Below are 132,064 nucleotides of genomic sequence, written 5' to 3'. Positions count from 1 at the left end.
CACTTTATTTCTCCATTCATCTGTTGATGGACACTTGGGTTGCTTCCACCTCTTGGCTATTGTGAATAATTCTGTTGTGAACATGGTTACACAGATAACTTTTTGAGACCCGGCTTTTAGTTATTTAACCAATTTTTTGAGGAACCGTCGTACTGGTTCCCATAGTGGCCCCACTATTTTATATTCTTACTAGCAATGTACAGGGGTTCCAATTTCCATCCTCATCAACACTTGTTACTTTATGGCTTTTGTTTTTGTTTTGATAGTAGCTATCTTAAGGGATGTGAGGTGGTATCTCATTGTGGTTTTTGTTTGCATTTCCCTAATGATTAGTGATGTTGAACATATTTTTATGAGCTTATTGATGGTTTTTTGAGAAATAGCTATTCAAGTCCTTTGCCCCTTTATTAATCAGGTTTGTTGTTGTTGTTGAAAGGGCCTGTTTTTTAAAGCCTTGGTCACCAAACAGCATGAAAAAGAAAAAAGAAAAAAAAAAAAGACCCACTACAAAATGACCCACCCCACAAACAAAATGAGCCACAAATAAACAAGAAGACCCACCCCACAAACAAAATGAGCCTCTGCTGCTGTGGCTCACACCTCCGATCCCTGTTCCCAGCTCCTTTGGGCAGTTGCTTTGAGGAAGGCTGACACTTGACTTTGATAATAATGCCTCTTGCTCTCTCTATTATCAATGGTGATAGTGATAGGGTTAGTCGCTCAGTCGTGTCTGACTCTGTGTGACCCCATGGACTGTAGCCCACCAGGCTCCTCTGTCCATGGGATTCTCCAGGCAAGAATACTGGAGTGGGTTGCCTTTCCCTTCTCCAGGGGATCTTCCCAACCTAGGGATTGAACCTGGGTCTCCTGTATGACAGGTGGATTCTTTACTATCTGAGTCAGTTTTCCTTTCCATCCTCACTCTTTAAGGGTAGGCACTGTTGTGTTGAGGTGTTTCAGGAAAGGCCATTTACCCTTGACACCTGGTTGTAAATAAGCGGGCCCTGTGGTCTCTGAGGGTTTGACATTTGCATACACAGCTGGGAGGGCTGCCTGCTGTGGTCTTGACATTGAACTCCCCCACTGAGGTGTGGTGTCCACAGGCTGCTGTGCCTGAAGCTCAGAGCTTGAGTGGAGCCCAAGCTGAGGCTGAAACCTTTAGGACTGGCCCCAAATGGACCTCTCCTTAGGGATTTGGATTATGGTAGCTTTAGTACATTTAAAGGTCTTCCCCTGGTAGCTCAGCGGTGAAGGTTCCACCTGCCAAGAAAGAGACGGGGGTTCGATCCCTGGGTCAGGAAGATCCTCTGGTGAAGGAAATGGCAACCTGTTCCAGTATTCTAGCCTGGAGAATTCCATGCATGGACAAAGGAGCCTGGGAGGCAACAGTCCATGGGGTCCCAAAGTGTTGGACATGACTGAGCGACTGAACAACAAGTACGTTAAAAGAAATTGATGGCTCTTATCACATTAACTCATAGAAGATGCATCTGAAAATTAAGTGAGCTGGCTCTACAACAGCCCAACAGGTCCAACAGGTTTCTGCAGGGCCACTCCTGCTTTAGACCAGACTTGCTGAAGGTCCAAAGTCCCCACTGCACCTTGGGAGGAGCTGGAGCAGTGCCAGCCGTGTTCCGTCTTGTTCCCTGGGGGAAGAAATATTTGGAGCCTGTGTTTGCGTTCTGCTTCTCTCCATCTGGCCCACAGGGGCATCCAGAGGCTATGCTTGAGCCAAGGCCCTGGGATCTATCCTGACCCTGACACAAGCCATGCTCCCTGGGTCTCATTTTTCTTCCTTTTTAGATTAAAAAAAAAAAAATCTGTTTGCACATCTTTGGAGAGTGAGTCGTCCGGCTGCACATAATTCACTTGCTGCTTCTGCAGGAGGGGGAGCGAATGCTGGGCAGTGGGACCTGGCTGACACGCCTCCCTGCATGGTGAAGGGTGGGTCTGGCCAGGAGGAGAAGGGCTCTCCCACCGACCTCTTCTCATGGCTGTGATATGCTGTGCGTGTGTCTGGTTCTAGATGCCGACAAGAGGATCAAGGTGGCGAAGCCAGTGGTGGAGATGGACGGCGATGAGATGACCCGTATTATCTGGCAGTTCATCAAGGAGAAGGTAGTTCCCTCCCAAAGTGGGCGGCCTTGCACGTGGCTGGCCGGGCTCAGTGATCAGTCCCAGCTCCCGTCTCCTGAGCCCTGCTTCAGGTCCCCGGGATTCACCCATCACCCTCGTGGGCAGGAGCAACCCTATTTGTCTCCTTCTGCCCACCCTTCTGTCATGTCCAGACTACTCATGGGCCTTGTTATTTTATTTATTTTTAAAATATTTATTTTTTTGGCTGCATTGGGTCTTAGTTGTGGCTCTTGGGCTCAGTTCCACAGCATGTGGGATCTTATTTCCCAGACCGGGGATTGAACCCACATCCTCTGAATTGGAAGGCAGGTTCTCAACCACTGGATCACCAGGGGAGTCCCTGCTCTTATTATTTTTTAAAATACTTCTTTTTTTGGCTGTGTCAGGTCTTCACTGTACATGGGGGAATTTTTCGTTTCGGCCTATGGACTTTAGCCATGATGCAGTCTCAATAGTCGTGGTGCGTGGACTTAGGTCAGGCACGGGACTGTCCTCACCAAGGTTAAAGCATTTTAAAGAATGTGATTAAACATAATCACATATCATGTCTTTTTTTTGGCTAAATTAAGCTTTTGTTTTACTCTTCAGATTAATTAACACATATATACAGATACAGGAAATATAAGAAACACACTGGAGGAATTCAATCTGTGTTGCAGATTGACTATTTATCTCCTTTCAGAGAGCTGGCACAGGTTGACTTATCCTTTAGGAGTTTCTTTTTTGTTTTTAATTTATTTTTTATTGAAGTACAGTTGAGAATGTTGTCTTGATCCACTGCGTTCCGACGCACTCTCTTGAGGGAGTGAAAGCTGAGCAGGGATCATGAACCTTTCCTTAGCGGTCCGGGGATGTCATCGTGAGTGGTGGGGTGGCGTCGGTTGGGGACAGTGATGTGTTTGAGCCACCACTGCAGGTGGTTCCCAGGGTGGCTGCTTGACTGCTCCAGAGTCTCTGTGGGCTGGGTCTGCCCGGGGGAATACACGGTCCATGTGAAGACCCCCGCCTTGTGTGTCTGTCTCCAGGAACAAGGTTGAGAATTGCCGCTTCTGAATGGGGAAGGAGAGGGAACCCGCTGTTCGGAGAACTCTAGATGTGTTTGGAGTGGGGTTTGGCTGAGTTGATGGGCCACCGCGGGGGATCGGTGGTGTTTTACGTGGTCCACGCTGGGAAAGAGCCCTCCAAGGGGCTTCAGCCTGATCTGCCAGCCTCTCTTCAGAGCCCCAGCTTCCGGCCAGCTTTGGCCAGCCCTCCAGAGGTCTTTCCTCTTCCCCTCCCAGACGGGGTGAACCCAGGTGCCCCTGAATCCCAGTCAATCTGGGCTGATGCCTGGCCCCGGCTGTCTGTTTCTAGCTCATCCTGCCCCACGTGGACGTCCAGCTCAAGTATTTCGACCTGGGGCTCCCGAACCGTGACCAGACCAATGACCAGGTCACCGTCGACTCCGCGTTGGCCACCCAGAAGTACAGTGTGGCTGTGAAGTGCGCTACCATCACCCCCGACGAGGCCCGTGTGGAAGGTGCGAGGGGGCGGGGTGGGGCGGCTGGGACGCGCGGGTGGGGACAAGGAGTTAGAGGGTCGCGTCTTAGGCTGAGCCTGGCGGGTGGGGCTGGAAGCGCAGCGTCTGGACTGAGGCTGTGTGTTGCCAGGTTCATCAGGCTGAGCTCCGCCCAGTGTGAAGCGGCAGTGATACGGCTGACAGAGTGCTCACCACGTGCCAGCTACTGTTCTGGGCACTTCACACACAACGTGCATTTAAGTCTCACAACAAGCCAAAAGACCCGGGGTTTTATCAACAGTTTCGTTTTATGGGCTCTTGCCTGAGGTGGCACAGCTGGATCTTGAAGCTAAGAAATCTGATTCAGGAGTGTCCATGGCCACTCTCGACTCTGCTGCTTCCCCAGGGTGGTTTTTAGGAGCCCCCTTCTAGCTACATTCCCGCTTAGGGTTCAAATCCTGGTCGGAAGGTTTGGGCTGCAGTGGGGCCACTTCATCTTTGTCCTCATAGAGTTCAAGCTGAAGAAGATGTGGAAGAGCCCCAATGGAACCATCCGGAACATCCTCGGGGGAACTGTCTTCCGGGAGCCCATCATCTGTAAGAACATCCCGCGTCTCGTCCCTGGCTGGACCAAGCCCATCACCATTGGCAGGCATGCCCACGGCGACCAGGTTGGCCCTGGTGGGAGTGGGGCTCCGAGGGCCTGGGACACCTTACCCCCAGCTGGAGCCCTGGGCCTGAGCCATCTTCTCATCTCTGCAGTACAAAGCCACAGACTTTGTGGTTGACCGGGCTGGCACATTCAAGGTGGTCTTCACCCCAAAGGATGGCAGCGGCCCTAAGGAATGGGAGGTGTACAACTTTCCCGCTGGTGGCGTGGGCATGGGCATGTACAACACGGATGAGGTGAGCAGCGGCTCCTGCGCTCCCTCCCCCACCTATGTCTCTGTCTCCGGCCACATTGGGTTGGTGGTTCTGACTCTTCCTGTGTCGGTGGCCTGAAGGTCTGAGGCCTGAGAGCAAATGCATCTTTAAGTGTATTCAGGGCGCCCTATGGTACGCCTAGCATCCTGTGCTCATTCTCGGGTGCGTCTTGGGGCATATTGGTTGTCAGCTCTTGGTTTACAGCAAACTGGGTAAGTGCTTCTTTCCCTCCCTACCCCCATTTCTTGGCTTTCCTTTCCTCTGTGGTTGGCCTCATTCTTAGGCCATGAAGAAATGGCCAACACTGGCTCCGGGCTTATCCCTGCCAGCCTGGCTATCCTAGCAGAAAAGAGCCTTTTTGGCTCCTGGTTCCAGCTGAAGTAGATGGCTTGGGTCACATGGCCATCTCCCAGCCAATCATGAAGGCCCAGGGGAGGAAGGGCTCTGACTGGATAAACCCGGGACACAGGAGAGACAAGCAGGTGGGCTGAGGGCATGGCCCCACCCTAGCCATATGGTTTTGGAAATGGGGAAGGTGATAGCTTTTCCAAGTAAAGCTGGGCGTCTGCTTTCTCCCAGAAATTGGGAATAGGGTGGTGGGCCAGCAGCAACAGCAGATGCTCACTCCAGGAAAATAAAAAGTGAAAGTGTTCATCGCTCAGTCGTGTCTAACTCTCCATGTCTGTAGCCCGCCAGGCTCCTCTGTCCACGGAATCCTCACTCCAGAGGGCTAGGTGAACCCTGACTGCCTGGGTCGAGTGCGGGGAGGGAACTGCTGTTCCCAGGGCTGGGCCTGCCCGGGGGACCACTCCAGGGACCTCTCTCTCCCTGCAGTCCATCTCAGGTTTTGCGCACAGCTGCTTCCAGTATGCCATCCAGAAGAAGTGGCCGCTCTACATGAGCACCAAGAACACCATCCTGAAAGCCTACGACGGGCGCTTCAAGGACATCTTCCAGGCCATCTTTGAGAAGTAATGGCTTCTCCCTTTACTGTTTCCCAAGGAGTCCATGACCCTCCTTCCTGGTCCGCTCAGTCTTACCCACCCGGGGAGGCTGTCCTAGTGTGTCTGTCTTGGCCCTGAGGCTCAGGGAGGGATTCCCCAACCTGTCAGCCTCCTGCCCGCTCTTCACCACAAGCCCCTTTGCTCCCAGGCACTACAAGACTGAATTCGACAAACATAAGATCTGGTACGAGCACCGGCTCATTGATGACATGGTGGCTCAGGTCCTCAAGTCCTCGGGCGGCTTTGTGTGGGCCTGCAAGAACTACGACGGAGACGTGCAGTCGGACATCCTGGCCCAGGGTACGCTCTCCGCGGGGATGGGGGTGGACCGTCGGTTTTCCCTTGCTGGGAGAGAGGGTGGGCCGGGAGTCGGGGCGCTGGTTTGCACACCCTTTTGGGAGGAAACTGCTCCAGTGGAGCAGCTGGACTGGAGCTTGCCTGCTCATCGCAGGGTCTGCTGTAGACACATGGCCCAGGGGCTCTCTGGTGTCTGAGTGAGGAAGGGTCATTTGTTATGTTTGGACTGGGGTATTGCTAAGGCTGCTGTTCCAGAGGAAGTAGTACACAGCAATTTAGGTCCTAAAGGCCAGGCTTGTTAGCCCTGAGGTTGTTCCCATCTGTGAAAGGGCCTATCCATGCAGGAGATGTTCCTGTCCATGCAGGAGACTCAAGAGACACGGGTTCAATCCCTGGGTTGGGAAGATCCCCTGGAGGAGGGCATGGCAGCCCACTCCAGTATTCTTGCCTGGAGAATCCCATGGAGAGAGGAAGCTGGTGGGCTACAGTCCATGGGGTCACGAGGAGTCAGACATGGCTGAAGTGACTTAGCACAGCACAGCGCATGGAAGGACCAGGTGACTCTGCTTGGCTCCAGATTTGGTCGAGGTTTGGCTGTAGTAGAAAAATGGGAGTAAGTATTTGGTTGACTGAAAAGTTTGTTCAGGTTTTTCTGTAACATCTTTGGCCAAGTTTTTAGCCAACCCAGTACAACCAGATGCTCTTTAAATTGCAAAGAATTTGTTCTGCACAGTAAACCTTGTGGATATAGGACAATATTGGGGGATGATGGCAAACCCCCCAGCCCTACAGCATCCTAAAAGACAAGCTGAGTTGCAGCAGAAAGCCATTAGGGAGGAACAGAAAGAAATATTCAGTTGTAATGGGAACGAGGGGCTTCCCAGGTGATCCAGTGGTAAAGCATCTGCCTGCCAATGCAGGAGACGAGGGTTCGATCCCTGGTCCAAGAAGATCCTCTGGAGAAGGAAATGGCAACTCACTTCAGTATTCTTGCCTGAGGATCCCATGGACAGAGGAACCTAGGCTCCAGTTCATGGGGTCGCAGACAGTTGGATACAATTGAGCAGGCACAGATACAGTCATCTTATTGGGACTCAGAGCAAGAAAGATAATGGGAAGAGGCAACATGTATGCATAGGGAGTGGAAGAGAAACCAGGCTCTGTGAGAGAGGGGGGCGAGGTCTAGCTCCCATGAGGAAAAAGTGAAACCCATGTCAGGCTGCAGTGAAAAGGCAGAGGGTCTCTGTGCTTCATAAAAACCTTCGACTTTATTTTGAAAAGTTCAGTGTGACCCTCTCACTAGAACAGTTCCTATCTAGGATGGAAGGATGACAAGCCCTAGCACACAAGAGAAAGGCATGAAGTGTGTAAGGACTAGTGAGTATGAAGGTCCCACGTGAAAATGGAGATGGGATCCCCCTTTCTCTGCCCCAACAGCAAAAATTCTTAGGCAAATAATTTCCCTCTAGAAGTTGCCCACTTTTTCTTTCTTGGGCTTATTATGGTGCTGTGGGGTGCTTTTGAAGCCCAGGAGACCTTGACCATAGTAAACATTGACATCTGGATTTGAAAAAATTTGGAAGTAGATCACAAAGCTCTTTTTAAATTTTTAAATATTTATTGTTTATTTGACTGTGCCAGGTCTTTGTTGTGGCATACAGGATCCTTGATCTTTGTTGCCGCCCTTTGGGATCTTTAGTTTCGTCATGTGGGATCTAGGTCCCTGACCGGGGATCGAACCTATGCCCCCTGCTTTGGGAGTGATGAGTTTTATCCACTGGACCACCAGGGATGTCCCAAATCGTAAAACTTTCAAGTGGCCTAAAAGAGCAGAGAGCTTCCTGGGTAGCTCAAACAGTAAAGAATCTGCCTGCAATTTGGAAGACCTGGGTTTGATCCCTGGGTTGGCAAGATCCCCTGGAGGAGGGCATGGCAACCCATTCCAGTATTCTTGCCTGGAGAATTCCATGGACAGAGGAGCCTGGCGGGCTACAGTCTGTGGGGTTGTGAAGAGTCGGACACGACTGAGCAACTAATACACACATACTCAAAAGAGCAGATAAAGGGATGACTGTAAAATAGCTGGCCACAGGCTTTATTCTTCCTGCTTGAATGAGCCTCTTGGTCACCTGCCAGGGTAGGTGGGTAGAACTTTGTGGGGGGGGGTCTTGTGCCCTGGGGGGCCATAGATTCTGGGGTACCTGGAGGTAGGGGATGTGGGTGTATGCTAGCAGGTGGATGAGAACCACCTCTGAGTGCCACCTGCCCTGTGCTGGGCCCTGGAGACCCAACACAAGTGCCTGAGGAGAGGTGCTGGCACTGAGGGGGGTCTTCCTGCTCTCCAGGCTTTGGCTCCCTTGGTCTGATGACGTCCGTGCTGGTCTGCCCGGATGGGAAGACCATTGAGGCTGAGGCTGCTCATGGCACGGTTACCCGCCACTATCGGGAGCACCAGAAGGTGAGTGCCAGGGCGGTGGCTGCGTGCCCTTCTATGCCCAGAGCCCAAGCCCACTGGCCCTGAGGGCTGGGCGCGTGGGCCTGGTCCTGTCAGTCTAGAGGGGGCATCTGTGTCCAAGGGGCCTTTACATTGGTTGCTTGGCTCTTCATCCCCCTGTGACCTCTTCCTCCAGGGCCGGCCGACCAGCACCAACCCCATCGCCAGCATCTTTGCCTGGACACGTGGCCTAGAACACCGGGGCAAGTTGGACGGGAACCAGGACCTCATCAGGTGAGTTGGTTCTGGGCAGGTTCTGGGCTTCAGCTCCATACAGCTGGGGTCTCACTCTGCCCCGTGCCCTGCAGGTTCGCCCAGACCCTGGAGAAGGTGTGTGTCGAGACAGTGGAGAGTGGAGCCATGACCAAGGACCTGGCAGGCTGCATCCACGGCCTCAGCAAGTGAGTGGTCTGGGGTCAAGGCAGGGCTGGGCTTCTGGGGCCTCAGGGTCAGGTGGATCGTAGCCCAGGGTCCCTTGTAGAGGCTTCTTCCTAAGTCAGCTTGGCTGCCAGGGGACAGGACAGGTCCATGGCCCTGAGTGATGGCTGGGGCTAGCCTCCCCACACCAGGCCCAGTGAATGGGTCCCTGTCCCTAGGCCAGCTGCTCAGAACCTTCCATCCCCTGCCACAACCACCTCCCGGCTTCTCTCAGAAGAGCTTTACTGAGCTGCCTGTTGTAATCTGGAAAAGCAAAGCCAGGCCTCGCTGGGTTCCTGCTGAGTTTGCTGTGGCCCCCTCCCCCCCTTTTTTTTGCCCACACCATGCTGTATGTAGGATCTTAGCTCCCTGACCAGGGATCGAACCTGCACCCCCTGCAGTGGAAGTGCAGATTCTTAACCACTGCACCACCAGGGAAGTCCCGTTGTAGCCTCTTGACAGTGGGCTCCAGGTAGCCTCTGGCTTGCAGCCCTCCGCACAACGGCACGAGAGGCCTACTGTCTGGACGCTGCCCTGGACGGGGCGGCGGTGGCGGGGGGGTGTCTGTCAGGACCACCCTCACATGCACGTGCTCTCTCAACAGCGTGAAGCTGAACGAACACTTCCTGAACACCTCGGACTTCCTGGACACCATCAAGAGCAACCTGGACAGAGCTCTGGGCCAGCAGTAGCGGGCCAGGGTTGCTGCCAGCTGTCGAGCTGGCCGGGCCGGAGGCGAGCGGGCAGCCAGGGGTCCCCCTGCCCCCCCGACCGACACGCCCCGCGGTGGAGGGTGAGCCTCTTAGCCCCTGTTAGGAGGCCTTTCTAGGGGACGTTTTTTTTTTTATAAGCAAGAAGTTTTTAAAAGTATCTGTGTGTTTCCCCTCATGGTGACGTGAGGCAGGAACAGTGTGTTTTACCTCAGCCGGTGGTATCTTTTGCATACTGTAATTTATATTGCCCTCGGGACACATGGTGCCATATTTAGCTACTAAAAAATTCTTCACAAAACAGGTCTGCTGTGTTTGTCCCTGAGGGGAAGGAGGCAGCCAGGGCTGAAGAAGCAGACGCCTTCAAAGGGCTGGTGGATTCCAGCAGGGGTGGACTGGGACGCCCAGGCTGCCTCAGGCCTCTGCGGTCCAGGGGCCAGGTGCCGGGGGTGGGGGTGACCCGGCAGCAGGTCTTCGAGGGGCGTTCACTGGGATTTCCCAGCACGTTCTGGTTTCTATATCCTCTTCTCCTTTTTGAGAGTAACCACTTCCCACTTGATTCTGGTTATACTTTTTTGTGTTTTGTTGTTGTTGTTATTGTTGGTTTTAACCAACAATGTTTTGTTATTGTTGGTTTTAACTTTCTAAACGTCTCCAGACCTCTTGATTTGCCTGTTTCTCAGTCCTCAAAACAGGTCCCACAGAGCAACCGCCTCAGTTCTCTTGCCCACGGCTGCTTAGAGCTTGAGCCTGGGAGTGTGCGTGGGGCTCCCATGTGGTTGGTCCAGGCCACTGAATCCCAGACTCGGGCTCCTCTTCGCTAGTCTTTGGCAAAACTAGAACACTAAGATTATAGAGTTGTTTATACATGCTAGTGGCAAAGAACCTGCCTGCCAATGCAGGAGATGTAAGAGATGAGGTTCGATCCCTGGGTCAGGAAGATCCCCTGAAGGAGGGCATGGCCACCCACTTCAGTATTCTCGCCTGGAAAATCCCATGGACAGAGGAGCCTTGCGAGTTACAGTTCATAGGGTCACAGAGTTGGACTGAAGCGACTTGGCAAGCAAGCAAGCAATACAGCTAAACAGATCCAATTTAAAGGGCTGTGCTTTATGCAGGGATTATATTCTACTTTTGGTGTTAAATGTCCTGGGGAAGAGTTGTGATATTTTTTTTTTTGCCATCCTATGCGGCTTATGAGTCTTGGTTCTGTGACCAGGATTGTACCCAGAACCTTTACTGTTAAAGTGCAGTCTTGTGCTCAGTTGTGTCCATGGACTTTGTGTCCATGTCTTTGTGACCCCATGGACTGTAGCCCGCCAGGTTCCTCTGTCCATGGGATTTCCCAGGAAAGAATATTGGGAGTGGGTTGCCATTTCCTCCTCCTGACCCAGGGATCAAACCCGTGTCTCCTGCATTGGCAGGCAGATTCTTTACTACCACACCACCTGGGAAGCCCATACCTGGTCTCAGGTCTTGACTTGAAAAAAATAAACACTTGGCAACCCGAAGTCCATTTCCCCAATTCGGGCGGGCTCTTGTAGGCTCCTGAAACCAGATACCTGGAAGCTTTGAGATGGGCTCCTAGGCGCCCATCTCCCTGGAGGTGTTTTAAGCCCATTCTTTCCCAGTCATCACTGGAATCCCAGGGCTGGAGGAGGAAAGGCTGGCATGCTGGCTGTGCCTGGACCCCCTCCTGGGGGAAGCTCAAGGTTTCCAGCCCTTCTTCCCCATCAGCGAACAGCCAAGGGCTGGCAGCTCCCCAGAAGACACAGCCTCTGAAGCCCAGTCTGGCAACAGGAGCTGGCTTCTGTCCTGGAGGCCTGTTGGTGGGAAAGCGGCTTTTCTCTACAAGTGGTAGGAATTCTGGGTCTTGGCCGGCACCCCTTTCTCATGGGCTCAGAGCCCTGCAGGTGGCCATTCTAGTGGGAAGGACGGTCAGGTGCTCCTCTGGGCCCCCTGGAGAATGAAGTACTCGTAGGGGGTTCCTTCCCGGGAAGGGGTGAGAACAGGTCCACCCAGAACCATGGAAAGAAGCACTCACAGTCACCTCACTAAAGAATATTCATTTATTTATAATTATTGCTAAGTAAACTTCTCTTTGAAACAGGAACATAAAAACACAGTAGGGCTTTGCACGAGTGGAATTTCTAAAACAGTTGGTTCGTATACATGTCAAAATAAGTTAGAATGGAGTTCGTCCAGGAGTTTCCAAGTCACGTGAGAGGCCTGGAGGGCCTCTTCTGAACAGGTGGGGGCGGGGCGGGGCGGGGTGAGGACAGGAGCCTTGCTGAGACCGCCGCCCTCGCCCCCAGCTCAGGTTGTGAGTTGTGCTGCTGCTTCCTTCTCTCAGCCTTGCCCAGGTCCAAGGCACGGGGCGGGGGCGGGGGTGGGGGGTTGTTCAAGTATGGAACCTCTCAGAGGGCTGGTGCTGATGGCGGGGCTGGGGGAAGCCAGGAGAGCGCCAGCCTGGGGGCTGGACCTTGTCCTGTGGGCTTCCAAGACCAAGGCCACCGGGTGGCCGGAAAGAGGAGGAGGAGGAGATACGGGTTTTTGTTTTTGGTACCTGGGGTGGGGGGAGAAGACGTGGTGGAAAGAGGTAGTTTGCAGGGGACAACGCTTCTGCTCAGCAGGAGAAAATGTCATCTACAGTGACGGGGTCACTGCCACCTGAGGGTCGTCATGGCGGGCACCTGGGAGGCTGGGGGACTCGGGGTCTAGAGAGCCACACTTGGGGTGAGGACCCCCAGTCCTCCCATTTGCTGCTCAGCATGAACTCTAGTGAAGAAGGAAGGGGCACCTGGCTGCCTGATCCTGAGGCTTCTGTGTCCTCCCCTCCCCCCATCCTGATCTCAGCCACCCTGAGGCCTGGCTTGTGTGTATGTGTGTGTGTGTGTTAGTCACTCAGTTGTGTCCAACTCTTTGCCACCCCATGGACTGTAGCCCGACGGGCTCCTCTGTGCATGGGGATTCTCCAGGCAAGGATACTGGAGTGGGTTGCCACTGGTCCTTCAGGAAGGACACAGCTCTGGGGGCACCTTCTCCCAGCTGCTCCCTGGGGCCCAAGGCCTCACCTCCTGTGCCTCTGCGGATGGCCCTGCCTGCCCCCACTCCCACCCCATCTCACAGTCCTCACGGTGCGAGTGGGTGGGAGTCTGGGTGCCCTGGCATTCCTCAATGTGCTCTTTCACCGCCCCGGGGGCCCTGCAGTCTTTTTCAGCTCTGAGGCAGGAGCTGGGGACAGAGGGGCTGAGAACAGGCAGGCATGGGAGCTCTGGCCACTGCTCTGAGCGGCATGGAGCGAGTCACCGGCGGGAGGGGCCGGGCAGGGGTGGAGGGCCTGCCAGGCTCTGCCCCCTCCTGCCTTTCGCCCTCACCTCCTGAGGCTTCCTGCCCACAGCTGCACACGCCCTCCAGGGCCAGACCAGCAAGTACCCCCTCCATCCCCACCCCGAGTCCCTGGGCTGCTCTTGGCTGGTTGGGGAGCCACAAAGCACGCACAGCACACAAGAAAGCTTCCGCTGGGAAAAAGAAAATGATGTCCGTCAGAAAAGAGAATAGGTGACGCAGATTTGGAAAGAAAAAAAATAAATTACCTTCAAAATACACCCCCCTTTGCTCAAAAAAAAAAAAAAAAATGTTTTGTTTTTTTTTTCTCTATGGTCTTCCTTTTTAAAATATGTTGCTCTTCCTAGGACTCTGGTGACTCTTGGCTGTCCCCATCCTCAAAATGCATCCTTATTAGACCTTAAATAAGAAAAACTCCAGTCCCCCCTCCCCCCAACAAGCCATCCTTGGCCTCCTTGAGGACAGCCCCTCTTGGTCCCCAGTGACCCCCTCTCTGTTCCCCTCACTTGGGGGGCTGCCACCTTTGTTAGCAAGTGCCTCATGCACTGCATGTCCTGGCTTTGTCAGGGGACCCTGGCCTGCTGCCCTGGGTAACAGTTTGTTGGAATCCACTTTTGGGACACTCACTTCCAACCAAACAGGGCTGTGAGATGGGGGCTTTCTGGGGGCTGGCTGGAGAGGATGGTAGCCAGGGTTGGGGCTGCACCCTGCTTTCCTAGGGGCCGCATGCATGCCTGGCTGGCAGAGAGAGTGGAGGGCACCAGGAGGTAGAAGGCAGAGGGCCCTGCCTGGCTGTCTGTGGACTGGGTGGGGAAGGGGGCTCGGCCTGGGCTTTTCCCAGTCCATGGGCTGATGGGAGCAGGTGACTGTGGGGAGCAGGGCTGACCAACCAGCACAAGAGCTCCACCATCCCTAGAGACAGGAGATGGTCCAGAGGAGAAACACGACATGGCTCAAGAGATCTCTTCTCCAGTGACAGGGCCCCTGAGGAGCCATGAGGGCGGCTCCCCAACACTGGTTGCCCCCGCTCTGCTGGGCCCGGAAAGACAGAACCTCTGCCCTAGTGGCCTGTCCCCAAACAGCCCCATCCGCATTTCTCCCGCAGCAGCAGGCCCAGGAGATGGGGACCTGGGCTTCCCGGGTCATCCTTCCTTCCCCACCATGCCTGGGGCCTGTAGTACAGTCTCCATTTGGTCTCCAAGTCCCTAGTGGTGCAAACGACCAAGTGGGAGGGCAGGGCTCAGGACAGCGGGGCAGCAGCTCGTTCCTCAGCTGCAGGGAGGCAGCCGGCACGCCTCACGCCCTCCTCGCCCCGTTCCGGGCGGCCCGGCCTATGCTATAGCACGTTGTAGTAGGCCATCTCTTTCATGGCCTGTTCGGAGAGGACGCTGGCCTCGGCGCTGCCATCCACACCCGCGTAGGCGTAGGCGTTCTCCTCGAAGTCCTCCATTTCCTGCTGGCTGTCAAGCTCAGAGGGGTCCGTGCCCGTCAGCTCCATCATGGGGTCTGCAAGAGAGGGCACAGTCAAGCTTGGCTGCTGCCTGTGAGAATGGCCAGTCACTCCCACACAGGAAGCAGAACTAAAGGAGTGGTTCCTAGTCACGGCTTCCAGAAGATTCAGTGGTTTCTTCTACCGCCCTGCTCTGGGGGGACCTGACTGACTCCTGTGGCTTCTCAAATGTGTGCCGAGTGAGTTCAGGCCTGGATTTGAACTCTGGGGGGGTCTCTTGCACCTCCTGAGTCACGAAAGTGAAAGTTGCCATTTTCTCTGACTCTGCCACCCCATGGACTGTAGCCCGCCAGACTTCTCTGTCCATGGAATTCTCCAGGCAAGAATACTGGAGTGGGTAGCCGTTCCCTTCTCCAGGGGATCTTCCCAACTGAGGGATCAAACCCACGTCTTCCGCTTTGCAGGTGGATTCTTTGCCATCTGAGCCACCAGGGAAGACCCCTAAGTCACTAAGCCCTTATTTATTCTTTGCAACATGACTCATTAATCCCCTTTCCCATATGAAAGATTCCTGTGCTGTATCATGTTGGCCACACCACTTATTTGGCACCTACTGTATGCCAGGCACTTCACATGTATCATCTCCTGAATGCTCACAGCGACCCCATTTAGGAGAACAAAAGCAAGTTCAGAGAGGTTAATCAACTTGCTCAGGGGCACCCAGCAAGTGCTGTTGTTTTGATCTGCTTGTGACTATCTCAAAGGGCTGTTTCTCCTGGTGCCAACTGTATCCTCTGGCTCTGTTCTCCAAGGCCAAACACTCAAGGTAGGTAAACAAAGATGATGAGATAAAAACTCTTTTAAGAGGCCTCCAGTCATTTTATCAAATTGAAATCTTTTATAAAGTTCTTACTGTTGGAACAAAGCCAGATAGAAAACTCCAAGAGGTGAAGGCCTGGGTGGGGCTGCCTTCTGATGAGTTCTGGAGGGAGGGAGGCCCAGAGGACACTGGGAGGCTTGCTAGCAGGGACTGTGGCTGAGTCCCAGTGTGCATTCTGCCCCGTCTACCTAGGAGATGCGATGTGTTTGGGAAGAAATAGAACCCAGCCCAGGGGTAGCCTTGATGAGTCTAAGGCATGGTTTTTCAACCCTGGCATTATTAACACCTTGGGCCATGAGTCTTTGTTTTGGGGGACTGGCCTGTGCATTGTAGGATGTTTCACAGCATCTGTGGCCTCTGCCAGCTAGATAGCAATAACATCACCCAAGCTGTGATACCCAACTGTCTCTTGTGTATTAGTTGCTCAGTCATGTCTGACTCTGCGACCCCAGGGACTGCAGCCTGTCAGGCTCCTCTGTCCATAGGATTCTCCAGGCAAGAATACTGGAGTAAGTTGCCATTTCCTCCTCCAGGCAATCTTCCTGACCCAGGGATCGAACCGGAGTCTCCTGCATTGCAGGTAGATTCTTACCGTCTGAGCCACCAGGGAAGCCCCAAATGTCTCTTAGACATGGTCAAATACATGTCCCCCATTGAGAACCACTGATTGAATGGCAATCCCACTCCTTGCCAATGAGTGGCTCAGGATGAGGAATGGGACCCAATTCTGACCAATGAATCATGAGGAAAGGCCTATTAGTGAGTTCTGAAAATGTTCTCATTGGTTTCATAGAGCAAAGGACAGCAGGCTCTTGCTCTTCCAATGGAGGTGAACAGGGAAGCATGTTGCCCTAAAGGCTACTGGCAGCTATTTTGTGACCATGAGGAAAATCACAGCCAATGCTGTGGAGAGAGGGAGTCTCACCCTATCATTGGTGAGGGGCTGGATCAGTCAACTTTGCAGATAACCTGGACTGCAAATCATTTCTTCATTTATTTCCTTATTGTTTAAGCTGGTCTGATTGGGGTGTCTGTTGTGTCCATGGCATATGACACACTGGGTCTTCTGACTATAAAACAAGGTCAACTGCACCACGTCTTACAGACCCTAGGCGGTTTCTTCCTCAAATCCTAGTGGCACACTTTAATCGGCTATCATATAGCTGATGAAAAATAAGCTACATAAAGGCTGAAGAATTGATGCTTTCAAATTGTCGTGCTGGAGAAGACTCCTGAGAGTCCCCTGGACTGCAAGGAGATGAAACCAGTCAATCCTAAAGGAAATCAACCCTGAATATTCATTGGAAGGACTGGTGCTAAAGCTGAAGCTCTGATACTTTGGCCACTTGATGTGAAGAGCCATGATGCTGGGAAAGATTGAGGGCAGGAGAAGATGGGGACAGAGAATGAGATGGAAAGATAGCATCATCGACTCAGGGGACATGAATTTGAGCAAACTCCAGGAGATAGTGGAGGACAGGGAAGCCTGGTATGTGGCAGTCCATGGGGTCGCAAAGAGTTGGACGCAACTTGGCAACTCAACAACAACAAAATAAAGCCAGGAAAAATTTCTACCTTTGAGTCTCTTGTTACCCTCCCAACTTCTTTTATTAACTCTACTTGGCAGTTCTAATTGGCCCCAGGGAACAGTTTGAACCATTTATTTATTTTTTTTGCAAAAACATTAATCTACCTCTTAAATTACAGTCCTATAGTTTATTGGATAGCTCTATCTAGAATGTATGCTGCCTTCCTCCTGCACAAGATCAAGCCTGAGCTTCTCAGACCAAGGTTATATATGAGTGACTTGGGCCCCAGCCATTCCCCTGCCAATCCCTGCTTTACTGTCTGTTATCTGGTACAACCAGGAAGAAAGCCATTATAGGCATCCTTGGTTGCTGACCTCAGATAGAAAGAGCTTATGCCTTAGCCACACCCTGGAAGAGAGGTTTGTAGGGACAGCTGCTTTCAAAGGACCAGTCCTGCTCTGTCCCTCCTGGTGGGTTTGCTTCCTAGCAAATGCACTAGAGTACTGGCTCTCAGACTGTACTGTGCATAGAATTACCTAAGGTGCTTAAAAAAAAAAATCCGGATCCTGGGCCACATGCCAGATCAATTACATTCGAATCTCTGTGGTTGAGACAGGCATCAGCACTTTAAAACTTCTCTAAGTGATTTCAATGTGTAGCCAAATTTAAGAACGGTTCTCTAGAGCTTAGATCAGAGGTTCCCAATGTGAGTTTCTTGACCGGTAGCTTCCCTTTGACTTAGGAACTTGGAAATGCAAATGGTCTGACCCCACTCCAGACCTACAGAATGAGAAGCTCTGGGGGGTGGGATTCAGCACTTTAACAAGCCTCCAGTGATTCTCATGCTCCCTGGCTCAAATTTGAAAACCATCACTTCATTCAATGCCTCTCAAGTTTTCCAGTGCAAACAAATCACCGAGGGATCTTTCTGAAATGCAGATCCTGATTCAGCAGGTCTGGGATGGAGGTGAGTCTGCAGTTCTAGCAAGATCCCAGGTGATGCCAACACTGCTGGCCCCAGAACCACATGCTAAGGAAGAAGGTGCAACAGAGCATCTATATGCAGCCAACAGCATTCCATCCTCACTCGGGAAGAATGGAAAACTGAGGACACTTGTTTCTGCCAGAAAACCCCAGGCCACTCACTGTTCCAAAGCTAAAGCAGGGTTATTTCCATCATGCCCCAGCATCTGATTGGCTCCTCGTGAGTAACCTCACATGGCAAGTCAACCCACCCAGTGATTGTCAACACACATTCCTAGCTGTGCATCTTGGAAGAAACTCCAGAAAAGTCAAATAGCTCCAGACTATACAAGGAACCTTCTGCAAGTGTGGCTGTCTACTCCTTCCTGTAGAATCTCTAAAGTGTCTCCTCCCCATGAGGCCAGAAAGAATAAGGTGCTTCCACTACTGACCAGCGTTGAGGGGAGAGCTCATCACTAACACGTGGGGATGTTATAACCAACAGCCAATGAAACCTCTGCCAACTGCAGAGGTGAGCAAAAGTCTCCTGAGTATGTGGGCTGCATTCCTTCCGCCAGGCACTAGGAAGAGTGTGACTGACTGTATTACCCTTTTTGCCTTGGCCACTGGGAAGCTCAGGGCTCCCTTTTGCATGCCCACAGAACCTCCCACTTGTACTTGGGCTTGTGACCTCACCTGGCTCTCCCTTATCTTTCAGTTGGCATTTTCCCTTTTGTTACTTTCCTTCCCATCCATTTTTAAACTCATTATCAATTGGGGGATTTTTGCAGAAACTAATGCCTTTGACTAGTTATTTTTACTTTGGCCAGTCAAATATTAATTCTGTTATTTCACTAACACTTTGCAGATTATTACATTCAATAGTTATACCTGACACACCTATAAAGTCTTCTCCAGCACCATGAGTTTCATTTTCATTTTGAATATCCCAATCAAACACTAAGGTTTTTTTTTTGTCTTTTTGTTGGTCTAATACATTCTGAATCAGAACTATATTCTGAAGAACTATCATCTTCTGAGACACTATTATTTATGTTGCTTAGACAATCAGAGGAAGTAACTGCATAAAATTCACCAAAAAATTCTTTTACTCAAAATTTTATAATGCATCATTTTTGAAATTTTATGGTAATAAACTTGCGTTTATAATATACACAAGGTTGGAACAAAAATTTAACAGAACAAAATGTGAATTATGACAATCGTAAATTGTATAATGAACCCTTGATCAATTTTAAGCTCTAATAACTTTGCACGGTGACGTTAATTGTATCACTCTCTAAAAACATATTGATATGTCTCCAGACAAAAACGTCTGGGTAATAAAAGACATATTAACACATCTCTGGTCAAATAATGTGTTAAAAATGCCCTGTCTCAGTGATGATCTTGCATGAGTTCCCTAACTTCTCTATCCTTCAGTGCCTGCATCTGTACAATGGTGATAATAACAGAGCCAACCTCGCAGTGAGGGTCATATGAGTTAATAAAGGCTTGGCACACAGCACTCAACAAATATTCTTTTTATTATTGTTTATGTGAGCCCACGTAAGTCCTTTGGAGAATACATAAATGTCCCATCGTTATCACGCTGATGGCCCTCCGGGGAGCCCCCTCTCCAGACCTGAGCCCACCCCAGTGAGGTCTCAGGCCTGGCCAGCCTCCCCGCTCCCCTCACTGGACAGGAGGCTCCTGAGTGCGCCATGACAGGACCGCTCCTGCTCCGTCCTCGGCGTGTGGCCCACCCACCTTGGCTGTCCAGGCCGATGTCCATGACGCCGTGCTTGACCTTCATGTGCCGGCTCAGGTTGCCCTTGAGGTTGAACTTGCTGGAGCAGTAGGGGCACTTGAAGGGTTTGCTACCCGCGTGAAGGTGCATGTGGCCCAGCAGGTTGTACATGCGGTTGAAGGACTTCCCGCACACCTGGAACACACCCCGCCCCAGCCCGGCCTCGTCAGCCTGGGGGCCTGTCCTCCCCCGCCCCTAGCCGCTCCCACCTCCATGGCTGGGCCTGAATCGCATCCCCTTTGTCCCTTCCTATGTGACCGCAGAGGCCGAGGACTGGGCCCCTCCTTGCAGGTCACCGTTCCTGCGGGTCTGCCCCACACTCCCCGAGCCGAGGCTGAGACCCAGGCTGGGAGCTCTGGCAGCACTAAGTCTCTGGCCTGGGCTCCTGAGGCTGCACCGTGACCTTCACCCCCACCCCCAACTCTCCAAAATCAACTTCGGGGAATTCCCTGGCGGTCCAGTGGTTAAGATTCTGCACTTTCACTGCCAAGGGCCTGCGTTCCATCTCTGGCTGGGGAACTAAGATCCCACAAGCCTCAGTGCAGCCAAAGAAAAGCAGCCAATTCAGTAGCTTGTAGGACTTCAACCGTCACCACCTACCCCCCACCCTCCCAGAGCCCAGCAGTTTCAGCCAACGGGGGTGGGGTGGGGGGAGCAGCCCCCCCCCTTGCCCAGCCTGGGTCCCGCCTCCTGTGATCACACGCTGGGGCCACTTGTGAGCAAGTCCTGCCCCGGGGCCCGAGGGTCCGGTACCTTGCATTTGAACGGCTTCACGGGCGAGTGGACGATCATGTGGGTCTTGAGGGTCTGCTTCTGCACGAAGGTCTTGAAACAGATGTGACACTGGTAGGGCCGGACGCTGGTGTGGATCAGCATGTGCCGCTTCATGTTAGCCTGCAGGGTGAACTCCCGGCCGCACACCTCGCACTTGAACTCCTTCACGCCCTGTGGGGAGGTGGGGGGGCGGGCGGGAGCCGTGGTCAGGACCGCACGATGGACACAGGTTCTGGGAGTGTGTTCGTGCGGCCCCGAGCATCAGGGCTTCTGGGAAATGACTTCCTGTTGTTTGCTGTTTCTTAGTCTCTCAGTCGCGTCTGACTCTGCGACCCCATGGTCCCAGTGTCTATCTCTCGGCAGACAGACCGTGTCTCCTGTGTGGGCCGGCTTGACACAGTGAAGATGACGTGTGTGACCACCAGGGGGCCCTGCCCTTGGGGAGCTGACTACGTGCATGGTGTGTGCACTGCATACACTGAGGCTGATCATGGGAATGTTTTCAGTTTTATCAGCCTTTGATTTTTGCTTTCCCCTTTTCTTCATAGTATTATTTATTTATTTATTTATTTTAACACTTTGTGGACTTGTGGGGATTTTAAAGTCTACAAAGATAGGAGAAAGATGGCAAGTACACAGCACGTGTACTTGTCGCTCTCTATTCTCATCACCCAAGCCCGCTGCAGGCATAAATAATCAATCATCTGGTTTTATGGCCAAGGCCAGATTCAGCTGCAGAATCCTTCTTAACATTACAGTCTAGGTAGCTACACCAATTGAATGGAGGAGCACCTGCCATGAAATCTGCAATCATCTCTGCTGCAGCAGAAAAAGTTCCCAAGGGGACTTCCCTGGTAGTCCGGTGGCTAAGACTCAACGCTCCCAATGCAGGGGACCCTGGTTCGATCCCTGGCCATGGAACTAGATCTTATATGCCATAACTAAGACCCAGTGCAGCCAAATAAATTTTTAAAAATATATTAAAAAAAAAAAAAGTTCCCAGGGCTGGGACAGGCTGGATTCTCGGCTTGGCAGGATATTCTCCCCTACTCACTGCAATGTCCACTGTGAGAGACAAGGACACGAGTTCAACCTGGAGCCTCTCTAAGGCCACAGCTATGGAGAGTGGTAGCTCTATGCACATACGTGCTGTACTGGTCAGTCATGTCCGACTCTTTGCAACCCCATGTACTGTAGCCTGCCAGGCTCCTCTGTCCATAGGACTTTCCAGGCAAGAATACTGGAGTGGGTTGCCATGCCCTCCTCCAGGGGATCTTCCTGACCCAGGGATCAAATCGGAGTTTCTTATGTCTCCTGCATTGTAGGTGGGTTCTTTACCACTAGCGCCACCTGGGAAGCCCCAGCTCCATGCACATTCAGCTTCAGTGTGAAGCTGGTTGGCTTTGGGTGCAAACCACAGCGCAGGCCAAGTGCCAGAGTGGGATGGTGGGACCTGAGAGGCCTCATTCAGCCTGTCTGGATGTAAAGGCCCCTCAAAGGAGGTGATGCTGGCTGAAAGTCAGGGTGGCTAGCAGCCTCCAGGGAGGGAGGAAGGCAGGGGAGAACTGGTCAAGGTGATGTCTAGAGACAGCGGACAAGACAGTGTTGCTCTGCCATCTGTCTCCACAGGCCACTTTGCCTCATTTCAGAGTATCTGGAACCAATTGTACTTCTCCATAACAAATATTTTCCCTTACATTCATTCCCTTTTTAAAGCTTTTTTTTAAAAAATATTTATTTGGCTATATCGGGTCCATGTTGTAGCACATGGGCTCCAGAGCACACAGGCTCAGAAGTTGTGGCCTGTGGGCTTAGTTGCCCTTTGCCATGTGGGATCTTAGTTCCCCGACCAGGGATCAAACCTGAGTCCCCTGCATTGGAAAGTGGATTCTTAACCACTGGACCACCAGGGAAGTCCCTCACTCCCTTCTACAATGAAATATATTTAGGATTTGCTTAAAAGAGAGTCAATGGCACCCCACTCCAGTACTCTTGACTGGAAAATCCCATGGACGGAGGAGCCTGGTAGGCTGTAGTTCATGGGGTCGCTAAGAGTCGGACACGACTGAGTGACTTCACTTTCACTTTTCACTTTCATGCACTGGAGAAGGAAATAGCAACCCACTCCAGTGTTCTTGCCTGGAGAATCCCAGGGACGGGGGAGCCTGGTGGGCTGCCGTCTATGGGATCACACAGAGTTGGACACGACTGAAGTGACATAGCAGTAGCAGTAGCAGTAAAAGAGAGTCACACGCTTTTGATAGACTCTCGTAATTATGAGAGGCAAGGGGAGCCCTTTGTGTTCTTGAGCATCTCATCTACTTCCCTACGGCATCCTGGCCTCTCTCTGGCCTGGGTCCTCCCAGCTGTGAGATGGAAAATCAGCGATTCTCCAACTATGCTCCTTGGGTCCTGCAGGGATTCTTCAAACACTTCAGTTCAAATGTTTTAAAATGAATAAAGTTTTACTATTTAAAAAACTAATTTCAGAGCGCCTGAAACACTGGGGCTGAAGCCCCTGCAGAGCTCCAGGCTTGCGGCCGGCCCAGTAAGTCCCCCCAAAGCGTTTGCTGTTGACCTAAGAGGGCCCAGCAGGGTGGCAGATGTGTCCCCTCTGCTCACCTGCATCTGAATTGCAGGTGTCAGGATTAGGGAGGAGAAACCACATTCAGAAACATGTCTTTGGTTGTTAAATTGAAAAAACGGTTCATATCGTTAAAAAAAAAAAAAAAAATCCCCCAAACCACACACACAAAAACCAAAATCCAAATAAACAAAAACTACTTTCAATTACATCTTTTTCCTAACACTCATCAAAATAAAGCAGAGACATCACTTTGCTGACAAAGGTCCATCTAATCAAAGCTATGATTTTTCCAGTGGTCATGTACAGTCCCTTGGACAGCAAGGAGATCAAACCAGTCAATCCTAAAAGAAATCAACCCCGAATATTCATTGGAAGGACTGATGCTGAAGCTGAAGCTCCAATGCTTTGGCCACCTGATGCAAAAAGCCAACTCACTGGAAAAGACCCCGATGATGGGAAACACTGATGGCAAGAAAACGGGGTGACAGAGGATAAGAGGACTGGATGGCATCATTGATTCCATGGGCATGAATCTGAGCAAACTCCAGGAGATGGTGAAGGACAGGGAAGCCTGATGTGCTGCAGTCCATGGGGTGCAAGGAGTTGGACACAACTGAGCAACTGAACAACAACATCAAAATAAATATAATGATAAAAATAAGAAACATTTGGGAATTCCCTGGTGGTCTGCTGGTTAAGAATCTGCCTGCAATACAGGAGATGCAGGAGACAGGAGTTTAATCCTTGGGTAGGAAGATCCCCTGGAGGAAGAAACTGCAACCCACTCCAGTATTCTTACCTGGAAAATCCCATGGACAGGGGAGCCTGGAGAGCTATATATAGTCCATGGGGGTTGCAGAGTCGAACACGACTCAAGTGACTGAGCACACAAATATTAAAAAAAGAAAGAAAGAAACATTCACCACCTAAGTGGTCTCATCCAACACTATGGGAAGCCCTGGATGAAAGCTCGGCAGGAGGAGAGAGCAGAGACTCAGGAGGCCGGCTGAGGGGAGGTGTGTGGCTGGCGGGGAGGTTCCAGGGACCAGGTCTGGCCAGGGTGCGGCGTGGCGCACGGCGCCCTTACCTTATGGGTGAGCGAATGCTGCTTGAGGTGGTGGATCTGGCTGAATTCCATGCCGCACTCGGTGCACACGAAGGGCCGCACGTTCTGGTGCTTGAGCATGTGATTCTGCAGCTGGCTGCGGTAGTGGAAGGACTTGTCGCACTCCAGGCACTGGTAGAGGGTGGGGCCTTGGTGGGAGGCCAGGTGGCGCTTGAGCTGCGTCAGCGTAGAGAAGTCCAGGCCGCACTCGACGCACACGTGGCAGCGGCCGCTCTCGTGCTTCACCTCGTGGGCCTTGAGCTCGCTGGGGTAGGCGAAGCCGCGGCCACAGAAGTGGCAGCTGTAGGGCTTGACCTCCGAGTGCAGCAGCATGTGGCGCTTGAGGTGGCTGGTCTGCGTGAAGGCCTTCTGGCACACCTGGCACTTGTGTGGCCGGGTGCCCTGGTGTGTCAGCAGGTGCGTCTGCAGGTGGCTGGGCTGCTTGAAGAGCTTGCTGCAGTGCGGGCAGGAATGCGGCTTGATGCCGTTGTGGCCCAGGATGTGCGTCACCAGGTTGTACTTGGACGTGTAGGACTTCTCGCACATGCGACACTGCCAGCGCTTCTGCCGGTCGCCGGCCTCCACCAGGTACGAGTCGTCAATCTGCACGTTGATGTCCAGCCGGTCCAGCTGGGCCTTCTTGTGGCGCTCCACCGTCGAGCCGGCTGCGTCCGCTTCGAACTCGCCCACCTCCTGCCACACGAAGCCCTGCTCCGGCTTCACGGGCTCCGGGGACTCCATGGTGGGGGGCTCGGGGTCGCTCAGCGGGGGCAGGTGCGGCGGCTCGAAGCTGCACTCCACGGGCAGGGCCTCTGGCCTGGGTAGCGCCATGCTGGGCTCGGCGAAGGCGTCCCGGGCCGGGTCGGGGAAGTGGGGGTCGAAGGGGGCTACGTCCAGCTCCGGCCGCGGGGCGCGGGGCAGGTGTCGCAGCGTCCGGGGCTTGCGGCTGAAGACGCTGAGGTCGATCATCTTGACCGCGCTGCTCTGCACCAGGGCCTCGCAGCCGCCGCCGGCCGCCTCGGCTGGGGCCTCTGCTGGGCCGGCATCCTTGTCGTCGCCGCCGGGCACTGACACCTCGTAGACCTCCTCCTCCTCCTCCACCTTCTCAAACTTGACCTTGGGCACCAGGCGCACAGGCGGCCGCGTCTTCCGCCGGGTGTGCTTCTCGAAGGCCGCCTCCACCTCCAGCACCTCCTCCTCAGCCGGCTCCTCCAGGGCCCGCCCGTGGCAGGCCAGCTGGTAGACGTCGGGGCCCGGGGGCCGGGCCTCCCCTATGGCTGCCCCGGACAGCTCCGGCCCCAGGTCCGGGTAGAAGGCTTCGGCGCTTATGGTGGCTCCAAAGAGCTCATTTTCCGAGACCAGGCCCAGCACGGCGGCCTGAGCCAAAGACAGCACCACCACGGCATCAGTCTGTGTCCCTGAGTCCATGAAGCCCTCCATCCCGTGGCGGCTGGCTAGGAGGGCATCGCTGCGGGAAGAGAAGGGAACATGAGCACCGCCAGCTCAAGGCTGCCAGACCGACGACAGACAGACACACGCTCAGCGAGGGCTCGCCCAAGTCTGGGTGTGTCTGTCCCCGACGTCTTTCTATTCCTGTCTTGGGAACAGGGTAATTACGGGGAGCCCTGACACCCTCTGTGTATCTGATCTTTGTTTGCCACAACCTCCATCTGCCTGTGGGGGTCCTGGGTAAGCCCTGCCCCCTTGCTGGCCTCAGTCTTCCCATCTGTGAAATAGGGAGGCTGGGTTTCCCCAGTGGTACAGGAGTTCCCAAAAGAGTCGGATCCAAAATGGCAAACAGTAAAGATTCTGCTCTTTTAAAAACTGATGTTAAAAAAACCCATCTTTACTCAAATGAAATACATACCTTGTTCGCACACAATGGCTTTGTGTCTAAGGTATAATTAATGCTACACTGACCTTGAGACTGTACAGCTGCCACCATTTGCTTGGCATGTGAATGTGGTGTTTTGGGTTTTTAAATATATTGGGCAAGAACAAGGCAACACACAAAAATAAATTAGGTGCCAAGGCCAAGCTCAGACAGCAGTTACCACCTGTCAGCCCTGATGCTAAATGACTGTGCCTTGCACAACAGGTCATTGCTCTTGATTAGCTAAATGTTGCACATTTAATGACCTAAATTTACACCGATTAAAATATAGCTTGTGTCTGATATGTACCCTGGAATTTCACGAAAGATCTGATTTGAAAGAAGGAGTCTGTGATGGCTAACAAGCTGGAGAAAACTGGCTGAAGTGAATGCTAAAACTAGCTCCCAGCTTCACAGCCACGGTCTCTGATCCAACAGGTGTTTCTACAAAAGCCACCGAGCCCACCTGTCCAGGTCCAAAGCCGGGCATCAGCTTCCTGCCTTCCTAGAGGATCCGCCACACCGGTGCCCTCTGCGTAGCCTGGCCTTTGCACAGAGTTCTCCCACCAGGGTGCCCTTTCCCCAACCCCACTGAGCTCCTGGCTCCTCCCACCAGCTCCCCAGGCTTCCCTGAAATTCCTCCAGTTCCCGGTGCTTCTCAGCTCTCCAGCTCTCCCTGACAGCCGGGATGTGGGAGGGCCTCCTCCCTGGCCTGGGGTCCTCATCAGATTGCACCCTGCCCCCTGCTCAGTGTCTAGCACAGCACAACAGAGCTGCTCCATAAGGAAGGGGAAAGACAGGACTGTGGTGGCTCCTGCCTGAGGCTTCCTCCGGGGCCAGGGTCAGGTGCATGGCGGCGGCCCTTCCTCAGGAAGCAGGCTCCCGGCCGGTGTCTCCCTCCCCCTAGCAGGCCAGAGGAGCTTCCCCTTCCTGAAGCCAGCTAAAAATAAAATACCCCAGAGAGGAATTTTAGCCTCCTTGAAATGGACACTAAAGAGTAAACTATTAAGCTTAAAGCAGGGCTCTCGTGGAAGGGGTCGGATGGAAGGAAAACCTCTGGAACAGGCTGGGGGTTGTGGGGAGGGGGTGGCTAGCCCTGATGGAGAGAGCTCACCCTCCCACCCTGTGTTGGAAAGAACACTCAGCTGGGAGTCAGGCAGCCTGGCCTCAAGTCCCAGCTCTGTCACATACAAGTGACTAAGCAAAGTCACTTCTGCATCTCAGTTTCCCCATCCAAGAATGGGGGAGGGGGACTTCCCTGGGGGGGCCCAGTGGTTAAGACTCCGCATTCCCAATGCAGGGGGCAACCCAGTGCAGGGTTCTATCCCTAGTCAGGGAACTCTAAGACCCCCCCCCCATGCTGCATGGCATGGCCTAAATAAATAAATAAATAAAATTAACTGGACCGCCAGGAAAGTCCTCAAAGCAGCAGACTTTTTGGATGAAAACCACAGACCTGAGAGATTTCTCCATTCTGGGGTCCCAAATTCATCAAAGGTTTGGGTGATTCTATGTCAGCCTCTAGAGACTAAGAACTCATTTGATCAGTGCAACAAATAATTTGCTAAATCCCTGGTCTGGGTTGGGCCCTGTGCTTGGAGATGAAAGGCAATGAGGTCCCCCGTGGTGTCCAGAGGAGACTGCTGTGCCCACTGCAACCCCCCTGCCTCCCCGTGCGGGGAGCCTCACTGCCTCAGAGGACAGCGGCCCATCTGACCCAGCGTCCAGCAGCGCCCAGCGGCAGCCCTCGTGTCAGCTGTGGGCTTGAGAAAACAAGCAGCTCAGCACTTTTTCCAGACTTCCCCAAAGGCAGGGCCAGCAGAGGGGAGGGACTGACCCTCAGCGGCGGAGCCTGTGCTGGGACTTGGCCTGGATTCCGAATTCAGATCTGAACTTTGCCCGTTTCTGGTTCAGGCTCATCCTGTCACGCCCTGAGCCTCAGTCTCCTCATCTCTGCTGAGAGGGAGGTGATGCCCGAGTCCTGGGGTGCTGAGGACATGAGATGAGTATGTCGGCAGAGATGTCAGTCCCTCCCCTGTGCTTTTCTCCCCTCCAATCCCACCTACTTTATTTTTAATTGGAGGATAATTGTCTTACAATGTTGTGTTGGTTTCTGCCATACAACAACACAGATCAGCCTTAAGTATACGGATGTCTCCTCCCTCCCACCTCCCCACCCCACCCCACCCCACCCCTCTAGGTTGCCACAGAGCCCCAGGGTTGAGCTCCCTGCATCATATAGCAAATTCCCACTATTTACCTGTTTTACCCATGGGGATGTGTATGTTTCCAGGCTACTCTCTCTAATCATCCCACCCTCTCCTTTCTACAAGTCTGTTCTCTATGTATGTGCCTCTATTGCTGCCCTACAAATAGGTGGATCAGTGCTATTTTTCTAGATTCCATATCTCCTGTGCTTTTCTCCAGGCCCCAGTCCCTGGCAGCACCCCTCTTCTAGCACCTGAAGGGAATGGGAGCAAAGAAACCCATAACACATCACTCTATTGGCAGATGAGGGCTTCTCAGGTGGTGCAAGTGGTAAATAACCTGCCTGCCAATGCAGGAGACGCGGGTTTGATCCCTGGGTCAGGAAGATCCCTTGGAAGGGGAAATGACAACTCACTCCATATTCCTGCCTGGAAAATCCATGGATAGAGAAGACTGGGGGGCTACAGTCCATGGGCTCGCAGAGTCGGACATGATTGAGCACACACACAGACATTGGCAGATGAGCGCCTGCCCATGGAAGCACATGTCTGGGGCAGCCCCCCACAGGGAGGGTGGTCGTGTAACATTCCAGCCCTGTTAGGAGGACCTTCTAAGAGCAAAAGGGCCACTCCCAAGGCTCACACCAGGAACCCAGGTGCAAGCTGAACCTGCCCCTGGCCACCATGCATCCCCCTCCCACAGGGACAGGCTGGTGGTTTATTTTGGGGCTGAGGACTACAGCCCGTGCCTGGGTGTAGACGGGGACCTGCTCACAGCCCTTGCTCTCGAGGGGTTTGTGCCCAAGTGTGGGGACACACAGCTGCCAACAACTAACCACAAACGCGGTGATTGAGTGCTCAGCAGGTCCTAGGCAAGCCCTTTAATCCTAAAAACAACCCCGCGGGGGTGGGCAGTAGTGGGCACCACACTCCACGGCCCAGGAATCCGAGGTGTAAGTAGCAAGCTCTAGAGTGCCCTGGCAGGGGACTTCCCTGGCAGGCCAGTACTGAAGACTCTGTGCTTCCAATGAAAGGGGAATGGGTTTGATCCCTGGTTGGGGAACTAGAAGACAAAACAGTGCCCCGGCAGCGAGGGTGGCACTGGGTCAGCACCTGGGCCCATCCAGGCTCGGTACTTGCAGCTCCGCCCTGCCGTCTGTGCAACCTGGGAGGCCACATCTTGGCTCCGAGCCCTCCCTCCTCAGGCTCCCGTGAGCCAGCAGGAACACACGGGCAGACCCAGGACCTGCTCCTGTCTGGCTGGTCCAAGGCTCCAGCCGGACTGGGCAAGGCGGGTCCCCTTCCAGGGCAGCTAGAGCCCCTCTCTCCTTGGGTATGCACTCAGAAAGCACTTCTTCCTGGGAGCCTTGATTAACCCACCTGCCGGTCAGGCCCCTGCTTAACCGATGCATATCACACTGTAAATACACGCTGAAGGGGCTGAGTGTTCACTGGGGCAGCCAGGCAGGCTGTGTGTGTATCGGGGGGAGGAGCTGTGTTTGTTGAGACAGAGGCCCGGAGAAAGAAGACAGAGGGAATCTAATTCTCCTGCATTTCACATGCGTGTTTGTCCGCCTATTGCACATGGGGCCGGGGGTTGGGAAGCTGAGGGCTTTGCAATGCGGGTGCCATCATTCCTCCTCCTCCTGGGCCATCTTTTTGTACCCCCTACCCCCGCCCCAGCTCCTTCTCACAGGCCACAGCCCTCCTGTTTTAACATCCTGGCACGGGCTGCCCAGGGCAGGAGGCGCACCCAACCTGTGCACCAGGGCGGGGTCCCCACACCTCAGGGCCCCTCTTGTCATTGGCCTGGGCCCTCTTGAGGCACGTGGCTTCTCAGGGCAAGGCCTCTCTCCCACCCCTTGTGCTGTGGGCTCAGAACAAAAGCTCTCTACAGTGTAGTGTCCCAGAGAAAGGGGAACTCAGACCGCCCTGGGCTCCGCACTGCCAGGGCTGTGAGATGAAGGGCCACCAGGGTAGGGGATGCGGCTCAGCCTCCTACCAGGACACCCTGGTCCCTGGGGTGGAGAGAAAGGGAATGGCAAAGGCAGGGAGACAGAGGGAATAGAATCACTGCTTAATTGTAGTGTGAAGACCTGCAAGGGGAGTTGGGGGGAGGGGGGCCACAGCAGAGAGAGACAGAGAGAGGGGGAGAGAGAGAGAGGGAAGGAGGGAGGGAGAGGCTGCGGAGGCCAAGAAACAAAAGCGGGGGAGGGGGAGGAGGAGCCTGCAGAGGGGGAGGGGACTGTGCCAATGACAGGAGAAGCCCAGGGCTGTCCTATTTCCCAGGGCTTAGCATCACCCTCTCCCAGGCCAGCCCATGGGGAAAGACACAGTCTCATTCCCAGAGGCCCAGCAGGAGGCCTCCCCAGCCCAGGCGGGGCCCCAGGGCCCCCGGAGCTCTCACTGCTGCTTCATCTATTGCTGTGCTAAGATCCCTGTAAAACACTGACACAAGCTTGTCAAATGAATTAATGAGTGACTTGCTCGGTGACCCTGGACAAAGTCACCTGGTCCCCCAGGGTCTCAGTTTCCTCATCTGTAAAATGGGCACAAGTGGCTTCTTGGGAACTTGAGGGCGGGTTAATCCTTGGCTTACCTGCCTGTCTTCTGGGGCCTCCTCCCCAAGACGGGAGCCCACTTCCTCTCAGCTACACTGCTTTAAAAGCTCCTCTCATGGAGACCCCCACCTTCATGCACCAGGGGAGGGTCATGGAGCTCAGGGCCACCATTGTCCCTGGGAACCAGACAGTGGGGCAGTTGAGGCCTGGTCTTGCTTGGGGCTGGCAATACAGGAGTCATTTGGAAGGAAGAACCAACAAGACTTTGTGACCATCTGGCTATTTTTGCCTCACTCTTGCCACCAGGACATCGCAAAAACCAACGGAAGACACAGGAATGCTCCGGGGCTTTTGCCCAGTCTTGGGACGTCACTCAGTACCCTGTGATACATTACCCTCAGGGTGATTTTTGAGGGTCTGCTCCCTGACACAGGCCCCACAGAGCCCCGGGCTCCTGCTGGGGAGACAGGTTCACCCCTTCGGTACTGCAGCTGAATCACTGACTCAACACACCGGCCAGGCGCGGGGTGCCATTCTTGGCTGTGAAGATGTAGTTGTTGCTGTTGTTGTTCACTTCCTAAGTGGTGTCTGACTCTTTGCAACCCCATGGACTGCAGCCCGCCAGGCTCCCCTGTCCATGGAATTCTCCAGGCAAGAATACTGGAGTGGGTCACCATTCCCTTCTCCAGGGGATCTTCCTGACCCACGGATCTAACCTGGGTCTCCTACATTGGCAGGAGGGTTCTTCACCACTGCGCCACCTGGGAAGTCCGAGGATATGGTAAGAAGCATAAGTTCCCACACCAGGGGGAGCTGCTCTGAGCAAGCTCAGTCTAAAACCTGAGGCTCCAGGAACTTTGGGAGGTGAAGCACTGGGCTCAGGTGGGTACAGGGCCCCACAGAATAGCCGCTGGGTCCCGAGAGGCTGAACTCTGAGTGGTGGGGACAGGACCAGTGTCTGTGCCCAGGGAGGGGGGTAGGGAGTGACAGGTATGAAAATGACTGTTTTTTGTTTTGTTTTTTTTAAAAAAAGCACCTCACGGGACTTCAACTTAGAGCAAAACCACCCTCTTTGTTTCCTCTGTTGTCCCCCTCTTAAGGGTAAACTCTGCTCACATCCCATGAAAGGAAAAGGAAGCGAAAGTAAAGGCTGGAGGTTTGTGCAAACCTCAGGGCTCCTTGCCACAGTCTCACTTCTGTCCAGCCCACAAGGTCTCATTGGACTCTGGAGCTGACCAGGCGGCTGGGGTGGGGGTGGGGTGGCCCAGAGGGAAGTGTCCGAGGCTCTTCCTTACAGGAGTCGCTCTCTGCCTCAGCTTCCCCTTTTTCCTTGGACAGATTTGCTAAGCTCTGGCTCCAGAGGTCAGAGTGGCTGGGCCACCAATACAGGGCCACCAACCCAACACAGGAGGGCCCGATGAGGGGAAAGGACTGGTCCAAGGTTACACAGTGAGATGCTGGTGAAGCCCAGAAGTCCATCGTCAGCCAAAATCTACCTGACCCTCTTTTAAAGCTTCCTGTACGTCTGCATCTTACACATACACACAAATATACACAGTGCTGTTTCCTACCTCAGGGCCTTTGCACAGGCTGACTACCCTGGCAGGACTTGCTCCTTCCCTCCCACTGGGTGAACACCCCTTCCTTCTTTAGGAATAAGGCTTCCTAGGTGGCTCACTGGTTTAAAAAAAAAAAGAAAGAAAAGAAAATCCACTTGCCAATGCAAGAGGCATAAGAGACTCAAATTCAATCCCTGGGTCAGGAAGATCCCCTGGAGAAGAAAATGGCAACCCGCTCCAGTACTCTCGCCTGGAGAATTCCCTGGAAAGAGGAGCCTGGTGGGCTACAGTCTATGGGGTCACAAAGAGTCGGACACAACTGAGCAACTGAGCCCACACAGCACACACACACAGGTATGGCCTCCCAGGAGATATTCCTTTGCCTGGGGGCAGGGCGAAGGCCTCTTCCACAGCCTGGGAACATCAGGTTAATTTTACCAGTGTCTAGGCTGGGTGCCCAGTTGTTTGGTCAAACAACAATCTGGATCTTCTGATGTTGTGATGTCATGGTTGATGTGATTAACATCTACAATCAGCTGACTTTAAGAAAGGCAGATTACCCTCCTTAACATGGGCAGCTCTCATCTAATCAGTTGAAGTTTTCAGAAAAAAAACCTCCAAGTTTCCCCAGAGAAGAAGGGGATTGCATATCACAGAAATCCTGCTTGGGCCTCCAGCCTGCCAGCCTGCCCTGCAGATTTTGGACTTGCCAGCCTCCACAACCGCATGAGCCAATTCCTTAAAATAAATCTCTCTCTGTGTGTATATATCCTGCTGGTTCTGTTTCTCTAGAGAACGCTGATACAGTTGTAGCAATTCACAATTGTATCTGTTGATGGGCCCTCTCCCCCACCAAAGGTCCACCCCGTAGGACGGTGGACGGTGACTGCAGGGGACTGTCCAGAGAGAAAGACACCAGCCTCCTCTGTCCATGGGATTCTCCAGGTAAGAATACTGGAGTGGGTTGCCATTTCCTTCTCCAGGGGATCTTCCCAACCCAGGGATCAAAACTGTATCTCCTACATCTCCTGCACTGGAAGGCAGGTTCTTTACCATTAGTGTGACCTGAGAAGCCCCAGAAATGTTAGTCCACTCAGTCGTGTCCGACTCTTTGGACCCCATGGACTGTAGCCCGCCAGGCTCCTCTGTCCATGGGATTCTCCAGGTACAATCTTGGGCCCACTCTCAATTCAAACTCTTCCAAGGACAGAGGTCCTGGCTTCACAGGGTCCAACTGGCACTGCCTGATGAGAGCACCGGTGCCTGTGCCAGTTAAATCAGAATCTCTGCCTCTGGGGCCTGGATATCATGTTTCTCCAAATCTTCCCAATACATTCTGATTCTCAAAATGAATTAGTAAGAGCTGATGAGCACCCACATGACCTGGGCCTGAGGGTGAATGAAGAGTGCCCTCCCATGGATGCTGTGACGCCTGCACCTGATGGGCCCTTCTTCCCCACTCTGAGGGGTCCAATGCCCAGGCCAGGATCCCCATGCAGCACACCCACGCCTACCCCCCACCGCAGGCGGTTCATACAGGAGCTGAGACCACTGGTCTGCTTCTTCTCATGTCCCAGATGGACTTAGGCCATGGAGGTTCCCCTCTTGGAAGCACAGCTATGCATCAAGCCTTACACTCTCAAGCAAACTCTTCATACACAAAGGTGCATGTGAGGTGGAATAAGGCCAAAACTCAGGGGCAGTGACACTGAGCCAGCTGGAGCCAGCCCTCCAAGGAGGAGGGAGGGGGTGAGCATGTCCGGAGAAGCAAGGCCGTGCACTCCTGGGCAGTCCTGGTTCCTGAAAGCTGCCAGCCCCTGCCACCAGCCTGGGGACCCTCAGTCACCCTTTTGTCCTGAGGAAAACTGAGTGGGTTCTTGATTCTTGTAGAGAGTGCTTGTGACTCTTTGCGGCCCCATGGATGTAGCCCGCCAGGCTCCTCTGTCCATGGGAGCTTCCAGGGAAGAACACAGGAGTATTCTGGGTTGCTGTGCCCTCCTCTAGGGACTTTTCCTGACCCAGGGCTCCAAGCCCTGTCTTCTGTGTCTCCTGCACTGGCAGGCAGATTCTTCACCACTGAGCCACCTGGAACCCCTTGTGGAAATGAGCCCAAAATAACAGGGCATCTAATTAACTGCCAGGAACAAACACTGAGCTGCCTATAGAGCTGCAAACAAAGCACACAGCATCCTCCTCGGGTACGGGGGTGACGTGTGCCTCTGATCTCAAGTCCCTGCGTCCCCAGAAGGCCGTGGGCTAGGGTTCCTCCGGCCTAATGCCTTGCTTGCCACAAAGAGAGAAAGCTGGGTTCTCCCGCAGCGGGAAAAGTAGCCTCGCTGAAGACCCCTCATCTTCGAGGCTGGTCTTGGAATCTTCATCAGTAGGGTTGGAAGGGCCTTTGGGGACGCTCCTGTCCAATGCTGTCATTTGACAGATGTGGAAACTGAGGCCCCAAGTCTCCCGCCCCACAACGGGCACCAAACTGAGGGCTCTCAATTCCCAGTGCGTTTCCATCCACCCACCCATTCATCCACAGCAAACATGGCAGCCGCCCCACACACTCAGGCTGTCCCACCAGCCTGTCGGCTGCATCAAGTCCAGACACATCAGTAAAGACCTATAAGAACTTGCTTGATTGGCCCTTGCTTACGTGGCAACTTCATAGCACTGTTTGTTCCCTTAGTCATCACCCTCCAGCCACGTGGCCCTTCCTTATGTTCTTTAACAGATTCACATGCTGTTCCCGGTGCCTTGAATGCTCTCTTGTCCCTCAGCCTCCAGCCTTCAACTCTGGCATCACTTCCTCGGGAACCTTCCCTGCCCACCCTTCCAGCCAGGTCTGGCCCCCCAAGTTCTAAGTAGTTACAACTTTACTGCTTTTCCTTCCTGGACTTTACCACAATTTTTAACGACAGGTCTAACTGTGTAATTATTTGCTCAATGTCTGCTACCCCAGTTAGATCACAGACCATGGGAGGGCAGAGAGCACGTCTGTGCGCCCACGGTGCCGTCCTCACAGAGCACACATCTAGAATGATCGCTGTGCCTTTCGAGAACATCCATTCCAAGTGGGAAGAAAAAAAAAAAAAGGGCCCCTTGCCGATCCCCAGGTGGACACCCCCAGGTCTGTGCTTCTTTCCCTGAGCTCCAGGACTAGACCCGGTTCCCAGGAGAAGGAATGGCAAGCTTCATGTTTCTGCAAGGCTCTGTGTCTTTTCTCCAATTCCAGAAGCAAAAAGCAAGTCTATTCTTGAAACAAGGACACTCATCTGGACCCAAAGATCACCAGCGTAATGTAACAGGGAAAAACAAACAAAACTTGGGCTCACAAGTTCACGGACAAAGATAAGAATCACAACTGAAGGAACATCGGGAGCCTTTTTTGGCTTGACCTTTGTCAGGTCCTGTGATGAGCGCGTGCAGTTCCCAGGCTTCCAGGCAGCCCTCGTGGGGAGGAGAACCATTTCCATTTTACAGTTGTGGAAACTGAGGCTTAAAGAGAGGCAGTCCCTGATGGGTAGGGCAGGGCAGACCCCAGCTGGGCCAGCCCCAGGGGCCCAGGCCCAGCTTTCTCCACCCTGCCACCTTTGGGTGGGGATGAGCTTTCTGGGTCAGCTCTTATTTCCTTTCCAACCTCAGTTTCTCCACACTGGGGCCCGATTCAGACCTGGGAGCCCCTCCTGGCTTCCCTTCCTCCTCCCCAGCCTTGTCTCAGGCCCCTCCCACACTGAGCCCTCAGCCTTCTCCATCCGTCTTCCTCTCCCTCCTTCCGTTTCCGTGGCAACCCCATCCTCTGCTCTGCCACTCGGTCCTGCGTTCCCATCTCTTTCTTTCCTCTTTCATCTCTCCCCTCATTGCGGTATATAGCCCAAATCCCCCTCTGTCCTTTGCTTCTGGTCTCTAGTCCCTTTTACTCTCCTTTTTATCCCTTTCAATATTCTCTTGTCATCTCAGGGCGACATTTATTTATCTCTTGCTAAAAAGAAAGAAAGAGGGAAAAGGGGAGGGAGTGAGAAAGGGAGGGAGGAGGGAAGAAAGAAGAAAGGAGAAAAAAGAAACCCTATTTCATCAGCTCCAGCCATCTTTCTTTCCAAGGGCTAGACTCAGACAGATCCCAGAATGGACCCCCTGCTTTGCCACCATGCAGACCCTCTACTGACCTCACTAACCCCTGAAGAAAGAAACGGCAACCCACTCCAGTATTCTTGCCTGGAAAATCCCATGGACAGAAGAGCCTAGCGGGCTACAGTCCATGGGGTTGCAAAGAGTCGGACATGACCGAGCACACATGCAACCACAGGGAGGAAGTAAACACAGGTGGGGGGTGTCCAGGGGAGGAGGGCTCACTGGGAGAGGGGGCACCCTAGGGGGCTTGGCCCGGCTTCTCTGGGGTCAGGCTAGGGGAGGCACCAGAGGCCCCTTCAGGAGAGAACAAGGCTGGACCCAGACTCAGGGTTAAGCTGGGCCCAGCATCCCTTTGCATCCCTGTCCCAGCAGGAAATCACTGCAGTTCAGGAAAAGTCCACACATACGCTGCCCCACGTCCTACACCTCCTCCAGGCCCCACTGTGCCTCGTGTGCACATATGCATGAGACACAGGGCCTGTCCCAGTCTGGGGCCCACAGCGATACTGCGGTACCCAGCTCCCCTCACTCCAAACACAACAGTGAGATTCACAACCACTCTTCATAATTCGTTCTTCCTCGTGATCCTAAATGGCCTCTGAGCAAAGGCAGCACCAACTGGTGGGGACTCTCTGACTCTGCAGTTTTTCTGACCATGCCAAGTGGCATGCAGGGATCGAACCTATGCCGTCTACAGTGGAAGCACAGAATCTTAACCACTGGACCGCCAGGGAAGTCCTGTCTCCACAGCTGAAGACAGAAGTAAGGGTTGTCAGTTTTTTCCAACTTTTTAGCTGCCGTTAGTTGAGCTTATACTACCTTCCAGGCGCGCAATCATAGCCACCCCAGGGAGATAGGCATCTTTATTTTCATTTTACAGATGAGCCAACTGAGGCTTGGGAAAGCCTGTCATTTGTCCAAGTCACCAAGCCAGTAAGGAGGTGAAGGTGCGATCTGAGCAGGTTACAATCATGCCCCTTTTTCTTTTCTTCTTCCTGTGTTCCCGGGAGAGGAAGGTCATGTGACTCCCAGCCCAGACACCCCAGCCCCTGCCTTCAACACAAGAGAAACAGATTTACCACCGAAAACAAAGCAAGCCGATCACAGCCGGGCCCCAGTGTCTCAAAGTGACAGAGAAAACACGGGAGCTGGTGGAAAATGCTATCAAGTCCCCTGGCAAACCAGAGCCACATGGAGAAGAAAGGGGCCCTGGACCCCTTCAGGAGTCCACGGGCAGCTTGAGCTACTGCTGAAGCTGAGCTGTGTTGTGGGCCAGGGAGGAAGTATTGGTGGCCACGAAGTCCTGGGGCTCAAAGGCCCTTCCGGAGTAGCTCCCACCTGCCCTGTGCGAGCAGCTGGCAAGGCCCGGCCTCAGGACGCAGCAAGGCCCAGTGATCCAGGCCTGCCAAGCCCAAGGAGGTGTCAATGACATGACCTCTCTGTTTCTCCTCTAGAAGGCAGGCTGAGCACATCAGGAAAACCAGGAGCAGGGCCCAAGGAGGAAGAGATGGGCAGCAGCAGAGAGGGAGGGGAGGCATAGAAGGACAGCCCCTCAAGGTTTCCCCAGTCAGTGGCTCAGCCTAAATAAATCTGCCTGCAATCCAGGAGACCAGAGTTCGATCACTGGGTCAGGAAGATCCCCCTGACAAAGGGAATAGCTGCCCACTCCAGTATTCTTGCCTGGAGAATCCCATGGACACAGGAGCCTGGTGCGGTACAGTTCATAGCATCGCAGGGAGTGGACACGACTTAAGTGACTGATACACAGAGGGGAGAGGAACCCAGCTCTCGGTCTGGCAGGCCCAGCCCACACCCCCATCTCTGCCACAGATGAGCTAGGTGACCTTGGGCAAGTTCCTCAACCTCCCTGGGACTTGGTTTCCTTGTTGTAAGACAAGGAACTGTGACATGAAAAGGATCCACCGCATACTGAGCCCTTCCTTCAGGCCAGGCTTTTTTGCCTGATGAGATCATGGGCAGAAAGCACGACTCCCTTTTTTCTTTTCCCTTTGGCCACACCACGCTGCATGTGGGGCCTTAGCTCCCTGGCCCTGAATTGGAAGTGTAGAGTCTTAACGAATGGAAGGCCAGGGAAGTCCCAAGTGTGACGTCTTGAAACAAACCTACGTTACAGAGGAGGCAACCAAGGCATAAAGGAATAACTCACCCAACTCACCTCATCTAGGATACACACGAGAGAAGTAAGTGAAGTTTGGGTTTCATTCTTGAGTCTAACTTAAGTGCTTAAAAAAATTTTTTTTTAAATTTTGGCTGTGCTAGGTCTTAGTTGTGGCCTGTGGGATCAGCTGCTGTGTATGGGCTCTAGTTCCCTGACCAGGGATAGAACCCAGGCCCCCACACTGGGAGGGCAGAAGTCTTAGCCACTGGACCACCAGGGGAGTCCCTTAAGTGCTTTTTAAGGCAAAGGAAAGAAAGGAAATACAGGTATCCGTGGGGGATGGGCTCCAGGCCCCTGGTGGAGACCAACACGTGCAGATGTTCGAGCTCCTTACATAAAGTGGGCAGTACGGTCAGCCCGCCTGTGCCGTGTCTGATAGCAAGCCCGGTGGTGCACAGTAAGGACTCGATTACCGGGAGCTGTTGCTGCTGTTATCAGTCCAGTCATCATCCACGCCCTGGGCCAGGCTGGTGATGGTGGCTGGTGGGCAACACAGACCCCACTCTCGGGGACCTCACATTTTGGTTTCAGAGACAAGACAAAGAACCACGGAACAGGAGAGGAAAAAAGCACAAAAAGCATGGGGTGCCACAAAAAGACAGAGTAACTTTGCTTTTTTTTTTTAAAAGGGTGTCAGGAAGATTCTTGCAAGTCAACGGGCACTTTGGGAGTCAACGGCGACTCCACCGGCTGTGGGGTTCGGCTTCACCCCGTTATATATTGGTGTGGTGGAGCCTCAGGCCCCTCATCTGTGACACAGGATCCCAGTTTCCACTTCCCAGAGCTGAGCCCATCGGTCCAATGAGCATGATCTATGGGATGCAGTACACAAGAGAGGGGCTGGGACAGTCTAGGAAGAAGAGAACCTTGCTCAGAAGCCCCCACCCACCTCCCCATCTGCTGCAGCGAGAGATGAAGGGAAGGGAAAATGGCAGAAGAGCAGCAGGCAGAGAACGTGCCGAGGGCTGAGGACGGCCGAGGAGGGTGGCCTGGCCGTGGAGCCCTCTCCTCACTCACGGCAGCTGGCGTGACTCATCCCGGGCCTCCAGCCCAGCAGCGTCCCTGGCAGCGTCTGCCAATGCTGTAATCAACATTTATTTTGCAGTCACCCACACACCCAAGTCGAGTCCGGATTTATGCCAGGAGAGGAGTAAAGAATGCCTCTCTCATTCACGTAATGCCTTCATGTATCTCCGGAGGGGAAGGACAGCTGCGGAAACATTCAGCCCGAGAGTGTACACATGCAGACATGAGACGCACACGGCCATCCACACAAGCCATCGTCAGCGGCAGTACCGTGCCAGCTCGCTCCTTAGTCACCTAACCACCCGCACTGTCACATGGTGAGTCGTGGGTCAGAACCCACGTGAGGGGTGGACACCTGCAGTCCAGCCAGGAGGATGAAGGTGGGGCCGGGGGCAGCCCCTGAGACATGCAGACGTGAGATGAGAGGTTCAGGGCAGACTGCACACAGAAAGCAGGGAAAGAGGCTGGAGCCCCAGGACGGGGGTGATGCAGCCAGCCCCCGAGGGGTCTGTACTCTCCCAGGACTAATGGGGGCTGGGGAACCTCTCACCTGCAGGCTTAGAGGAGAGGTGGGAGGAGGACCAGAGGGCAGAGGCCAGGAACCTCTGGGGTGGCCTGGACGGAGGGCAGTGGGGCGGGAGGGCCTTGAGGGCAGGCGGGTCCACAGACATCAGAGGAGAAGGTGGCCAGGGTGGCCGGCTCAGCCCAGAGTGCAAACCAGTTTCCTCTGATCTGGATCATAAAGGATGACACTGAGGCCCTTCAGAGCAACAGTCCCCAGGCTCTTTGGCACCAGGAACTGGTTTCGTGGAAGACAGTTTTTCCACGGACAGGAGCAGCGTGGGGTAGGGCGGGGGCGTGGTTGGTTTCTGGACAATTCAAGTGCACTACATTTACTGTGTACTTTATTATCATCACATCAGCTCCACCTCAGACCATCACGCATTAGATCCTGCAGGGTGAGGACCCCTGCTTTAGAAAACCTCACCTGCAGAGTGCTAAGCTGTGGACCACCTGTCCCCAGGCGCTAAAATTCAAATGCATGTGGTATGTGACGCAAAGGCCAAATGAGTTTAGTGGAGGCGACTATTATAAACCAACCAAACGTCTGGCCTTCACCAGAGGTGTTTGCGGTGGACTTGAGGGTTTCCTCAGCACACCACCTGCTGTGGGGACAGCCTGTGGGGTTGAGGTTCCTCAGAGAGGGCCATGGTGAGGCCCCACGACCGAGGGCGGCAGGAGGGCCTGGAGTGAGCCAGGCCACTTCCTGGTTGTGAGCCCTTGGGGCAACTTGCTTCATTTCTCAGACCCTCAGTTTCCTTAAGTGCAAACGGGAGGCACGGCTACCTTTCCCACAAGACAGCTGAAATCATGTGAGTGAAAATACCTGGCACAGGTGCTATCAGCTGATGAAAGGAAATTCTTTGCTTTACCCTTGCAATATATATAAACACACTGTGATTCACCCACAGCCCCCAAATATTTGATATTTTCTTGTGAGTTCAGTCATTCAGTCGTGTCTGACTCTGCGACCTCTGTGCACTCTAGCCCGCCAGGCTCCTCTGTCCATGGGATTCTCCAGGCAAGAACACTGGAGTGGGTTGCCATTCTCTTCTCCAGGGGATCTTCCCAGGGATTGAACCCGCATCTCGCACATTGCAGGCAGATTCTCTACCGCTGAGCCACCGGGGAAGCCCGATACTTTCTCAATATCACTAAATATATCTGCAGTAAGACCTACAAAGGAGTGGTAAGTGCATGAACATTTGGAAAAAGCAGCTACTATTTTGAGGGACAAAAAGTAACCAAATCAGGTACATGGGGAGAGATGCTGGAACTGAACCCAGCATCTTCAAGGAAGTTTCCAGCTGCAGCTTTGAGCCACACAAGAGCCCCTGGGTTGCCGGACAGGGGTGCGGTGAGGGTCTCTTGGGATGTACATGAAGCCCTGGGGAGGTGGGAAGTCCTTTCCCGGTGCACCTGGAGAAGCCCGTGTCAGATGCCAGATGTTTTCTCTTTTCTAAAATTTCACAACTCATCGGGGTGGCTCAAAAGACCAAAATTTGGGGGAATTCCCTGGCTGTCCAGTGGCTAGTGCTCTGTGCTTCCACTGCAGGGAGCATGGGTTTGATCCCTGATCAGGAAACTAAGATCCCTCAAGCCACACAGCACAGCTAAAAAAGTAAACAGATAATTTTAAAGAGAACACGCTTCTAAAAGAATGACAACACCCGAGTCTCCTCTCACCAGAATGTGTGTGTAGTGTCTCTTTCTGGGACCACTGGGCACCTTCTTAGTCTCAATGCTACCAGCTGGGATGACCCACCCTCAGCAAACAGCCCCCACAGGTCACAGGGTGAAGAGGAGAGTCTAAGACCCCCCAGGCTGGCCTTGATTCCTTGAAACTAAAGTGTCCAGGAAGCTTCTTGGGTGAAGACCGCGTATATGTACACGCACACGTGTGTGGGCCAGAGCCACGGGCCACACTCCTTCCTGCCTTGTGGCCAGGACTGTTCAGAGTCCTGGATCAGGAACACGTGGGGCCTCCTCCGAACGCCCCCAGATCTGAGTGCCAAGGTGCACGATGAAACAAGTTCTTTTGGGACCCAGAAACACAGGCTGGGCAGGGAACAAGCACACCTGCTCGTCCAGGCAGAGCCCTTGACGGTTTACAAAGCCATTTCCGGGCATGATGCCACTGGGCCCTCCCCGCCCGGTCTGAGCAGCCGTCTGTATGGGCAGCACCTGTGTAGGCAGTGTTCTTATTCTTGTTCAACTGGTGGCATAATCCTGATGTTAGCAGACTGGCTGGCGGTCCTGAGAACGCCAGTGCCAGCCTGCGCCAAATCTAAGAGCGTTATCTGATTTAATACCGACCACAGCCTGCATAGCACAGCACGTAGTCTGTGTGGGGCTTACCAGGTGGTGCCAGTGGTCAAGAATCCGCCCGCCAATGCAGGAGACACAGGAGATGCGGGTTCGATCCTTGGGTAGGGAAGATCCCCTGGAGAAGGAAATGGCAACCCACTCCAGTATTCTTGCCTGGAGAATCCCATGGACAGAGGAGCCTGGCGGGCTACAGTCCATGGGGTCGCAAAGAGCTGGATATGACTGAGTGACTAACTCTCCTCACTCTTCACTACAAAGCCAATTGTGTTAGTTGGGTACCCAGACTAACTTTGTTGGACTCACGAACAAACTGGACTTAAGGAACACGCTCTCAGAACGGAACTTGTTTGCATGTAGATTTACTGTAATTTAAAGACAGGTTGAGAAGTGCTGGTTTAGAGCTGAGACTCTGAAATCTGAAGGCCTGAGTTCAAATGCCACCTCTGCTTCCTCCCATCCCCTTGACTCTTTCTCCTAAGGTGGGGCTGGGTGCCCACAGGACCTGCCCTCAGAAATGAAAACATGGAAAGTGTGAACCCAGCGGCCTGTTTCTTACTATTATTAGCATCCGGGAATTGGCCTGGGGCCACAAAGCGACTTCCTAGAAGAGCCAGCTCCTTGGGCCAGGTCTTGAAGGGCAGACTGACCATTGGGCCCTCTGCCACCCTGGAACAGGGGGTGGCTGGGGGCCCCAGGAAACCTGTCTGTCTCTTAAGCCTGACCACCTTCTTGCCTCTGCCAGGAGCGAGCTGCCTTCCCGGGCTCCCCTTTCATCTCCAGGCCAGGTGCTGTGGGAGCCTTAATGGGGTGTAAGGAGATGTTCTTGCTCAAACTGGAAAAACCCGATGGGCAGCCAGACTCGCCCTGGCAGGTGTGGGTTTGGCAGTGGGTAGTCTTAAGAGGCGGGCAGGGCCAGGTGGGCGGTGGTACCCTTTGTGGCCTGGCCCCAGGATCTCGGCTCTGGGAGACGCTGCAAGAGATGCTGTCTGCTCGCTGGGTACCTCCACCCCTTCACTGAGCACAAACCTACTGTCCCCAGAGGCAGGGTCTGCCACCCCCACCCACAGCTCCCCTGTCTCAGTCACCCAGACTTAGAGGCAGGACACAGCCCAGCCCTTCGGAGCCCCAGGCTGTCCTCCTCCTGAGGGTATGTCGCCTACTGAACTTGCACACAATAGGTGCTTCACCTGTGTTTCCTGGATAAACCATCCTTCGGGGGCATTCAGATCCACTTCTCTGATGTTCCTCCTCCAGTGAGCCTGCTCGCTGTCCCGCCCTGCTCAGGCCACCGCTGTGCCTGATGGGACTGGCTTGTCCTTCCACCTTCCTCCACGGACGCGGCTGGGTCCCTGCCCTGACCGGCAGCGGCAGCTCCAGCCAGTGGTGCTGCCCTTGAGTCTCTGTCTCCTCCTCCCTAGAGATGCCGGGCTCTGGCCTTGGCCTCTGCTTTCTCATCCTGAAGGGGGTTCCCTGAGAGAAACCCTCTTCCACGTGCTTCAAAACTCCATCAGGCCATGCAGCGCTCCAGAGCTGTCAGGCCTTCCATCAGTCACACCTGTCTAAGCCCCAAGGCTTGCTCAGCTGCCTGGAGCAGTCCGCTGAGCCAGACCCCTCCTTTCTGCCGTTCCAGGTTTCCAGCCTCCTGTGCAGGACTCCAGGGCCAGCTGAGGCAGGCCTGCCGACCCCGAGGCCAGGACCACCCGGGGCCAAGCCAGAAAACCCCGTGATGCTGCCTGCGATCACTTGGCCTTCCCTCTCGCGCTCAGCCCTGGCCCAGGTTCCCACGGCCTCCCTGAGCCCTCTCCCAGCCAGCGGGGCCAGGCTCCCACAGAGAAGGGAGGTCTAGGGGCTCTGCGCCCAGCTCAGGTCCTTCCCTCCGCACACATTAAGGCCCACTCTGGGGCCAGGCAGAAAGGGAGACCATCCCCAGGGCTGTGTCTGCATCCCGGTGACCAATTCAGGGTTTCTCAGCGAGAACCGCCTGACCTGTGATGAATAGCTCCCTCTTGTCTGACAGAGAGCTTTCCCTCTCAGAACACCCTTCCCTCGCAAAGCGAGACCCCAGAGGGAGCCGGTGTCCTGTGTGGTGGTTCTTTTTCACACATCTAGAGCACACGGGGCGGGGGATGGTGGTGGTGCTGGTGTGTGATTAAAACCTCCACACTCTCCCTTCCTCAAATAAACCGACTTCTCTGCTCATCCCGGTTCTTGAAAACAGAAGCACTATTCAAAAATAAAAAGGAAAAAAGAATTAAAAAAAGGGGGGGGGGCAAAAAAGAAAAGGAACTGAATAGAAGAAGAAGAAGAAAAGGGATGAAAAAAAGAGAAGGAGAAGCGGGCGGTCCCCGAGGGAGCGGGTGAGTGCTGAGAATGAAAGGCAGGAAAGTGGAGGGAAGGAAAGCAGAGATACAAAGGGGGAGAGAAAGACAGAAGCTTTGAAAGAAAGAATGTTCCAACGTGAATGCCTCGTGCAGGGGAGAAGGGGGCGCTTGAAAAGGAACAGCCCCAATGCGGTGACCCCTCATTCACAGAAGGTGCCAATCACCGGGACAATGCAGACCCTTTCTTCTTTCTCTTTCTCTCCTTTCCGGGAGAGAGGGAGGGGCTGGGAACCGCAAGTTAATTCCTAACAGTAACAAAAAAATAAATGCAGTTTTCCTGGAGAAGCATCAAAGGGTTGCTTTAAATGCTTCCCCCCAAAACTCACTACACCCACAAGAGAAGTGCTTCTTCTCAGGGAAGCAGGAGGCACAGGCCGGCAGCCATCAGCTTTATTTCAGGGTCAGCCTCCCCTGCCCCAGCCCCGGGTGAGCCCAGGCCAGGAGAGCCCTGGGCCAGAACGATGTGAGTGAGGCCCGGCCTCTGCAGTTCTTGGCCCTCTGGGTTCTCCTGTTTGGGTCTGAGAGTTGAGAGCCCAGGTAGGAGGACCAAGGAGGAGGGTCTGAGCAAGGCGGCTGTTCTGGCTAGAGGCCAGCCTGGGGCCCAAGTCTGCTCAGGAGGGGCTGGGTACCAGTGGGGGAGGGACACTTTGAAAGGGCCCTGGGATGGTGTGTCCTCTCCTGGGGCTGCCTCAAGGAAGTGGCTGCCTGCTCAGCAGGGTGAGAGGGTGGCGGCTTCTCCCTTTTCACTGGCTGCCAGCTGTTGGATCAGTGTCCTTCCAAGGGTGGGGCCCTGTGGACATCACAAATCAGCAACTTCCCTGGGCTGGCCGAGACCCAGGACTAAGAGCCAAGTAGGCGCCCCGGACAATCCCAAGTCCCCCTTTCGAAACAGGCCTGGATGTGGGCTCTGTCCTTGCCTCCTTTCTGTAGACAGACAGCAGCTATGACGGGGTGTCTACTGTGTGTGGGACTCGTGCTGAGCTCTGGGGAGAATGCGGTGCACGGGACAGTCCCTGCCCACACGCGGCCCTCAGTCTAGTGACCAAACATCTCCCTGAAGGTCCCCCTGAGAGGGTGGGGTGGGTGAGCATCCCTGGCCCCCCTCTTTGTCTTCCCTTCTCTGGCTCTTCCTGTCTCTCAATACTCAGTGAGTCACGGCGAAACCTGAAATGGGGTCACCTTTATGCAGAGGCTTATTTTTCCTTCTGATCATCCAGACGCTGGATAATGAGAAATGCCTGGGAGCAGAGAGGCTGAGTGGAGGAAGACTGATTGGTTTATTGATTGATTGATTGAGCGAGCCTCAACCTCACTCATCTATGGAGCCATCAGTCTGTGCGGAGCTGGGTGGCAGGGGCTGGGATTACAAAGTGACGAAGACCAATACAAGGCCCCGAGATGCTTGAGGCCCATCTTGGGGGGGGGGGGGGCGGGGGGAGGGGCTGGGATGCAGCACAGACCCGGGAATGAAAACCCTGCCTTTGCTAGCTTCACCTGGGAAAAACTGTTGTTCAGTCTGAACAGGCCCAGAAGGGCCTCCGAACCTGAGGAAGGAAGCTGAGAGAAGGGGCACGTGGAAAATGCCAGGGAGTGCAGGGCGAAAAACATCGCTGAACTACCCGGACTGTATCATCACACTGGCAAACCCAGCACATGCGAAGTCCAGTGAGTATTTACTGAGCGCCTATGTGCCCCCCAGCCCCTGGGCATTCGTAGGGAGACCACAGTGAACCGGACTCACTCTGTCCTTGGGAACTCCCAGGGTGGGAGGAGTGACAGGCAAGAAAACAGGCTATTGAGTTCAGCGCACTAAGATCTGGGTGAGGGCGAGAGCAAGGGATCACGGTGGGGGTGGGGGGTGCCCAGAGGAGGGGCAGCCTTGGCAAGGTGGGGGGGTGTCGGAAAGCCTTTTCAGAGGTGGTGGCACAGTCACTATAATAGATTAAAATGAACTAAATTTTCATTTGCTTTCAAGAAACTTTAAAGAAGTTTACGGGTGAGATAGCCCAGTGTCCCGGAGAAGGCAATGGCACCCCACTCCAGTACTCTTGCCTGGAAAATCCCATGGACGGAGGGCCCTGGTAGGCTGCAGTCCATGGGGTCGCTAAGAGTCGGACACGACTAAGCGACTTGACTTGCACTTTTCACTTTCAAGCATTGGAGAAGGAAATGGCAACCCACTCCAGTATTCTTGCCTGGAGAATCCCAGGGACGGGGGAGCCTGGTGGGCTGCCGTCTATGGGGTCACACAGAGTTGGACACGACTGAAGTGACTTAGCAGCAGCAGCAGCAGCAGCCCAGTGTCCAGAAAACAAAAAAGGAACCTATTAATGACTAATAGATAAAGTACGTGATAGAGGGACTTTCCTGGTGTCCAGTAGTGAAGACTCTGGGCTGCCAATGCCAGGGACGGGGGTTTGATCCCTGGTCAGGGAACTAAGATCCTACATGGTGTACAGTGGGGCCAAAAAAAAAATAATCTAACAGAGGTTTTCTTGACCTTTTGGTGTACTGAGAAGAATCAGAGCTAGACAGAGAAAAACCAAGCAGGTGAAGACAATAATGAATTCTTTTTAAAGAAGTAATAGGTCAGTGCTAAGCTCAGCAGAGAATGGTATTTATATTGTGAATTTAACCCCAAATTGTGATAGAATGATATTAACAGGAAAGGCAGTGACATGGAGGCAATAGGTAACATCCAAAATTGGTAAATTGAGAAGTAGTGGGATAAATGTACTTTTTTCAGAGTATGGAGGTGAATATCAGAAAGGAGAAGCGAAAGGAATTGAGAATAGTGAACCGGTCTGGAGGGATGGAGTGAGGGGAGCGAGGTGGGCCGGGGTGGCGGCTGCTTCATCTGTGTTAAGCCCTTCAGTATTGTTTGACATTAAAAAAAAAGATGCATATGCATTACTCTGATAAAGACAAATTAAATGCAAGCAAACAAGCAAAACAAGGGTTGGCCAAGGAGTCACTGTGAAGTTAAACTGGGATCCCTCTAAGGTCCTTGGAGGACTGGGCCAAGCAACAGAAAGGGTACCGTCCTTACACGCTTATGAGGATAGAAATTTATTTGAGAAAGAACAGAATTCAGTGGGCTCCTGCCCAAGATAACACAATTAGCGGGAACAAGACGGAGGGAAAAACCTTAGGGAAAGAACATGCACAATACTGGCACGTGGCTTTAACAAGACGACCCCAGAGCTAGGGACCCTTCCCCAGGAGACCAGGAGACCCAGAGACCAGGATGCTGTTACTAGCGCTCTCATGCACAGGCCCAGATCCCCAGGAACGCTGGGGTACATTCATACAGCCGGGTTGGGCCAAGGCAGCATAATCTACCTGCAGGGAGCAGGGTGGTCAGAGCGCACCAGCCTGAGCCCGGGGATCCTTCACCCCGCTCCAGCCCCTGCTGACCCTCAGTATCATGGGCACCCCACCCAGGGCACCCTCAAGCACCAGCACTCACACATGTGCTCACTGTTCTCACCAGTCACTCCTGCCATCTTATGGTCTTTTCTGGGCCTTTTAAACTGGAAACATGTGGAACTTGCCTGATGGTCCATGGCCCAAGACACCACGCTCCCAATGCAGAGAGCCTAGGTTCGATGTCTGGTTAGGGAACTGGATCCCACATGCCCCAAATAAGACATGGTGCAGCCAAACAAACAAATAACTTGAAACATGGAACAGCAACACCCCACTTGCCCAGAGGTCTCCTCTTTGGTAAGCACAAATTCCCCCAAGAATAGAGAGTGTAAGGTATTGTTCCCAAAGCACAGGAAATCTATTAATACGAGTAAGCCTGAAGTGGGCACCTCCAAGAGGGGCCTTCGGTGCCAGAGTCACCCCTCGAGGGGACAGAACCCCTCGCTCACAGCCTCTGGACCCAGTCCTAAAAAGCCTCTTTCTCTGGCTTCCCAGACCACAGCAGCTGCAAGCTGCAAATTAGGAGGAGCGAGGCAGTGTGAGGGGTGCTCCGGTGAGGCTGTGTGGGCTGACGGCAAGGGTGCAGGATAAAAATTTTACCAAATGAGACTCCCCTGGTGGTCCAGTGGCTAAGACACCATGCCCCCAATGCAGGGGGCCCAGATTCCATCCCTGGGCAAGGAACTAGATCCACATGCCATAGCTAAGAGTGCCCATGCCTCGACTAAAGATTCTGTGTGCCGCAACTAAGACCCGGCACAACCATATAATAAATAAAAATATATATTAAAAAATGATGACCAAATGGCAGCCTGGGACCGTTCAGGGTAGGGCAAGCAACTACAATACCTGAGAGCACCATTCAGTCACTAGATTCAGATCCATGACTCGGAGTCATCAAGACAGGTGAGAGCGTATCCGAGTATATACAACAGTCTCTGTCTAGCACTCAGGGTCCAGGCTTGAGGCTCAGGGGCACAACCGTGTAACTTGCCCAGTCCTAGGGCAGACACGACAAAGGCATCAACTCTGCCCAGTCTCCCAGCTGCCACTGCGGCCGTAAGTCAGCAGGGCTGGGCTCTGGGCCACTTCTGCCCATGCCATGCTCCTGGGTACAGACTCAGCCTCTCAGAACCCCACCCGCTAAATGAGAACACCTTGCCCAATCAGGCTAGGCTTGCTGTGAATCAAGTGAACCATTCTTTCTTTAAAGAAAGTCAAAAGTCAGCTGAGGCATTTTACAAATGTAATGTTACTAGAGCCACCTCTTTTTGTGGGTGGCTGGACAGGACATCTCATGACTCACACAGGCATAGGCAACAAAGGAGTTACCCCAACTCTACCTTCTGCCTTGGGCTTCCCTGGTGACTCAGACAGTAAAGAATCCATCTGCAATGCAGAAGACCTGAGTTTGATCCCTGCGTGGGGAACATCCCCTGGCGAAGGGAATGGCTACCCACTCCAGTATTCTTGCCCGGAGAATCCCATGGACAGAGGAGCCTGGTGGGCTACAGTCCATGGGACCACAAAGAGTTGGACACGACTGAGCGACTAACACTTTCACTACCTTCTGCCTTAGGACTTTTTAGACACAGCGAAGCAAGTATCAGGCAAGTTTCAAAACCATGCAAACTTGTACTTGAATGTTCTCAATCAGATAAAGCCAGAATCCACTCTACAAGGCCTGCCTGGACCGTTCAAAGCCAGCGTCACACATTCACACACACAACAGAGGGAGATTATTTCAGATAAAAAGAAGCTAAGAATATATAACAACCAAATGCCACACACGAACCTTTTCGGATCAAGACAAGAACCTAAAAAACAGTTTTGGAGGACAACTGGGAAAATTTGCATAGGACTGTTTATTAGATATTATTGACTAATTGTAGTTTTTTAGGTATGATAGTACTGTAGTTATGTAGAAGAAACCCTTGTCCCTACCAAAAACACGTGATGAAGTATCTTTTCAAGGGTGAACCAGCATGTTGCCTAAAACTCACTTTCAAATGATTCAGCAGAGCCATTTGAAAGAGAGTGAGATAAAAGATAAAACAAATGTGGCAGAATGGTAGTGATCGTGACTCCAGAAGAAGGTTCTTAGCTTTCCTGTTAGGTTTGACATTTTCAAAATAAAAAGTGGTGAGGATACAGACGACGCAGGCGAGTTGTCACCTGTTCTTTGCATTTGTTGGGCTGATGTTGGTTTGTTACCCAACCTGCCCAGTGAAGAAAGTGATGTGCTTGTGATGAAGAGAGAGGCCACTGGGACTTTCTGGTTGGTCCAGTGGCTAAGACTCTGACCTCCCAATGCAGGGGGCCCAGGTTCGATCCCTGGTCAGGGAACTAGATCCCACACACCATAACTAAGAGCCTACAGAGCCAAATTAATAATTTTTTTTTTTTAGAGATGGGCCACTGCAGTGCATCCCAATCTGTTCACGGAGGAAATAACGCTGGGACTGTACACGGGGGTACTCAGCCCCGCCCTACCTAGCTGCCTGTGAGCCGAGGCAGAGCTTAGTGGCTCCAGCACTCAGCCCAGTGTGTCGGCAGGCAAGCCAGGCCTGCGGTCCAGGCCTGCGGTCAAGGAGGGTGGAAACTTTCAGGTCCTACCTGTTTCTCTGTCTCCTCATTGAATCCTCCCCTGGCAGAAGAGGGGGACCTTTCCCCCTCAAACCTATCTCCCTTACAGGTCTGGAAACACAACATCCAGATTTGAATTCCTTATGCCTGGACCCATCACTCCCCAAGTCCCCAGTTCTTTGGGGGCTGAAGCTCTGCCCTCCTCCTCTTTAAGCACAGATCCCTCACTTGCAGGTCAGAGAAGGGACTTCCCTGGCCGCCCCGTGGTTAGGATTTTGCTTTCCAATGCAGGGGGTGTGGGTTTGATCCCTGGTCGGGGAGCAGGGATCCCACACTCCCCCCAGGCTAAAAAATCCAAAACATAAAACAGAAGCAATATTCTAACAAATTCAATCAAGACTTAAAAAAAAAAAGGTCCACATTAAAAAAAAAAATCTAAAGGTCAGAGAAAAGGATGTAAATTGTGGGGATTATGAGTGCCAGTGCCAGTCAGGACCACAGCACACCTGTTAGGGATCATTCCAAGTGTCACGTTTTAGTCAGCTCTCACCTAGCCAGGTGGGGGGGCAGACGTCTGAAACCCCAGGCTCTGCTACCCAGAGGCGGTCCTCGCTGGTGATGGGGTCTGGTTTCCCCTTCTGAAGAAGGTCCCTTCTAGGGCTCCAAGTCTGCTTGTGCTAGTTGCTCCTCGTGTCCGATTCTTTTGCGAACCCAAGGACTGTAGCCCATCAAGCCCCACTACCCATGGGATTCTCCAGGAAAGAATACTGGAGTGGGTTGCCATCCCCTTCTTCAGGGGATCTTCCCGATCCAGGGATGGGACCTGTGTCTCCTGCCATGCGGGCGGATTCTCTACCGTCTGAGCCACTGCAGTCTGCTTAGAGCTTCCCAGTTCATCCTGGTCCAGGACTCAGAGCTGAGTGAGCAAGACAGGCCTTTCCGTCCACGGAGAAAAGTCCTAGAGCATTCCTGTCCTGGCACGTCTGCCTACTGGCTCCGGCCACCTTCCCAAAGTGTTCATCAAGTGCAGCGTTGGTGGTATAGTGGTGAACGTAGCTGCCTCCCAAAGTGTTCTAAGAGATTCTTGGACCTGTGGCCTAGGGGGAGCAAATGCAAATCCCAGGATAGTCCACCCCCAGAGACTCTGGTGATTTTTAAAAGCCCCTCCAATGGTCCAAATGTGAGCCGGGTGGAGTCCATCTCTCAGGCACCAGGTCCTTGGAGCTGAGGCAGACTTTTACTTCTAGTTCAGCCCCGCAGCCTCTCCTCCCCAGCCTCCCCCGAAACCCACCTTCAGAAGCCTGCCTGGGAACCAACCCTCTCCTTCCCTGCGCCTTCCCAGACCTCTTGCATTCTTCAAGATACTTGTACCTCAAGTATCTCTTCAGAACCCCGGGGCTGCCTGCCTCTCAGGAGGGCAAGGCCGGGGAAGGCCACATGCAGGGCCGGGTGCCTTTCAGAGGCAGTGGGAAACTTGAGGAGGCTTTTAGGAGAGGACACATGAGCCAATGGCTGCTTTGAAGATCTTCTGGTTACCGTGTAGAGAGGATGAGAGAGGCCGGGACAGGGTCCCACCAGGCTTATCCATTTAACCCCTTGCACTCCGGCCCCCTGCACCTCGCCCCCATCCCAACCCCTGCACTGGGGGCTCCAGGTCCTCGTGGAAGCTGCAGCCTTGGGAGCCACCGTCAGGTCCATCCCCAGGGCTCAGCGGTGTCACAGGGGAGAAAGGGATGGGTTTTCTTTCCACCGTGGCCGGCAGCACTGACAGCTGAACGTGCAGCGGAGGCGGTGAGTGCCGAATGCTAACAATGAGAATTCATTCCAGGCTCCCGGTGGGCAGAGACCATCTGGACCCCACCAGAGGCCACTGGCGGGACATCCCCCGTCCCTCGGTAGGGGGCAGGTGCTTGCCTGGACCACTCCGGAGAGAGGCTTCGGAAATCCGAAGGGGCACCCTTCCTTTGCCCTTCAAAGGGACGTGGAAATCAAACAGCACCAAATGAATGGGTGGAAAATGTTACACAGCAAACACGGGAAGGGTTTTGCCCCCAGATAAAAGGGATGGAAAGAGGAAGAGAGAAATGGAGGTGGAGGGAGGAGGGTAGGGCAGCAAGAATGGAGGGGAGGGGAGGGGAGGAAAGAAGGAGCGGGGGAGGGCCTCAGAGCTTTCTCAGGTTACAGAGAAACAGAGGGAGGGACAGAAAGGAGAAGCTGAGGTGGGAATCGCTCCAGCCCTTGAGGAGCTGCCCCATGGGGCAGAGTGGAGACAGTGCCTCTCAAAACCCACAGCTGGAATAAAAAAAAAAAACCCACAAAAAAACCCACAGCTGGGTTTGGGCAGAAAGCCCCTCGTGTAACGAAGAGAAGCCCACTGCTGCCACACTTGAGGCCTCAGTCACAGGTTTACAAAGCTGCTGGGACTTCCCTGCAGCCCTGGGTGGTCCCGTGGCTGAGATTCTGCACTCCCACTGCAGGGGGCATGGGTTCCATCCCCGGTCAGGGAACTAGAGCCCAAACACCATAACTAAAGATCCCACACGCTGAGACCCATCGCAGCCAAATACATACATAAAATATTTAGAGGGGAAAAAAAAAAACAGTTTACAAGACTGGGCAACATGGACCTCAGGACGCTGTCCCTTGGGGCCCTGGGAATCGTGCTTGGCCACAGCCATCTAGGAATTCACACTAATTTGCAAACAAAGGGGCCCTCACTTCCAGGTTGTACCAGGGCCCGCACACATTGTGTGGTCGGTGCTGGATGTTCTTTCCAGAGGACGTTTTGCTAGAAAGGCAGAATCAGGAAGGCAGGGGCCGGCTCTGACTGCTGCTCCCTGTTTGCTAACCAAACACATGGCCGGCGTGTTGACTTAGCCACAGAGTGGGAGTAAGCACAGGGCTCCCTGCCTCCCCCTCCAAAGAGCCAGCCTCAGATGACACGTGTGTGGAACTGTGCCCCTGCATGTGCTGTACATGTCATTGTTCCAGAGGCGGTCATGGCCTGCCATACTCCAGGCACCAAGTGGTCCTGACCTTTCCAGCCCTGCATGCGGAAAGCATGGCCAGCCTGACGAAACCCGCCCAGTCCCGAGAGACCTGCCTTCCGCTGGTGGCCGATGAGGCTTCAGAACCTACATTCTCAACCATCCACATCCTTCACTGTGTGGAGTGGAGACGCCATCCAGGATGTTTTAGGACCAAGACTACACCTCGAGATGTGGCTCCCACAGTACTCGTGAGACCACCGTGAGGTCACCAGGTCTCCAAGGGATAGGCTGAAGCAGACCCAGCCTAACCCAGGCTCCCTCCCCTACGAGTGCCCCCTGGCCAAGATGCAGGCTGGGGACCCTCAAATCCCAGTACAATACGGGCCTCTCCCCCTGCCAGCACCTCCCTTCTGAAGACAACAGGCAGAGGCCCTGCAGACTACCCTTCCACCGGTAGGGAAATCTTGGGGTACACTGCTCTTGCCTGGGGTCCTTTCCAAGATCCCTGCCAACAGGACTCCTCCTCTGAAAGGGCAGAGGACCCTAAAAGCATAATTTCCCAGGGCTTGCAGTCATATCATTGTACTTCTCAAGCCCAACTTAATGGGTAACATGGAAGACACCTGAGTCCCCACAGATGCCAGGTGCGCCGAGGATCACACCTGAGACAGCTGGGTCCTGGCACCCCGCCCACAGCGAGAACAAAGCCAGGCTCAGCAGGCAGCATCGTGTCTGGGCCAAGGGCAGGCAGGCGGCTCAGAAGGGGCCATCCAGAGTAAGCGGAGGAAGCAGGAGGCCAGGCCTGCGAGGGAGCACCCGCCAGGAACTGAATTAATCAGCAGGAAACTGATGGCTGTTTCCTGACAACTCCACTCCACCACCACCACGAGCACAGAACACACACACACGCACAGGAATTCGGAAACAGGGAGGGCAGCTGGCAACTTCCTCGAGACCCACAACGCAACCACTTTTTCAAATACCTAGACAAAACAACACAGAGTACCCACCCTCTCCCCAGTGTAGACGGTGTGAGGAGCCCCTCCTGCATGTTATTTCTATCTTGCATGAAAACCTTTCCAAGAGGGGTTGTCATTCCCCGTTTTCTAAACTCCGAGTTGCGAAGCAAAGTGAGAGGACCTAGGTCACAGCTAACGGCGCTCGAGTTTTCAAGGCTAGGCCTGGCAGGACGACAAAGGCCAGTTCTTAAACCATCTCACTCCACCCTGGACCAACAGATCTCTCCCAAAGACTCCAAGACCAGGGCTTAAAGGAATCCTAGGGGGACTTCCCTGGTGGTCCAGAGGCTAAGACTCCAAGCTCCCAACGCAGGGGGCCTAGGTTGGATCCCTGGTCAGGGAACCAGATCAGACATGCTGCAACTAAAGATTCCGCGTGCCGCAATGAAGACTGAAGATCCTGTGAGCCGCAACTAAGACCCAGTGCAGTCAAACAAATATTAAATAAAAAATAAAGGAATCCTACGGCATGAGAGGAAGGGCTCAAAAGTGGGGAACCAGCTAGTGTGGCAGTGGACGCCCTTCCGCATGAACTGACCCACTGACATTTGGAGGGTGGGGGCGAGCGGTCTTCCACTTCTCCCGACTCTCTTGCTTTCCACTTCTTCAGCTTAACAGTACACTTTTAAACATACCACTATGGATGGAGGAGCCTGGCAGGCTATAGTCCATGGGGTTGCAAAGAGTCGGACACAACCGAGTGACTGAGCATATACATGCATGTGTTTCTCAAACTTCCTGCAGTTGAAGAGCTGTTTTATTTGAATCCCTGGAAGAATTAACACTAACAAGCAGCTCCTGGTCCCACCACCTGTCACATGAAGTCAGCGATGCCCATCTCGGTCCACTCTGATCAAGATGCAGCTGTCAATCATCCACTTGGATGTCGTCATGGCAACGTGAAACTATGTAAGTTTCTCAGCCTCATTTTCAATATTTCTTAGCTGGGTAACGCCGTGCAGACCAGCAATGGTCCATGGCCAGTCCTTTTACGTGGCGCTGGCCTCAGAATGCATGAGAATCTTTATAAATTCAAGAATTTTAAATACAGAGGGATATCTTTCTTCTTAGGTGAAAATTCTACTCACAGGTAATAGAGCCTCAAATCTGCCCTTAATATTTCAAACGTGTTCGTAGTCACCACTGTTTGGGGGCGGTTGATTTTCCAGTCATCTCTCCTGCCTCTCCTCTCTCTTAAAAACAGAAAATAATACATTAAAGTTTCTTAAGCATTCTTGGAATTTACACTCAGCAACACATGACCCACTGAGCTCCATGAAGGTGAGGTGTGAAGAGAATGTTCTGTCAATGAGAAATTCATAAGTGGTCAGAACAGAGCACAAAATTTGCAGTTCTTAGGCAGGGTTACAGCGCCATTGGATTCCTGCAGATGAAAAGAGGCTTGGGTTTAGATCAGCCCAAGCATCTCTGTAGGTTAAATCTCAGAAGAGAAAGGCCGCTGCAGTAGCTCAAAGTTGGCCCACGTTGGCTGTAACAAGACTGGGAACTGGGAACCACCCGAAGGTATCGTAAGATACAGACTTCTGAGTCCCACCCAGATCCTGCAGACTCGGGGCTGGACACAGGGAACTGCGTTTTATTTTTTAATAATTATTTATTTGGCTGTGCTGGGTCTTAACTGCAACATATGAAATCTCTTAGTTGCAGCATGTGGAATCTAGTTCCCTGACCGGGGATCAAACCCAGGCCCCCTGCTTTGGGAGTGTGGAGTCTTTGCCACAGGACCACCAGGGAAGTCCCCAGGGAACTGCATTTTAACCAGTTTCCTTCAGCAGGGAATCACAAATGGTGTGGCCACTGAACCTGCCCTTCTGCAAAAGAACCAGGAGTGACCAGTGGCTCAGAAGATTTGGTCTTGGTAAAGTAAAACGGGTCCAAATAAAACCAACTGGGTTTATTGCACTGGAGCGAGTGCTAGCGCTACAAAGCCCTGGCACAGAGAGACCCGTGGAATAAATCCAATTTGCCTGTTTACTGAAGGTGGTCTCATATTCTCCACTTAGCTGGGCCCAACACGTAGCAGTCTCAACTAGTGTCAGCTGTCGTCCACAGACCAGGAAACCAAAGCCCACAAGGCTTGTCATTTGCCGAAAGCCAAGTTCTTAGAAAAACCAAGACTTGCCCCGGGGCTCATGCCTCTTTTCCTCTGTGCCTCAAGTTTCCTCATCCATACAATGGGGATAATACTCACCAATTCTCATGGTGGTTGTGAAAATTAAATAAGGGAATGTCTTTGTAAGTGCACTTGGCCTGGTCTCTAGTAAACACTTAATAATAGGTGTTCAGATAATCATGATCAATTTTGAAAGTCTGAGATGACATAAAATCTGTTTCCATAGCTGGAATTTGCTTATACCAGATGGTTCTTGTTAGCACTAAATACCGTGGAGATGCTGATTGGCCAGAATTGTCCTTGCACCTTGGTGGAGACTTTCCATTTGGGCCAGGAGGGCCAAGCACCCTGAAAATACCCCACCCTGGACACACACCTGGCCTGCACTTTTCTTGGGGAGACCAGCTGGCTGGCGGAAGTTCCCTGCAAACATGTTCCTAGGCTGAGCCCCTCTGAGAGGTTTCACAGTGGGCACCCATCCAGAACATTTATTATGTCCATAATATGCCAGGCATGGGGCTGGGCACTGGAAAATAAAGGAACTGCAATAAATGAAGCAGAGTCTTCCCCTGCCATAAGCTTACAAAACTTTCAAGTCGGAATAAATTGGTTTTGATTAAAATTTTCCATTATAAAATTCATAAAACTGCCCCCTGCAAAGAGTTATGGAAGTGAAGAAAAAATTAATACTCCTCATCCTAACTCAAGCACGTCTTGTGTTATTTCTTTCTGGTCCTCTTCAAGCATATGGTTTTCGCACGGTTCTAATCATGGAGTGTATAAGTCTGGTGTCCTGCTTATTTTCCCTGGATTGGACACTAGCAAGTTTCCATGTTGCGTGTTCAGAACCAATGATCCGTACTCATAAACACAGAACATTTGCAAGAGTGCACAGATCACCGCTTGCCTGCCTATTCTCACAGTGAAGGACATTCAGGGTGTTTCCAACTTGTCCACCCTGCCCACTAAACGTCTTCATGCATTCATGCAGAAAGACAGAGGGAAGCGGCAACTGGTGTGTAATGAGATGGTGGTAGACAGGCCTGGGTCGGATACTGCCACAGCATGAACTCGGGCAAGTTACTGAACTAACCTTTTTGAACTTCAATTTCCCCCCAGATGGGCATGACACTTCCATCACACAGTTGTGAAGAGGATTTAACAGGAGACCATCAGTAGAACAACTCGCAAGAAGCCTGATGCTCAATAATTATGTGCCTTCTCTTTTCTTAAACATCACAAGGTCCTGACTGACTCCTTGGTGCCTTCTCAAGGACTGGGGCAATCAGCAGACACCCTCAGAGCACAGAGTGCCAACTTCCCCCACCCTCCACACAGATCGCCTAATCCTGGGAGATGAAGCATTTGCAAGCTAAGGTATCCAGGAGGGAAGTGATAAGTGCTCTGCAACTTACTTAAAAAATGGTTCACGGGTTAAAAACAAACATATACATGTACAGATGAAGCAAATATGCCAAATGTTCACATCTGTTACATCCAGTCTTGGGTGTGTGAGTATTTCCTGTACTATTCTTTCAACTTTTCTATGTATTTGAGATTTTTCATAATAAAACCTTGGGGGAAAACCTCTTACTAATTCAAAAGGTTTAAAAAATGGTACCATGCTTTAAAAACTTGCATTATATCCATTTATTTGTTCAACAAATATTAATTCAATAGTTAACAAATATTAATTCAATACAGTGTCTGTCATGCGGTGAGTTGATCCAACCTCATAGAACATACCATCTGGCATTTCTTTGGGTTGGGTTTTTATTTGCTAATTATATATAGTTTGTTCACTTTGTCTTTTAGTTTAAATCTTGATTTTTAAAACCGGTATGTATAGGTTCTTGGTGGAATTAAAATATTAACCCCTTAAGTGTCTTAGGAGACGATCTTTTCCCCCTAGCTCTCAAGTGTTTTGTAGAGTTGACACAGCAGCTACAATTTGTAAAATGTAGTCAAATCTGTTGAATTTTTTTGATGACCGTTTTTATTTCTAAACTTTGGAAATCAAACTCCAGACCAAGATTTGGTATAAAGTGTACACACTGCTATGTTTACTCTTTATATTTGTTTCAGTATTATCGTGGTGATTAGCATTTTAAAAGCCATTATATTAATCAGTGATGCTGATGGCAGGCCCTTGTTACTAGTTTTAACAGGAATGTCTCTACTGTTTCTCAGTTAATTATAACTTTGGCTACTGGTTTGAAATAGATATCCTTAACCAAGCTAAGAATACACCTTTCTACTCCTTTTTTTGGTGTACTGATTAGTTAGAAACGGTTGTTCAATTTTAATCAATTATCCTGCTGCATATATTGGAATCAATCTGGTTTTATTTCCTTAAACCATTAGCATGAGGCAGTTACTATATTAAGCTTCTCTAGTATTGACAATTTCCCCCCACTTGCCCCATTGGGTTTTGGTGGATGACTACTGAATTCTACTTCCTCTTAGCATTTTCATTCTTTACCATGATCTCTTTGCCATGTTTAATATCAGGCTGATTTTGCTTTGTAGAACGAATTGGAGAGCTCTCCATCTTTTCTTCTAAGCCGTGGAATAGCTTAATGTTAACAGTATATCAAATTTGAAACAATTACCTAGCAAAAACACTTGGGACTGGTGTCTTCGTTAGACAGAGAGGGCAGCACTTTGATAATGATTGCAAATTTGTTCTCAATTAACACATTCATTTTCAGAAAAGCATTCATTTAATTGAGATTTTCAAATTTAAGCCTAGTGTGCACAGATTTTCATTTTTTTAAACCTTTCTACTTACTCCAATGTCCCCTTTCTCCTTTCTATTGTTCTTTTCTTTTCTTTTCTCTTTTATTTTTCAAATAGATTTGCCGAAGGTTAAGCCACTTTACTGTTGGTTCAAACACAGAATCAGTTCTTGAATATACTTGCTAATTTCATTGCATTTCTATTTTCTAATTCACTTATTTCTGCCTTTATTTTTACTTTTTTCCCCCCTCCCATTTTCCTTAGGGGCTATTTTTTATTCTTTTTTCCTCCCCTAAGATCTCAGGCTGAATACCTAGTCTCTTTTTTCTCTTTCCCTTTTTAATAATAAAAACATTTAAGGCCATGAGAACAGTGCCAGCTGTCTCCCATAGGTAAGCTTATGTGGCACTCCGGTTTCCAATGCTTTTTAAATATTTGTTACCATGCTCTTTATTTCTTCCTTGACCCAACAGCAATCTAGGAAAGCATTTAAAATTTTTTTTAAGCAGTTCGGTTTTAGTCTGTATAAATTTACACTATTTTGTTGAGGTTTAACTGCATGGTGATCAAAGGACTCTCCGACTGGCACAACTTCTGTTTTGGGTAGACTGTGAGCTCTTACATTCGGTTACTGGTGGCTGGTTACAGAAATATTTGCAGAGCATATGCTCGCTAGGAAAGCCCAAGTGCTTTTGAAAAGTTTCTGCTTGCCATAATGTTATGTCAAATGAAAGAGGGTATAAAGTTCAGTGTGCTTGTAACCAGTTTAAAAGAATATATATTTACCCATGTGGATGGAAAACGACTGAAAAAATATATAAAGGTACTAATCAGTGCTTTGGCCACCTGATGCGAAGAGCTGACTCATTTGAAAAGACCTTGATGCTGGGAAAGATTGAGGGCAGGAGGAGAAGGGGACGACAGAGGATGAGATGGTTGGATGGCATCACCGACTCAATGGACATGGGTTTGGGTAGACTCCAGGAGTTCGTGATGGACAGGGAGGCCTGGTGTGCTGTGGTTCATGGGGTCGCAAAGAGTCGGACATGACTGAGCAACTGAACCGAACTGAAATGGTGCTGGAAATTTTTCTTTTTCTGTTTTTTTTTTTTTTTTTTTTTAATGTGGACCGTTTTTAAAGTCTTTACTGAATTTTTTAAAACATTGTTTCTGTTTCATGTTTTGGCTTTTTTGGCCATGAGGCATGTGGGATCTCATGCACCCGCAGTGGGTTCCCTGTGGGAACCTGCACCCCCTGCACTGGAAGTCTTAACCACTGGACCACCAGGGAAGTCCCTATGTTGGTAATTTCTAATGGGTGAGAGTATGGGCAATTTTCACTTTCTTTACAATTCTCTGCATAAGATTTACTCTTTTAAAAAGATTTCTTTCAGTGTTTGGTAACGAAAATGCTTGTTTCAAGCTTTATCTTTGCAAGCTCCCTTTGGCCAGACAGTTAAGAAGTCACCAGGAAGAACTTGAGGAATAATTGGATTTGGACCCCAAACAGTGCCTACACCTGAAGACAGTGGCCCTGCGAGGAGCTCACAGTCACTCAGGCCGTGGAGGCCCCCCTTGCTGGAGAAGATTCACTCCCCAGGGGCCCCCCCTCATCTCTCCAAGCTCTTCATGCTTAATGATGAGCTCCCCCCCTCCCAATTACTGTCACCGAGGAGTTTTCCCTCAAAGGGAAAAACAATGAAATCCAACTTCTGCAACTGATGCGTGCAGACTTTTATTTCCCTTCTACCTCTACACGATCTCTAAAGCCCACTCCAAAAAGTACATTTTCAACTCCAAATCAACTGCAGAGCCCCTGTAAATCCAGGGAAGCTCTGGGCCCTGGAAATGGACAAGGTGGCTGTGCCTCCAGCTCGTGCCACTCTCGGCTCAAAACCAGCAACTCTGGAGAGAGAACAGCCGAGTTCCCATGAGCTGCCCGCTCATGGAGTGGGATCGAAAACTCCAGCGAGGTCGAGAAGCCTGCTGCGTGACAGGGGCAGAAAACAGGGATGGAAGGTAAGGGAGAGGTGGCAGGGATGAGAGAGGGTGAGAGAGAAGAGGTGTGAGTGACAGCGAGCGTTAGGGAAGTGGAGTGGTGGTTCCAGGCGCTTCCTGGGAGCCCCATGGTTTCAGAAGCATTTCACAGGCATGAAATGTGCCAATGGCGAAGCCCTGGCACTCCTAACAGGGAGTCATGGGACTTACCTGGCGGCCCAGTGGTCAAGAATCCACACTTTCACTGTGGGTGGCACAGGTTCAATCCCTGGTTCAGGAACTAAGATCCCACATGCTACTCAATGCGGCCAAAATATGCCCCCCTCAAAAAAAAAACCAATAAAAACCCAAAACAAAGAGTCATTTTACACCGGGGTCTTTTCTGCTGTTTCTCTGTCCTCCATCCTTGCTCAGCCCTGTCCTCTGCTAGAAGACAAGATGTCTCAGCTGGCTTCCACTGAGCACCCCCAGGGAGTCTGGGGACACTCTTAGAAAGTCAGGGAAGAGAATCCTGACCCACAGAGAACGTAATAAGACAGCTAAGCAAAGAGGGCAAGGGCCAGAGGAAGTGCAGCAACACACAAGGAGATGCTGGCGTGTGCCGAGCACCCCAGAGGAGTGGCTTGTCTCCTGGGAATGTCTCTTGTCTCTTTCTCCATAAACCTTCGCCCCTACCCCACAGTGGCTTCCTATATCCAGGCAGGTCTGCCCACCACCCTGACCGTTCTGGGCAGAGTGACCTTCAAGTATGTCTCTGTTTCAAACTGATGTCACTTATGGGTAACAGCTTCGTGCCCTCTGCTCTGTGCAGTATCTCCACAGTGGACTGAGTCACCCAAACCAGAATGCAGCCACTACCCTTTGGAAGAATGGTCCTCAGGGAAGTGTTTCAGCTCTAACTTTTATCTAGAAATCAAGAGGCTCTCCATCGGCTCATCTGACCCATCTCTGCATCTCCTGTTTTTCTTTTTCTTTGGCTGCACCGGGTCCTCATTGCGGCACATCGGTGTTCTCCTGTTGCAGAGAACGGGCTCTAGAGCACGCAGGCTTAGTAGTCCCACAGCATGTGGGATCTCAGCGCCCTGACCAGGGACTGAACTCCTGTCCTTTGCATTGTAAGGCAGATTCTCAACCACTGGACCACCAGGGAAGTCCCCCACTTTACTTTTCTACTGTCTTGGAAATTAGGTGGCAGAGTGGTTCAATGAATGGAGTGTGAATTCGGGACTCACTCATACCTGGTTCAAATCCCACAACCATCCCTTACAGGTGCAAGGCCCGGGGAAAGTGGCTGCCTTCATGAACCTCAGTTTTTCTGCCTCTAAAATGGGTCAAGAATGCTGTTTCTTACAGAGTCACTGAATTAAAAGTGCCTGGCCCAGAGCAGGTACTCAACAAACATTGGTCCTCCTCATCCTTCCCTTGCTGGAATTGGGGAAAAGTGTTAGTCACTTAGTCAACTGTGTCCAACTCTGTGCGACCCCATGGACCCCAGAGGCCCACCAGGCTCCTCTGTCCATGGTATTCTCCAGGTAATACTGGAGTGGGTTGCCATGCCCTACTCCAGGGGATCTTTCTGACCTAGGGATCAAACCTGCTCCTGTAATGAAGGCATATTTTTTACCACTGAGCCACAGGGAATCCCATTCAGTAACTATGAAAGTCGCTCAGTCGTGTCTGACTCTTTGCGACCTCGTGGACTATACAGTCCATGGAAGTCTCCAGGCCAGAATACTGGAGCGGGTAGCCTGTCCCTTCTCCAGGGGATCTTCCCAACCCAGGGATTGAATCCAGGTCTCCCATGTTGCGGGCGGATTCTTTACCAGCTGAGCCACAAGGTAAGTCCAAAAATACAGATCTTCCCAACCCAGGAATCGAACTGGGATCTCCTGCATTGCAGGCAGATTCTTTACCAACTGAGCTATCAGGGAAGCCCCTCAGTAACTATAAACATGTAATAATAATACATCTCAGTGGGGACTTCCCTGGTGGTCCAGTGGTTAAGATTCTGTGCTTCCAATGCAAGGAGTGCAGGTTCTATCCCTGGTTGGGGAACTAAGATTCCACATGCTGTGCAGCATGGCCAAAAAAAAAAAAAAAAAGCAACTATACTCCAGTAAAAAATGTTAAAAAAAAAAAAAAAAAAAGAATATAACTCAGTGGAAAAACTTTACTTGGGATTATTTCCTGGTCAGTTTTAAGAAACACAGTCAAGCACAGAAAACATAATTTTATAAATGATCTGTAAACGGCTCATACAGAGCAGATATTTCAGGTGAAATGAAAAGGAATTCAAGCAAAAAAACTGTATTTATTCCTCTGAAGGGTTTTTCAACCCTCAAATCAACTTTTCCAAAGGGGATTTCCCCACATGGTATAACAATGTAAACCCCAAGTCCCCTGGCTTATACCAGAGTGATCTGTCAATGGCTTCTCTGCTCAGAACCCACTGGTGGCTCCCCCAGGTCTCTGAATGAAGTTCAAGTCTTCGGACACATTCCCAATCGGCTCTCCAGCTCCATCTTCTGCCATCCCATCTCGACACCCTATCTCCCATCCGCAACAAACCACCACTGACTCTTTGAATGACCCTGTTCTTTCTGACTTGGTATATTCTAGTCCCCCAGTGGAATGCCTCTGCTGCCCTTGCCTGCTAAGACTCAGCTAAACACCACCTCCACCAGGAAGTCTTCCCTGAACTGCTCCCCAGCTTCACCATGTCTGCAGAGCGAACTTCTCATGCTCTTGTCTGCATATCCCATATCCCTTCAGTTTGAGGGTCTGCTGGGGACAAAGACCACGTTGTTTCCCCTTTATATCAGAGTTTACTAGGTGTTTGGTATTTACTGACTGAACAAAGGAATAAAGAAAATGATGGAGGTTTGTAAGAGAAAAGAGGACTCATGATGGAGCAGGGCTCTCCCTGACTTCACATGCCTGCAGTCCACAGGTAACAATGATCACCATGTATCACACAGCACAGACAAGGTCCCTATAGTCAAAGCTATGGTTTTTCCAGTAGTCATGTACAGATGTGAGACCATAAAGAAGGCTGAGCACCGAAAAGAATCGATGCTTTCAAACTGTGGTGCTGGAGAATACTCTTGAGAATCCCTTGGACTACAAGATCAAACCAGTCAATCCTAAAGGAAACCAACCCTGAATATTCATTGGAAGGACTGATGTTGAAGTGCCAATACTTTGGCCACATGATGCAAAGATCTGACTCATTGGAAAAGACACTGATGCCAGGAAATATTGAAGTTAGGAGGAGGAGGCAGCAGCAGAGGATGAGATGGTTGGATAGCATCACCGACTCTCCAGACATGAGTGAGCAAACTCTGGGAGATAGTGCAGGACAGGGGAGCCTGGCATGTGGTAGTCCATGGGGTCGAATGGGACACAACTTAGTGATTGAACAACAACAATACAGCATAAAGCACACCTATAAAAAGTAGGTACATGAACCCACTTAGCAGGCCATGAAATCAAGGCTTGCTGGGGGAGGCTGTGGCTCGGCAGGGCTGGGAGATGGCAAGCCAGGACGAAAGGCCGTGGCTCCTTGGATCCTGAGTCCCATGGCCTGAAGTAGGTCCTCCACTTGCCTGTGATCCTACTTCTGTGGCAGACAACCCTTTAGATTCATCCCTGCCTGTGGGGAGAAGAACAATTCTGTGTTTCAGTGATTAAGCCCCTCCAGGGCTTCCCAAGGCCAAGAAGGTGCCAGGTTAGAAGTTATAACACAGGGACTTCCCTGGTGGCCCAGTGGTTAAGAATCTGCCTTCCAGTGCAAGGGACACGGGTTCAATTCCTGGTTGGGGACTGGTCAGGAAACTAAGATCTCACATGCCCGGGGTGACCAAGCTCATGTGCTGCAACTACCGAGACCAAACCCTGTGGAGCCCATGAGCTGCAATGAAAGATCCCACATGCTGCAACTGAGACCTGATCCAGCCAAATAAGTATTTTTTAATTAAATTAATAATTAATTTTTTATAAAAAAGTAGCAGCAGCACACATGGGAGCAAACCATCAACTGTGTCTTGGGCGACCCAGAGCCAAGACCCTCACCCTTGGACCCAACTCTCCCATCCTGCTAAGGGTGGGTGCCACACACCATCTCTCACTGGACACCAAAGCTGCCCACTTCTCATGCCTTTGGTGGGTCCACCATCACCAAAAGTGGACCCTGGTTTTCTCCAAATCAATGAGCTAAGAAGCAAGGTGAGGAGTTTCACTGGAATCTAAGGTTGCAGAATGAGGCCTGCAACACTGTGTCTCAAATGGGGGAGGGGGGTAGAGACTGTGGGAAGGATGGGCCATTGAGGGATGAGAGGCAGGGCCAGGCAGATAAGAGATCGAATCCACCAGACAGATAACGGGACTACAATGACAAAGGAGCTGGAGGCCGTGCTGGCCCGTTGAGAGAAAGAAAGAGCATATTAAATTTTAAACAAAGCCCACCCCGGGGGAACCTCCAGCCTTGTCTCCCAACCTGTGCCTCCCATCTCCAGCTCACAAGTCACCAAGTTCACAGAAACCGAAACATCCCTCATCTCTAAGGGGTTGGGTTTTGTTTTGTCGCTGTGTCTCTGGGGGGTGGGGGAACTTGGGCCTCCCTGAGGCCCAGGGGTCTTCCCACCAGGCCTGAGAAAGGAGGGCAGGCTAGAAGCAGCTTCAGCTGGGACAGCCCTGCTTGGAAGGGGGAGCAATGACAGGGCTGGGAACCAGAGCAGAGCGGGTACAAGAAAAGAGCTGGCAGTGCCAGGTCCAGATGGTGGGCAGCAGCAGAGATGTCACCAGGAGCCAAGAGGAGGGAAGAAACTAAGAAGTAGGGAAGGTCCTGAGAGGCCTTGCCAACTGCCATAAAGACTGTGCTGGCGTGGAGGAGGAAGACAACAGAAAAGGAGGAAGAGCGAGCCCCGAGCTGGAGCAGGAAGGCCCAATTTAGCCCAAGCACGTGTTACTTCCTCTGTAATTCCATCAAACCTCCCCCACCCCACCCCAAGGTGATGACTGGGGAATGGGTCTGCAAGGGCTGAAGGTCTGGAGAGAGGCACTGCCCTGGAGCAGGACCCGTGGGGCAGGGCCTGAAGCCTGCACACAGCATCCTCCATGCCAGCGCCACAAACACCAACCCAGCCGGGCAGGACCGGCTTCGGGTCTCCGGAGTCAGGACAGGATGTTTGTTTCACAAGCATCTTCTCCGAAGAAAGACCAGCCTAAGTCTGGAATCCTCAAAGCCAGCGCTGCCCCAGGCACCCTGAGGATGGGCTTTTGGAGGATTCCCTGGGGAGCCACAGGCCTGCACTCAGAGGAGACAAGAAAGGCTCTAGTCTCGGTGCTCTAGGCCCACTGTGAACAAAGGGGCAAGGATCTGCGGGTTCTCTTTCAAAGTCAGCTGTGCCCGGGGTCAATCAGGCCTTTCCCAGGCCAGTCCCTCTTAATATGCATGAAACAGTTGAAAAGCAGTATCTTAAAAAACGCACAACCAAGTTTTATTAATAAAAGAATAAGACTTAGTATTCACCTAAAAGGAACCAAAAATACTACATAACTTTTCTGGAGGCCAATTTAACCATCTAAATCCAGGGCCATTAGAATGTGTCCTGGGCACAGTAATTCCCTGCTAGAAATGTATGCCAAAGATTTAATTAAAAAAATACCCAAGGTTGTTCACCACAGCATTCTTTACAAGAGAAAAAGAGAAAAAGGTTTAAATTTAGGAGACTGCTTAAATATATGGAAGAGTATATCATACACTGAAATATTAATAATTACAGGCATTTTAATTTTCTTCTTTTTGCTTGTTTCTATTTCCTAAATTTCTTGCAACAACCGTAAATCTCTTTGTTACAAGAAAAAAAAAATCAATAAAAGCTATTTTCTAAAAAACAAAAGGCAGAGATCCAAGAGACTGTGCATTCCTTGGACATTCGAACCTGAACTGGATTAGAACAAAACAAAACTGGACAGACACTTAAAACCACCTAAGAATATTTTTAAGGACCAAGAGGTGTTTTCTACTGAAGAGGAATTAAAATCCTCCAGAAGGGCTCCCCTGGTGGCTCAGTGGATAAGAATCCACCTGCAAATGTAGGGGACACAGGTTCAATCCCTGGTCCAGGAAGACCCCACATGCCGCAGAGCAACTAAGCCTGTGTGCCACAACTACTGAGCCCAAGTTCCAAAACTACTGAAGTCTGTGCTCCACAACAAGAGAAACCCCTACAATGAGAAGCCCACGTACCTCAACTAGAGAGTAGCCCCCAGTCTCTGCAACTAGAGAAAACCTGGGCAGCAATGAAGACCCAGGACAGCCATAAATAAATCTTTAAAAAAATAAAACCAAATCCTCCAAAAAGCCCAAGTGAGAGAAGGGAAGGCAAATCAAAAGCAGGGAGTTAAGTCAGGACCCAACTTTTCTGTCCCTAGAGTGACGGCCATGGGGAGAACAGGGGGTGGGGATGAGAGCAGGCAGAGTGGCTGATGTGTGAGAAAAACAACACAAGTGCTTCTTTCGTCCTTGATCAAGGAAAGAACAATGACCACCTCCTTCGACAGTGAATTCAAAGCGGGGAATTACAAAATGGCCATTCTGAGACTTCCCTGGTGGTTCAGTGGTTAAGAAACTGCCTTGCAATGCAGGGGACGTGAGTTTGATCCCTGGTACCCACTCCAGTGTTCTTGCCTGGAGAGTCCCAGGGACGGGGGAGCCTGGTGGGCTGCCATATACGGGGTCACACAGAGTCGGACACGACTGAAGTGACTTAGCAGCAGCAGTAGCAGGGAACTAAGATCTCACATGCCTGGAGTAACTAAGCCTGTACCACAACTACTGAGCATGCGCTACAACGAAAGCTGCCACGTGCCGCAGCTAAGACCCAACACAGTCAAATAAATATAAAATAAACAAACAAAAACAAATGGCCAGTTACTGGGCTGAGTGACATTTGTTCATCTACTTGGCCATAGGGAACACATTTTTACAACCAAGATACAGAAGCCCCCAAAGAGGCTCTTGGAAGAGAAATTCTGACAAGCTCTGCAGCTGAAGCAAAAGGACTTAGCTGGGAACTTCCCTGATGGTCCAGTGGTTAAGACTCCGCACTCCCAATACTGGGGGTACAGGTTCTATCCTTGTTCAGGGAACTAAGATCTCACATGCCACACAGTGAGGCCAAATAAATAAACAGACAATAAAAATACTTAAAAAAAAAAAAAAACTGAGCTGATGTTACACAGAAATTTTCCAGATGATGAGCTAGGACACAAGAGGACAACACAATCGGGAACTGTCGGGAAGGCATGAGAGGACCACGTGCACCAGTTGCAGAAGCTGGCCTTTGTGTAAGATGAGCCAGAGCCCAAGAAAGGAAAAAGCTCACTGCCATGGACTTAATTATTCAAGCATCAGGAAAACTTGAGGAGCAGTGGGAGCTGTCTGAATTTCTCCATTCCTCTTTCTGATTGAAAGCTTTAAAATCTATCTCAAAGATCAAAATCTGTCCACTGGGGAAAAGTTTATGGGGTGCCTCCTAGCCATGCATGCATTCAGCAAACAGCCCAGAGCAAACTTTAATGTGGGTACCACTCTGTAATGCTCAAGGCACTTCCACTTCCACTGGCCTAAGAAACAAAAACAGACAGCGTGAACCACTAGAACACATCCTTGGTAAAGATGCCGAGTAGCACAGTGACTGGGCGCTGGACATGCCAGCTCCAGCCCACGGGTTCCAAAGACCGCCACGAACATGCCTCAGCCCCAGTGGGCCCTGCCTCTTCCTTCACAAATGATGATTCCAACTTGGATAATCAATACAGCGCTGCCCATGAGGGCAGCTGGTGCTGGATGATTCTGTGTCTCTTAAAGACATCAAATTCTCCCCCCAGGTGAAGCTGTAGCCTACAGATGACAGCCTCGTATTATATACGGCCAACACCTTTAGCTTTGTTCTCCGTAGACAATTTCTCTTCAGCGAAGAGGAAGCAGTCAACACCCTACTTTGAAAACAGCACAGGTGTTTTCTGCCAGACAAAAACCAAAACCCCAAATCAAAAAACCACCTCCCCTTCCTTTTAATTAAAGAGATCCCATCCAATCGCACCTGTGTAAAGAAAAATAGGAAAAGTTGTGCTTCCAGAATGTTCCACGTTCCGGGTACCATCAGCCCTGAAAACTTCCCCGCTGTAAAACAAAAGGAAGGCACCAGGAAGCGCTCCCTTGGCACCTGGCAGCTGGGACCTACCCGAGGCCAGTTCACACAGACAGTAATAAAAGCTCCCTTGAAATAATGTAAAGCTCCAGACATTCTGATAAAAGTCGGGAACTTCAAAGGTAGGACCGCAGAGCCCATCCCTCATCCTCCTCATTGTGTCTGATGTAGAGGGCTGGGTTCTGGGCTGACTCCACCACCTACTGCCCAAGCTTTGCCCCAGGAGGACTCGTGGGCCAGCCAGCCAGCCAGCTATAGGAGGTAGGGTGGAACCTCATTTAAAAAAAAAAAAAAAAAGCTTTTATGGCTATTCTTTTAATTATTTTTTTATTTTTTAATTGGAGGATAACTGCTTACAATGTGTTGGTAAAACAGACAGCTAGTAGGAAGCTGATACATAACACAAGGCGCCCAGCTTGGTGCTCTGTGACAACCTAGAGGGGTGAGATGGGGTGGGGGAGGGAGGCCCAAGAAGGAGGAAAAAGTGAAAGTGTAGTCGCTCAGTCTTGTCCGACGTTGTGTGACCCCAGGGACTGTAGCCTACCAGGTTTCTCTGTCCATGGGATTCTCCAGGCAATACTGGAGTGGGGTGCCATTCCCTCCTCCTGGGGATCTCCTCCACCCAGGGACTGAACCCGGGTCTCTTGCATTGGCAGGTAGATTTTTTACCATCTGAGCCACCAGGGAAGCCCCGAAGAAGGAGGGGATACACAGAAGGAGGGGATGCATACATATAATTATGACTGATTTGCATTGTTGTAGAGTAGAAATCGATAAAATTTACTTTTAAAATATTTTCTTGTCCGTGCTGCATGAGTGATCCTAGCTCCTCGACCAGGGATCAAACCCGAACTCCTTGCATTGGAAGCATGGAATCTTAACCACGGGACCACCAGGGAATTCCCAGGATGGAACTTTATACTCACTACTCTGCCCTGGGGGGTGAGGGAAGAGGAGGGCTGTCTAGGCCATGATGCACAGCCCATTGGTCCTTGACCTATGAGAGGCTGGTTAAAAATAAAGGAAGGAAACAAGAAAGTACTGATCTACAGATATGAGCTCGATGATTCTGCAGTGAGAGCTGGACTCAATGCTAGGTTCCAAGGCTCTCTCCGTGAACTTGGGCAAGGCATTGCAGACTTTCAGGCTTCAATTTCTTGGTCTATAAAATGGTAGCCTCCTTAGGGGCTGTTGAGTTGAATAACTAAAATAGCCTATGTGAAAAAGCAGAGCAAAGGTGAGATCCTTCTTCTCTTCCTCCCTCCTTCCCACTCTAACCTCCTTCTTTGAAAAAAAAAAATTTTTTTTTTTAATTAGGTGACATAAGGAATCCTCTGGTGGTTCAATAAGCAAGGAAATCAAACCAGTCAATCCTAAAAGAAATCAACCCTGAATTTTCATCAGAAGAACTGATGCTAAAGCTCCAACACTTTGGCCACGTGATGCAAAGAATTGACTCACTGGAAAACACCCTGATGCTGTGAAAGATTGAGGGTAGAAGAAGGGGGTGATAGAATGATATGGATGGATGGCATCACCAACTCAAGGGACATGTGTTTGAGCAAACTCTGGGAGATGGTGAAGGACAGGGAAACCTGATGTGCTTCAGTCCATGGGGTCAGAAAGAGCTGGATATGATTTAGTGACTGAACAACCACCACCAGTGGTTAGGACTCTGCACTTTCGCCACAGCGGGTACAGGTTTGATCCCTGGTCGGGGAAGTAAGTTGCTGCAAGCCACATGGCATGGCCAAATAAATAAATTAGGTAGTATACACACAAAGGGCAAAATTCAAAAAGAAGAAGGAACACAGTGAACAGTCCGCATCTGCTGTGGGAAACCACTATTACCAGTCCCCTAGGTATCCTTGCAGCATGCCACACAGCCACTCGTTCTGCCTCTTACTTTCTTACTTAATGGCTTGGCAACCACATCCACATACAGGGAGCTTTCACATTCCTTTTTACCGCTGAACTGAATTTTCAGTGCATGGACATAGGATAATTTATTTAACAGTTTTTTACTGATGGACAATAAGGTTGTTCCACTTGCTTTTTTTTTTTGCTTTTACAAGCAATGAAGCAATAAACTATCTTGATAAATGCATCATTTCACAGGTATACTCATACCTGTGAGAGGAATCCTCAGAAGTGGAGTTGCTTATGCAATTTTAAAAAATACTGTCAAAACACTCTCTATACAGGTTGTACCAACTTATACTCTTTTAATAATTCGGAGAGTATCTGTTCCCACTGTCACTTCTTCATAGCAGAGTTAACACTTCTCTTAACACTGGTGGGCTGAAAGAACACTTCATATGGTGAAGAACCATTTGTATTTCCTTTTCTGTGACTGGTCCATTAGCCCATTTAAACAATTGGGTTAATGGGACTTTTCTGGTGATCCAGTGGCTAAGACCCCACACTCCTAATGCAGGGGCCCAGGTTCATTTCTGGTCAGGGAACTAGATCCCACACACCACAACCACGAGCTGGCACAGACAAAGAAGTAAGTATTTTTTAAACAAATTTGGTTGATGGTCTTTTTCTTATTGATTTCCTCTTTAGATATTAAGAAAATTAGCTCTATCTCTGATATACGTCATGAAAATGTTTTCCCAGCTTTGAGATGTAGGAGACTCTTTTGACTGTTTATGATGATTTTTGCCTCGTAGAAATTTACTTGTGTAGGGTCAAGTATAATCAGCTCTTCTTCTATGGCTCCTGGGTTTTAAGTCGTACTTGGAAACTATTTTCCCTGAGTTTGTTTTTAACATCTAACATCTCTAATCCATCTGAATTTATTTTGTTATAGCGTGTTCTTTTTTTTTAATGTAGCCATCAGGTTGTCTCACGGAGAAGGCAATGCACCCCACTCCAGTACTCTGGCCTGGAGAATCCCATGGACGGAGGAGCCTGGTGGGCTGCAGTACATGGCGTCGTGAAGAGTCAGACACGACTGAGCGACTTCACTTTCACTTTTCACTTCCATGCATTGGAGAAGGAAATGGCAACCCACTCCAGTGTTCTTGCCTGGAGAATCCCAGGGACAGGGGAGCCTGGTGGGGTGCCGTCTATGGGGTCGCACAGAGTCGGACACGACTGAAGTGACTTAGCAGCAGCAGCAGCAGCAGGTTGTCTCAAGTCACAAATTTTAAAATGTCACCTTTCATATTAATTTATTTTTGAGTCCCTTCTCTTCCTTCTCTTCCATATCATGCCCATTTTCTCCGAATCATACTTTCTCTCTCCAAGGCCCTCCCATCCCTTCATTCCATTTGTGAGCCAGGTGGTGATTTATGTTATCATGCTTGACAGTCATACAAGTTATGCTGAATGCCAGTATCTTAGAGTAGGTAGAGATTTCAGAAGCATCCTTTTATTTTAAAGCTCAGTCACTCAGATCCAAAGAGGTAAACTGGGCTTCCCTGGTGGCTCAGTGGTAAAGAATCTGCCTCCTAATGCAGGAGAAACAGGTTCGACCCCAGATCTGGGAAGATCCCACATGCCACAGAGCAAGTAAGCCCATGTGCCACAATTACTGAGCCTGCACTCTAGAGCCTGGGAGCCATGACTGCTGAAGCCATGTGCTCTAAAGCTTGTGCTCCACAGCAAGAGAAGCCACTGCAACGAGAAGCTCGAGTACTATAACTAGAGAGTAGCTCCCGCTCTCCGCAAGTAGAGAAAGACCATGCACAGCAACAAAGACCCTGCACAGCCAAAAAATAAATAAACTGAAACAAAAAAACAATGAGGTAAACTGGACTTGTCCAAGATCACAGGGTAGGTTAATGCTTAATGCCTGTGATTTTATTACTATTCAAGAACAGAAATATTGATTTTGCCATAAATTCCATCCAATCAATAGATATCTATTAAGCAACCACTCTGCCCAACAGTGAGCCAGGCACTAGGGCTCCAGAAATAAATGACACAGCTCTGCGCTTTTAAGAAGTTCAGAGTCCAGTGTGGGGTCTGAACACACTTCCCCACAGCCTAATAGGTAAGGTGACAAGGGCGAATAAATGTACAAGGACTGGTTAATTTTGCAAGGGATGGCATGAGGAAGGCTCAGAAGACATACAGTTTTCAACTGTGCCTGACATAATTAGGCCTTTGTCCAAATACGGAGAAAAGGCATTTGGCAATATAGGAACAACAGGACAAAGTGGGGTGTCTGGTGGTATCTAGTCAAGTAGGAAGTCATCTGGCTTAGTGTTAGTGGTGGGCAGAATTTTCGATGAAAAGGCTCCTCTGACAATCCACGGTCATTAGCCAGCCTGCATGTGGGTTTGGGCTCTGGTCCCCAAACTATAAGCTAAGAAATGTAAATAATGACTTATCTGTAAGACCTTAAGGTGTCTGGCAGAAGGCAACACATATTCTCCCAGGAAGAATGTACTCTCATCCCACACCTTAAAGAATTCTCACAGATGGAATTCTAACAAACATAAGCTCACAACAGAAAATCACAAAACACATAAGGAAACAAGCCTTCATGAGTGGGAGTGAGCAGAACCATCAAACAACAGAACCATACCTGCAAATACTGCAGATACTAGAATTACTGGATACAAAAAAAAGAAAAGGTATGTACAGCATGATAAGGAAATAAGGATTTAAAAACCCAGGTAAAGGAAAAAAAAAAAAAAAACCCAGGTAAAGAGTAAGAGATTTTTAAAAGTCACACATATTTGAAAAATGATAAAACAAGAAACATGATTCTCATCCAGTTTATAAACTTAAAAATGAACATCAAAGAAAATAACAGCAATGGATTAAAACACAAAAAGTATATTAAAACCTGTGAGTTAATACTGATATTAAAAATACATCAGTGGAAGGGCTGAACAGAAAATCAGAGATAACTGAAGAGAGAATTAGTGAACTGGAAGACAAATAAGAAATTACCCAGAAAACACTATACAAGTGTTGAAATTAAAAAGAAGTTAAGAGATGAAAAGGACAGAACCAGATCTAGCATATCTAATCAGAGTTCTGAAAGAGAAATCATAGAGAGAATGATAGGTAACAGTCAAAGAGCTAAAGGATAAAAATTTTCTAGAACTGATAAAAGTCACTAATCTTTGGATTTAGGAAGTCTAATGAATTCTTAGCCAAACAAAATATAATCCACTCCTAAGCACATTAAGCTGAAAATAAACAAACAAACAAAAAAAACCAACAACCAAAAAAACCCACATACTCATGTGCACGTGTGTGAACACACACCACCACCACCACCACAATAACAAAACAACAACCAGAGAAGAAATTGCCTGAAATCAATAACTGGGCTTCTCAATATCAATAAGGAAAGCCGAAAGACTATAGAATACTATCTTTAAATACTAAGATTAAATAACTGTCAAGCTAAAGTTTTATACCCAGTAAAACACTCTCTATGAAATAAAATTCGAATCAAATAGGAACTGGAAGTTAATGATTAAAACACCTCCACCACAGATGTTCTGATTTCAGAGAGAAAGCCTGAGATGTGGGAAGCAATATGAGTGAACAAAATGGTAACTATGTGGAACTCAAAAGTTAACCAACCATATAGAACACTGAAAAGAAGGTCCAATTTGTGGTATTAAACAGTGAAACAAGACAGAGCTAAACCACTACAAGACAACTGAACATGAGCAGGGACGATGGTGACTTTACATAGAGCATCCTAAGAGCCTTGAATTGCTTGAAAAAAAGATACAAATACCAACCAACTTTAAACCTTATACAGTCTTCATGCATCAAAAGAACAGAAATAGAGTGTATAAGTTCCAAAGCAATAAAGAGGAAAAAACAAATCAAAAATGGACAAGAAAGAATGAGGAAAAGAAGAAACTTGATGCTTTCCAACTGTGATGCTGGAAAAGACTCTTGAGAGGTCCTTGGACGGCAAGGAGATCAAACCAGTCAATCCTGAAGGAAATCATCCCGGAATATTCACTGGAAGGACTGATGCTAAAGCTCCATTACTTCGGGCACCTGATGAAAAGAGCCAACTCATTGGAAAAGACCATGATGCTGAGAAAGATTGAAGGCAAAAGGAGAAGGGGGCAACAGAGGATGAGCTGGTTGGATGGCATTGCCGACTCAATGGACATGAGTTTGAGCAAGCTCTGGGAGCGAGGGAAAGACAGGAAGCCTGGTGTGCTGCAGTCCATCACAGGGCGGGGATAACCAACCAGCACTGCCAGCCTCTGAGGCCTCCCTGAGCCTTACTGAGAGGCCAGCTTGGGTGTGTCCTCATGAGGACATTCTGACATGGCACATAAAACCACCATTATTAAAGTTTGTATGATTTTTTTTTTATACCAAACACATACAGGACAACCTTCCCCTTTCAAAATTGCATCCCACTGCAGCCCCAGTGGGAATAAGATGGGGGTGGGGATGGTGTTTAGGTACCACTCAAAGGACAAACAACACAGAACTAAGAGTCATCACAGAAGTTATAGTCTCCCACATAAATCTGCAGGGTGGACATTCCTGCTTTCTTTAATTTTTAGAAAATTATTTTTAAGGTGAATTTAGTATTTAAAAATATATACTGGATTTATTACAGTATTACTTCTGTTTCATGTTTTGGTTTTTTTGGCCACAAGGCAAGTGGGATTTAGCTCCCCAACCAAGAATCGAACACACACCCCTGGCACTGGAAGGCGAAGTCTTAACCACTGGACCACCAGGGAAGTCCCCATTCATGTTTTCTGTAGTGATCATTTTTACCTGATTTTGATTCCCTATTTGTTATACCCTGGGAGGCAGAGAACGCAAGTGGGCCACAATGTGATCTCCTGTTCTCAGCTTCTGACTACACTGAAAACCCTCACATTTCCAATAGTCCTCTTGGTTCTCCCAAAATATACACATGATGTGTGCATGCTCAGTCTCCTCAGTTGTGTCCAACTCTTTGTGACCCTATGGACTCTAGCTTCTCTGTCCACAGGATTCTCCAGGCAAGAATACTGTGGTGGGTTGCCATTTCCTTCTCCAGGGGATCTTCCCAGACCAGGGATCAAACTCACGTCTCCTGCATTGCAGGTGGATTCTTTACCCTCTGAGCTATCCGGAAAACCCACACATGATAGAGCATAGGATTTAATAGCAGAAACTCCTTTACCATGATGGTGGTAGAAGAGAGAACCAAAGCCCCCTCTAGAGATCAACCTGCTTCTAATAGTCCTTTTACTCCATTTATAAATATACAGATTATAAAGATAATACATAGCGATAAATATTCAAATGGCACAGAAATGAGTAAGAGAGAAGACAAAAGGCCTCTGTACTAGGGACGCAGGAAGGATCCGGTCTGGGAGCTATACACATTAATTAGTAAGTAATAAAAGCCAGTTCGGAGAAGGCAATGGCACACCACTCCAGTACTTTTGCCTAGAAAATCCCATGGATGGAGGAGCCTGGTAGGCTGCAGTCCATGGGGTCGCTAGAGTCGGACATGACTGAGCGACTTCACTTTGACTTTTCACTTTCATGCATTGGAGAAGGAAATGGCAACCCACTCCAGTGTTCTTGCCTGGAGAATCCCAGGGATGGGGGAGCCTGGTGGGCTGCTGTCTATGGGGTCGCACAGAGTCGGACACGGCTGAAGTGACTTAGCAGCAGCAGCAAAAGCCAGTTATTTCACCTTTTGAAGCTGCTGATTCAACATACATTTAGCCCCACTTTGACCTCTAACATTCTTTGATCCCCCCTTTCAGAATCTACCCCAATTTCCTGCAAGCACCTCACTTCCCTTATTTGACTGTGTTCAAGCACCTTCTATCCAATTCTAGAATTTTTTAAAAACACATTAATTGTATTTAAGATTTCTTTTTTTTTTTTATACCGACCATTTTAGTTAAAGTCTTTATTGAGTTTGTTACAATGTTGCTTCTGCTTCATGCTCTGGATTTTTTTTTTTTTTTTAGCCACAAGGCATGCAGGTTCTTAGCTTTCCAACCAGGGATCAAACGTGCATCCCCTGCACTGGAAGGCGAAGACTTAACCACTGGACCACCAGGGAAGTCCCTGGATTCTAGATTTCTTAATTTTCCTTGAAGTACTGCAGCAGTCTTCTTTTCTAATTTTTTTTTTTTTTGCAAACTATCATGAGTTGAGTATAATAGTGACACAGGCTCTCACTGGCTAGCCTGGCAACTCGGTGCTATTTGTAACACGTTTCCTTGGGAAAATCCTTGCAGTTTTATGCATGAACAATTGGGAGACGCTTACTTGTAAAGTGGAGGCCTCCGTAATCTCAACTTCTGTTCCTACTGAAAACGGCAAGCCCCTGGTTTCACCTGCCCTGTTTCTAAGGTGGGCTTTGCTCACAGGGACTCTGGGGCCTGACTGCCTGGGTGCCAATCCTGGTCCTGAAACTTACTAGGTGTGTGACCTAGTATTCAACCTAAATGGGCTAATACATACGTGCAAAGTGCTAATACATATATGAGAATAGCGCCTGGGACATAGCCAGTGCCGCATAATAAAAGAGCTGGGAGACATTAGTCAAGAAAGCCCTTTATCCCTAGTTCTGGGAGGCTATAGACCACCCCCCCACCCTTTCGGAGAAGGCAATGGCACCCCACTCCAGTACATTTGCCTGGAAAATCTCATGGATGGAGGAGCCTGGTAGGCTGCAGTCCATGGGGTCATCGGACACGACTGAGTGACTTCACTTTCACTTTTCATTTTCATGCATTGGAGAAGGAAACGGCAACCCACTCCAGTGTTCTTGCTTGGAGAATCCCAGGGATGGGGGAGCCTGGTGGGCTGCCATCTATGGGGTCGCACCGAGTCGGACACGACTGAAGTGACTTAGTAGTAGTAGTAGTATAGACCCCTTTGAGGCTGGTGAAAGCTATAGGCCCTACCCCTAGAATGTCACCCTCTGTACAGCTGCATGTGTAACTGAAGCTGCACCATGGCTGTGAAGGTCAAGAAGGTCTGGTTCCAGCCCTCTGGTTCTCTCTACAGTGATGTGAAGCTCTCAGGGTCAAAACACCATGGCAGTTCTTTAAGTTATTATGTTCACACGCACAGCAGTGAAGCAGGTCCCTTCTGCCCTCAGTTTGGGTAAGAAATGTTACACCCTTCTTCCTCAAAGTCCCTTTGACCCTGCCCATTTTTCTCCTGCTTCAGGTCAACTCATCCCTGGGTCACCTTAAGACAGTCTCGCAAGACTTTCCTGGTGGTCCAGTGGTTAAGACTCCATGCTCCCAGTGCAGGGGGCCTGAGTTCCATCCCTGGTCAGGGGAACTGGATCGCACGTGCTGCAACTAAGAGTGCATATGCCACAACGGAAGACCCCCTTGTGCTGCAACTAAGACCCAGTGCAGTCAAATAAACAGATACATACATACGTAAATATTAAAAATAAAAAGACAGTATTGTATGTGCCACAAAGTTCCACATGCTTTTTGTGAATTATTCTCATCTTTCCCCGAAGAATGGTCTGGCCCCTCTTTAGTGCTCAGTGAAGTCAGACTAGAGCATGGACTAGTGTCCACTGCTGGCCCTCCGACCAAGAGCATGGCACAGGTGGATGCTGTGTAAGCCCAGGTCCTCTCCCTCTATAAGCTTGGAGACAGCACCCACCAGCAAAAGCCAAAGACCTGAGAAATCAGAAGGAAGCTGTGTGTGTATGCGCTGTGTGCTCAGTTGTGCCCGACTCTCTGTGAAGCCCACCGGGCTCCTCTGTCCATGGGATTCTCCAGGCAAGAATACTGGACTGGGTTGCCATTTCCTCCCCCAGGGGATCTTTCCGACTCAGGGATCAAACCCACATCTCTTGTGTCTCTTGCACTAACAGGCGGATTCTTGACCACTGAGCCACCTGGGAAAGAACTTGTGGGATGATCTAATTGCCTTGTTATTACTCCTCCAAGTCACTTTAAGGTGGGTGACTTGCCTGAGGTCACCCAACTCACTTGCAGCAAAGCTGGGAACCTCCCAGTTCGGTACTTTGATTCCATCAGCATTTCTTAGACTCTACCACGCAGGGGAATCTTAAGATGCAGATTCAGCAGGTCTGGGGCAGGCCCGAGATCCTGCATTTCTAATAAGCTCTCAGGTAATGCTGCTGCTCGTGCCTGGACCACATACAGAGCAGCAAAGGCTTACATCAAGGCTAATGGACTGTCCCACCTGGTTAAAGCCTCTTTGCCCACCCTCTGTGTGGCTGTTTAAATGCCTTTTCTTCAGGAAAGCCTCCCTTCCCCCGTTCTCCTTGATTATCAGCTCCCGTGGTCTCTGTACTTTTTCCTTTGAAGCATTTTAACAATTGTAATTAAAGAGTATTGGTGTAATTATTAGTTTAATGTCTGTCTCCCAGGGAGACTGCAAGCTCCACGAGGATGGGACTGGCAGACTGTCAATAAAAGGGCAGCTGTTGTGGACTTCCCTGGTGGCGCAGTGGCAAAGAATCTGCCTGCCAACACAGGAGACTTGGGTTCAGTCCTCGATCAGGGAAGATCCCACAAGCCTCGGAGCAACTAAGCCTGTGCGCGGTAACTACAGAGTCAGGGAGCCACAACTGCTGAGCCCATGTGCTGCAGCTGCTGAAGCCTGTACGCCTCAACAACAGAAGACACCACCACAGTAAGAAGCCTGCATACCGCAACTGTAGAGCAGTCCCTGCTTGCTACAACTAGAGAAAAGCCAGAGTAGCAGTGAAGACCCAGCATGACCAAAAAGTAATAAATTTTTTTTTAAGGGCAGCTGTTGTGGGCTGAGTAGCCTGGTCCAGCATACTTGGAGTAGGAAGGGAAGGCTTGAGCAGGTGGGAAACACTTTCTAGAGGTCTCATGGGCAAAGGTGACACTTCTGGCTTTAAAATTCCCACCAGTTTCAAATACATGTGGACTAAAACGTAGCTTGAAAAGCAACCTTAAAAAAGAAAGTCTCTTAAATCTTTATCAAGCGCAAAACAGACCCAATCTGGTACTAGTCACTGTGCCTGGGAAATAGTTAGGTCCCCAAAATAAATATTCCCTTACAGGGGACTTCCCTCGTGGTTCAGTGGCTAAGACTCTGCACCCCCAATGCAGAGGGCCAGGGTTCGATCCCTGGTCAGGGAACTAGATCCCACAAGTAGCAAGAAAGCATTCACATGCCGCAACTAAGACCCAAAGCAGCCAAATAAATAAATAAATACTTTCAAAAAAAAAAAACTTTTACAGTCTTCAGACACCTTGAGGGCCTTGGCAAAGGGAGCAGAGGGCCATCTCCCTGACCAGCTTCACTAAATTGCAGATCAACAATTTCTTTTTCAATTTTTCCATCGCTATCCTTTCTAGCAACCCCAAAGCTCTGAATGCCCAGCTCCTTGACATGGGCAGAAATACCTGAACTCATCATCATTCTAGGGCAGCCAAGTCTGAAGTCAGTCTGCTTGAGTTCAGACACCACCAGCTTTGTGCCCTTGAATGAGTTACTGACTCCTCTGTGCTTCAGTTCCCCAGTCTGCTAAATGGGAAAGAATCCACCTGCCAATTCAGCAGTTCAATCCCCGAGTCGGGAAGATCCCCTGTAGGAGGAAATGATAATCCACTCCAGTATTCTTGCCTGGAGAATCCCATGGACAGAGGGGCCTGGTGGGCTACGGTCCATAGGGTGGCCAAGAGTCAGACCCGACCAAGCAACTCAGCCTGCAAGCAACAACTAGCACCTGTGAGGACTCTGAGGGAGACGATACACATAGAGCACTTACACAAGCCTGGCCCAAGACCTATGGTTATTATTATCCTCCCCATAACCAGTCCAATTCAAGATCTATTGTTTCACAAGTCTCCACCCAGTGGCTCCACCTCGTGAGATTTGCTCTTCCCAGCCCCTCCTGCCTTACCTGTCTGGAGCTTGTTCAAAGCCCTGACTCACAGCAAAACTCTGCAGCTCCCATCAATTACCTCCCTGCCTCTGCCTCCGTCTGTCATTTGTCGGTCCCTTCTGGGAGGGAACTCTTTCCTAACACCCAGTACATTTATTCAACAAGAATTTATGGAGGGCCCACTATGTGCCGGGCCCTGTTCTAGGCACAGGTGATCATTAGCAATGAACAACGAAAGACCTCATGAACTGAAGGTAGTAAGAGATGTAGCCCAGGAAGAGATACCAGTTTGGGTCTCTGGCCTTTCCTTTCCATCTCCATTCTTCTCCTGGACCATGCCTCAATAAATCACACACAGGTACAAAGCAGGAAGAAAGCATCCCAGATGAAAAAATGCTCAGTGGGACTTAGGTACAAGCCGATGACTAAACTGCTGCCCCGCTGAACTGGCAGACTTTGAAGAAGTCCGTGTTAAAACACCCCGAAACACCCGGTTTCCCCACGTAGTCAGACCGGCCGTCAAATCCTCCAGAACAGTATGCGGAACACAACCAGAAAATAAGGTCCTTCATTTACTTATGTCATGAGCGTATCTCAGGTTTTCATGTTCTCACTGGCACATTTTTTGGATGGAGCGTAACTCTAGCAGGCATACAGGCAGCAGCTTTGTGTTAAGAGCCCTTGGGGGACTTACTTCCCTGGTGGTCCAGTGACTGACTCCACACTCCCAATGCAGGGGGCCTGGGTTCAATCCCTGGTCAGGAAACTAGACATCACATGCCACAACTAAGACTGGGTGCAGCCCAAAAAATAAATACATATTAAAAGAGAGAGAGAGAAAAAAAATAAATAAAAGAGAGAGAGAGATCACTGGAAATAGGCTCTGAAAGCCTGTGTTTGAGTGCTGGCACTGTCAATCACTGCGTGATTTCAGGCATAAAGTTTTTCTCTTGTCTCTACCTTTCAGACAAGCTCTAAGGTCCTCCTCCAGTTTTGTAGTCTAAGGGCTAGGATCCACCACCATTAACACAAAACTCAGCAGATTCCTTAATTCAACAAGATGAGCCCCCACCCTCAGATTCCTGTCTGAGCCAGCCAGATGAGGAGCTGTAAACAGCATCCTGAGATGCGCTGACTCCTCCTTTATTTATTTACTCCCTTCCAACTTCAAACCTGAGATTTCCAAGCACAACTCTGGTAGAAATATCCCTGGGCCACAAGGCAAACCTAAAATAGAAGGTATGCAAAATCTCTGGTGGGCCCATTAGTCTCCCTTCCTCCAACTCAAAAACCATGCCAGACCTTGTCCGTCTCCTTGTCTCCAGACGGAGAGCCTAAAATAAGTCTCCCTGGTAGAAAATGCCTGGTTGGAATGGAAGTGCCTCAAGTTCAGAAGAAATGGCCTGATGGCCACACACCACAGGTCAAGGACTCACCCAGAAATCTTTTCTGAGAAGCGGGAACCTCTGTTGCCACTTCAACGCCTCTCCCTCCATGGGCATACAGGCAACCAGGTGAGCCTGGAGGAAAGGAAAACATGACCCAAAAGGCCAACTCACCCTGCCTCAAAGAGAGCAGCTGCACCCCCACTGCCCTCAAGCAAGAAGGCAGGCTCCTGCAAGTTACTGGAACACTAGAGCGACTAGCGCTACAGGTGACCAATTAGAGGTCCTGTTCCCAGACTGGCAGGTGCCTGGCACACAGTGACGTGTGGCTGGAGGGCCAGCTGACAAAACCACCAGCAAAGTTCTAGAGACTACTATTTGCTTTAAACGAGAAAGGGACTACCATACTACCATAAGTCTCAAAAATCAAAACCAGACAGGCCCATGGCTTTGATCACAAACACTAAGAATGCCTTTTCTTAAAGTCTAAAGACAATTAGGGGCGGTTCACCTCCCCTCCCCCACCTGGCCCGGCGGGTCCTTTGAAGGCCCCCCGGTCTCCGGGCAAAAGCAGGGATGCAGGCTCCAGGCCCTCCGCTTGGCAGAAATGAACTTTGACTGTTCTACTTACACGTGTACAAAGGCAGCACTGAAAGAGCAGCTTCGAAGTTGGCTGGGTGACCCCCACAGTTCAAAGTCCCTCTCCGCACACCTGTGGGGTAATCTTGTGAGTTTCCCCGGCGCCCTCCGGAACTAGCTATATCCCCTCCAGGTCTACGCCGGCTGGGAGTTTCCATTTTGCACAGAAATCAAGGCGTTCTGGGTGCCCTTAGCACTTAGGGCGCTCGGCCCGCAGCTCTAGGGTGGGCCTCCAGGCGGGTCCCTCATTGGACCGCTCAGACCGGGAAAGGACCAGCACCTCGTAGTGACCCTGTGAAAATGCACCCGGGCTCCGAGTACGCCTTGCCCGATCCCTCGCAGAGCTAAGAGATACATTAATGATCGTTTCGGGTTAGTTAAAACCCACGGCAAGCACCTCCCTGGCCTCTTAAATCTTCCCAAACTACAGCACAGACTGAAGGGAAGCAGTTGCAGCGACCATAAAAGTCATCTTAAAAGGCAAGTTGGAAAAAAAAAAAAACAAACACACCCGATACGCACTAGTTAGCAAGTCCGTGGTTAGGGGGGCGGTGGCACCAGGGCCGGATCTGTGGGCTCTGCACGCTGGCTGGGGCTGTCCCGTCGGTCCCCAAGTCCCCCGCGCCCACCTGGCAGCCTCGGGGGCCCCCCCAGTCTGACGCCAGCGATCACACCCCACAGCTCTGTCCAATTAGGAAAATGACCGCGAGGAAACGGAGAAGGGTGGGCAACGAGTAAGGGGAACCGAGACCGACCAAGGAGGGCCGTGGGGACCCGGCCGGACGGCGAGCGCCTTCAACAGGTCCCCGGCCCCGGGCTGGGGGGGCGCGCTGCGGCCCCGGGGGCGGCGCCCCCCGACAGCCCGGCGGCGCGCCCGGCCCTCCCCCACCCCGGACGGCGGGGACGCGCAGCCACCCCACCCGCCCGGAGAATAAAGTTTGTGGGCAGCGGCGGGGCGGGGCGGCGCGGCGAGGGGGTGAAACTTTGAGTCCCGGGCGGGCGGCGGGGGGAGCGCACCGGGCGCCGGGACACCCACGTGTGGCCCCGCGAGCCGCCGCCGCCGCCGCCTCCGGGCCTCCCGCCCCGCCGCCGCCGCCGCGCTTTCCTTTCATTTTTGCTTCTCTCTCTCTCTCCCCTCCCTTTCTCTCTCTTCCTCTCTCTCTCTCTCTCATTCGCGCGCTCTCCTCGCTCTCGCCCGCTTTCGCTCGCCCGCTCCCTCCTTCCCTTCCCCCTCTACACCCCCCTCCCTCCCTCCAGACGCCATCTCTCCCTCTTTCCCCGGCTCTCCCTCTCTCCCTCCAGCTCTCCGGCATGAGGGAATGTGGAAGTGAAAGGAAAAGACGACATGTTTGCAGCGCGGCGAGGGCCTGCGCGCCGCCGTCCCCGGGGAGAGGCGGGGGGCGGGTCGGCCGCGGCCGCAGCGACCCACCCCCGCGCCCCCCGCGCCCCCGCCGGCGCGCCGCCCGGGGCTGCGGGGCCGGGGGCCGGGGGCCGCGCGGGACACTCACCCTGGGTCCGGGCGCGGCTCCTGCGCTGGGGCCCGTGGCGGGCCGGGGCCGTGGGGGCTCCTGGCTGCCCACCGCCCGGGCTGCTGCTGCGCGCCCGCCGCCCGCCTCCACGCGCGCCCGCCGCCTGCTCCTGCCGCCCTCCCTCCGGCTCCTCTCTTTCTCTCTCTCTCCCCCTCTCTCCCTCTCCTCTCTCTCGCTCGCTCGCTCGCTCGCTCTCTCTCCCTCCCTGGAAGAAGGGAATGAGGCAGGGCTGACGTGAAGGGATGCAAAACAGCTCCTCCTAAACCCAGCTCGCGGAGGAAGAGAAAGACAGAAAAGCAGCCCTTTTATCTCTCTTTTGTTTTCTCACTTCCTTCCACCCCCCCCAACACCCCCCTCTTGTCAGCCCAAGTTTTCTTTTCTCTTTCTACCGCAGAGAGGGTTTTTCTTCCTTTCTTTCTCTTTCTTTCGGTTCAACTCTCCCACTCAAATTGAAAGCCTGGAGGGGTTTCTCTCTTTCTTTTTTTCCCTTCCCTCTTTTCTTCCTTCTTCCTCCTTTCTTATTTCTCTAAAAGGGTTTTGTTTGCTGTGGGAGTTTCGTTTGAGAATCAAGTCACGCCTTTTTTCCTCCTTTTCTTTCTCTCTTTTTTTTTTCTCCTCAGCAGAAAAGGGGAACAAAGATTAAGTGAAGCGGGGGAGAGGGGGAGCATAAGAACCGCTCATGGAAGTGGGGGGCCCGGTTCTGCCTGGCACAAAGGGGGCCAGGGGACGCCCCCCCGCCCCCACCGTGGGAAGCATGGGACGTTCTCCTGAGAGGAGAGTCGGTGGGGGTTGGGGGGACGCAGCCGCGGGTGCTGACTGCGGGTTCCTTCCGAAGTGCGGGCGGGGGCCGCCGAGCCCGCCCCTCCCCAGCCAGAGGTGGAAGGTTGGGTGTGTTCTTCACTTATATATTTTTAAAGTAGGCAGATGGCTTGGAACAAACATCCCCGCAGAGCACTGAACTGTAAAAAGCCTTTGAACAGCTGTTTGCAGGGCCCTGGACGTCCAGACTCGAGGGAGCGGGGCGTATTGCGAGCGCCTGGGTCGGGGTGGGGAAGGGGCTCGGAGAAGCCGCTGGGATCCGGCCCCCGCAGCCTCGCCCGTCGCAGAAGGTCGCGCTGCTGGGGGGCGCCGAGGCGTGGCCGTTGGTCTTGCAGGGGTCGGGCCCCCGGGTCCTCCCTGCAGGGCCGGGGGGCTTGGCGCAGCTTTGCCTTCCCCCGGCTCCCGACCGGCCTCTAACGTCCAGCCGCTTCTCCACTCCGAGCTCTCGGACCGAACGCGGCAGAGACCCCAACCAAGGGTCAATTATTCATTGGGTGCCTGGGCGTGTTCTCAAGAACCTGCTCTGCCTTCTTCTCCAGTGGGGAGAAGGGAGGGGAAAAGTTCCCAGAGCAAACTTGGGCCACATGTCTCTTTTGCCCAACTAAGTATTGAGCACCTGCTGGATGCCTGGCCTTTGGACTGGGGGCTGCTGCCAGGGACTAGGGAGAAGCGTGAGTCTCCATGGGCCCCCGACGTTTCCGCAGGAAACAATGCGAGAGGAGGCTGCGGCTCCGGACCAGGTCACCGGGAGGAAGGAGAGCCTGGATCCTCTCCCCTCCCTCCGCTCTTCCTTCCCCTTCTCTTCCTTCCTCCCGGCTGCGTCTCCTTGGCTCCACCCCTTCTCCTCATCAATTCCTCCCACACTTCCCTGCTCTCCCTGGCTTTTCACTGGAGGGTCCCTTCTCCCAGCGAGGAGCAGATGCTGAGCCCCATTGTCTCCCCCCGCCCTTCCGCCCCCCACTCACACACAGGACCTGCCACTCTGCACCCCTCCCCCCAGCCCGCAGGCCTGGGCCTTTAGACACTTGAGCCCCAAGGCCACTGCCCCTCACCCCACCCTAAACCAGCTCCCGGTGCTGTGAGCAATGACTCCAGTCACTCAGAACATGATTTGTTTCTGACTGGGAGTGAGAAAACAGTAGCCTGGGACTTGCTTTAGCAAGGAGGACTCCGTGGTTTTTAATACCACGGCAACTGAGCCCTGGATGACCCCAGTGCATCCACCCCCACCCATACTGCCCTCTTAACGGGGTGTCCAGGGAGCCACATTTCTGTCATCTTAGAGTCTGCTTAGTGCACCTAAATTATTTCCTCCAAATAAAACAAACAGCACTGACCGTGGAGCATTCGGGTAACCCATGCTTACTGAATACCTGCTCTGTGCCCACTCCATGCTGGGTGCTAAGGACCTAACAACCATCAGTGCCTGTGGTCGTCACTCAGGCTTTAGACTGGCAGGGGAAGAAACAAGAAGACAGGCAACCACAGGGCCGCATGTTACACGTAAGGATGAACCAAGGGAGCATCTAGAAAAGGGGTGCTTGGACTGAGACAGTCAGGGATGGGTCCTGGAGGAAGTTGTGTCTAGATGTCTAGGTAAATGCGTGTGATGGCACAGCCTGTCTGAAGGTGCCAAGGCAAGAGAGCACGTTCTTCTGGATTCTTGGAGCCTCCACAAATACTGGCTGCGGTGGAGAGCACAGTGGCGGAGCAGGGATGCAGAGGTGTCCGAGCACCAGTTGGGGAGCGGCAGGATAGCAGGGAGATTTTAAAATTTTCGCCTCTCCCACTTGCTCACATCATGAACTTGGGTGGTTAATAGCCTTAGTTTCCATCTTTATAAGATGAGGGTGAGAAGACCTATGGGCTTCCCTGGTGGCTCAGCCAGAAAGAATCCTCCTGCAATGCAGGGGACTGCTTGGGTCTATCTGGGTTCAATCCCTGGGTTGGGAAGATCCCCTGGAGAAGGAAATGGCAACCCACTCCAGTATTCTTGCTTGGGAAATCCCGTGGAACAAAGGAGGCTGGTGGGCTTCAGTCCATGGGGTCTGAGAAGTTGAACACAACTGAGCAACTAAACCACCGAGAAGACCTATGGGCCGCAGAAGCAGTGTTTTATGTTTAAGGGTCCAGGTTGACTTGCTGCATATTCCTGGGCCAGTTGACCTCTCTGAATATAAGTTTTCTCATCTGTGAAATGGGGTAAAAACAACTGACTCACAGGGTTTCTGTGAGGCTTAAAAAAGCCTGTGCCCAGCTCAGCATCTGGGACATAAGCTCTAATGCATGATAGCTTTTATTCATTGTCATTATGTGTTAGGGAGTGACGGGAGGTGCTCTTACTAACTGAAAATGAGATTTATGTTAAGGGTTGAAACTTGAGTGAGTCACCATACCTGAAATGTGATGAACTGGCTGTGGAGAGAGCATTCCTTCAGAGATGCCCTGTGTCCTCATGGGTGGCTGGGACTGGGGATCACCTGCATCCACCCAGGATGGCCAGGGTGTCATCTCAGGAATGAGACCAGAATGTGGCAACTGTGCTTACCAAGGCCTGGCCTGATGGGTGGAGATGTCGCCTGCCCCAAGAGCAAACAGGAACAGAGGAGAGTGGGCCTTCTAAATCCCGGAGGACCCCTAGGAGTAGGTGCCTGGCTGTTTGCTCAGTGGAGAAAAGTAGACCGAGAAGTTCACACTGGGGAGAAGAGACGGGGAGAGAGCGACTTTTGACTCCTCTAGGGCCCACATTACATCTCTTGAAACCTCTTAGTCCTTTGCTTGGGTTCCTCATTCTCCAGGCAACCTGCAAATGAACTTGGCATCAGCAACCTGCCCCCTGGATCCGGGCAGACACCAGGGTTCCAGTTCCTGCGTCATAAACCTTTTGCACTTCTACTATTTCTTGATGACACAAGTTCATTGTGAGAGAATTTGATAACCAGCTAAGCAAATCTGAAAAAGAACTCCTGTAGAGACATTACAGTTTGGTATATAACCTTGGACATTTTATAGGCACACATCTGCACATAAATGCATAGTAATAAAACTATGCAAAGCAAATATTGTTAACCAGATGAATGACTATACATGTAAATATATTATTTTAAGAAAATTAACAAAATGACATAATGTTATTCCTACCAAATAGCAACCACTTTTACTTGATAATATGTCACAGATATCTTCCCCTGTCTGTAAACATCCATTGTCATTCTTAACAAATGGTATTTTCCCATAGCATGTGTTTATATTACTTGTTTAAAAACAAATCACTGGACTTGCAGGATATTCCCAATTTTCTGCTTTTATGGACCTGCTGTGATAAATATACTGTACAGTCACCTTTGTGCCAGATAAATGTCATATTCTGGTCACCATTTTACAGCTGAGGAGACCGAGGCACAGAAAAGTTTAAAAGCTTTCCAAGAAAAAAAGCTTTCCAAGGTCACAGCTATGGAGTGACTGAGCGAGAATTTGCAGCCAGAGTTTCTAGGTGGGAGTTCCTTTCAACATCTCTGTTTTCTTCTTTTCTTTCCCATATCCCCTCCTCATGGGTATGTGTATGCGCGTATTAGTCTCTCAGTCATGCCTGACTCTGTGACCCCATGGACTAGCCCACCAGGCTCCTCTGTCCATGGGATTCTCCAGGATTCTCTGGAGTGGGTAGCCATTCCCTTCTCCAGGGTATCTTCCCGACCCAGGGATGAAACCAGCGTCTCCTGCATTGCAGGCGGATTCTTTACCATCTGAGCCACCAGGGAAGCCCATCCGCTCCTCATACTTCCCTGTTTTCTCTCCCAGATCACCTCCCTGCAAGAACCTGTCTGGGCAGTGACCCACTTCCTTCTCTGCCACCTGAGTAGCTTCGGTAATGGCCATCTCCTGGGATTGTGGGCAGGCATGAAAGCAGGTGATGTATGACCCGTGATGTGTGTGATACTTAATTTGGTAAACGGTGAAGCCTGTGTGAATGACCGTGAGGAAGTACTCACAATGGCCTACGCTCACAGACACCACCACCTTTAGCCAAGTCCCCTGATCCTCTTAAACCCAGGAAGGAAGCCTTCAGATTCACTCACACGAGAGAGAAAGAAATCAGCTGTTCTGATGCAGAAGCAGTAAAGGAAGCCTCCCCTGGGCTTTTCAGGAGCCCCACGGCTGGAATGGGAGGGAATATTTGTTAGTATAAGGTTTATTAATGGGAGGATGCAGTCATGTCACAGACCTTCAAGAATGTTCATAACCATCTCTGAAATCTCTGAAAATCTGAAGAATCTAATAAACCAAATAAAGGGATGAAACACAGCTCTTCAGTGTTCCAGTTGATGTATTCACCAGAGTAACTGCTGGGAGATCAGCAGATGATTATTAAAACTGTTGCTTTCATTGGCAGAACCAAACAAACATTAAAAATTTATATCAAGGACTTCCCTGGTGGTCCAGTGGCTAAGGCTTCGTGCTCCTAATACAGGGGGCCTGGATTCCATCCCTGTTCATGGAAGTAGATCCCACATGCCGCGACTAAAAGATCCTTCGTGCCGCCACTAAGACCCGTGCAGCCAGATAAAGAAATATTTTCATAAATACTATATATCTTTTTGCCTTTTCATACTGTTCATGGGGTTCTCAAGCAAGAATGCTGAAGTGGTTTGCCATTCTCTTCTCCAGTGGACCACTTTTTGTCAGAACTCTCCACCATGACCAGTCCCTTGGACCGCAAGGAGATCAAAGCTGTCAGTCCTAAAGGAAATCAACCTTGAATATTCATTGGAAGGACTGATGCTGAAACTGAAGGTCCAATACTTTGGCCACCTGATTTGAAGAGCTGACTCATTGGAAAAGACCCTGATGCTGGGAAAGACTGAATGACAGGAAGAAAAGGGGATGACAGAGGATGAGATGGTTGGATGACATCACTGACTCAATGGACATGAGTTTGAGTCAGCTCTGGGAAATGGTAAAGAACAGGGAAGCCTGGTGTGCTACAGCTCATGGGATCACAAAGAGTTGGTCACAACTGAGCAACTGAATGATATAATATATATGTGTATATACATATATATATATATATCAGTGACTTTGCAACATCTAATATAAGGTTTTGAGAATCAGACCTCCCCACTGGATGGATTCCAGTCAATAGAAGATGCAGGACCCTGAAGATGGAACTTCAAGGGGTTTCAAAGAGCAGAGGCAAACCTTGAACTCCTTAAAGGATGGGATGTAGGAGATGGCAAGAGGACCAGAGCTGGAGAGTCACTGAGAACTAAGTCAGGGACCAGAGTCCTACAGAAGTTGTATTGGGCAGCAGCTCAAAATTCTCAGAAGTGTAGTGGCAATTTAGGGAGACTCAAGGGGGGCCTCCCTGGTAGCTCAGCTGGTAAAGAATCCTCACTCAGGAGAGGAGGTTCAATGCAGGAGACCCTGGTTCAATTCCTGGGTCAGGAAGATCCCATGGAGAAGGGATAGGCTATACCCACTCCAATATTCTGGCCTGGAGAATTCCATGGACTGTATAGTTCATGGGGTCTCAAAGAATCGGACACGGCTAAATGACTTTCAGGGTTTGTAGGAAAAACCCAAAGAAAGCAAGTCTTTGTAGCTGGATAGATGGGGTGAGCATCTGACCTTTGTGCATCATTTTTCAGGGAATGACGATAGGGTGAAACTTCCCACCCGCCTTATGACCAAGGGTGCATAGTTGTGTGGCTTTATTCCCATCATTGTTTGGACCAGTAAATTAACTGGCCTTATTTGCATAAATATAAGACTAAAAATAAGCTAAAAGAAACATGGGCCACCTACCATAAACAGGAAACTGCTAGCTTCACTAAACAGTTAAAAACCCATAAATACATAAAAACCACAATGATGACATGTATTGCTATAAGAAGGCTGATGGATCAAAGCCTGGAAAATAATTTGATATTGTAAGTCAAGAGAAGTTGAAAAAGTTTATGTCTTTTGATTAATAACTTTAGTTCTAGAAATCTATTGGAGGGGGAATCATCAGTGTGGACAAAGATGTGAGTTAAGGATGTTTATCAAAATGTTATTTATGTTGGCAAAAATTACAGCCAATAAAAAGGAAAAGGACAGAAGGAAGAAAGGAAATAACCCAAGTATTCAACAGTGAGGAAATGTTTAAAGAAGTTACGGCATGCACGTTTGATGTAACTGCATGGCTATTAAAAGCCATGTTTTTGAAAAATATTTAATGACCTGAAAAATGTTTCTGATGTAGTGAGTGAGATACAAAATTACATATGCAATTGTAGTCTTGCCCAGTTTTGTATATACATATATATTGAATATTTATCCTGAAAAGTACATATAAAAACTTGGAAGGACATACAGACAAGTTTAAAAGTTACTTGTAGGACTTCCCTGGTAGTTTAGTGGTTAAAACTTCCGTTGCAGGGAGCGTGGGTTTGATCCGTGGTTGGGGAACTAAGATTCTGCATGCCACACAGTGTGGCCAAAATTTTTTAAAATAAGTAAAAATTAATAAAAAGTTATATGTGTTTGTTGGAATATTAGATAATTTTTATTTTCTTCTTTGTCTCAAAGTATTTGTCAAATTTCTATAATGATTATATTATTGTAAACAATAACCTGTATATTTAGAGAGCAAGACCTGGGTTTCTTATTTATTCTACAGTCAATAGTGAAAAGACCCAGGCCAGGCCTTCGAGGACCTTCCAGTTTGCAGGAGAAACAGCCAAGCAAACAGGGACAGGAAGTTACGCTACAGAATGCAATTATTCCTCCTCCCCTGGAAACTTTTGAAGACCTAGGAGGAAAGAGGAACCAAGCATTTTGGTTGCTGATGATTTGGGCTCTGGGTTGAATAGACTATCTATTGTGAAAGTGTATTGTGCAAAAAGAGAATGGGGCTTTTTGTGAAGGGAGATAAAGAGAGTGTGGGGTGGGGACTGGGAGGGTGGGGGAGGAGGAGGCAGGCCTGGAAGCGGGGTGAGTGGACTGTGAGCAGAGCGGTCCTGAAGGTCCCCCTAAGTTATCCTCCCCACCCTTCACCTGGGTCCCAGTGTCCAGGCTAGCAGCTTACCTGGCTTTGCATTCTTAACAGGGCCTCAGTCAATGCTCTATCAGTGTTTATCGTCCATAAGAACAGATGAATGAATGAGCATGTAACCTCAGGGATCACCCTCATGAATATCCTTTAAGGCATTAATGAAACATGTTGTCTGAAGAAGAAAGACTCCATTGTGAAACCACAATGATGAGCGAGGCAGGAAGGGAATTGAACGTCTCCTCTCCACCAAGACAACAAGGTATGTTTGTGCGTGAGCGTGCACGTGTGTGTCTGCAGGTCTGCTTTAGCATTAGGAGGGACCTGGGTTCAAGTTTGAATGTGGCATTAAGTGGAGTCTGAGGAGCTCTTGGTTATGGCGACTTGCAAGCTGTATAACCTTGTTGTTCAGTCGCTGAGTCAGATCCGACTCTTTGCGACCCCGTGGACTGCAGCACGCCAGGCTTCCCTGTCTGACCTTGGCCAGACTCAGTTTCTAAATGCTTCACTATTATACCTAGAAAATGGGGCTTAGGACAACCCATTCTTGGAGACCAAATAAGATAGTGCAGATAGGATAATGCTGTGTAGACAGCAAACACTTTGCGAACAGATCGAGCTATTAATGCTAATATTATTACTTGTAAACCCCGAGGCATCGCCATTTGGCAGGAGTCAGAGAAGGGTCCTTAGGCTGATGGCTTGGCTGATGGCTTTGTTGTATTCTTTCTTCATACAGGAACTCTTTTTTGGTCCTTTATTTTGGTCCTTTTGCCTGTATTCTTCACTTCATAACAAATATTTATTGAGAACCCACAATGTGCTGGCTATCCTTACAGGTCTTACAGGGTAACCAAGGGTGGCAGATGTGACTAGCGATGACTTCTACACGAATAGAAGAGGGGTGCCCAACTCTTCTCTTTGAGAAAAAAGGTGATGTTTAAACTGAGTCTTAAAAGTGGGAAGCTGCTCAGCATAGCGAGGGGGACAGGACTGTGAACAAGGAACAGACTTTAGGAAGTTACTTAACCTCCCCAGGGCACCATTTCCTGCTCTGAAGAATCCTGCTTGGCCTCAGAATGAGACAATACATTCAAAGCACCCAGCACAGTGCCTGGCCTTTAGTGGGTACTGAAAAAAGCCAGTCCTTTGTCTCCTCTGTATCAAAATCACTTCCTCTTTGAAGCTTACTTCCTGTTCACATTTTGTTCTTTTCCCCAGTTCCTGAAGATATACTGACTTTGGCTTGGGCTGTAAGTTACTCAGCCTGTTTCCCAGGATCCAGAAAATAACTTTAAAAGTGGATCACAGTTTCCTCCACAAAGAAAAGCCCAATGAATTCAAAGTACAAATGTCATTTGGATCATATCCTTTGTTCACAATATGCTAACACTAGAAATTATTGTTAGAAATTGACTATTTAAAATTCTCCCAAATAAGCTTTTGGATAAAGGAGAAAATCAGGAATGAAGTGGAGTTTGTGTGTGTGAGCTTCACTGCCTTTATTTTATTTTATTTTTTGCATGAATACAGTTTTCTTTGGGGGGTGGTGTGTGTATGTGTGTCTAGCTTTGTTTTTTTGAGGTATAGTTGAGTTACAATATGGTGTTAGTTCCAGGTATACCACACAATGATTCAGTTATATATACTAGGAGTTGTGTTAATTTAGAAAGAAAAGAGTCACACCTAGGAAAACCAACAGTATGTACACAAAGCTTTACTCAAAATTTTATTTAGTTTTTAAAGTGATTTTACTATTAAATCCAGAGAAATTTAAACAAGCAAAATACTCATTAAATACTTTAGAAATACATGAAAACAAAACCCCAAATAAAGATGAGGAAGGAAGAGATCAGAAAAGAAACAGAAAAAAATAAATTAAAAAAATAGAAAAACAGTACATAACACATACATCCTTGAGTTGATTCTTTATGTAAAAAACAAGATCTAAATAATACAATGGACAAATATGATGAAGGGAAAAAAACAGAAATAAAACTTAGGGTGAAATGGTAGAAATGACAAAATAGACTTAAAAAATATAAAAGAATATGTGAGATTGTAGACAAATTTGAATACTTCTGAGATAATTTTCTGGGGGAAAAAATAGAGAAGTTTCTCTGACAGAAGCAGAAGCAGAAAATTTAAGCCACCTCCTTCAGCTTCTGTTCAAAATCAGCGGACAGAGCGTCTGCCCCTGACCAGCTTTTGGAAACTGCACTTTTTCTCGGCAGCATTTCGCACCATCTGATATGACATATGCCTAATTGCTTACTTGTTTCCCTTCTTCTCTCCCCACTAGAATACCAGCTTCCTAAGAAGAGAGAACTTTAGTGTTTTTAATTAAAATTTTAATTTTGAGATAATCGTGATTTTTTTTTTTTTAAAGTAAGCATTATATTTTGAGATGATTGTATGAAAACTATCTGGGCATTCCCTGGCAGGCTAGTGGTTAGCACTCGGCGCTTTCACTGGCAGGGCTGGAGTTCAATTCCTGATGGAGGAACTAAGATCCCACAAGCCAAGAGGAGCTGTCAAAAGAAAAAAAAAGAAAGCTATTTTATTTGCTGCTGTATCCCTATTCACAAACCTGGGCCTGAAGCATATCAGGCGCTTGAAATAAATACTAGTTTAACGAATAAACAAGTTGAGGAAGAATTTAAGACAGATATCAAAATGCTGTGCCCCAAGTTGTGAGTTCAAATGGTTTTACTGGGAAAGAAGGTTTATCTTCTAAAGTTTTGAAGCATGGGATATATAAACTAATCCAGAATATAGCATTTTCTCTATGAAGAAATCTATAATTTTTTTTCCTAAGGTTAAAAGAAAAGATGACTGGGGAGAGACATTCTTTATGCCTAGTGCAAAGGCTAAATGATGTAAAGATGGAAAGGCCAATTTAATTTACAGGCTTAATGAAAATCCAAATGTGATTTTAACTTTTCAAAAAAATGGAAAAGATTATAAAATTCATTAACTCATTTAGCAGAATAAAGAGGTAGAATTTCAACGAAAGTTTTGTAAAATGAGATTGAGGATGAGGGAATAGAACTAGCCACAAAACATATTAGGAAATTGTGATACTTAAAATTGTGTGGTATGAGGACAAAAATTTGTAGTTGTCTTAGTAGTTTAAAATAGGACTTTTAGAATGAGACAATGATACACATGTAATGTGTAATAAAGTACCATCGTCAGGAAAAGAAAGGGTAATTTAGAAAATTATTTTGGGCTAACTGGCTGGTAATTTGGGGAAAAAAATGTATCCTCATCTCACATAATACAACAAATATATTTTATTTGGACACAATAATAGCAATAATAATAAAGACCAAATGTAAAAATGTTGTGAGGAAAAGAAAATAGACAGTTTCAAACACCTGGAGAAGAAATGACTCCCTAAGCTTAGAACCAAAGGGAGAAATCAAGGAAAAAGAGAACATTTTTGGTTGTATAAATAAGTCAAACTTTACATGGTAAGAAAACAAAAATTATCTCTAAATGATATATTGGGGGGTTTTTGTTTGTTTTTGAAAAATACGTATTTATTTATCTGTGTCAGTCCCCGGTGCAGCATGCAGGATCTTCGTTATGTCATGTGAAATCCTCCTGTGGCAAAGGGACTCTAGCTGTAGTCGTAGCTTAGTTGCTCTGAGGCATCTGGGAGCTTAGCTTCCTGGTCAGGGATCAACCAGACACTGTCCCTTGCATCGGAAGGCAGATTCTTAACCAGTGGACCACCGGGGAAGTCCCTCTAAGATGTATTGTTAAGCAAAGAAGGCAAGTTGCAGTTAGTATGATGTTCACATAAAGAAGAAAAATGTACACAAAACAAAACTATGAATTTTTGTAAATGTATCAAGTGTGTAAATACCTAGAAGGTGGTCAGGATGAATATACACAAACTGATAGCATTTGGAGTGGGCTAGCAGTGGCCACAGGACTGGAAAATGTCAGTTTTCATTCCAATCCCAAAGAAGCTAAGCTAAGCTAAGTTGCTTCAGTCGTGTCCGACTCTGTGCGACCCCATGGACTGCAGCCTACCAGGCTCCTCCGTCCATGGGATTTTCCAGGCAAGAGTACTGGAGTGGGGTGCCATTGCCTTCTCCAATCCCAAAGAAAGGCAATGCCAAACAATGCTCAAACTACCGCACAATTGCACTCATCTCACACGCTAGTAAAGTAATGCTCAAAATTCTCCAAGCCAGGCTTCAGCAATACATGAACCATGAACTTCCAGGTGTTCAAGCTGGTTTTAGAAAAGGCAGAGGAACCAGAGATCAAATTGCCAATATCGCTGGATCATCGAAAAAGCAAGAGAGTTCCAGAAAAACATGTATTTCTGCTTTATTGACTATGCCAAAGCCTTTAACTGTGTGGATCACAATAAACTGTGGAAAATTCTGAATGAGATGGGAATACCAGACCACCTGACCTGCCTCTTGAGAAACCTATATGCAGGTCAGGAAGCAACAGTTAGTACTGGACATGGAACAACAGACTGGTTCCAAATAGGAAAAGGAGTACAAGAAGGCTGTATATTGTCACCCTGCTTATTTAACTTATATGCAGAGTACATCATGAGAAACGCTGGGCTGGAAGAAGCACAAGCTGGAATCAAGACTGCAGGGAGAAATATCAATAACCTCAGCTATGCAGATGACACCACCCTTATGGCAGAAAGTGAAGAGGAACTCAAAAGCCTCTTGATGAAAGTGAAAGAGGAGAGGGAAAAAGTTGGCTTAAAGCTCAACGTTCAGAAAACGAAGATTATGGCATCCAGTCCCATCACTTCATGGCAAATAGATGGGGAAACAGTGGAAACAGTGTCAGACTTTATTTTTTGGGGCTCCAAAATCACTACAGATGTTGACTGCAGCCATGAAATTAAAAGACGCTTACTCCTTGGAAGGAAAGTTATGACCAACCTAGATAGAATATTAAAAAGCAGAGACATTGCTTTGCCAACAAAGATCCGTCTAGTCAAGGCTATGGTTTTTCCAGTGGTCATGTATGGATGTGAGAGTTGGACTGTGAAGAAAGCTGAGCACCGAAGAATTGATGCTTTTGAACTGTGGTGTTGGAGAAGACTCTTGAGAGTCCCTTGGACTGCAAGGAGATCCAACCAGTCGATTCTAAAGGAGATCGGTCCTGGGTGTTCATTGGAAGGACTGATGCTGAGCTGAAACTCCAGTACTTTGGCCACCTGATGTGAAGAGTTGACTCACTGGAAAAGACTCTGATGCTGGGAGGAATTGAGGGCAGGAGGAGAAGGGGACGACAGAGGATAAAATGGCTGTATGGCATCACCGACTGGATGGACGTGAGTTTGGGTGAACTCCGGGAGTTGGTGATAGACAGGGAGGCTTGGCATGCTGCGATTCATGGGGTTGCAAAGAGTCGGACACGACTAAGTGACTGAACTGAACTGAACGGGACATTTGATTTATTTGAACTGTAAGGGTTTTAATATCATACAATAAGAGCACACACACTTTGTTGTTTTTCTGTTGCTAAGCCATGTCTGACTCTTAGCGACCCCAGGGACTGCAGCATGCCAGGCTTCCCTGTCCTTCAGCATCTCCCTGAGTTTGCAGTAACTCATGTCCATTGAGTTGGTGCTACCATCCAACTGTCTCATCCTCTATCGCCCCTTCTCTTCCTCATACTCATAAATCACTTGTATATTTTTAAAAGAAAAAGTGATGACAAAACTAAAAAGACAGTGTTGAATATGTTTACTACCTTAAAAATTACATTAAAATGTTTTTATGTAAATGATTTTTTAAACTAAAATCCCAATAGACAAATCATTAAAAGTTACATGAGTCAGGTCACTGAACAGAAAATACCAGAAACAAACTAGAATGTTTGCACTCATGTCATTTAAATAAATCCAGAGTGAAAGCTGGCACTGAAGATTAGGATTCTAACTTATCTTCTGGACCAGGAACCTGCTCAGTCTTGGGAAATAGGCAGCTTAGGGGAATCTGCAGCAGCGGGGAGAATGGGAGACGCAACTTAAATTCTCTCAACTGGAACATTTTGTTGGTGTTGGATGCTAACCCTTTCCTCTGGGGTGGGTGGTCCTGCTTTACCTCCTTGCCTTTTCTGCAAGAGAGCGCGACTCAGGGAGAAAGGAAGCAGAGAACTGGTGGGACAGCCTAGTCTGCAGACAAAACTGGGTATGATATTTGGTCTAGTGCCGTCATGCAAGTGCCCTTCTTGGGGACTGAGCTCCAGAGCATGGGAGAAAGGTTAGCTTTAGAGCTTCCTCAAGCTGAGAAGAAACCATGGGAACAGGTGAGCAGGACTGATGAACACAAAGGGATTTTGAAGCACTTGGGGTAGAGTGGAAACCCTCACTTTGACCCGTTGGGACCTTCTCTTTTGCTGTTTAGATCCTCAGCGCTGGTTCCACTCTTGAGCCACACAAGTCTACACTGTGTGGGCCCGTGCACACTGGAGCTGCTTGTGTGCCTGCCCATATGACCTCTTTTGCTGCATCGGTACAACCTGGGTTTCTCCTTGGAAGAAAAGCTACGACCAACCTAGGCAGCATATTAAAAAGCAGAGACATTGCTTTGCCAACAAAGGTCCATCTAGTCAAAGCTATGGTTTTTCAGTAGTCATGTATGGATGTAAGAGCTGGAGCATAAAGAAGGCTGAGCACTGAAGAATTGATGCTTTTGAACTGTGGTGCTGGAGAAGACTCTTGAGAGTCCCTTGGACTGCAAGGAGATCAAACCAGTCAATCCTAAAGGAAATGAACCCTCAATATTCATTGAAAAGACTGAAGTTGAAGCTGAAACTCCAATACTTTGGCCACCTGATGCGAAGAGCTGACTCATTTGTAAAGACCCTGATGCTGGGAAAGATTGAAGGCAGGAGAAGGGGCAACAGAAGATGAGATGGTTGGATGGCATCACCGACTCAATGGACATGAGTTTGAGCAAATTCCAGGAGATAGAGAAGGACAGGGAAGCCTGGTGTGCTGAAGTCCATGGGGTCCCAAAGAGTCAGACGTGACTTAGTGACTGAACAACAACACAACCTGGGTTGAAACCCAGCTCTGCCTGCTACTTGACACTGGGAAAGTAATCGAACCTTCCTGAACTCATTTTTCACTTTTTAAAAAGCATTCTTTATTCATTATTATTATGATTTAATTTATGAGTTATTTGGCTGTGTTATTTTTAGTTTTGGCACATGGGATCCTCCGTGTGGCATGTGGGATATTTTGTTGCAGCTTGTGGGTGTCTCTAGCTGTAGTGTGTGGGCTTAGTTGCCCTGCAGCCTCTGGGATCTTAGTTCCTCAACCAGGGATCGAACTTGTGTCCCCTGCTTTGGAAGGCAGATTCTTAACCACTGGACCACTAAGGAAGTCCCCCACTTTTCTAAATTAAAGGCCAGAACAGAGCTCCGCTCAGGGTGTGGGGAGGATTTAATGAGACCATGAAGCATCAGAACCAGGTCAGGCAGAGTAAAGGACTAGTAAATGATAGGTGGTCTGTTGTTCGCTAAAGGCCTGGTCTCTTACAGCACAACACAGGTCATGGATTTGAACTTGTGCATGTCATGGCTGCTGCCCATCTCTACTTACATGTCCTCTTTACGTGTCACTTGTCCGAAATAGACAAGTCTCCATGCCTAACCTGTCGCCCACACTGGGCTCCTGTCAATGGCACTGCATCCGAGGCCAGCCAGAAACCTGGCTTTCATGCTAAGTCGCTTCAGTTGAGTCTGACTCTTTGTAACCCCATGGACTGCAGTTCACCAGGCTCTTCTGTCCATGGGATTTCCCAGGCAAGAATTCTGAAGTGGGTTTCCATTTCTTCCTCCAGGGGATCTTCCCAACCCAGGGATGGAATCTGCATCTCTTATGTCTCCTGCATTGGCAGGTGGGTTCTTTACCACTAGTGCCACCTGAGAAGCCCAGAAACCTGGCTCTACTCTTTAAACCTCAGTGCCCCTCGATGCCCAAGACACGTGGATTCCACCATGGAAATACCTTTCAGGATTCATTACCCTACTCACACAAGTCTGATTTGGCTGCTAGTATTTCCCTCTCCTGTAACAGTCTTCTTCTTTTTAGTATTTTTATTTATTTACTTATTTGGCTTCACCAGGTCCTAGTTGTGGCACACAAGATCTTTTAGTGGTGGGATGTGGGATCCTTAGCCTGGCATGCGAACTCCTAGTTGTAACAGCCTTCTAATTACTCTCTCTGCATCTACCCTGGACTCCTCAGAGCCATTCTTTAAAAAAAACATCCTCTTGATGGCTTATAGCCTTTTAATGGCTTCCCGCTGGCCTTAGGATAGATCAAAATAAATAGTAAAAATTACTGAGCAATCACATTGCTCCCTCCCTGTTTGTGGGAATTTGTTTCCACGATGCAAAATGGCATGGTCTTTGCATATAACCAGCTTCCCTGGTGGGTCAATTGGTAAAGAATTTGCCTGCAAGGTAGGAGACCCAAGTTTGATCCCTGGGTCAGGAAGATCCGCTGGAGAAGGAAATGGCAACCCAATCCAGTATTCTTGCCTGGAGAATCCCACGGACAGAGGAGCCTGGTGGGCCATAGTCCATGGGGTCACAAAGAGTCAGACACGACTGAGAGACTAACATTTTGCATATAACACAAGCACATTCACCTCTGTACTTTAAGTCATCTGTGGATTACTTGTAATATCTAAGAAAATGTGAAATCTATGTAAATAGTTATCAATACAATGTAAAAGCTATGTAAATAGTCACTGGCTTGACAAATTTAAGTTTTGTTTTTTGGAACTTTCTGGGTTTTTTTTTTTTTTTCCCCCCCAGATATCCAAGGTGGATTGAATCTGGGAATACGGAACATGGAGATATGGAAGGCCCACTGTGTTGTGTGCCAGGCACTGTGTTAAATGTTACACTTTATTTATCTCTTTCAACTCTGGAAACCCTGCCAGGTAGATACCTAACAGCATGCTGGGTCACCTTCAACAAGTTAATTTAGTGACTCAGTTTCATTATCTGCTAAGTGGCAATACCTTATCTCTTAGGAATATTGTAAGGATTAAATTAGTTATGTTCTGTAAAGTTCTTGGAAAAAATGCCTGGCTTGTATTAAGTGCTTATTAAATTCAGCTAGGTGTTGGAGAATATGCCCCATTTGCAGCTATGAAAACAGAAACAGAGAGGTTAAGAAACTCACCCAAGGGACTTCCAGGTGGCCCAGTGGCTAAGACTCTGTGCTTCTAATGCAGGGGGCCTGGGTTCGATCCCTAGTCAGGGAACTAGATCCCACATGCTGCAACTAAAGATCCCGCATCCCCCAACAAACATTGAAGATCGTGAGTGCTGTGACTAAGACTCAGTGCAGCCAAATAGATATTAAAAACAAAAGAAAAGATATTCACCCAAGGCCCCACAGAGAGTAAACGACCCCATCAGGATTCATACCCAAGCCTCTTGAGGCCCATCCCTGAGCTGAGTCTTCGAGGAGACTCCCAGGCCATTTCCTGTTACTCACTGTCTGCTTTCAAAGTCCCCCCACCTGCTGTACTCACTGCAGCCCCTAAATGCACCTCAGTTCCCCACCTGTGTCCTTCACATGCTGTCCCGTCTCTTACGGGCCTTTGTTTCCTCCAGGAGGCCCTCCCTGGACACCAGATCAGGTTGTTGCAGGTGTGCGTGCTCAGTCACTCAGTCATGTTTGGTGCTTTGTGACCCCATGGACTGCAGCTCACCAGGCTCCTCTGTCCATGGGATTTCCCAGGCAAGGATACCCCCAGCTTCTGCTCCTCCTAAATGTGCAGTGGCTATAGTGGCAACTGCCAGAGCATGTAGGCAGACCCTCCTCGCCTTCAAGGGATGGGGTGTGCTGGCCCAGCGGTGTTTCTTTTCTTCTTCTAGACTTCCTAGGTGGCTCAGTGGTAAAAGAATCTGCTGGCCAGTGTAGGAGATGCAGGAGATGTGGGTTTGATCCCTGGGTCAGGAAGATCTCTTGGAGGAGGAAATGGCAACCCACTCCAGTATCCTTGCCTGGGAAATGCCACGGACAGAGGAGCCTGGTGGGCTACAGTCCATGGGGTTGCAAAAAGTCGGACATGACTGAGCATGCACGTATTATTGCAGGAAAGATAGTGGGGCCCAAGAGGTTGGTCACATCCCAGTGTCTGGAACGGCTGCCAAGTATGGGTTCTTAGCTTCCCACAGGAAAGAATTTAAGAGAGAGCGACAGAAGAGTGAAAAAAGGTTTATTCAGGGAGAAAACACACTCCACAGACAGAGTGTGGGCCATCTTGGAAGGCAAGAGTGGCAAGAGACCTCTGGGTATGGGGCTGTCAGTGTTTATAGGGGTGGGTTATTTCATAGGCTAATGAATAGGAGCTGCAGCTCCAATACTTTGGCCACCAGATGTGAAGAGCTGACTCATTGGAAAAGACCCTGATGCTGGGAAAGTGAAGGCAAAAGGAGAACGGGGTGGCAGAGAATGAGATGGTTAGATAGTATCTTCAACTCGATAGACATGGATTTGAGCAAACTCCAGGAGATAGTGGAGGACAGAGGAGCCTGGCTTGCTGCAGTCCATGGGGTCGCAAAGAGCTGGACAGTGACTGAACAACAACATGAGTGGGAGGAGTATTCCAGCTATTTTGGGGAAGGGGTGGGGACTTTCAGGCATTGGGCCACCGCCCACATTTTGGCCTTTATGGTCCTGGCATCTGTGGGTGTGTCATTTAACGTTTTGATGTGTTACAATGAACATATACTGAGCACCATCTGGGACCTAGCTGGTTCTAATCAGCTTATGTCATGTCCTTGGGCTATGCCATTCTTTTAAAGGTTGTGCCCTGTGCCCTTCCTGTCTCATTCTGTCCCTCTCATCGGCCCATCCCCCCACTCCTTGGCAACACTTTGCACATTAGCAGTTATTGAATTGATCATTACACTGTGTTTCCTGTCTGTCTTCGCTGGCTTGCGGCGAGGGTGGGACCATGTCTATCTTAAAACCTCGAGTGCTTAATCAGTACTTATAGAATGAATGAATGAACCCCAGAGATCTCAATCATCCTTGTCAAGTAGGTGCTGCAAAGCTCTTTTCTAAGAGGGACGTTGGCAATGAGGGGAAATTTGATTGAAGACCCAAGCCAGGGAGAGGTCTAGGACAAGGGAGAGGGGGCTCATTGGTACAAGGCACTGTGGGGGCCAAGTGGAAAGAGGTATCGAAGCATAGAAGGCAACAAAGTCATGGTCAGCATCTTGCTCCGGTGCCAAAGCCACGGGCCTGAGTGGGGAAAGCTGACTGGAGAGGGTCTGGCACATGATAAGTGCCCCCAAAATGGGGGCCATTCCTATTAATAAAATAATAATCTGCATGGAGCTCCTGAGAAAGGTTGTTTTATTTAGAAAAATGAAAAGGGAAGAAAAGGGGAGTGATATGAACCAAAATACAGAGAAAGTGCAAAGCATTTGTGTGTGGTCAGAGTGGTGGGAACTAGGATGTAACCGTGGAAAAATTCTGGGTGCTGAGGCTGGAAAGGGAGGTTGTGGCCAATGGAATGGTCTTGGATGCTGTGTTGAGGTATCTGGGCTTTATCTTGTAAATTAGTGATCCCCCAAATGCATTTGTTAAATAACATTGGATAGGAAGGGCTTCAATGCCAAATAAGTGAAAGTGAAAGTCACTCAGTTGTGTCCAACTCTTTGTGACCCCACAGACTCTACAGTCCATGGAATTCTCCAGGCCAGAATACTGGAGTGTGTAGCCTTTCTCTTATCCAGGGGATCTTCCCAATCCAGGGATGGAACCCAGGTCTCCTGCATTGCAGGTGGATTCTTTACCAGCTGAGCCAAAAGGGAAGCCCAGGAATACTGGACTCGGTAGCCTATCCCTCCTCCAGCAGATCTTCCCGATCTGACCTAGGAATTGAATCAGGGCCTGCTGCATTGCAGGCATATTCTTTACCAACTAAGCTATCAGGGAGGCCCAGTGTCAAATAAGGTTACAACAAATACTGTATGATATCACTTATACAGTAAGTCCCCTGCATACTAACAAGTTCTGTTCCAAGAGGAGAGCATGTTCATAAGTTAAATTTATTTGTAAGACCAACAAAGTTAGCCTTGGTACCCAACTAACACTGTCAGCTATATAGTTCAGTTCAGTTCAGTCACTCAGTTGTGTCCGACTCTTTGCAACCCCATGAATTGCAGCATGCCAGGCCTCCCTGTCCATCACCAACTCCTGGAGTTCACCCAAACTCATGTCCATCAAGTGGGTGATGCCATCCAGCCATCTCATCCTCTGTCATCCCCTTCTCCTCCTGCCCCCAATCCACAGTTTATTGTGATCCACACAGTCAAAGGCTTTGGCAGAGTCAATAAAGCAGAAATAGATGTTTTTCTGGAACTTTCTTGCTTTTTTGATGATCCAGCGGATGTTGGCAATTTGATCTCTGGTTCCTCTGCCTTTTCTAAAACCAGCTTGAACATCTGGAAGTTCACGGTTCATGTATTGCTGAAGCCTGGCTTGGAGAATTTTGAGCATTACTTTACTAGCGTGTGAGATGAGTGCAATTGTGCGGTAGTTTGAGCATTGTTTGGCATTGCCTTTCTTTGGGATTGGAGAAGGCAATGGCACCCCACTCCAGTACTCTTGCCTGGAAAATCCCATGGACGGAGGAGCCTGGTAGGCTGCAGTCCATGGGGTCGCTAAGAGTCGGACATGACTGAGCGACTTCACTTTCACTTTTCTCTTTCATGCACTGGAGAAGGAAATTGCAACCCGCTCCAGTATTCTTGCCTGGAGAATCCCAGGGATGACGGAGCCTGGTGGGCTGCCGTCTATGAGGTCGCACAGAGTCGGACACGACTGAAGCAACTTAGCTTAGCTTAGCTTAGCTTCTTTGGGATTGGAATGAAAACTGACCTTTTCCAGTCCTGTGGCCACTGCTGAGTTTTCCAAATTTGCTGGCATATTGAGTGCAGCACTTTCACAGCATCGTCTTTCGGGATTTGAAATAGTTCAACAGGAATTCTATCACCTCCACTAGCTTTGTTCATAGTGATGCTTCCTAAGGCCCACTTGACTTCACATTCCAGGATGTCTGGCTCTAGGTGAGTGATCACACCATCGTGATTATCTGGGTCATGAAGATTTTTTTCTATAGTTTTTCTGTGTATTCTTGCCACCTCTTCTTAATATCTTCTGCTTCTGTTAGGTCCATACCATTTCTGTCCTTTATCGAGCCCATCTTTGCATGAAATGTTCCCTTGGTATCTCTGATTTTCTTGAAGAGATCTCTAGTCCTTCCCATTCTGTTGTTTTCCTCTATTTCTTTGCATTGATCGCTGAGGAAGGCTTTCTTATCTCTCCTTGCTATTCTTTGGAACTCTGCATTCAGATGCTTATATCTTTCCTTTTCTCCTTTGCTTTTCACTTCTCTTCTTTTCACAGCTATTTGTAAGGCCTCCTCAGACAGCCATTTTGCCTTTTTGCATTTCTATTTCTTAGGGATGATCTTGATTCCTGTCTCCTGTACAATGTCACGAACCTCGGTCCATAGTTCATCAGGCACTCTATCTATCAGATCTAGTCCCTTAAATCTATTTCTCACTTCCACTGTATAATCATAAGGGATTTGATTTAGGTCATACCTGAATGGTCTACTGGTTTTCCCTACTTTCTTCAATTTAAGTCTGAATTTGGCAATAAGTAGTTCATGATCTAAGCCACAGTCAGCACCCAGTCTTGTTTTTGCTGACTGTATAGAGCTTCTCCATCTTTGGCTGCAAAGAATATAATCAATCTGATTTTGGTGTTGACCATCTGGTGATGTCCATGTGTAGAGTCTTCTCTTGTGTTGTTGGAAGAGGGTGTTTGCTATGACCAGTGTGTTCTCTTGGCAAAACTCTATTAGCCTTTGCCCTGCTTCATTCCGTAATCCAAGGCCAAATTTGCCTGTTACTCCAGATGTTTCTTGACTTCCAACTTTTGCATTCCAATCCCCTATAATGAAAAGGACATCTTTTTGGGGTGTTAGTTCTAAAAGGTCTTGTAGGTCTTCATAGAACTGTTCAGCTTCAGCTTCTTCAGCGTTACTGGTTGGGGCATAGACTCGGATTGAATGGTTTGCCTTGGAAATGAACAGAGATCATCCTGTCATTTTTGAGATTGCATTAAGTACTGCATTTCGGACTCTTGTTGACCAGCTATATAGTACTGTACTTTAATAGGGTTATAACAATTTTCATAGACCTTACAAAGGACTGGGAAAAGAATCTTGGGGGGCAAAAACAGAACCTTGTGTGCACCAGGACCCAGGAGAAAGGAGCAGTGACCCCACAAGAGACTGACCCAGACTTGCCCATGAGTGTCCAGGAGTCTCCAGCAGAGGCTTGGGTTGGTGGTGGCCTGCTGCAGGGTTGGGGACAGTGAGTGTAGCAGTACATGCATGGGATCTTTTGAAGGAGGTTGCCATTATCTTCATTACCTTCTCCATAGTTTGGCCCCAGGTAAATAGCAGGGAGGGAACACAGCCCCACCCATCAGCAGAAATTTGGATTAAAGATTTACTGAGCATGGCCCTCCCCATCAGAACCAGACCCAGTTTCCCCCTCAGTCAGTCTCTCCCATCAGGAAGCTTCCATAAGCCTCTTATCCTTCTCCATCAGAGAGCAGACAAACTGAAATCCACGATCACAGAAAACTAGCCAATCTAATCACATGGACCACAGCCTTGTCTAACTCAATGAAACTATGAGCCATGCCTTTGTAGGGCCACCCAAGATGGACAGGTCATGGTGGAGAGTCCTGACAAAATGTGGTCCACTGGAGAAGGGAATGGCAAACTACTTCAGTATTCTTGCCTTGAGAACCCCATGAAAAGTATGAAAAGGCAAAAAGATAGGACACTGAAAGATGAACTCCCCAGGTCAGTAAGTACCCAATATGCTACTGGAGATCAGTGGAGAAATAACTCCAGAAAGAATGAAGAGACGAAGTCAAAGCAAAAACAACACCCAGTTGTGGATGTGAATGGTGATGGAAGCAAGGTCCGATGCTGTAAAGAGCAATATTGCATAGGAACCTGGAATGTCAGGTCCATGAATCAAGGCAAATTGGAAGTGGTCAAACAAGATGGCAAGAGTGAGCATCGACATTTTAGGACTCAGCGAACTAAAATGGACTGGAATGGGTGAATTTAACTCAGATGACCATTTTATCTACTACTGTGGGCAGGAATCCCTTAGAAGAAATGGAGTAGCCATCATGGTCAAGAAAAGAGTCCAAAATGTAGTACTTGATGCAATCTCAAAAATGACAGAATGATCTCTGTTCATTTCCAAGGCAAACCATTCAGTATCACGGTAATCCAAGTCTATGCCCCGACCAGTAACGCTGAAGAAGCTGAAGTTGAATGGTTCTATGTAGACCTACAAGACCTTCTAGAACTAATACCCAAGAAAGATGTCCTTTTCATTATAGGGAACTGGAATGCAAAAGTGGGAAGTCAAGAAACACCTGGGGTAACAGGCAAATTTGGCCTTGGAGTACAGAATGAAGCAGGGCAAAGGCTAATAGAGTTTTGCCAAGAGAACACACTGGCAAACACCCTCTTCCGACAACACAAGAGAAGACTCTGCACATGGACATACCAGATGGTCAACACTGAAATCATATTGATTATATTCTTTGAGCCAAAAGTGGAGAAGCTGTATACAGTCAGCAAAATCAAGACCGGGAGCTGACTGTGGCTCAGATAATGAACTCCTTATTGCCAAATTCAGACTTAAATTGAAGAAAGTAGGGAAAACCAGTAGACCATTCAGGTATGACCTAAATCAAATCCCTTATGATTATACAGTGGAAGTGAGAAATAGATATAAGGGACTAGATTTGGTAGACAGAGTGCCTGATGAACTATGGATGAAGGTTCATGACATTGTACAGGAGACAGGAATCAAGACCATCCCCAAGAAATAGAAATGCAAAAAGGCAAAATGGCTGTCTGAGGAGGCCTTACAAATAGCTGTGAAAAGAAGAGAAGTGAAAAGCAAAGGAGAAAAGGAAAGATATAAGCATCTGAATGCAGAGTTCCAAAGAATAGCAAGGAGAGATAAGAAAGCCTTCCTCAGCGATCAATGCAAAGAAATAGAGGAAAACAACAGAATGGGAAAGACTAGAGATCTCTTCAAGAAAATCAGAGATACCAAGGGAACATTTCATGCAAAGATGGGCTCGATAAAGGACAGAAATGGTATGGACCTAACAGAAGCAGAAGATATTAAGAAGAGGTGGCAAGAATACACTGAAGAACTATAGAAAAAAATCTTCATGACCCAGATAATCACGATGGTGTGATCACTCACCTAGAGCCAGACATCCTGGAATGTGAAGTCAAGTGGGCCTTAGAAAGTATCACTATGAACAAAGTTAGTGGAGGTGATGGAATTCCAGTTGAGCTATTTCAAATCCCGAAAGACGATGCTGTGAAAGTGCTGCACTCAATATGCCAGCAAATTTGGAAAACTCAGCAGTGGCCACAGGACTGGAAAAGGTCAGTTTTCATTCCAATCCCAAAGAAAAGCAATGCCAAAGAATGCTCAAACTACTGCACAATTGCACTCATCTCACACGCTAGTAAAGTAATGCTCAAAATTCTCCAAGCCAGGCTTCAGCAATACATGAACCGTGAACTTCTAGATGTTCAAGCTGGTTTTAGAAAAGGCAGAGGAACCAGAGATCAAATTGCCAACATCTGCTGGATCATCGGAAAAGCAAGAGAGTTCCAGAAAAACATCTATTTCTGCTTTATTGACTATGCCAAAGCCTTTGACTGTGTGGATCATCACAAACTGTGGAAAATTCTGAAAGAGATGGGAATACCAGACCACCTGACCTGCCTCTTGAGAAATCTGTATGCAGGTCAGGAAGCAACAGTTAGAACTGGACATGGAACAACAGACTGGTTCCAAACAGGAAAAGGAGTACGTCAAGGCTGTATATTGTCACCCTGCTTATTTAACTTCTATGCAGAGTACATCATGAGAAACGTTGGGCTAAAAGAAGCACAAGCTGGAATCAAGATTGCCGGGAGAGATATCAATCACCTCAGATATGCAGATGACACCACCCTTATGGCAGAAAGTGAAGAGGAACTCAAAAGCCTCTTGATGAAAGTGAAAGAGGAGAGGGAAAAAGTTGGCTTAAAGCTCAACATTCAGAAAAGTAAGATCATGGCATCTGGTTCCATCACTTCATGGTAAATAGTTGGGGAACAGTGGAAACAGTGTCAGACTGTATTTTTTTGGGCTCCAGAATCACTGCAGATGGTGACTGCAGCTTTCAGTCAGCAACCAAACATTAAAAATGGTTGCTCCTTGGAAGAAAATTTATGACCAACCTAGACAACATATTAAAAGCAGAGACATTATTTTAACAACCAAGGTCCATCTAGTCAAGGCTATGGTTTTTCCAGTGGTCATGTATGGATGAGAGAATTGGACTATAAAGAAAGCTGAGCACCGAAGAATTGATGCTTTTGAACTGTGGTGTTGGAGAAGACTCTTGTGAGTCCCTTGGACTGCAAAGAGATCAAATGAATCCGTCCTAAGGAAATCAACCCTGAATATTCATTGGAAGGACTGATGCCGAAGCTGAAACTCCAATAGTTTGGCCACCTGATGCAAAGAACTGACTCATCTGAAAAGACCCTGATGCTGGGAAAGATTGAATGCAGGAAGAGAAGGGGTCGGCAGAGGATGAGATGGGTGGATAGCATCACCGACTCAACATGCATGATTTTGAGCAATCTCTGGGAGATAATGAAGAACAGCGAAGCTTGGAATGCTGCAGTCCATGGAGTTACAAAGAGTTGGACACAGCTGAGTGACTGAACATAGAAAACAAACTCAAAAGATAAAGAAAACGTTTTTGTTTGTTTTTTATTTTTTAAAAATGTTTATTTTTGTCTGCACCAGTCTTCACTGCGGTGGGCAGGCTTTCTCTAGTTGCAATGGCCAGGCTTCTCATTGTAGGGCCCTTTTGTTGCGGAGCACAGGTTCTGGAGGGCAGACTCAGTAGTTGTGGTGCACAGGCTTAGTTGCTCCGAGACTCGTGGGGTCTTCCTAGACCAGGGACTGAACCCGAGTCCCCTGCACTGGCAGGCAGAGTCTTAACCACTGAACCACCAGAGAAGTCCAAGAAAACATTTTTAATCTTACAGTTTAGTAAGTAACCTTACAGTACAAGTAAGTAACCTTGAAAGTACAGTAGAGTACCAGCTACATCGGTACCACAACCGCTCTTTTTGGACATCCTGGGCTTGAAATAATGATGCTGCACTACTATATGCTATACAGTACTGTACAGTAAAGTGCACAAAATCACAGCCACTTAGAGGATGCAGGCACGTGACAACGTATGCCAGATACTTGAACTACTAGACATGTGGACTATCTTACATGATCGAACATGGCACATTCAAATCTTTGAAAGTTCAAAGAAACTTGAAGGTTCGTACATAGGGGACTTACTGTATGTGGAATAAAAAATACAACAAAGGAATAAATATATAAAAAAAAAGCGAAGCAGACTCACAGATATAGAGAAATAACTAGTGGTCCCAGTGGGGAGAGGGAAGGGGGACAGTGACATAGGGTTAGAGGATTAAGAGGTACAAACTACGGAGTATAAAATAAGCTACAAGGATATATTGTATAGCACAGGGAATATAGTCAATCTTTTATAATAAGTATAAATGGAGTATAACCTTTAGGAACTGGGAATCACTCTACCATACACTTGTAACACATAATATTGTACATCAATTATACATCAGTAAGGAATTCCCTGGTGGTCCACTGGTTCGGGTTCTGTGCTTTCACTGAGCCCAGATTTTATCCCTGGTCAGAGAACTGGGATCCCATAGGCTGTGTGCGGCACACCAAAAGAACAAAATAGAACAACAACAACCATTTCCAACTAAAACAGAAAAAAGCAGGGTAAAAAAATGAAAGCAGCTCTTTACCAAAAGACTACTTGGAGCCCTTAATTTGTCATTTTGTGTTTGGATTCTCTAACCTGGGTATGCTATAGAGAATTTCTTAAACTTATTTGATCAAAGAATGAAGGTTCTAAGGAAGATGACTTGGAGAAATATTGCTGTAGGCATTGGGCAACCCTGAAAGGTTTTGAGGGGTATAAAGCCATGGGGTCAGATTTATGTTTTCTTATATCTTAAATAATTAATTACTCAGTTGGCTGTGCCGGGTCTTAGCTGCTGCTCATGGGATTTTTTTGGCTATGACATGTGGGATCTAGTTCCCTAATCAGGGTGAACCCGGTCCCTGGCATTGGGAGCGCAGAGTCTTAGTCACAACCACTAGGAAGTCCCCAGATTTATGTTTTAGGCCAAGGAATTCTGTGGCCCAGTTGCCAGTGGGGGAAGAAGCACAGGGAAAGGAGAAGAAGGCAAATATACAATCCATCAGCTTCATGAAAACAGAGGCTCGCATGCCTGTCAGAGAACTGACTTCAGCCACTGACTGACACGGGGAGCACTAAGCTTAGGCTTGGCTTGGTTGCTGTCTCCATACATCTAGAGGGTCTGACAGGGGAGATGCTGAGTGCTAGAGAGAGATGGGTTTCAGGCATCCGGTGTCTGTGATAAATAAGGGGAGCCTGGCAGCTTTCTCCTCTACATACTTCCTCTGCAGGCCGGGGCCTCTCACGTTCACTGTCCAGTCTCTCAGGCCCTCCCCGCCCCCCATCCCGCCCCCACCCCTGGACACTTCCTGCCCAGCTGCAGCGGGACCATCCTGCTCTCCTCTCCTCCCTTGGATTCCATGTGTGAGTCCAAAATGGCCTAAGTCGCGGTGGACCTGCAGATTCACGTCAGTCTTCCTTGTACACCTGTAAAAATCAGATGTAAGAACGTCCTCCTTGACACACCTCTAGCAAGAAAAAAAACAACCCATAATAAATGAAGAGACATTCAGCCTAACAAAGCCCTGCCGTCAACCCCCTGAGCCCTTGGAAGCGCTCAGAAGCCCCTTCAGTTCCCCACTGGAGTCTCCATCTGCTAGATGATTCTCATTAATTAAGCTTGCTTTTTCTCAAGCACCAGCTCTTCTAATAAATCAAGTCCAGGTTTCAGATCCAAAATCTTTTTTATATGTCATCCGCGGTTTTAAGTTTTGCTTTCTAATTTTTACTGCAAATATCCAAGCACTTCCTCTATATAATGGATTAAATAAAAATTTTCCTGCTACCCTGGGAACTTGATAATTACAAATCTCTCCTCTCCTCTCTTCACCTGAGTAAAAATGTGTGTTGTGGAGTGCGACACTGATTTACAAAAGACCTTTTCCAGCATAACCTATCTGGGAGCTCTTAGGCACTTTCCCTAATCATATAATTGTGTATTTGCTTGTGCATTTGGTCACCCCAGGTGAACTTTCACTTTACTCTTTCTCGATCTTTCTGACATCTAACACCCGCCTCTCCTGCTTCTTAAAATATGTCGCAATATGGCTTCGAGGGCTCGACCCCAAGGGACTCTAAGTCTGTGCTATTGGGTGGGTGTTGACTCCACCCCCGAAGGCCCAGCCAATCAACACATCCCATTTCTGTGCGTCAGTGTTGAGCCAAGTCAGGCCTGCTAGAGTCAGTGAAACTCAACTAGTTACTTGACTTATTGGGTTTCCTTTTCCTTTTTCCTGATAGGCTGTTAAGGATGGGTGCCATGGCTGCCATCTTGCTGTTTCAGGAAAGTGAGGCCAACGTGAAGGAGAGCAGAGCTGAGAAACGGGACTTGGAATTAATCGTCCTGTGATCCTTTGATCCAGCTGCACCTGAAGCTCCACCTACACTGAGGTTTTAGTTCTATGCATCAATAAATACACTTTGGTTAAATCGGTTTGGGTAGGTCTTCTGTCACTGGGGAACCAAAAGTCCTCTCTCTAATACCCGTTTGCTTCTGCATTAGTGAACCCCAAGGCAGACTCTGGGATCCTGCACTGTTGATTCAAACACCCCACTCCTCTCCCTGTCTTTGGAGGCTCAGCACTGCGTACATATCTTGCTGAAAAAACGGGAACAATTTTTAAACAGTGTGAGCTTGTCTCCTCTGTACCTCCAAATAGGCAAGTCACATATGTTCCTAGGGCTCCAGCAGACACTCTGGTTGATATCTGGCAGCGGTCCTGAAACCCAGAGCAGTTTTCCTGCAGGGAGAGACAGCCAGCCTCAGGCAGAAATAGGGTGTCAGCGAGCTCAGGGCGCTCTGAGTCTTCTCATGGGCTAACTGAACAAGTTTTCCTCTTCCTGGCCCATCTCCAGAGGCAGAGAGAATTCATGCCGTGTTTGTAAGAACTGTCAATATTGTGGGCAAGGTAAGGAGAGGTGGTTAAAGGCAAGGGCTCAGGCATCAGCCAGGTCTGGGTCCAAATCCTCATCTTAGGACACACAAGCTGTGTGCCAGTGGCAAGTAACTGAGCCCCTGAGCCTCAGTGTTCTCATCTGTAAAATAGGGATAACAGTATCCTAGGGCTTCCTAGGTGGCTCAGTGGTAAAAAATCTGCCTGCCAAGCAGGATACACGGGTTCAATCTCTGGGTCAGAAAGATCCCCTGGAGAAAGAAATGGCAATCCACTCCAGTATTCTTGCCTGGAGAATTCCATGGACAGTGGAGCCTGGCGGACTGCAGTCCATGGAGTCACAAAGAGTTGGACACTTAGCGACTAAACTACAACAGCAACAAAAACAGTATCCACCTCAAAAGTATTGATGGGAACTGAATGACAATAAAAGACAAAGCCTGAAGGCAATACCCATTATATGGGAAAAAAAATGTACTATTTTCATCTCCAAGCTTGGCCTAACCTCTGCTGCTGCTGCTAAGTCGCTTCAGTCATGTCCGACTCTGTGCAACCCCATAGACAGCAGCCCACCAGGCTCCCCCGTCCCTGGGATTCTCCAGGCAAGAACACTGGAGTGGGTTGCCATTTCTTCCTCCAACCTCTAAGCATGCTAAAACATTCTGTTAACTGGAAGAGTTCAAAGACAAAAAGAGTTCAAAAGACAGAAAAGACTGGTGGTCCAATGGCTAAGACTCCAAGCTGCCAATGCAGGGTGCCCAGGTTCGATCCCTGGTCAGGGAACTAGATCCCACATGCCACAAGGAAGATTGAAGATTTGGGATGCTGCAACTAAGACCTAGTACAGCCAAATACATAAATAATTTTTTAAAAAGATTTAAAATATATAGGAAAGGCCAAATCTGGCTACAGTTTGGTTACCTCTCAATAGGAACCATGGGAAGAAAAACATGGACTTTAGCTTTGGGTAGACCTAGGTTCAAGTCGGGCTCTGTCACATACAGTTGTGTGACCTTGAACAAGTCATGAGTGACCATTCTGAGCCTCCACTGCTTCATCTGTAAAATGGGCAAATGAAAACCTACTTCAGAAACTTGTGGTGAGGATGTAATGAGCACCTGTTTGGCACATTGTTCAAACCTCCATAACGGTGGGTATACCTCAGCTGTGTCTATGGGCAGGCTATGCAAGCGATGATCCTTATTTACATGAAGAGAGGAGTGACGCTGCTGTAACTTTATTCAAGCAGCATTAATTATTCCTTAGACAAGGGCTGTGATTTATGATGAGAGAAGAGGAAGAGAAGAGAACAGAAGAGGAGAGAACAGCCTGTGCTGGGAATGAAGAGCTCGGTGGAAAGATGTTGTCATGAGACCATCATGCAGACTGCTGTTCCTGGAGCTGATGGCAGGAGTGTTGACCCAGGTTTCCTGAGACCTGGGTTCTAGCCAGTCCTCTCCAGCCAGATACTCAGACCCCTTCAGTCCTGGCTGAGGCGCCTTCCTTAACTGTGTGACCTTGGAAGGGCACAGCCTCTCTGAGCCTCTTGTCCTATCAATAAGATGGGCCTGTGAACACTGGTCTCTTTCACAGGATAGCTGTGGGCATTGAACGAAATGTGGAAACACTTTAAAAACTCCAGAATCCACTTATTGCCCCCAGTGGCCCTCATATTCTATGGTTTAGGTTCTGCCATTTTCCAGTGTATGTTACACACTGTAAAAACACACCTTTTTGGGACTTCCTTGGCCATCCAGTGGTTAAGACTCTCTGCTTCCACAGCAAGGGTCATGGGTCTGGGAATTAAGCATCCCGCATGCCATGTGGCAGCAGCTAAAAAAACAAAGTACAAAAACACTCATGCTTTTTCTATATCTGTTTCATGCCTTGGAGGATGGACACGGTGGGGACCTGGGTGGGGCAGCAACAAAGAATGTGGGCTCCCTGATGGAGGAGGTGGTTAGGGTGGGGCTGTTAAAGAGGCAGTGGCTGAAGGGGTGGAATGGAGACAGGCTAATCCACTTAGGTGTCAGACAGACCTTAATCTGAATCTTGGCCCTCAGCTGGAGACCTTGGGCAGATCACTTATGAACTTTCCAGCTTCCCTTTATTCACGGGGATGACAGAGCTAATTGTAAGGACTAAAAGAGAAACATGTTTGAAGCACTTAGTATGATCCCTTGCTTGTTTTTGTTTTTGTTGTTCAGTCACTCAGTTGTGTCTGACTCTTTGTAACCCCATGAACTGCAGCATGCCAGGCTTCCCTGTCCTTCACTATCTCCCAGAGTTTACTCAAACTCACGTCTATTGAGTTAGTGATGCCATCCAACCATCTTATCCTCCATCACCCCTTTCTCCTCTTACCCTCAATCTTTCCTAGCATCAGGGTCTTTTCCAATGAGTTGGCTCTTCACATCAGGTGGCCAAAATATTGTAGCTTCAGCTTAAACATCAGTCCTTCCAATGAATATTCAGGGTTGATTTCCCTTAGGATTGACTGGTTTGATCTCCTTGCAGCCCAAGGAACTCTCAAGAGTCTCCTCCAAAGACACAGTTTTTGTGCTTAATCACTCAGTTGTGTCCGACTCTTTGCAACCCCATGGACTGTAGCCCACAAGGCTCCTCTGTCCGCGGGATTCTCCAGGCAAGAATACTGGAGTGGGTTGCCATGCCCTCCTTCAGGGGATCTTCCCAACCCAGGGATCAAACATAGGTCTCCCACATTGCAGGTGGATTCTTTACTGTCTGAGCCACCAGGGACTCTTTGTAACCCCATGGACTGCAGCACACCAGTTTTTTTGGTCTCCGTTAATTCAAAAACAAACCCTCCCAGGGTTGAAACCACACACACAGATTGGGACTCGAACTCAGTTGCACCTCAGATGGCATTTGAGCCCAGCTAAAACTCAGACTGGGACTTGAACCCATGGGCTGGAACTTAAACCCACTTGACTTACTGACAATCAGGTTCTTTATGTCTTAGCACAGAAAGAATTCATCAGGAGGCAAAGTGATAGGTAAGAAGTAGATTTATTAATATAGGATGCTTCTGAGGAATATGAGTAGGTAATCAAGGAGGGCTCTGCCTGGAGAACTAAGTGGGAAAGTAGGTTTATTCAGAGAGACACACATTCCATAGGCAGAATGTGGTCCATTTCAAAAAGTTGGAGCAGGCCCAAAATACAGAGTGGTTCGTTTTTATAGAATGGGTAATTTCATAGGCTAACAAGTAGGAGGATTATTCCAACAATCTTGGAAAAGGGGCAGGCGTTTCTAGGAACTGGTTCACCCACCCAATTTTTGGCAGTTTTTGGTCAGTTAGAACTGCCACAGTGCCTGTGGGCCTATCATTTTGCATAGGCTAATGTATCCCAGTGAGGCTCATGGTCTACTGGAAGTCGAATCTTCTGCCTTCTTGGGCTAACCATTTCTAACCAGTTTCTCTTGTATCCTCAGGGGCTATATCATTCCTTAAGGGTTGAACCATCCCCTCTCCCCTTCTGTTTCAAGGTGAGTCTGAGATTTTCAAATATACTTGGCTTCCTTCATTTAATACTATTTGATTGACTTAGAATGGTGAAGTGTGGACTTTTATGGTTGGAAGGGATATTAGTCAGGGCTTAATAGCTGTGGCCCCAGGAATCCTGGGCTCTGCAGAGCTGCCTCAGAGTCAGGAAGGCCCAGTAGGCAGGGTTCCAGGACTTGGTGGCTAAAAGAAGTTTGAAAACCCCATAGTCCAATGCCTGGATCCATTATGCTGTTCTTAGTGTGAGGCTGAGGAATAAATTCTATAGCAATAGAATTCACTATCTTTCTTTACTGGAGAATTGACTGCCTGTCATGGTCATCTGTGTCCAGCTTTTATTTTTATTTATCTGTCTATTTTTATTTATTTATTTGTCTGTGCCACGCATCTGGCAGGGATCTCAGTTCCCCGACAAGGAATTGAACCCACACCCTTGGCGGTGACAGGAAAGCCTGGTGTGCTGCAAAGGGTCGCAAAGAGTCAGACATGACTTAGCAATTGAACAGCAATCTGAGTAGTGAAAGCATGGAGTTCTAACCACTGGACTGCCAGGGAATTCCCTGTGTCCAGCTTTTAGATCAGAGCTCTAGAATTCTCTATCGTTAAAAAGCAGCTTCCAGCATAACCCACTAGGAGCCCCAGGGTTCTGCCTGATTGGTCCTCCTGAGGACAGGCTGGAGGGCTGAAGCCTCATGTTGAGGAGCAGAAAGAGGAAGGAGTCCAGAATTCTGGAGAAGTCAATCCTTTTGGGGGGAGATGTGGTCCTGGAGGCCAGATGCCTCTGGGACAGAGAACTCTGTCCTCTATGAAACCTCATGTTGTTATACAAAAGGCTGTAATTAATACCACCAAGGCTCCGAAAAGACATCTTATCTTTCTAATAAAAAATGAAAGCTGCTGGGCCCAATGCCCAAAGCGTGCAACCATTGCCAGCCCAGAAGCCTCCAGCAGAGGGCGTTTACAGGGACCGAGGTGTCTTCATGCCAACCACCCAAACTGCAGGAGAATGGAGCCCTGCCCCACCTAGTTCTGCTCAGCCAGAGCAGGGCAGGTACCAGGAAACCTGAGGCCCAGGGGATATGAGTCATTCAGAGAGGAGGCCTTGAAGTGTCGGGGGAGGCGGGAGATGGAGAACACGCATCAGGGTTGATTTCCTTTGACCTCCAAATTGCACATCAATTTGTCACCCATTTCGTACTGAACAGGCTTTCCACCCTGGCGCAGAGCACAGGGGCTCAGCCAGGACCTCCCCACACACTGCTTCCTCACCTGCTGAAAGCGCCCCTGGAATATATCATGTAAAAGCTCCCCATTCCATGGTATCATGTAAATGTCTCTGCCCGTTGTCAAGGCCTTTGACTATCTGCCTCCTGTCTTCCAGTCTGCCCCATCTCTACATATGCTGTTTGCTTCGGGCAGACTGGTCCCCTGGACGGCTGCCCCAAACTGCCATCCACTTTCCCTTTTGCGAAATGGCACTAGCAGGGCCCACTTCATAGTTGCTGTTGTGAGGATTAAGTGAGAGACCACATGTGAATCGCATGCCTGGCACATGATGGATACTTAGCATAAATGTTTGTGATGATGGTAATTGTGGGTTTTTAAATATTTATTTATATATTTGGCTGCACTGGGGCTTAGTTGTCACGCGTGGGCTATTTAGTTAGCAGCGTTTGAACTCTTAGGGCAGTGGCAACCCACTCCCGTGTTCTTGCCTGGGAAATCCATGGACAGTGGAGCCTGGTGGGCTACAGTCCATGGGGCCACGGAAAGAGTCGGACGCAACTGAGGACTCACGCCTGTGCTTTTGATGTCACATCCAAGAAGTTATTGCAAAATCCAGTGTCATGGAGCATTTCTTCTATGTTTTCTTCAAGTTTGGGGCCTTATGTTTAGATCTGAATCCATTTTGAATTAATGTTTGCATATGCTATAAAGTAAGGGTCCAATTTTATTATTTTGCACGTGGATATCCAATTTTCCTGGCAGCATTTATTAAAGAACACTTCTTTCCCCACGGAGTGGTCTTGGCACCCATCATTTGATTATATGCGTAAAGGTTCATTTCTGGGCTCTCTAATCCACTGGTTGTGTCTATAGTATCACAGCATTTTGATTGCTGTATCTTTGTAAAACGTATAGAGATTGAGATGTGAGACTTCCAACTTTCTTCTTCTTTTTCAAGACTTTTTTTTTTTTTTTTCAGTTCAGATTCCTTTGAGGTTCCATGTGAATTTTAAGATAATTTTTTTCTTAATTTCTGCAAAAAAGTCATTGGAATTTTGATAGAAATTGCGTTGAATTTGTAGATCACTTTGGGTAATAATGACATATATTAAGTCTTTCAGTCCATTAACATGGCATGTATTTCCATTTATTTGTGTCTTCTTTAATTGTTTCAGCAGTGTTTTGTAGTTTTCATTGTACAAGTCTTTTTTTTTTATTGTTCTTTGTTAGTGTGTAGAAATGCAACTGATTTTTATGTGTTGATTTTGTATCCTTCAACTTTGCTGAATTTGTTTATTCTAACACTTTTTGGTATTTGGAGTCTTTAGGGTTTTCTACATATAAGATTATGTCATCTCTGAACAGAGATAATTTTACTTCTTCCTTTCCAGTTTGGACCCATTTAATTTCTTTATTTCTTATATAATTGCTCTGGCTAGAACTTCAGTACTGTGTTGAATAGAAGTCGTGAGAGTGGGCATTCTTGTCTTGTTCCTGACCTTCAGTTCAGTTCAGTTCAGATGCTCAGTCGTGTCCGACTCTTTGCGACCTCATGAATCGCAGCACACCAGGCCTCGCTGTCCATCACCAACTCCCGGAGTTCACTCAGACTCACGTCCATCAAGTCAGTGATGCCATCCAGCCATCTCATCCTCTGTCGTCCCCTGCTCCTCCTGCCCCCAGTCCCTCCCACCATTAGAGTCTTTTCCAATGAGTCAACTCTTGGCATGAGGTGGCCAAAGTACTGGAGTTTCAGCTTTAGCATCATTCCTTCCAAAGAAATCCCAGGGCTGATCTCCTTCAGAATGGACTGGTTGGATCTCCTTGCAGTCCAAGGGACTCTCAAGAGTCTTCTCCAACAGCACACTTCAAAAGCATCAATTCTTCGGCGCTCAGCCTTCTTCACAGTCCAACTCTCACATCCATACATGACCACAGGAAAAACCATAGCCTTGACTAGACGAACCTTTGTTGGCAAAGTAATGTCTCTGTTCCTGACCTTAGAGGAAAAGTTTTCAGTCTTTCACCATTGAGTATGATGTTAGCTGTGGGCTTAACATACATGACCTTTGTAATGTTGAGGTTATTTCTGTCTAGTCCTAGTTTGTTGAAAGTTTTTATCATAAAATTTTGTTAAATTTTGTCTAAAGCTCTCTCTGCATCAATTGAGATGGTCACCTGGTTTTTGCCCTTCGTTCTGTTAATGTGTGATCTTTGTATGTTGGATCATCCTTTCATCCCAGGAACGAGCTCTACTTGGTCATGGTACTTAATCTCTTGTTTTGCTTTTTTTTTTTTTGGCTGCGCTGGGTCATCATTGCTTTAAGAGGGCTTTCTCTAGTTGTGGTGAGCTGGGGCTACTCTCCGCTGCAGTCCTCGGGCTTCTCAACACGGTGGCTTCTCTTGTTGCAGAACACAGCCTCTAGGGGATGGGCCCAGTAGTTGCGGCACACAGGCTTAGCGGATCAGGGATCAAACCCATGTCCCCTGCTTTGGCAGGCGGATTCTTATCCACTGCACTACCAGGGAAGTCTGGTACATAATCTTTTTAATGTGCTGTTGAATTCAGTCTGCTGATATTTTGTTGAGGATTTTTGCATCAGCCTTCATTTGGGGTATTGATCTATGGTTTTCTTTTATTGCAGTGTCTTTGGCTTTAATATGAGGGTAATGCTGGCCTCATAGAATGAATTTGGGAGTGTTTCTTCCTCTTCACATCCTGTTTAAAGATGATGCCTAAAGCTCAATTTCTCTGTACGCTGGCGCCAATTCAAATCTTGGAGACAGCGTTTTGGATAAAGTAGAAAAGAGTAGCTTTATAGCTTTGCCAGGCAAAGGGGATCATAGTGGGCTAAGGCCCTCAAAACCAAGTATCCCAGCTTGGGGAAGACAGTGACAGGTTTTATAGTAATTGTTCAAAGAGGGCATGATCAGCTCATGGACATTCTTCTGATGGATTGGTGGTGAGGTAAGTAGGAGCCCACATCATCAACCATCAGGTCCAACTGGTCTGGCATCTACATGTATTGGCCTACTATAATTAATTGTTACTTCTTCCACCTGGAGACGGTTTCAGTATCTGCAGAATAGCTCAAAGGTATTGTTGTGTGTATCTGTTAATGGGGCAACAGGACTTTGCCCTAAGGCTGCTCTTGACTGTTTCTCCCTGGTCTCACATCTCCTCCCTTCCCTAACCAACAACTGCTTGAATCTGCCCATTGGAACTCAGGAAAGGTCATGGAGGATGAATGAGTGTTGTTTCCTATAGTCAAAGAAATGGGGGACACAGAAAGGCCTTGTGCCCAGGAGCCCCACAGGATGCTGCATGGTATCAAAGAGTTTGATGAGGATTGGTTCAGTTCTCTGATGGAATTCTCCAGTGAAGCCTTCTGGTCCTGGGCTTTTCTTGGGAGGTTTTGGGAAGTTTTGTTTACTAATTCAATCTTACACTAGTTATATATCTGTTCAGATTTCCTATTTCTTCATGACCCAAGTGTGTATTTCTAGGAATTTATCTGTTTTTTTTCTAGGTTATCCAATTGTTGGTGTACAACTGTTCATAATATTCTCTTATAATCATTTTTATTTCTACTGAGTCTGCAGGCTCTAGAGCCCATGTTCCAGAGCCCATGGAACTGGAGAAAGCCCTCATGCCACAACGAAGACCCAGTGCAGCCAAAATAAAAATAAATAGTAAAAAGAAATTAAAAAAAAGAAAAACAATAGAAAAGAATCAACATAATTAAGAGTTGGTTTTTGAAAAGATCAACAAACCCTTAGCTAGATTCACAAGAAAAAAAGAGAGAAGACTCAAAAAACCGAAATCAGAAATGAAAGAGGAGACATTAGAAACTTGGTAACCAGTTTGATGAAAAAGTGAAAGAGAGGCATCTTAGTATATTGTTCAGTCTGTATGCTAGTGAAACAATCCCTATTAAAAAGCCTCTATACAGAGACTTCCCCGGTGGTCCAGCAGTTAAGAATTCACTTTGCAATGCAAGGGACCTAGGTTCGATCCCTGGTTGGAGAACTAAAATGCCACCTGCTACCGGGCAACTAAGCCAATGCTTCATAACAAGAGCCTGTATGAAGAGCCTGTGCATTGCAACAAGAGCCTGTGCGTGCGTGCGTGTGTGCTCAGTCATATCTGACTCTTTGTGACCCCATGGACTGTAGTCTGCCAGGCTCCTCTGTTCTTGGGATTAAAGAATACTGAAGGGGGTTGCTATTTCCTCCTCCAGGGGATCTTTCAGACCCAGGGATGGAACCCAAGTCTCTTGCATCTTCTGCATTGGCAGGCAGATTCTTTACCACTAGCGCCACCAGGCAAGCCCCTAATGAAGGCCCAGCACAACCAAAATAACAGTAGAATAAAATAAAATCACAACCCTCCCCATAGCACTTCCCATTATTCGTTAAAAAAAAAAAAAAAAGGGTGTGGGGAGAGAGAGAAGGCTTTATGCAGAAAAAGATGTTGATTCCACTGTTACTTTTGACAGAAAAAAAAAATTGGGGAGCATCCTGAACTGTTTTGAGATGTGTTTCCTGGGGTAAAGCCTGGAGATCTGTGGGACTAATTTATCTTAGCAGAAGCCTGACATGGGGAGGCCACAGTTACCAACTTCTGATGGGAGAAAGGCTGTCTGAGGAAGATGGTACAAGGAGTGTAAGATCTTTGAGGACCAGAGACAGGCTTACTTCGGGAGGCCCCATCCCACATCACATGAAGCATATTAAAATGTATCTGTATCCATAATTAAATATAATTTATGTCTAACCCCTCTGTAAGAATTGCATTACAGTATTCTGCTTGACAAATATTACATTTTGTAGACAGTTAAACATTTATCATTCGTGACTGTACCATTTTTAGGTTTTGGAGTCCATCCTTTTCATTTGCTTGTTGTTCATGTTTTAGGTTGCAAACATTTGACTGGGCCTCAACTCTGTGCCACAGGATCTGGTGGGTGCAGCAGCGTGGGGCATGCCAAGGCCAGTGAGTGACAGTTTCAGGAGACTGGACAGGCTCTACAGAAGGAGCTCTCTACCCATGAGAGAGCTGCCTCCACCAGAAGAATTTCCTGTTCCTGGAAATAATTTTCTTTTAGGACAACTAAGGTCTATTTAGCACCTAGAACATGCCAGGGACTGTCCTGCTATCAGAAATGCTGCAGGGAGGATTTCTGGCTTTAATAGGAAGCAGGAAATCATGGTCTCTGGAGTCTCTTCCCAGTTTAATGATTTCATGGGCATGAAGTCCTGGCTAGCATCTGCCACTCATCCTGAGATTCCTGGACCGGCAGCATCAGTCTGGAGCTTGTTAGAAATGTTAATCTCAGGCCCCACTCCAGGCCTACCAATTTAGAATTTGCATATTCACAAAATCCCAGGTGATTCTCATATACACTGCCTTTTTAAAACTGTGACTAACCTGTGTCACAATGTTTGACTACGTGGGCTGGGAGCTGAGGCTCAGATGGGTGAGATGACTCACCCATGCTTCACGCTGCCCTGCACTCCTGACCTGAGAACGCCAACCGCCAGGGCCTGGAAGTCTTCAGGGTGATGTGGAGCAAGCGACAGGGGTGTGATGGATCTAGCAGGGACTGAAGCCAGTGGGCGTTCAACACTGGCCCTCGTGGAGCTGGCAGTCCTGGGAGTGTTAGACAAATGCCCATGTGACTCTGAGATAAGCTGGAAGGTCTGGAAAGCCCACTTGGCTGCTGGGTGGCCATGAAGTTGGCAAAGGTTGTGTCATCTCCTGGTAGGGAAGTTTTGCCATTGTAAGGATGCTCCAGGTCTCTGGCCTGCAAGACCTCTGTAAGGACTCATCCCTGATCTGCTTTATAGTGGCTTCTTTTCAACGTTTCTGGCTATTGATTTTTACATATTTTTAATCTTTTATTCATTTATTTGGCCGCATCAGGTCTTAGTGGCAGCATGAGGGATCTTTAGTTGTGGCATGTGGGATCTAGTTCCCTGTGTGCACGCTTAGTCATGTCCAACTCTTTGTGACCCCATGGACTGTAGCCCACCAGGCTCCTCTGTCCATGGAATTCTCCAGGCAAGAATACTGGAGTGGGTTGCCATTTCCTTCTCCAGGGGATCTTCCTGATCCAGGGATCAAACCTGGGTCTCCTACGTTGGCAGGAGGATTCCTTACTGTGCCACCTGACCGGGGATCACACCTGGGCCCCCTGCGTTGGGAGCTCAGGTCCCAGTCACTGCACAACCAGTGAAGTCCTTCGACACTGACTTTCAGTATATCAGCTTGTTATTTTGTCTTATTTTAGTGCACATCTATTTTAATTAGTTCATTCTTTAGTGTATATACTTTATTGTTTTGGTTTGTATTATTCCCCATTATTTTTCCTTTCTAAATGATCTCATTGTACCTTCCATCCTTTCAAACCTTTTATGCCTCCTGGTTTCCTTTCAGATCTTCTCTTTAATTATCTGTGTTTATTGTTATATTTCCCTTCAATTTAAAAAATCATATTTTTCTGACTCAAAAAGCATCATGCATTTTTATTGCTAAATGTTGGGAAAATATAGGAAAGGGTATAAAGAAGAAAATTAAAATATCCCATTAAGCTCTTCTCTAGGGATAACCACTGTTGTTTTATTTTATTCTTTTCAACTACTTTTTCTGTTCATAAACACATAAACATTGCTTTAACCCTTTGTCTCCGATATGTGTTGTAAATATTGTTCGTTATTTGATGTTTGTTGAAAAAAGTCTTCATTTTTTTAAACAGCAAAAGTGGCATATGTTTGATGTGAAAATATCAGACAATACTAATAGGTCTACAGCAAAAATGCAGTACCTTCCTCCCCCCATGTCTGGGAAACCAGCCTGAGACAACCACCAAGAAACTGTTAGGCAGTCATCCTGCTGCTGCTGCTGCTGCTGCTAAGTCGCTTCAGTCATGTCCGACTCCGTGTGACCCCCGAGATGGCAGCCCACCAGGCTCCCCCATTCCCTGGGATTCTCCAGGCAAGAACACTGGAGTGGGTTGCCATTTCCTTTTCCAGTGCATGAAAGTGAAAAGTGAAAGTGAAGTCGCTCAGTCGTGTCCGACTCCCAGCGACCCCATGGACTGCAGCCCACCAGGCTCCTCCATCCATGGGATTTTCCAGGAAAGAGTACTGGAGTGGGGTGCTATCGCCTTCTCCGAGTTATCCTTCTAGACTCTGAAAATGCCTTTTCATGTTCACGTATTTTTCTCTCTTTTTTTTTTGCTAAGCTGCATGGCGTATGCGGGCTTCCCTGGTGGCTCAGTGGTAAAGAATCTGCCTGCCGAGCAGGATGGACTGAGGGCTCCATCCCTGGGTCAGGAAGATCCCCTGGCAGAGGAAATGTTAACCCACTTCAATATTCTTGCCTGGGAAATCCCATGGACAGAGGAGCCTGGCGGGCTGTAGTTCATGGGGTGGCAAAGAGTTGGACACAACTGAGTGACTAAACAACTATGGCATATGGGATCTTAGTTCTCTTACCAAGGATTGAACCTCTGCCCCCTGCAGTGAAAGCACGGAGGCTTAACCCCTCGACCATTAGGGAAGCCCCTTGTGTGCAATACTTGTACTAGACATACTGTTCCACCTTTTGCTTTTCCACTCAAAGGCACATGAAGGGCATCTTTCAACATCAGCCCTGAGCAGTGTGGGGTTTTGAAGGGACCACAGCCAGGACACCCTGGATGGCTGTACTTGCCAATCACTCGAAAGGTTCCAAAAGTAGTGTGCATATAAGAATCAGCAGCAGGATAAGGATCAAAGTACCATTCATGTCATTGTTAGCTGAGCAAATGCCTGACACCAGAGAGGGCTGGGTCTGAGAAACTGCACAAAATGTGCGCCCTGATGCTTCCGCCTTGTGTAGCAATTCTTCTGTACTGCAATTAGCACAGGGCAGGTGACTTTCAGCCCCATGACTAGGCTTCACCCCCATGGGCTGGGGGTGTGAGAAGGTGGCTTCCCCGGTCTCCTGGTTCCTCCTCAGGAGAGGTACTAGTGCAGGCAGCTGTCGAGGGTGGGGCTCTGCCTGCCTGAGCAGAAGTTTTCTGGATCTCTTGGATTTCACTGTAATGATAATAACATCCAACAGACTTCTAAGTATGCTTCACATACACTAAACTTGGTTATTCTTCATGCATTCTAAGTCATGTCCAACTGTTAGCGACCCCATGTACTACAGCACGCTAGGCTTCCCTGTTCTTCACTATCTCCCCGAGTGTGCTCAAACTCATGTCCATTGACTCAGAGATGCCATCCAACCATCTCATTCTCTGTCGCTCTCTTCTCCTGCCCTCAATCTTTCCCAGAATCAGGGTCTTTTCCAGTGAATCTCCATTCATTTCACATCAGATGGCCAAACTATTGGAGTTTCAGCTTCAGCATCAGTCCTTCCAATGAATATTCAGGGTTGATTTCCTTTAGAATTGACTGCTTTGATCTCCTTGCTGTTCAAGGAACTATTTTTGGATAATAATATTTTACAGAGGAGAAAATGGAGGCACACAGTGGTTAACTAACTTTGTCGAAGGTCACAGGGCCAGCTAGATGTCAAACCTGGATTTGAAAGCAGGCAGTCTAAAACCTGTGTTCTTAACTAATATGCTACTCTACTTCACGTACTAGTTCCTAGTGGCTTCTGGTTATTTGAGACTTCCCTGGTGGCTCAGATGGTAAAGGAATCTGCCTGCAATGCAGGAGACCTGGGTTTGATCCCTGGGTTGGGAAGATCCCGTGCAGAAGGGAATGGCTACCCACTCCAGTATTCTGGCCTGGAGAATTCCATGGACTGTATAGTCTGTGGGGTCAAAAAGAGTCTCGGACATGACTGAGCGACTTTCACTTTCTAGTATTCTTGTCTGGAGAATCCCATGGACAGAGGAGCCTGGCAGGCTACAGTCCATGGGGTCACAAAGAGTCGTACATGACTGAGGGGCTAACACTTTCACTTCACTTTCTGGTTGTTGACATCGTCCAGATCTAGCATTTGGGTTCACGTGATCACTTCTTCCTTCAGCAGGACACCATATTGCTACAGTGTCCTCTGGTTATAAAGCAATGACTAAACATTGCCTGGGCATCCCAGGTGGCACTAGTGGTAAAGAATCCGCCTGCCAATGCAGGAGACTTAAGAGACTTGGATTCTATCCCAAGGTCGGGAAGATGCCCTGGAGGAGAAAATGGCAACCCACTCCAGTGTTCTTGCCTAGAGAATCCCAAGGACATAGGAGCCGACATAGGCAGACTACAGTCCCTGGGGTCACAAAGAGTCGGACAGGACTGAGCAGCAGCTGTGTAGTGTGGACGCTGTCTGTCACAGCCACACTGTAACCATGGGAGCATCTCATCTGCCTTCTGGGTCAGGAGGCCGAGGACAAGTGGGACTAGCAGGCCTGGCCATGCTTGGCACAGTGTCTCTCAGGACTCAGCGGCAGATATCTGAAAGGGAAAGTAAGGGAATCTGAAGCCTAAGGGGATCTGAAGAAGATCAACTATTCTTTCATCTATCTAATTAATCTATTTTAAAATTCATTCAAAATATACTCATTGAGCTCAAACTCTATATCAAGCAAAATTCTAGATGTCTCAAATACATCATTCAACAAAACAAAAGTACTAGATTTACTGGAACATATTCTGGTAGAAGACACAAAATTTAAAAACTAAACATTAATTAATATATTCTTAATGTGATATGTTAGTTATAAAAGCAATGAAAACTGGAAAAGAGATGGTGAGTAAGAAGTGAGGAGAGAAACAATGGTATATTTAATAGCAGGGAACAAAAGCTACCTTTCACATATTAATGTTGCTGAATCTCAGACAATTAATATTAAGCTGAAAAAACATGATGCAATATGATACCATATCCAAAATTCAACATAAGTTATGAAAAAAAGGATATTTATCTTGATAAAAGATTTGTTGTAAAAGTATTAGGAATGCATGAAATGAAAATAATTGTTGTGAGTGAGAGAATTAGAAGGAACTTCCAGTGAATATCAGTAATATACTTTCTTGATTTGTGTGGTAAACTAATGAATTCTCATTTTATTATTGTTTTTAGAAATAATATGTCATTTTTGATAATTCCCGAAAGCACATTCTTTTAAACCATGGCACATCATGCAATCAGAAGGAGTAATTCATGAACATCTAGGTTCTCTCCTCTTTCTGTCTCCTTTCAAAGATAAAGATGGAGTGCCTAAATTCCTGTCCCTCACCAAGCTCTCCGTTTCCCAGGCTGTCGTTCGTGCCTTCCAATGAAGTTATTAGGCATTCCACATTTCCTGTTAAATTTATGCCGAGGTATTTTACAGCTGTTATCACTGTGAGCTCGTGCTGTTTAAAATATAGTTCTTACAGTTTTGTGTTTTTATCTTGTCAAATCTGTCAACCTGTTCCTTTGTGCTTGCCTACTTTGATACTAGTCTTAGAAAAGCCTTCTCCACTCCAAGATTATGGAACTGTTTGCTTATATTTTCTTTCAAACCATAATGCTTTTACTTAGTGTGATTAAAAGTTTTTTGTTCACATTTAAATCCTGTAAGGGTTTATTTAGCACCTGATATGAGGTAGCGCTCAACTTTAGATTCCCAACGGTTAGCTGGTTGAACTGATGCACTGTATTGAATCACCCATCTTTCCCCCATTGATTTGAAATTCCACATTTATCACACATGCAGTTCTTATATTTATTGAATCTCTTTTTCAGTTTTCTCTTCTGTTCTATTGATCTGCTATTCCCCAACCAATACTACAAAATGACTTTATTTCTTATTAGAAAAGCAATAAAGGCTTATTACAGAAAGATCAGAAAATACACAGACACGAAGAAACAAAAAAACACCTGTGACTGTATCCAGGGAACTACCATTTTACTTCGTGTTTATCATTCCAAAGCATTTAATTTATATAAATATATATTCATAAAGTAAAACTAAGACCATGTCATATACATAGTTTTATAAACTTTTTCACTTTATGATGCTCCAGGAATGTTTCTTTGCCAGCAAGTACTCTTCTTTTTTAAACTTAAAAATATATATATTCATTATTTATTTGGCTACTCCAGCTCTTCATTACAGCATGCAGGATCTTTAGCTGTGGCGTTAGGAATCTAGTTCTATGACCAGGGGTTGAACCCAGGCCCCCTGTATTGGGAGTATGGATTTGTTTATTTTACCTAGTGGATAATTGTTTTACAACATTGTGTTGGTTTCTGCTGTACAACAACGTGAATTAGCTGTAAGTATATATATATATATATATATATATATATATATATATACACACACACACATCTCCTCCGTCTTGAGCCTCCCTCCCACCCCCAGGAGTCTGGAGTCTTAGCCACTGGACCATCAGGGAAGTCCCTTTTTAAAACTTTTTTTTTTTTTCTGTAAAATATAACATTTGTACAAACAGCACACAAACTGAATGTTTTTAGCTCAATGATTTATCATGAAATAAACACTCACGTAACCGCTACTCAAGTTAAAAAACACGTGTCAGCGCCCTGGAAGCCCATCTTGTTTGCTTTTAATCACTGCTTCCTTCCTCACAAAGATAACTTCTAACCTCCTTGCTTTTCTTCCCCCAGAACTTTACCATGTGAACTTTAATTACCAAACAATATAGTTTTGTTTTGTTTCTGTTTGTTTTTGGCTGCAAGGTTTGTGGGCTCTTAGTTCCCTGAGCAGGGTTGGAACCTGTGCTGCCTGCAGTGGAAACCCAAAGTCCTAACCACGGCACTGCCAGAGAATTCGCCAGCATATAGTTTAGTCTTAGCTAATTTTTGGACTCTATAGAAATGGAATTACGCAATCTATGAGCTCATTTGTGGCTGGCTTCTTTCACTCAGTGTTATTTTTGTAGTAGCCCTGCATGTTGTAGCAGCAGTTCATTCATTTTTATAGATGTATAATATTCCACTATACAACCATATGACAGTTTATTTATAAATTCTACTTTCTATGCAAATTTGGACCGTTCCAAGTTTTGAACTATTACAAACAGAGCCACAATCATTTTTTGTGTTATATATCTTTTGGTGTATGTGTGTACATTTTTCTGTTGGTTGTATACCCGGGAGTGGAACAACTAGTCATCGGGGTTACTTACGTTCAGCTTTCATACATACTGAAACAGTTTTTCAAGTGATTGTACCTTCCCATCAGCTGAGAATTTTAGTGGCTTTATGACTTTAAGGTTTTTTAATTAAAAATTTTTCAGCTTTATTAAGGTATAGTTGACCCAAAGTATATATATTTAAGGTGTACAATTTGATGTTTTAATATGTTTACATCATGAAATGATCATCAGAGTCAAGCTCATTAACCTATCCATCACCTCACATACTATAATGTGGGAAGAGGAAAAGTATTTTTTTCATCCCCTAAAGTTTTGATGACCATGAAAGAACAGAAAAGTTTGGGATACCCTACTCATTCTGGAAACTACTAATGAGATCCTGGGACAACAGGTAAAAGCTGGCAAAAAGGTAAGAATTCTTACCATGCCAGCCTTCTGCATTTCTATCTGTAGTGTCTGGTTAAGAAAGGAAGGCAAGAATTTTTCTTTGTCTTCTTTCTCTCTAAACATAGATTAATAGGAGAAAACATTTGTGTAGACCACTTCTGTGGGTTTGGGCAGCTTTGGTTATTTGTTATCAATCCAATTCTCTCCCAAGGGAGGATTTAATTTTTTTTTTTTTTTTTTTGTCTTTTGTGTTATTTGTCATAATGAAAAGAATAAGATAAAACATAAACGTAGGTCCTAGAATCCTGCCACCTGAGCTGGCATCAAAAACAGGTGAGTTTAATTTTCACTGGACTGTCCTCTGTTTGG

The 132,064-nt window shown here is 48.7% G+C and overlaps 2 protein-coding genes and 2 long non-coding RNA genes across 7 annotated transcripts in view; 3 read left to right on the top strand and 1 right to left on the bottom strand.

Annotated features, from left to right (window-relative positions):
• The window catches only part of IDH2 (isocitrate dehydrogenase (NADP(+)) 2), a 16,313-nt gene extending 6,530 nt beyond the window's left edge, over positions 1-9,783 (top strand). Inside the window, exons 2-11 of the mRNA XM_055556655.1 lie at positions 2,027-2,118; positions 3,490-3,655; positions 4,145-4,305; positions 4,397-4,540; positions 5,393-5,529; positions 5,711-5,862; positions 8,205-8,317; positions 8,490-8,587; positions 8,662-8,754; positions 9,375-9,783. Coding sequence (XP_055412630.1) covers positions 2,027-2,118; positions 3,490-3,655; positions 4,145-4,305; positions 4,397-4,540; positions 5,393-5,529; positions 5,711-5,862; positions 8,205-8,317; positions 8,490-8,587; positions 8,662-8,754; positions 9,375-9,462 — 1,244 coding nt within the window. The 3' untranslated portion in view covers positions 9,463-9,783. The remainder of the gene's footprint in view (positions 1-2,026; positions 2,119-3,489; positions 3,656-4,144; positions 4,306-4,396; positions 4,541-5,392; positions 5,530-5,710; positions 5,863-8,204; positions 8,318-8,489; positions 8,588-8,661; positions 8,755-9,374) is intronic.
• Positions 9,784-11,526: 1,743 nt separating this feature from the next.
• Positions 11,527-86,091, bottom strand: ZNF710 (zinc finger protein 710). Of its 4 annotated transcripts, none has more exons than XM_055556654.1 (5): positions 85,200-86,091; positions 23,909-25,394; positions 20,214-20,405; positions 19,421-19,595; positions 11,527-14,334 (listed from the first exon to the last, which is right to left on the bottom strand). In XM_055556654.1, exons 2-5 carry the CDS (start codon positions 25,364-25,366, stop codon positions 14,165-14,167), a joined length of 1,995 nt encoding a protein of 664 aa, XP_055412629.1. In that variant the 5' UTR covers positions 25,367-25,394; positions 85,200-86,091; the 3' UTR covers positions 11,527-14,164. The 4 variants fall into 4 exon arrangements, with proteins under 4 accessions (XP_055412629.1, XP_055412626.1, XP_055412625.1 ...); XM_055556651.1 differs by lacking the exons at positions 11,527-14,334; positions 85,200-86,091 and adding exons at positions 83,104-83,187; positions 84,214-84,318 and having other exon boundaries at positions 18,993-19,595; XM_055556650.1 differs by lacking the exon at positions 11,527-14,334 and having other exon boundaries at positions 18,993-19,595.
• Positions 40,878-58,142, top strand: LOC129634437 (uncharacterized). Its single transcript, XR_008705636.1, has 5 exons — positions 40,878-41,206; positions 43,976-45,263; positions 46,242-46,391; positions 55,495-55,659; positions 58,004-58,142. It is a non-coding gene; the product is annotated as an uncharacterized LOC129634437 (long non-coding RNA).
• A 3,654-nt stretch (positions 86,092-89,745) lies between the features above and the next one.
• Positions 89,746-113,980, top strand: LOC129634284 (uncharacterized). The gene is made up of 3 exons (XR_008705512.1): positions 89,746-89,949; positions 93,130-93,334; positions 113,792-113,980. It is a non-coding gene; the product is annotated as an uncharacterized LOC129634284 (long non-coding RNA).
• Positions 113,981-132,064: the final 18,084 nt, after the last annotated feature.

Source organism: Bubalus kerabau, chromosome 19 (assembly GCF_029407905.1).
Source record: "Bubalus kerabau isolate K-KA32 ecotype Philippines breed swamp buffalo chromosome 19, PCC_UOA_SB_1v2, whole genome shotgun sequence".
Classification (NCBI taxonomy): Eukaryota; Metazoa; Chordata; class Mammalia; order Artiodactyla; family Bovidae; genus Bubalus; species Bubalus kerabau.
The sequence above is the reverse complement of the archived record's forward strand: the minus strand, read 5'-3'. Positions and strand labels throughout refer to the sequence as shown.

Bases quoted from the DNA above. Each gene is read 5' to 3' on its own strand.
- ZNF710 (XM_055556650.1), bottom strand. From the start codon at position 25,366: ATGGAGGGCTTCATGGACTCAGGGACACAGACTGATGCCGTGGTGGTG. The intron at 20,406-23,908 runs GTAAGGGCGCCG...ACCTCCCCACAG, and splicing joins AGCATTCGCTCACCCATAAG to GGCGTGAAGGAGTTCAAGTG. The intron at 19,596-20,213 runs GTACCGGACCCT...GGTGTGTTCCAG, and splicing joins TGAAGCCGTTCAAATGCAAG to GTGTGCGGGAAGTCCTTCAA.